The following is a 144,179-nucleotide window of genomic DNA, read 5'->3' on the forward strand; positions in this document are numbered from 1 at the left end:
AGCATCCTTCTTTGTATTCATCACCCACTTAATTTTTTTTTAATGGCAAAGTGATTTTTTTTTGCAAGGCAAATGGAGTTAAGTAGCTTGCCCAAGGTCACACAGCTAGGTCATTATTAAGTGTGTGAGGCCGCATTTGAACTCAGGTAACTCCTGACTCCAGGGCTGGTGCTCTATCCACTGCACCGCCTAGCCGCCCCCAAAGTGATTTTCTATTACATTCATGTTGCCACTTATTTGTTAGCTATTCCCTATTCAATCTAATTTGTTACTAATTCTTAGCTATAATTCTTAATTATAATTCTTATAACTATATAAAAAGTAAATCTATAAATACTTTGGTGTATATGAGGACTTAATTCTTATTGATGATATCCTTGGGATATAAACCCAAGTAATGCATTCTCATGTTCAAAAGGTCATTTATTTGCATAATTCCAAATTGTTTTCCAAAATGATTGTATCATTTCACAGCTCTACCAGCAATGTATTAATGTGTCTATCTTTCACAATATTTCACAAGATTTCCAACATGACTTTTGTCATTTCTGCCAATTTTTTGTACATATGAGGTGAAATCTAAGAGCTGTTAATATTTGTTCTTATCTTATAATTGGGGCATTCTTTCATGTGGTTGTAAATACTTTGCAGTTCTTTTGAGGAGTATTTATTCATATTCTTTTGCTATTTATCCATTGGGGAATGTCTATTAGTGTTTTATATATATATATATATATTGTAGATTATCTTGGATAACAAATCCTTAATAGCAAATCTCTTTAATTAATTAATTGTTTCAATTATATGTTAAAATAGTTTTCAACATTCATTTTTGTAAGATTTTTCTCTCTATCATCCTTCCTCCCACCTTAAGGTAGCAAGTGATCTGATAATAGATTATACATTCACAATCACATCACACAATTTCCATATTAGTTATACTGTGAAAGAAGAATCAGAAGAAAAGGGAAAACCACAAAAAAGAAAAAGCAAAAAACAAAGTTTAAAAAGTGAAAATAGGGGCAGCTAGGCGGCACAGTGGATAGAGCACCGCCTTGCAGTCAGGAGTACCTGAGTTCAAATCCAGCCTCAGACACTTAATAATGACCTAGCTATGTGGCCTTGGCCAAGCCACTTAACCCCATTTTCCTTGCAAAAACCTAAAAAAAAAAAAAAAGTGAAAATAGTAGCTCTGATCTATCTTCACTCAGACTCCATCATTCTTTCCCTGAATGTGGATGGCATTTCCCATCATAATTCTTTTAGAATTGTCTTTGATCACTGAAGTGTTGAAAAGAGCTAAGTCTATCATAGTTGAACATCACACAATATTGCATTTACCATGTACAACCTGGTTCTGTTTACTTCACTCAGCATCAATTATTCATTTGACAGAAAAATTTGATGCAAAAATATTTTCCCACCTAAATACTTTTGTTATCCTGGGCATATTAATTTTATCTGTACACAAGTTTTTCATTTTTACATAATCAAAATTATCTCTCATGTTATAATTACCCCTATTTCTTATTTACTTAAGAATATATCTCTTATATGTAGCTATGAGGTATATGATTTGTCTCCTAAATTTTTGTAATTATTTGATTTTTATTCCTTTTAGGATTTTATTAGTTCTGTTTTTTCCTCCTGCTTTTATCTACTTATGCATTTCTTTACCCTCCTTTTTTTCTCTCAGTAAAATAGATTTCTCATTTCCTTTATTCCTCTTTAGTCATATTGATTAGTTTTTAAATTTTTTAATGAATCCCTTTCAAAAAAGGAATTCTCTCATTTTTTCAGTATTTATCTTCTCTTTTTATTTACTCTAGATTTTCACTCTCTGATGCACGACTCCTAAAATTGTATTGTCTTTTCTTTGTATTCTTTATGCAATTAAAGTTTCCAAGATACCCATTTTAAGCTCTCTTTTTTAAGTGGATTCTGTCACTTCTTTGTAGAGCTTACCCTATGGATTCCCCTTTTCTATTCTGCCTCACTCCCAGAACAATGCCAATTATGGCAGGTGTCAGAAATGGCAATGTCTCATGGTAGGGCCCTTCCCACCCCCCCACCCCCCACTGATCTATACCTTCTCTTTTTCCTTTTTTCCCCTATAGTTGCTTAAAATATCTCTTTCCTAACAATGGAAAAGACTGGCAAATTACCTTCTGTGGGGGGAGAGAAGTAAGATTAGGGGAAAAATTGTAAAACTCAAAATAAATAAAATCTTTAAAATGAAAAAAAAATGACAGCTGGAAAAAAATATATCTCTTCTCTGTGTCCATGCTATCCCACTCCTCCAGGTGCCAACTGCCTTAGTCCCAACTATCCCCCTCCCATAAGTAGACTTTTCAAGCATTAAATCCCCCAGACTTCATGCAGTGAAAGGTCCTCATCTCCCTTCACTGACCATCTCTCTTTTCCCCTAGGAGCATTCATGAGTGAAACTCCATTCTATTTTCAGAGTAAGGCCTTCTTCCTCCTTCCCTTTTCCAGGCTTTCCCTGCTTCTATTCACTCACTCCCTCTGAATCTTTTTTTTTTCTGAAATCACAGAGATTACCTTTGCCTCTTTGCTACCCTTTCATTTGGCTTTGGTGCATTGCACAGTTTTCTCTATCCCCTTAATCCCTTTCTCCCTTTATATGTAACTTTCCATATTGTAATGTAGTCCCAAAAAGAACTGATTCACTTGTAAGCAAGTTGTCACCAGGTTCTGTCCATGATGCTCTTGTCTACTCTTCACTATTTTCTCTACCAGATTTCCATCTTCACAACTTTGTACTCCCCTCTGTCTCTCAGTGTATATTTAGAAATATTGGTCTTCCACATCTCACCCTATACCAAAATAAGGTCAGAATGGGTACAGGATTTAGACATAAAGGTGATACCATGGATCAATGAAGAGATCAAAAAAGACTATCTGTTGGATCTATGGAAAGGGGAGAAATTTATGATCAAACAAGAAATAGAGTATATTATTAATTGCAAAATGAATGATTTTGACTAAATTAAAAAGGGTTTGCACTAATAAAACTAATGCTGCTAAGATTAGAAGGAATGCAGAAATTTTTCCAGCTAGGGGTTCTGATAAAGGTCTCATTTCTAAAATATATAGAGAATTGAATCAAATTTATTAGGTTACAAGTCATTCCCCAATTGATAAATGATCAAAGGATATGAGCAGCCAGTTTTTAAACAAAGCTATATATAATCATATAAAAATGCCCCAAATCATTACTGATTAGAGAAATGTAAATTGGGATATACTTCACACCTATCAGATTGGCTAAGATGACAAAAAGGGAAAACGATCAATGTTGGAGAGGTTATGGGAGGATTGGAACATTAATGCCCTGTTGGTGTACAATTGTTACCTAGTTCAACCATTCTGGAGAACAATATGGCACTATGCCCAAAGAGCAATAAAACTGATCATACCTTTTGACCCAGCAATTTCAATACTAGTCCTATGTCCAGATGATTTCATAAAAAATGGGAAAAGTCCCACATGTTCCAAAATATTTGTAGCAGTTCTTTTTGTAATGACAAAGCATTGGAAATGGAGGGGATGGCTATACAAGTTATTGTATATGAATGTTATGGAGTACTATTGTTCTATAAGAAACCATAAAAGGTAGGACACTAGAGAAGCATGGAAAGAATTACACAAATGAATGCTGAGCAAAGGGATCAGAACCAAGAGAATATTGTACCTGTTAACACCAACATTGTGAGTTGATCATTGATGGATGCAGCTACTCTCAGCAGTTCAGAGAGGTAGGACAACCCTGGGAGACCTATTATGGACAAAGCTATTCACATCCAGATGAAGAAAAACCACAGAATCTGAATTCACATTAGGTTTACTTTTAAAAAATTTCTCTTATGTTTTTTCTTCCTATGCCAAGGTTTTCTTTCTTTTCCATTGGTCCTAATTCCTCATTAGAAAATGACTAATATGTAAACATGTTTAACACAAATGGTACATGTACAACATTCACTTGACTTTTCACCATTTAGGGGAGGGGTTGAGAAGGAAGGGTAGAAGAAAATTGTGTAACTTGAAAAACTTTCATAACATGTAATTGAAAAATAAAATAGCAATTTTAAAAAAGGAAACATTGCTCTTTCTGATGTCACTGTTGTCATTGTTGTCAGTGCCTGCTACATTTAATTCACTCCTGCCATTCCTGTAGTTTGGAGTGTTTGAAAATTTCTTTAGTTCTGATTTTATTTAAAAAAAAAAACATGGGGGGGGTGGAGCCAAGATGGTGACAAGAAAGGATCGAGTCTTAGGCTCTCTCTGATAAACTCATAAGCTAAGGACTAAACTTTCAAGAGACAGAACCCACAAAGGGACCCAGTGAGGCAGTTCTACTCAAGGTAACCTGGAAAAGAGCAGAAAGTCTCTGCTCCCCAGAGTCAGAGGGGCAGCCAGCCAGAGCGAAAGAACTTCAGCCTCCTGGAGGCAGCCCCAGGGCGCTGGGAGCCCCAGCTCACAGCAGCGGGGGAGTCTTCTGAGCTACACCCCAGGGAGCACCGGGTACAAAGTGGGGGAACAGTGGGGGACCTCTGCCAGAGCGAGCACATGGAGCCCAGCCCCCAGGGCACACAGCAAGCAGTGTGGTCTTTTGGCAGCCCAGATCCAGGAACAGAAGCAGGCAGAGCCAGTAAGCAGGAGCCCCCAGGGCATGAGCCCATTTAGCTGAGGGAGGGGATTGAAGAGAGACTGCAGAGCTCTGTCCTCTGCCCCTGGAACAGGACTCTGGGGCTCTGACCACATTCAGATACTGATCACAGTCTAGGCCCCCCCATAGAACAACAGCCCCCCCCCACCTCAGCCCCGTGGCAGAGGGGGGTGCATATGGTCATTCACAGACCAGGAGGGAGGACAGAGCCTCACACACTGAGACCCTTGTGGAAGTGCCCCAAAAGCTCAGGAAGCACCCCCAAAACAGGCTTAGGCTGGGAAAATGAGCAAGCAGAGAAAAAAGAGGAAGACCATTGAGAAATATATTATCTGTGATCCCAAGAAGGATGGATATAACTCAGTCTGAAGATGAGGAAGCACAAGCTCCTGTATCCAAAGACTCCCAGAAAAACAGAAACTGGGATCAGGCTATGACAGAGCTCAAAAAAGACTTTGAAAATCAAATGAGGGAGTTAGAAGAAAAACTGGGAAAAGAAATGAGAGAGATGCAGGAAAAACATGAAAATGAAGTCAGCAGTTTAGTCAAGGAAATCTAAAAAAAAGGCTGAAGAAAATAGCATGCTAAAAACCAGCTTAGGTCAAATGGATAAAACAGTTCAAAAAGTTATTGAGGAGAAGAATGCTTTAAAAAGCAAAACTGGCCAGATGGAAAAAGAGATAAGAAAACTCTCTGAGGAGAACAAATCCTTCAGACAAAGAATAGAATTCAGGGAGATCGATGAATTTACCAGAAATCAGGAATCAATACTTCAAAACCAAAAAAATGAAAAATTAGAAGAAAATGTGAAATATCTCATTGAAAAAAACAACTGATATGGAAAACAGACTTAGGAAAGATAATTTAAAAATTATTGGAATACCTGAAAGTCATGATCAGCAAAAGAGCCTTGACATCATTTTCAAAGAATTACTACAGGAAAATTGCCCTGATATTCTAGAAGCAGAGGGCAAAATAGAAATGGAGAGAATCCACCGATCCCCCTGAGAAAGAGATCCTAAAAAAACCAACCCCTAGGAATATTATAGCCAAGTTCCAGAACTCCCAAGTCAAAGAGAAAATATTACAAGCAGCCAGAAGGACACAGTTCAAATATCGTGGAGCTGCAGTCAGGATCACACAGGACTTAGCAGCAACTATATTAAAAGCTCGTAGGGCTTTGAATGTAATATACCGGAAGGCAAAAGAGCTTGGAAATCAACTACCCAGCAAGGCTGAATGTCCTCTTCCAGGATAAAAGATCGACTTTCAATGAACCAGGGGAATTTCAAATGTTCCTTTTGGAATGGCCAGAGCTGAACAGAAGGTTTGATCTTCAGATACAGGACTCAGGTGAAGCATGGAGATTTGGAGGAGAGGGGGAAAATATGAGGGACTTAATGACGATGAACTGCATGTATTCATGCATAGAAAAATGACACTGATAATACTCATATGAACCTTCTCAGTTAATAAGAGCAGGTAGAGGGAGCTTTTAAAGTTGAAGCACAGGAGAAAGCTGAATTCGAAGATAAAATATGGTGTAAAAATGGAGTCAATAGGAAAAAAAGGGAAATGTAATGGGAGAAAGAAAAAGGAGAGGGGGGAATAGGACAAGATATTTCATATAATAAGATTTTTTTTATTACAATGCAATAATATGGAAGGGGAGAGACAAGGCGGGGAATGAGGGAACCTTTGCTCTCATCAGAGGTGGCTAGGAGAGGAAACAACATATATACTCAATGGGGTATAGACATCTGGAGTAAGAAGGCGGGGGGGAGCAGGGGGAAGGGGTGGGGATGTGAATAAAGGAGGAGAGGATGGACCATGGGGGGAGAGTGGTCAGATATAACACATTTTCTTCTTTACTTCTTGCAAGGGGCTGGGATTAGATGGCCTGCCCAGGACCATAGGGCCAGGTGGATTCTGGGCTAAGGGGTGGTATGGGGGCACAGGGCCTCTTGGCCCCAGGACCAGGGATCTGTCTGCTGTGCCACTCAGCGACCCTACAGCAGAGTCAGAGTGAAAGGAGAGAGAAAATATAGTACATGGTAGTGGAGAAATAAGAAAGGAGGGAGTTGCGATCAGCAATGGCAACCTTGGAAAAATATGGAAGTAACTTTTGTGATGGACTTACCATAAAGAATGAGATCCACCCATGACAGAGTTGTTGGTGTTGGAACAAAGACTGAAGCACATTTTTTTATTATTATTATTTGGGGGGAGGGTGCAGGGCAAATGGGGCTTGGGGGGGGCCTGCCTGGGGCCACATAGCAGGGTGGTCTTTGGGTGTCTGAGGCCGGATTTGGACCCAGCTGCTCCTGGCTCAAGGGCCAATGCTCTGTCTGCCACCCAGCCACCCCTACTATTATTACTATTTTATTTTATTTTGGGTCTTTTTTTCCCCCTTCTTTTTGTTATTTGCAGGGCAGTGGGGATCAGGTGGCTTGCATGTCACACAGCTGGGTGATTGTTGGGTCTACGGGGCTAGATGTGGGCTCGGGTGCTCGTGGCTCCAGGGCTGGTGCTTCGTCCATTGTGCCACCTGGCCATACCTACAATTATTACTATTATTTTTATTTTTATTTTTTTCTCTCCCCTTTACTTTATCGCTCAAGCAAGTCTGTATTCATGGGGGGAAGGGGGTATTTTGTTTACTCTTAAACAAGAATATTTTATTAATGTAAAAAAAATTGTACAAAATGAGAACCAAAAAAAATAAAATTAAAAAAAGAACAGAAAAAACATTTTAAATTCTTCTTTCTTATTGAAGTTCATCTCTTTTCTTATGATTAAGCTCAGAATTTCAGACTAGAATACCCTCAGTTGCCTCCTTGTTTCCATTGCTCTTTGAAACATATTCTATTATTCCATTATCTCTCTCTTTCTTTTTTTTTATTTGCAAGGCGGTGAAGTGAAGTGACGTGACATGACTCACCCAAAGTCATACAGCTTGATAATTATTAAAGATATGAGGCTAGACTTGAACTCAGGTACTTCTGTCTCCAGGACTGGTACTCTATCCACTGTGCTACCTAGCTGCTCCACCTCTTTCTTTTTCTAGTGGGTGTACTGCTGAGATAAGCAATGTTGCTCTTATTGTTTACAGTGTTCTTTTGGGTTCTGCTCATTTCACTCAGCATTAGTTCATACATCAAGCTCCATGTTTCTCTAAAATCTGACCACACATGATTTCTTACAGAACAATAGTACTCCATCACATTCATATACCAGAATTTGTTCAGCCTTTCCCCAATTGATGGGCATCCCATCAATTTCCAGTTCTTTGCCACTACAAAAAGATCTGTTGTCAGTATTTTTGTAAATGTGGAATTTTTTTACCCTTTTTTTGTGATCACTTTGGGATGCAGACCCAGTAGTGGTATTGCTGGATCAAAGGGTATTCACAGTTTTATTACCCTTTGAGTATTACCCTTTGAGTATAAGAGTTTGGTGAAACTTTTACTTTTAACACCTAGAATCTACTTTATATAGCTTCTCTTTATACAGTGAAAGACACAAAGAATAAGTCACATTTCAAAACTTGCAAATATCTAAACAGATCAGCTATGGCTTCTTATTAGCCTAATAAAGTTCAATTTAGTTTTCAACCACATTGACTTTATACTTGTTTGATGAGTCTTAATTCTCCTTTTGTTTCCTGAACAAATCTACTCCAATATTATGTAGAAAATTCCTTAATTCTTTGACCCATTTGAATGAGAGAAGCACTAAATAAGAGGACCTATCATTGTAGGCTGGGCCTTATTCAGACTTGCCTGGTGCTATAATTTCAAAATTAGAATGAAATGAGATACTTGAGATCATCTAACACTTCATATAAGGAGGTTTATTCAACTTGGTGTTAATGGACATATCAGGAGGCTTTCTCTTTTATGACTGATGCATGGATTTCCTTCAGAACATAATTTTTGAAGTCCACTTCATGAATTCATATTTGAATGCCAATACTACATTCCCTAGTCACCACCTAATTGATACCAGACAAGTCCTTTTTCTTTTCATTTTTATTTAGTGGGAGCAGTCCTATCCAGGAGCACATTGGAAAGAAAGGCTGCCAATAATCTTTGAAAGATTATTGGCAGGCTCAACAATCACATTTACCAGTTTCCCAGTATCCTTGGAAATAATTCTCAGGACATGAGTGCTTGAACTCTTCCCAAATAGCTCTAGGTTCTCTCATTATTTCCTTTTTTATCTTGGGTTTCATCATCCTATTAGCCATGTTTTTGCTCTGTCCTTTCCAGTTCATAGTTTATTTTTCTTGGCAGAGAAAGTAGAAGAAAAATTAGAGTTCAGTAGTTCTTTCTCTAGCCTACATAATCATTCTATCCACTCTAAGCAATGGTTTTCTCTTTTATTTGAATCTTTCCCCCAATATAGTTAAAAGAAACCCTATCCTATTTGTGGTTCTGATTATTCCTTGTTGGCCTTACTGTATTCTGAAGTTCAATATTTCTGACATACAGTAAGACCATTCACATTTTTTTATTCATCTTGTTACTTACCCTTACTTCTGTCTTCTGTACATGTGATTTACAAATCTAAGTGGAATTTTAAATTTCCAAATCAGAGATCTCTCTCTCTCTCTCTCTCTCTCTCTCTCTCTCTCTCTCTCTCTCTCTCTCTCTCTCTCTTGATTTTTTGCAAGGCAAATGGGGTTAAGTGGCTTGCCCAAGGCCACATAGCCAGGTAATTTTTAAGTGTCTGAGATCGGATTTGAACCCAGGTACTTCTGACTCCAGGGTTAGTGCCCTATCCACAGCACCACCTAGATGCCCCAGAGAGTTTTCTCTTAATCCAAATTATTTTCTTCATACAACTTTTTCCTTTCTAACCTAAATTGTTTGTTATTGTATCTTTAAAATGTCATTTCTCCTGGGGATGATTTCTGTTATAGAATTTAGTCCATAGGATATTGGAAATTTGCTCTCTACCCTTTCCCTTATTCTTTTTCAGTCCAAAAAAGATGAGGATGTGATGGGACAATGTGTCTCTTCCCCACTTCCCTTTCTCCCAGTAGAAGCAGAAATGGCAACCTATAGCAGAAGAAATGCATGGTAGTAGGAAGGAGGAACAAAAAACCATTTATTAATTGTTTCTTAGATGCCAGGCACTATGCAAAGCTCTTTTAAAATACTTATTTGATTCTCAGTAACCCTGTGGTGTAAGAGCTATTTTTATCCCCATTTTATAGTTGAGGAAACTGAAGATACAGAGGGTCTATGGCTGGAGTTGAACTGGGTTTAATTTGGTTAGCAAGGGGAATAATTTCTGAACTCCCAACCAAGAAGAGTAGAGATATTGAATTTCCTAGGCAATAAGGTCCAGGGGGTATAGTTTTCTAGCAGAGAAAGGAGACTTCCTGGGAAGCACTATCTTTGAAAAATAGATGTGGGTAATCACAAGTCTGAGAATTTCTGAGTCAGGTTTGAGAACGATCTACATAGTTTCTGAGCAACATCCTACTTGGAGAATAAAGCCATATAAAATGGAATTTTGAAGAAGAGAACAAGAGAACATATAATCTTTAAAATGAATAGGGTCCAAGGTCTTAAGACACCAGGGCTTTTCCATCACAGGTCTGGTCAAAATTGCTAACCAAAATCATCAGTATGAGGAACATTATTGGCTTTAGGAAGTGAAGCCTATTTTTAGATCTTTTCCTACCAGAATGTGATAGTATTGGGGAGAGTTCAGATACTCCTCTGGAAGGATAGTAAAGGCAAAATGGGATTCTTCCTGGGTGAAACAAAATGTTGTTAACTAGTCTCAGCCACAAGAATACACAAAAAGGCATTAGCAGGGTCAGAAACCCTGTACCATATACTTGAGACTTGAGATATCTAGTCTACCAAATTGACAGAATCCGGAACAGCCTCAGTGATCAGCATAACTCCTCTGTTTAACTCTGCAATTCACTATAATGTGGCCAACCCACTTATTACTGGGACATGTTCCCAGATCTCATCCTCACTTACACTGTGAATCTCACTCCCTTAAGGCCCTGATATGAATTGGGTTCAACAGACTTTCCAGTGAGATCTCTAGCTTTAGAGAACATACTTTTGCGCTGTCTTATTTTTTATTTTTAAATTTTATTTTTTCTCAATTACATGTAAAGATGGTTTTCAGTATTCATTTTTTGTAAGATTTTGAGTTCCACATTTTGTCACCATTCCTCCCCTCCTCCTCCCCATGACAGTGAGTAATATAAGTTGTACAAGTACAATCTTGTTTAACATATTTCCATATTAATCATGTTATGAAAGAAGAATCAAAACAAAGGAGAAAAAAAACATGAGAATAAAAAAAACATAAAACAGATTTTCAAAAGTGAAAATAGTATGTTTTTATCTGCATTCAGACTCCATAATTTTTCCTCTGGATTTGGATGACCTTTTCCATCACAAGTTTTTAGGATTTGACTTTGCTCATTGAATTGTTCAGAGGATCTAGGTCTATCATGGACAATCATTATACAATGTTGCTTTTAATGTTTACAATGTTCTCCTGTTCACTTCACTCAGCATCAGTTGATGTAAATCTTTCCAGGTTTTCCTGCAATCCACCTGTTCATAATTTTTTTAATCTAAATATTTTATTTATTTTTCCAACTACATGCAACAGTAGTTTTCAACAATCTTTTTTTTTGCAGGATTTTGAATTTTACAATTTTTTTCCTTTCCTACCTTCCCTCCTCCCTTCTCCTGACAGAAAGCAATCTAATATAGGCTATACATGTATAACTATCTTAAACATAAATCTATATTAATAATGTTGTGAAAGAAGAATCAAATTCAAACAGAAGGGAAAAAATGAGAGAAAAAATGATAAAATATATGACAACTTTTAAGAATTGAAGATAAGCTTTGGTCTGTATTTAAACTTCCCAGTTACTTCTCTGAATATGGATGGTATTTTCACAAGTTTTTTAGAATTATTTGATTATTGTACTGTTGAAATGAACAAGTTCATCCTAGTTGATCATCACCCAGTATTGCTACTGGCGTGTAACCGTTCTGGTTCTGTTCATTTCAGTCAGCATCAGTTCAAGCAAGTCTTTTCTGATTTCTCCTGATATCTTATAGAACAATACTGTTCCATCACATTCAATTACCACAATTTGTTCAGTCATGTCCCAGTTGATGAATTTCTAATTCTTTGTTATTATAAAGAGTGGCTATATTTTTGTACATGTGGGTCTTTTTCCTTTTTTTATGATTTCTTTGGGATACAGACTTTGTAATGGTATTGATCTGTGTCCTTCTTTCTGGAAGAAGACTATGACATCAGGGAGGTGATACCATGATAAGCATGTGAATTAGATTTGAGTGAGGGGGGTTGTGCTACATCACCAGCTTCACTTTCTACTTTAGAGCCACCTGGGTCCATTGGCCAGATATGGATCAGGTAGTTAGGGTTAAGTGACTCTCCCAAGGTCATACAGTTAGTAAGTATCAAATGTCTGAGGTTAGTTTTGAATGCAGGTCCTTCTGCTTCTGGGCTTGGTTCTCTATCTACTTTGCCACCTAGTACTGAATCAAAGTCTGCACAGTTTTATAGCCCTTTTGGCACAGTTCCTGTTTACTCCCCAGAATGGTTGGAACAGTTCACCACCAACACGGCATTGGTGTTCCAGTTTCGCCATATCCCCTTCAACATCCAACATTTTCCTTTTCTGTCATATTAGCCAGTCTGATAGGTGAGATGGTACCACAGAGTTGTTTTAATTTGCATTTCTCTAATCAGTGATTTAGGGCATTTTCCCCTATAAGTAGAGATTAAATTTCTTCATCTGAAAACTGCCTGTTCATATCCTTTGACTATTTACCAATTCTGGAATGATTTATATTCTTATTTTATTTTGGGTTTTTTTTTGGCAAGGCAATGGAGTCAAGTGACTTGCCCAAGGTTACACAGCTAAGTGTCAAGTGTCTAAGGCTGGATTTGAACTCAGGTCCTCCTGACTACAGGACCAGTAAGTGCTCCATCAAAAGACTGTGCCACCTAGTTTCCCCTGACTTATATTCTTATAAATCTGACTCAGTTGTCTATCAGTTCTACTGTCAGTAATGTCTTATTGGTACTAGTTCCTACAAGCATCATCTCTTCCTCTCTTGTAGTTACAAAATCCATAAGTAAGTCTACCTTCAAAGCTTCATCTTTCAAAACCAGCAGTTCTATGCCCAAAGGATCATCAAATTGCATGTCCTTTGATTCAGTAATGCCACTACTAGGGTCTGGATTCTAAAGAGATCATAAAAAAGGGAAAAGGAACAACATGTATAAAAATATTTATAACAACTCTTTTTGGGGTGGAAATAATTGGAAATCAGGATAAGTCCATCAATTGGTGAATGGCTGAATAAATTGTTGTATGTGAATGAAATGGAATATTATTGTGCTATAAGAAATGATGAGCAGGTGGATTTCAGAAAAACCTGTATATGAACTGATGTTGAGTGAAATGAACAGAACCAGAAGAACACTGTATACAATAATAGCAACATTGATTGATGTTCAATTATGATAGACTTTGCTTTTCTCAGCAAAATGGTGATCCAAGACAATTTCAAAAGACTCATAATTGAAAATGAGAATCTATAACTGAAGAAAAAGCTGGTTGAGCCTGAATGCAGATCAAAGCATGCTATTTTCACATTTCTGTTGTTGTTCCTTGTCTTTTCTCTTTATTTTTCCTTCCCAACATGATTAATGTAGAAATATATTTAACATGATTGTATATGTATCAGATTGCTTACTGTCTAGGGGAGAGGTGAGGGGAAGGAAGAAGTGAGAAAAATTTGGAACTAAAAATCTTATAAAGATGAATGTTGAACCCTATCTTTACATGTAATTAGAGGGAAAAGATACTATTTTTGGAAAACAAGTGTTCTTTCTCAAGTTAGAAAAAATTCACAGAGGGTTATCATGCATATTTTAGGCTAAGTAGGTGGGTAGGTAGCAAGAATTAACTCTAGGATGGACTAGAATAGTTTATAACAACATAGTGTTGTATGGACAGATGCAGTCAGGGAATCAAGTTGCATGTAACATGTTGGTTGGTGGCCAAAGGGAATAGTTAGGCAATAAACATTTATTAAGTGCCTATTATGTGGACACATTGTGCTAACTCTGGAAACACAGAGAAAGGTAAAAGCCCTTTCTTTCTAGGAACTCAAAGTCAGTCTAAAGGGGGAAGTAACATGTAAATAAATATGTACAAAAAAGGAGATAATCAGCAGAGGGATGGCACTAAAATGAAGGGGGATTGAGAAAGCCTTCCTATAGAAGATAGGATTTAAGCTGAGACTTGAGGGAAGTCAGGAGGAAGAAAGGAGGAGGAAGAGCATTCCAGATATGGAAAACAACCAGTGAAAATGCCTGGTTATTTCTGATTATATGAAATTTAAAAGTTTCTGTACAAATAAAACCAATGTAGACAGATTATAAGGAAAGCAGAAAATTGGAAGGGGGGATTTATACAGTCTCTTTGGTCTTCCCTCAAATATTTAGAGAAATTAGTCACATTTACAATATAAGTAGTTCTCTAATTGATAAATGGTTGCAGGATATGAATTGGCAATTTTTGAAAGACATCAAAGCTAAACATAGTTGTGAAAAAACATTCTAAATCATTATTGATTAGAGATATACAAATTAAAACAACTTTGAGGTATTATCTCATACATCAGATTGGCTAAAATGATAGAAGAGAAAATGACAAATGTTGGAGGGGATAGGGAAAAATTGGGACACTAATACACTGTTAAGGCAGCTAGATGGCACAATAGTCAGAATATCAAGCCTGGAGTCAGGAAGATTTCTCTTCTGGGGGAAGGTCAAATCTGGGCTCAGATATTTACTAGTTGTGTGACCCTGGGAAAGTTACTTAAACTTGTTTGCCTTGGTTTCCTCATTTATAAAATGAGCTGGAGAAGGAAATAGCAAACCACTCCAGTACCTTTACCAAGAAAACCTGAAATGGAATCATGAAGACCTGGATATGAATATATATATAACATAATTATTTATGTACATATATATTATATACTTGCATTATAGGTATCCTCACTCTATAAATGAAGAAACTAAAGTACAAAGAAGGTGTGAATTTATATATGGACATATACTTGTAAGGGTTGGAGGCAAGATTTGAACCTAGGTATCCTCCTTCTCTGCTCACTTCAAGTTCAAAACATTTCCACTTAACACTGGCTCCATCCAATTAATGGGAGGAATGGTTGAAAGAACTGGCCCAGAGAAGATTCAGTGAGAATGTGATAGCTCTAGTAATTAAAGGGTTGACACATACGTGGTAGAATGATTATTCTTGTGTCCTGTTTAATTCCAGTAGGAAGTTCCAGAGATAAGATTTTTTTTTTTGGCTCATTGTAAGGAAAAACTTCAATTAAAACTAACAAAAAGTGAAACTGGTAACCTCAGGAGGTAGTGAGTTCCCCCTCACAGTTCTTCAAGAAGTTGCCAGATAAGCATGTGTTATGGATGCTCTAAGGAGGATTCCTCTTTAGGTTTGATTTATACTAGAGACTCTTCCAACTCTTGATTTTCTGAGACTTGGTTCTGTGGATGCTAGAGAGCTATTCTGTTTCCCATACTGTTCCTATACATCAGCTACCTTCTCTGATTTTATATCTTGTATGCATTTAGTTATTTACATATTGTCTACTCCATTAGAATAGGAAGGCAGTTGCTTAAGGGTAGGAACTCTTTTTTTCCCCTTTTTTTTGCACAGAATTTAGCACAGAAACAGTGCTTGGCAAATAGTAACAGTTTAATAAATGCTTGTTGACTGTGAAAGTAGTCAGCATCACTTCTCAGGCCTGTCCATCACACCAACCTTGGCAGAGATTTTTCTCCCTTTCTCTTGTCAACAGATGCTTGAATTCTGAGTCCCCTCCTTAATCAGGTTGCTGGTTATGAGCAGCTGGTATCTTAGGACTCTTAAGTCAAGGGGGTCACAATGTCTGTTCTATAATTGAGTCACAGATAGACTTTTTAATACTAGTGATGCCTTTAAGTCAACCTTTCCTACTCTCAGAGAAATTGCATAAACTACCAAATTTTACTGTCTCTTCAACCTTCACTTCAGCTTTTGGTGGAATTCCCTCCTTCCTTTATAGGGTGTAGGTAGTTAGATCTAGTTGTGTGGAGCCTATAGCTTCTTCCTTCCTCACATTCTTGGGGCCTATAGTGTCCTGATTCTTGGCTAGAGTTGGAAATGAAGCTGTGGACAATATTAGGGCTGCCCAGAGCTTTGAAGTCTTCTTTTTCTAGATCTATGTATGACTTATCATGCAAAAGGAGAACAACTTCCTTAAAACTGGATGAGGAATTGGTGGAGAACTTAGGCCTATGGGTAACATTGATGTTTTTTTCTATGGCTGATATCCTTTGACTTTTAGAATTGCCACCATCCACAGTGTCCTTCTGAAGTCTGTGGTTGCCCCCAAGATCCCACAGATTCTCCCTGTGTGTCCACCAGTTGGGTGTTTCTCCTTGGTTTGATCAGTGCTTCAAGTTGACCTTGGATCCCCTACTGGGGCCAGACAGCAAGCTTTCCACTCTCTCTGCTAGGCCTTGTTACCTACTCTCTTCCCATTTTTGATCAACCCAACATTTTATGATAGTACCTAGGTAAAGGATATCATTCTATGGACTCAGATTCTTCTTCACATCAAGAGCTGAGTCTATAGAATGATATCCCTTACCCCATTAATTGTCATGATACTATATTCAGGCTGGACTTGGGGTCATGGCAGGGATGGTGCAAGGCAAAGATACTAAAGCAAATCTTTTTTTTTCTTTTTTCTTTTTTTTTTAAGTTTTTGCAAAGCAAACAGGGTTAAGTGGCTTTTGCCCAAGGCCACACAGCTAGGTAATTATTAAGTGTCTGAGACCAGATCTGAACCCAGGTACTCCTGACTCCAGGGCCGGTGCTTTATCCACTATGCCACCTAGCCGCCCCTAAAGCAAATCTTTATCCCTAAATTCTACCTCTCCCTTCTTTGGGATGAGAGATCCCTGACCAAGACTTTGAGAAGACTGTAGAGAAACACACCTCAGTATACCTGATATACCCAGAGAGTGCACAAGACCTTGTCCCGAGGGATCCATTTGCTGCCAGTGCCCTTCCAATCAGTATGTATGATGGGAACTGACAGGGCACTGATGGAAGACCCCCTCCCCTAACATCCAGAGGTACAGGACATGGAGAATTTCAGTGTCAACGGCTATTATTCTGGGTTGGGGAAGACTTGTTTCTATGGGATAGCCAGACCAGAGGCTACCTGGGAGTAGAGATGCTGGTCTTGGGAAACAACCACAGACCTCGAAGGACCTTGGGGACGGTGGCAATTCTGGAAGTCAGGGGATATCAGCCATAAGAAAAACAGCAATGTTACCTATAGGCCTAAGGTCATTCACCAATTCCTTATCCATTTTCAAATTAACTAAGACCCAACTCTTTATCCCACTCAGATCAAAGCAGATGCAGATGAGGTAAAAAGAGGGGGAGAGGAAGATACAGTAAGGACAGATCCCCTTTACTTTGGCTGTGATCAGGTACTCTCTCACCTTCTAGAGCCTTATGTCACCTGGCTCTTAGGTCAGTTCTTGCTGCCCTCCTATGGTCAGTTTCATGTTCCTCAAGTACATAAATGAGAACTGGAAGTTCCCTTCCACCGGGCACAATGCATATATGCCTTGTGTACAAATGAGTGGGTGAGAAGCTACAAGAAAGGGGGCTCTGGTTTTACTCCCCACCCCCATATATCTCTCCCTCTTTGGTCTAGGTCTCCTTGTTTGGGATTTTGAAATTTATCAATGAGTACTAGCACCATTACTAGAAAGACATTATGAGAGGTTCAGCTTTCAGAGAGAAAAGATGCACAACAAAGGGTTTCAGGCCAACCTTATTCACTAGCTGTAGTGAGGGGAAGGTCACCTGTAACAAAGCCCTGTAAACTGACCAGCACAACTTGAGAAGGCACCTGTGAAGAGCTGTACATTAAAAGACAGTATTGGAGGAAGGTCTGACAGAGCCTTGAAGCCTCTATAAGGGGCTGCATCATGAGATAAGATTGGAAAATGCCTGGAGAGAGCTCCATAGTAGAGGCAAGTGTTTGGAAATCTTTATGAATAAATGTCCCAGTAGACAAATGTATCTTTGGTTCTTGGGAACTGCAAGCATCTTTTTAAGCTATGGTGATTCTACTTACCAAACATCTTTTTCACTTCTCTCTCTTTTTTTTTTTGGAAGGCAGTGGGGTTAAGTGAGTTGCCCAAGGTCACACAGCTAGGTAGTTATTAAGTGTCTGAGGTGGGATTTGAACTCAAGTCCTCCTAACTCCAGGGCTGGTGCTCTATCCATTGAGTCACCTAGCTGCCCCCTGCTCTTCTCTCTCTACTCAGAGGGCTGCCACCTTACCTGAACTATGACAACAGGCAATTTCCAAGAATCAAATGGGTGAAATCAAAAAACAAAAGAAAGTTGCAGCTGTATAGGATGGCTCACTGGGTCTCTTAGAATAAAAGTTAGTAGTGTTAGTTTCAATATACATTCAAATGAACAAAAATATCATTTCATTGGACATTTGGTCATTTCCAAGACTGCCATCAAAATAATTCAAGTTTATGTGCCAACATCTATGTCAGAAAAGAAGGCAATAGATTGGATATGGGGTTGAAAGACAGTGATGAGTCCAGGATGACTAGGTTGTAAGCCTGAGGGACTAGGAGGATGGTATTGTCTTCTACAGTTGAAGGGAAGGTAAGAGGAGGGTAGGGCTTGGGGGAAAAGTAATGTTATGTTTTGGATACGATGAGTTTAAGATGTTAACAAGACATTCAGTTCAAGATGTCTGAAAGGCAGTTGAAGATGCAAGACTGGAAACAGAATTCTGAAAAGGATAGGTAGATTTGAGAATCATCAGCAAAGAGATGTAATTAAATCCATGGAGCCTGATGAGATCACCAAATGAAGCAGTATAAAGCAGAAAATGGTCCCAGACAGTAAGACAGCTAAGATTAGAGGGTATGATCTGGAAGAAAATGCAGTAAAGGAGTCAGAGCAGCAGTCAGATAGATAGGTAGAACTAGGAAAGCATGGTATCCCAAAAAACCTACAGAGAAGAGAAGAGTGATCAACAGTTACAGAGAAATCAAGGAGAATGAGAACAGAGAAAAGGCCATTGGATTTGGCAACTAAGAAACGACTGGCAGTTTTGGTGGAATGATGTCAGGTCCAAAACAGGATTATAAGAGGTTCAGAAGAGTCTTGGAGGGAAGAAAATTGAAGCACCTAGATGGTTTTGAATTCCACTACAAAGGGCAGAGGAGATAGAGAATGATAGTTAATGGGGAGGGAAGGATCACTTAAGTGTTTTATTCAGGATGTTGAAGACATGGCCCTATTTGTAGGTAGTAGAAAATGAACCAGTAAATAAGAGAATGAAAATAAGAGAAAGAATAGGATAATAGAGGGGACAATGAATTGGAGGAGATGGGCTGGAATTGGATCACATGGTCAGGAATAGGATCACTTCATTATGTGAAACAGGTGAAGGAGGAGACAGTGGGAGAAAGTATGTAATATGTGATGAAGGGAGAAGAGGGAACTAACTCATGGTAAATGCCAATGAGAGATATAGAGCAGCTAATGGCAATACCATTTTAGAATATAAATGATAGTAAAACTTTAAAGAGAAAAATGGTAGAAAATTCTTTTCATTACTGTTCTATTCTTAGTGTAGGGATCAAATTTGTATTCCAACATCTCAGTCTGCATGAGGAAATGCAAAGGGCTATGATTCTCAAGCTATTTGAAGGAGAAAGAAAGGATGGAAGGAAAAAAATCTAAAAGTAACAGAATATTTATAACTAACATTCCAGATGCCTCTTTCCCAGCTATAGACAACTTTTATGAAACATACTGATAACATCCTTGATTGAAGGTATGAGAAGGGTACAGGCAGGTCTCTGCAAATAGCATTCTACAGTAGACTATTCTTCAACAAACAATGGACTGAAAAGTATAAAAGAACACAGATTTTCACTGGACTTACTCTTTGGGGATCAAAACAACATCTGATGTAGAACAAAAATTGCCTTAAAGACTCAAAAATAGTTGCCACAGCCCTCTCTTCCTAACTTGTATTTATTCTGTAAATATGGCATAGGTCATGTTGTCTCTCCCACTTCCTGACAAAATATACCCTCCCTTGACAGTAGAGATTATTTCAATTTTTGCATCTGCATCCCTAGTGTCTGGAACACATCACAGGCATTTAATACACAACCACTGATTAACTGATTGGAAAAGGAAATTGGTTAAGTCACACAAGCAAGACAGACAGGTGTAGGGGCAGTTAGGTGGCACAGTGGATAGAGCACTGGCCCTGGAGTCAGGAGTACCTGAGTTCAAATCCAGCCTCAGACACTTAATAATTACCTAGCTGTGTGGCCTTGGGCAAGCCACTTAACTCCATTGCCTTGCAAAAACCTAAAACAACAAAAAAAAAGATAGGTGTTCTGCTGCATTAGTACCTTTAGGAAATCTAAAGCAGAGGCCTGGATGGACACCCTTCCCATTCAGATGAGCATATATGGAAGGAATGTACAAGAGATACACAGAAAAAAAAGATTTGGACTGAGAGTGCTCCAGACCCCTGGAGAGAGCCCAGACATCAACAACATCAGAAATCCATTGAAATGCTTCAATGTCTGCCCCTCAATTCCTTCTGTCTTTTTTGCACCTGGTAAAAACCTCTCAGTCTGATGAATGGATTAAGTGGCTTTCTGGTAGGTGGGTGGCACTACTTCATCTATGAAGAACTAATTCCGAGCTTTCCCATAATAGCAGGATGTAGAGTTTCCTTAAGAGAAAGCTTCAGGCAGTTGGGGACCTTGTACCTTGTACCTCCCTGCTACTGTTCTCCTCTGAATCCCTATACTATGGATGAGGATGATGCTATTGGCAGTCATTATTAATAAGTCAAGAAACACTTTTCTTAGAGTATTACAATTTAGTGGTAATTACGCTCTAATTATTCCATGTATATGAATCTTTTTTTTTTCCTAAATGGACTGGATTCTCTGTTAGACTTCTATATCTAGTTCAGTACTTAGCGGAGGGCTCAGCTCCAGATAGTTCAATAAACCTACACCAATTGACTGATGGATATATGGAAGTGGCTAGAGCTGTGCTGGCCTCAGGACTTCCATGAGCTCATCATGTACAAACAGAAAGGTCTGACAAACGAAGGATAGAAGAGCAAAGGAAAACAGAGAATACTTTATTATAAGGGGCTAGATAGAACAGATGGCTTCAATAAATACAGGTAAACACCAGAAGCCTGGGAATGCATCACAGTCAGGGCCCATACCCCTTTATGGGAAGGAAATACCAATGAGGGAGGGCATCAGGGAAGGGCTGCCCTGACCCTACATCTCTGTCCCTCTAGTTCAGAGCACCAACAGGGTGCCTTGTATGCTGGCACAGAAAAACTGGCTCTAATTTTTGCTCTAGCAAAATCCAGGTTAGGATTAAGAGTCTTCACTTTCAAGAAATGACTGCGGGGTCGGGGGGGGGGGGGGGGGCGGGCGGGGAGACCTGAGTTCTTCACAAGTGTGTTGATTGTGGCTTCTAACACTGACCCTTTAAGTCCTGCCTCCATTATACACCATCAACTAATGGTAGTTAGCCTGGGCTGGTCTGGGAGTGCAACATAGAGGAGTGGGCCTAGGAGATGTCAGGCTGTGAGTCAATGACTTATCAAGCTTTCGGGCCTCTGCCTCCAGAACATTTGCTTCAGGGGCCTGAGCTACGGCCCACAGTGAGTGGGAAAGGCTGTGATGCAGGTCTGTCAGCTCTCGGTTTGTCTGCACGCAGCGGGAGATGTAGTCCTGTTTCTGCTGCCGCTCCAGTGCCAGCTGTGCCTGCAGAACGGTCACCTGTGGGGAGTGAGAGGGCTGCCTGCCTGCTGGCCTCTTGTCCCTTGGCCAGGCAGAAATAAAATTCCTCCACATGCCTCACCCAGGAAGCCCTCTGCTCTCTGGAGATGAGAGAAGTAGTCTAGAATATGATTCTATCTTGGTGGTATGCCTGACTTCTAATTGTTTTTTGAGAGTCTTTCTCAATTAGACTATGAGATTTTGAGGGCAGAGACTATATCTTATTAACAAGGTTGACACAAAGTCAGAGCTTAATGAAGACATGTTAGTCAGCTTCCAGAAAGGGTTTAAAAAAAAAAAAGGCACTGAAGCCACAAGTATTCACCTGCCTCTGTAAGTCGGCTATGTTTTTCAGCTCTGAGGAAGTCTCCTGTCTTCCTTTTTCCTGCTGAGAAAAACATGATCACAATTCTGTAGAGCTGCCATTCACCCCATCCCTTGCCCCCAAGAATCAGAGTCTCTGCTTTCTTTGGTTTCCAGAGAGCAAGAGCAGGTATGCCACAGTTAAAAAAGGAATGGCATTCTCCTGACTTCACTGGGGGCTATCTAGTGCTGCAAAGAGGACCCTGGTGTTCAGAATTCTGGGTAGGCTGAAGCCTCAAGGAAGAAGAGACCCTTAGGGGATCAGCAACTCCCTCACCCCCCCCCACCTTGCTCACTCCTGTGTTGTGTGAGTATACCTGGTTCTGATGCTGGGGAGGAATAAATGGGGATGACATAGAGAGACTACATGTCTAGTTCTGACCACCAGATTAGTATGGGTGAGCCTTGCTAAGGAAAGGTGTCTCAGACAGCTGTCCTGGTTGGGACAGGAGGGATCTGTCATATGGCAACCATCATTAAAAGATTCCTGAATTACAACTATGTAATACAACAGGGAGGTTGTAGTTCCCATCTTCATGTGGTTAAGGGGTCAGTTGGGCCAGGCCATAGCCTCTTCCTCTGCTGTACAGTGCTTGGGAAGCTAACAGGAGAACAGGAACTAGGAGTCAGCTGGCTCATCTTGAGCCAGGTCTTGAGAAGCTCTTGGATGGGCTGAAGCAAGTGTCCCACTTTCCAAACTGGGTCTTATCCTTGCCCTCCCCAGAAATCTGGATCTTAAGTATCCTGACAAAGTCTAGGAGTTAGGGAAAACAATTACCTGTTGGGCTGGTGTGAAGGTTGTAGTCTTGCTTTGCAGGGGAGTCGCAGCATGGGTCATATGGCTGAGATTCCTCTTCAGCTTTTTCCGTTCCCGCTCTACCTGTTGCCAGGGAAAAAAACATGGTCAGTCCTCTTGGGCATAGAAGTCAGAATGAAGCCCCCTTCCCATAGGGGACATGGGGAGGGAAAAGATTGGAATTCAAAAGGAGTGGGCTCAGGTGGGTAATCTGCCTAGGTGTGAACAGGGGTCCAATTACTCACATGCTCTAGGGTGATCCTTAATTGGAAGTTGTGTTGCTGAAGCCGGTTCCTCTCATGCTCTAGACTTGCCATAGCATGCAGGAGGTACTTTAATCTTTGTTGGCATTTTTTTGTCTTCTCAAGTTCTGTACAAGATCCATCATCACCTGGTTCAGTGACCTGAAGGGGACACTTTCTGATGAGATATGCACTGTCAAGTCCCTCAACCAAGTTGGGGAGAGAGGGAAAGAACAGAGTTCAGGGTCCTGGCTCTGCCAAGATAGAAGTAGACCTCCAGAATCTGGCCATGAAAAAAAGGGCTCCTCCTTCATCTCCCTTCTCCTTTGGGACACCCTACTCCCCAATCCACTCTGACTTACCTCTCCTTGGGCTGCAGCCTGGGCTCCCCGGAGCTCTGGTTCTGCCCCCACAGCTAAGCCCTGGCTCTGGCCCTGCTCCTCCTCTAGAGTTTGTCTTGTGAGCTGCAACTGCTCCTGTGGAGCAGCCAAAAATGGTCAGTAAAGCCACAGCTGCCTCCCCCCCAGGCCTGGCTTTCAGGATGTGTCTTCTTGTTTCTCATATTCCTGGAGCTTAGCACAGTGCTACTAGGCTTCTTATCCAAACACACTGTCTCTCCTCATCAGCAGCCATGCTACAAGCTCCCAGGAAGCCAGGCCTGTGTCTGTCATTAAATTCTTCAAAGTAGTGTGATACTGGGCCAGGCAGACTCTAAAGGCTCAAGTAAAGTGGGGGGAAAGGATAGATCCACCACTGGATGAACAGTCAGTGGGAGCAGGAATAGAGTGCAGGCTGGTAAAACTAGACACAATCAATAATATAAAAATGTGTGTAGCACCATGTATAACCTAAATCAAATTATTTGCTATCCTAGGGTATGAAAAGAGAAGGGTGGAAGGAAGAAAAATTTCAAAAACGAATATTGAAAATTATCTTTACATATAATTGGAAGAATAAATAATTTAAAAAATTAAAATTAAAAAATATCTACCGAGCTGCCGATTTTCTTATTCTGAAGCACTGAGATTGGAAGAGCCTGAGTTTGTCTGATCATATGCCAACTGACAGGAGCATCAGGCAATAGTAGGAAATAACTTTGGCAAACAGAAACAAGAGGGGTGTTGTGGCAGCAATCACTCATGGCTTGGACCTTGTGCTATAGTTAATCCCCATGAGTAGCAAGAAGTATTCCCCCTGATGCTTTCTTTATTCCTGCCCTCCCAAGATTATTCGAAGATATAGATAAGGGAAGACAGGAACAGAGGGCCAGAAAGGAGTCCAAGTTCAATTTAGCAAACATGTGAAATGCTTATTATGGACAGGTGTGCTAGGTGTAAGGCGGTGGTGGGGTGGGGTGAGGAGATATACAGCTGTAGTAACTCAGATCAAGGTCTGCCTTCATGGATCTCACAATCCAGTGGGGAGGTGGGGATACAACACTTGCATAACTATATTAGATTGTGGTTAGTTGAATAAAGGAGGGGCATACAAAATGTGGGAAATCTGAAGGGGCAAAGATAACTCATGGGTTGGCTCAAGAGACTGAGGCGAGTGCCTTATTAGAAAACATAGTTTTAGGGATTGGGTCCCTCCTGACAAACTGAGGATTTTGGTATTTTTTTTTCTTTCTCCTAAATTTCTGGTAGGAATCTGGCTTTTTTCTGAAGTACAGTAAACAGCTGAGAGCATGGAATGAGTTAGCTCTCTAGGAGTAGGGGGTCAGCTTCACCTGGCTTCTCCCTCTTCAAAGCGTTGAAATGTCATTGCTTTCCTGGGCTCCTGATTCCAGACCTCACTAATCCCATAATGCCAGGTGATCCTGAGAAGCATAGTTTTGGGGGACCCTTCAGTTTATTTTAGCCAACCTTCTCCACCCAGGAACTGACCTGAAGCTGTAGCTGTTCAGAATTTTGCTCCCTTGCCTTGGCCTGTAAGAATAGGGCTGCCTCTTGTAGGTTCCAGATGCTGGTCTCACTCTCAGCCAGAGAACGTGCCAAGGCTTGGGCCTTCTCTCGCCACTCGATTTCCCGGGCCTCTGTTTGCCTCAGGGCTTTCTTCATTCGCTCAAGCTCCTCCTGAAGCTTGGTCTCCTCCAAAGACACAGGCAATATCTCACGCAGGGACATCTTCATCATCCCCATCTCACAGGTTTTCTCCTCTTCATCTTCCTCTAGGCTGTGGCTTTCATAAGACTCCTGTCCCTGTCTCTGCCCTTTTCTGGACAGGGACAAATGGAGATGCCTGAGATTCTCTCTCAGGACCTTGCCCTCTTCTTTTTCCTCCCCTTTGCCCAGCTGGATCAGAGCTGCCTCTTGCTGCTGCCCTTTTTCCTTGAGGTGCCTCAGCTCCTGGTCCCTCCGTGCCAGAGTCAGCTGCAGCTGCTGGACTGTCTCTTGGTGCTGCAGCTGCTGCTCTCTGATCTCATTCTCTCGCTCCCTCAGGGCCTCCTCCAGGTGTCGGGCCTGTATCTGACAAGAGTCCAAGGCTGCCTGCAGAGCAGCTGCACTGACTTCCAACCGCCGGCTCAATTCGGCCTGCTGGAGGAGCTCCTGATCTTTCTCCTGAAGGGAAACCTGTGCTGCTCTGAGGGTCTCCTGGAGAACCTGGATCTGGCCTGTTGCAGGTTCTTCCCACTGACTGGACTCTGCCTGCTGGTCCCTGGCCTGTGCCTCCTGCTTGTGTCCCTGTTCTGTCCACTGTTGTCGCAGGGCCTCCAGAACCTTTTCTTGTTCCTGAAACTCAGTTCTGAGATCTCTAAGCAGCTCTTCCAAAGCTTGAACCTGCAGCTCTGCAGCTGTCTGTTGTTGCTGCACCTTCCAGTTCTGTTCCTTCTGGGCCTCAATTGCCTGCTCACGTTCCTCCAGAGCTGCCCTGGCCTGTTCCAGGGATGATTGCAGAATGCTCACCTGCTGTTCCTGGCTTTCCTGCTGCTCCTGCACCTTTTTCTGGAGGGATTCCAGATCTTGCTCTTTGGCCAGCAGAATCTCTTGCACTCTGTCCAGCTGGTTCTGCAGAGCCCTTTCCCTAGATTCCCCTCTCTCCTGGGCTTTCTTAGCATGCTGTTGCTGGGTCTCCAACTCTTGATCTTTCTGAGTTAAGAGCCGTGTCAACTCCCCAATCTTTCTCCGAAGGCCCTGCAATTGCTCCTCCTGCTGTTCTCCATACTGTTGGAAGATTTGTATCTTCTCCCTCTGGTACTCGACCTCCTTCTCCTTGTCTCTCAGAATCAGCTTCATGTGCTCCAGACTGCCTCGCTGGGCCTTGGACTGCCCCCTTTCCTCCTCTTCCCGCTCAATCATGAGTTGTCTTTGGGACTCAATTTCCCTGTCTTTTTCCCTCAAGGCCAATTTCATCTGTTCAAGGTCTTCCTTTAATAATTTGTTCTGCAACATTCTTTGATCTTCCAGGGCCAGAATTTTCTCTTCTTGTAGTGCCAACTCCTGGTCTCTCTTCTCTAGGTCCCAAGTAAGTTGATTCTTCTGTTTCTTGAGCTCCTCCATTTGGTCTCTATGAGATTTCATCTCCTGACTTTTCTCCTCAAGATCTGCTGTTAGGAGAGCACTATGGTTTTCTAACTCTTGAATCCGTTTGTTCTGTGACTGTATCTCCTGACTTCTCTCCTCCAAGTCCAAAGTTAGATGGGTCAGAGTGGTCCTTTGCATTTCTCTTTGGTTCTCTAAGTCCTCAACCTTTTTTTTCTGGGATTCTATTTCTTGATGATTGTCTTTAACTTCTAAAGCCAAATGTTCTAAAGAGATCAACTGGTTTTCAAGATCTTGAATCTGTTCTCTCTGGAACTCTATCACTTGCATTTTCCTCTGCAAATCTAAAGCCTGATGTTCAAGGATGTTTCCCTGAATTTCTTGCTTTTTGTCAAGCTCTTCTATCTGCTCTCTCAGTGATCTTATCTGCCTCTCTTTCTCTTCCAAGGATCTAGGCAGATGTTCTAGCACAGCTTTCTGTTTCTCCAGATCTCGGATCTGTTCTTGTTGGGATTCCAGTGCTTGACTTCTCTGCTCTAGGTTCAGAGACAGTTGTTCTTGCACAACTTTTTGTGTTTCTCTCTGCTCTTCAAGTTTTTGAATTGTTCCCTGCAGGGCTTCTAGTTCCTTTTCTCTCTTAGAAAGGGAACAGGTCAGGAAATCAAGATTGTCCTGTAGGGCCTTCCCTTGGGCCACTTTCTGTTCATCCCTCTTCTTCAGGGTCTCTGCTCTCGCCCGCTCACTTTCTGCTTCTTCATTCTTCTGTCTCAGAGCTGACTGTGTTGCTCTCAGTTCTTCTTCCAGGGCTTCTAAGGCACTAGCTTGTGCCTCAGTAGCTGCAACTGATGTTTGAAGGTGTTCTACCTCTGATAACAAATTTTCCTTGACTGCCCACAACATTTCTCGTTCTTTCTGAAAAGAAAAATAGAAGTGTCTTAAAAAATGAACTACCTATTGCCATGATCTACCCTGAAGGGCAAGGCTTGAGCAAATCATTCCCAATTTATCAAGTAGTTCACTGAGATACAGAGACTTTTAAGTCTAAAGTCATACTGCTTTATATGTGAAGTCTGGACTAGAATCAAGTTGCAGAATCCTTGCACTCCAAGGGACTTCAAGAAGAAAAGTTTCACAAATTGTCTATATGAATGTGATAGAACACTGTTGTTCTATAAAAAATCAAGACAAGCGGGGGACTTCAGAATAGTCTGGAGTGACCTGCATGAACTGATGCTGGGTGAAGTGAGCAGAACCAGAAGAACATACAGGTGATGATCAACTATGTACAATAATCAAAGACAATTCTAAAAGACTGGTGTTGGAAAATATTATTCATACCCAGAAAAGGAACTATGGAGTTTAAATGCAGACCAAAGCTTTCTATTTTCAATTTTAAAAGTCTGTCTTATGTTTTTTAACTAATGTTCTTTTTTTTCTGTTTTGATTTGATTTCACAACATATGGATTTATGTTTAGCAAGGTTATATACATGTACAGCCTCTATCAGGGTGCTTTCTGTTAGGGGGAAGGGGAGGAAGGGAGGGAGAAAAATGGGAAACTAAAAATCTTTCAAAAAAAATTACCACTGCATGTGGATGGAAAAGTAAATAAAATATTAAAAAGAAAAAAGAAGAAAAACCTCCTGTCTCTGGGCATGTCAGCTTTCCAGATTCATGCCTTAATACTCTTTTCACCTAATTCTGCCATCTTGGAATTCTGGGACATGAGTAGTTTGAAAATAATTCTGCTCCCATCCCTAGAGCCCTGAAGAGAATGGCCAATGTAGGTCATTCTGTCCTTTGCCAAATAATATTCACTACTGTATTAAGTGTCACCTCTGGAATTTCATCTTTGTAATTCTTATTAGGTAATAATACAATAGCACAAGTCTTAGGAGAACAACTGGAAAAGTAGGGCCAAATTCTTAGCCCTCAAAAATTATTCATATAAAATTGTTAGATGATTCCTATATTTTGACTGAATAATGAAAACTGTAAAAGACAAGGCCCCAGATTCTCCTGTGTAACAGGACATGGTAGTTAATTGAGGCTCTTCTCATTCTCATTCAATTTCCATTTCCTAGGAAGTCAAAAAATTAGTATCCTTCTAGAATTAAGGGCAAATATACATTAAAATCAATTTCACCAAACAGATGAGAACATGGTCTGCCATACACTTGGCCACAGATGTGTTTGAAAGGATATCTCTGTTGGGGTAGTACCTGAATAGGTCAACAGTACAAAAGAAGAGACTGAAGGGGACCAATTCAAAAAAGGAATAGGGAATGAAAGTGAAAGTTTGAACTACAGCTAACATTGAGGAGTAGCCCTTGTCCCATAATTTCTATTTCACAGTGTCCCAAATTCTTGCTCAGAGGAGTTAGAGGGAAAGAATTGAAGAGAAATAAAATTCTTAATCCAGAGAAAACAACTGAATGAAGATCCTTCAAGATCCTGCCAGCAATTCTTAGGACAAAATACAGGTACTAAGACATAAGGAACAGGGCAATGGGAGGTCATAATTAAATTTGGAGCAGGCTATAGTCTTGGGCTCTAGGATCCTTGGGAACCACGTTTCTTGACAACTTGGGAACAATTTTTCTGTTTTAGAAGGGAACTTAGAGCAGTCCTGGCCCTGAGGCAAGAATGTCTCACCTGGGCTTCTGTCCTTTGCTGCTCAGCACTCTTCAGGCTGTGCTGTAGGGAGGTCACTCTCCCCTGAAGTGTAGCCAACTCTGTCTCCAAGGAGCTCTGCTCCCCCTCCCATTTCAATTTCTCTGTGGGAGGAGAGGAAGGGGATGTAGAGAGAGCAAATAGCAAGGGGAAGCATAGAGAAGAGGATGTGGAGGGGAGTTAGGAGAAAAGAAGAAGTTATATGACTTTTGCAAATCTGAAAGTTGGGCAACTCCTTGGGTTCTGGGTATATCTTTAATATCACATCTGTGCTCTCATTACCAGGTCCTAGGACTCCTCTAGCTACCATTTCAATACTATTTTCAACTTAATTGGTTGCTGCCCCAATACAGCCAATTATGCTTCCCTATTGTATCAAGAGTGCCCATCTTTCAACCACGCTGCCCAGAGTAACAATGTCCCTGATGAGTTATGATATATGAATGTTATGGAATACTACTGTTCTATAAGAAACCATGAATGGTCAGACTCTAGAGAAGCATGGAAGAATTATTTGAAGTGATGCTGAGTGAAGGGAGTAGAGTATTAACAACTCTGTGAGATGATCAACTTTGATGGATGCAGCTCCTTAGCAGTTCAGAGAGCTAGGACAACCCTATGAGACCAGCTATGGACAATGCTATCCCTATCCAGAGGAAAAAAAAAAAACCAAACAAACCCCAAAACCCCTACATAATCTGAATGAACACTACATTCGTTTTAAAAAAAATTCCTGTGTTATTTCTTTCATATTTCATTTCTTTCCCCTTAATCCTAATTCCTCATACCAAAAATGACTAATCTGTAAACATGTTAAACACAAATGTGTATGTACAATATTCACCTGTTTGCTGCTGAGGGAGGGGAATGGGAAGGGAGGAAGGAAGGAAATTATGTAACTTAAAAATATACACATGCATGTGGATGAATGTTGAAAAACTTTCATAACATATAATTGGAAAAATAAAATATCAATTAAAAAAGAAAAAGAAATAAATGCTAATAAGGGAATATAAAAAAATATCCTTGGTACATGGACATACTACAAAGGGAGCAGATAAGAAGCCTCCTTGACCTATATATCCCTACTTTTCTTGCTGCTAGCTATCATCACTCCCCCCAGTCTTATTCATTTCAGGGTGGGCCACCCACCTTACCTTTCTGATTCTGGGAGAGTAGTTTCTGAAGCTCCTGAACTTTAGTAGAAAATTGGTTGCGTTCAGTCTCAGCTTGAGACAGATGTTGCTCCAGCTTTTCAACTTGACATTTCATATCATCCTATGGGAGGAAGGAGGAACTCAGCAAATATTCTGACTGGGGTGAAGGCAGGGGAAAGGGGAATTCAAAGTTTGAAATAATGGCAACCTCCATGTTACCGTGGGACCAGTTGTGTAAGTTTCATCTATTCAATTAGATCCAATATCCTTGAGAAGACCCAGAGACTATGTCTTTTACTTATTATAAGGGCAGCACAATGCCTATCCTATATAGAGTTTTCTACATGTTAGTTCTCTCAGTAGTATTCTCTTCTGCAGAAAGGGGAAGTTATAGACAGGGCATCGATATCAAATAACAACTGGGGAAAGAGGATAAATTGGTTGGCATCAATCAGTGTGCTACTTTTCTGAAGTTAGTCTCATTCATTTCAAATCCCAGAGGATCAGGCTGAGACCAGGTCATTCAGTAGTTCTGGTCCAGTCCTGAGGTTCTTTCTAACCTCCTCTCCCTTGAGATTTTTTCCCTATCTCCTTCAAGGTCCAACTCAAGTCTCTTTTCCTCTAGGAAGTCTTCACTAATCACTCTAACTTACAGAGTTCTTTATCAGTGACACATACGAAATATCATGTACTACCCATAATACTTTTCATTTTTGTATATTTTGTCTCTTCAATTAGAGTCAAAGCCCTCCAGGGCCTTGATCGAGAACCATGCTTGTCTTAGTATTCTCCTTTAGTGTCTAATGTGGTGGGGTCAAATACAGAATCACAGCATTGTAGAATGTTAGGACTAATGAAAGGACTAATCTCATCTCATTTTGTGAAGGTGGAAGATGTTCGATAAGTATTTCTGATTGGCTAGAAAACTAATTGGAGGGATATAGCTTAGTCTGAAACCTTGGGAACATCTTAAAAGATGACAATCTCAACTTCTAGGAAGCTCCGGTATCAGTATAATCTTTCTGGAATCTTGAAACCAAAACTGATTCAGTCTTGGCTAGATTATCATGAAAGGGACTAAATCCCTGTGATTTATTGAACTGATCTCAAGAATTTGATGTTAGACAGTATATCTGCACCAGTCAAGACAAGAGAGCTAAAAGAGAAGAGGTAAGGTAATAGAGACTCCAAAATGAGACACGAGGCCATATACCCGAACATGATGAGCCCTCCAGATGTCTTGTTGGAGTTTGTGAAGAGCAGATGCAACATCCTCAGTAGTGAAGTTAGTTAGAGTTATCTGGCTTTTAAGGAAATTCTCTGTATTTTCTTGTTCTGAAAAAATGAGAAAAGAGGGACAGACATTATCTTCAGAACTAGCTATCTTAGATAATAAGAAGGAGCTAATGTTCAGTCAGAGATCCCTCTTTATGAATCTATCTACTCTCCCTTTGGCCTAGACTCAAAGGCTACCTTCTCTTCCTCCTTCACCAGTAAGTTCATTCTCCACCAGAGAAATTTAATTTCCTTTCTTTCTCAGGGTCCCCACCCTGTCTTTTCACTGGGCCCGACTCACCTGGCCCCAATGCCTTGGGGCTCCAGGAAAGGGGAGAGGAATCTCCAGCACCATTCAGCTCTGGCTTGCTTTCAACTGCAGTTCCAAAGGTATGCTGTAGGATGGAATGGAGACTGGCTAGCTGTGCTTGAGCCTGATGTCCATGTTCCTGTTCTAAAATCAGAGCCCCTACTTGGTTTTCCAAACTGCAAAGCTGTAGCTGCAGCTGGGCTGCCTTGGCTTCTTGTGTCCACAGTGAGGCCCTCAACTGCTCCTCCGCCTTTTGTGATGTTTCCAACTTCTCCAAAAGTATTTCTTGATCCAGAAGAGAAGCTTCCTTTTTCTGCACTTCTTCTTTCAGGAACTGTACCTGATGGGGAAGGAACACACGCAATGGGAGAGGGAAAAAGAAGAAAGGAGAACATTTCTAGAGGCAGCTAGATCGTTCAGAAGACAAAACATTGGGCCTGGAGTCTGGAAGGCCTGAGTTCAAATACAGTCTCAAACACCCTGGCCAAGTCACTTAATGTTTGCCTCAGTTTCCTGAGTACAATAGTCCTTATATGGATACTTATTTCCTTCCCCATCTTGGAGGAGAGACTTATGATGAAACAAGTAATACACATGATGACAGAAGCAGGATCCAAAAACAGGCTGGCACAATGGGTCAAATAAGATAACATTTAATAAAGATAAATGTAGCCTTATATTTTAGTTTAAATCATTAACTTCACAAATACCTGACAGGGAAAGCATGAGTACAAAGTATCCAAGTTTATCAAACAAGATATGCAAGTCTTCATGGAATACAAATTTAACATGGTGGGCAAAATTGCTAATGAGATGTTGCATTATGAGACTCAAAGCCTCTAGTCTCAGGACTAGAGAGGTGAGAGAGTGCCCTGGGTCAAACTCCTCCTATAGCATTGTGTTATTTTCTGTCTGCCCTATTTCAGGAAGGGCCTTTCTAAGCAGAAGGGTGACCATGTCAAAGGATATGCAAAGGCAATTTACAGATGAGGAAATCAAAGCGATCCATAGTCATATGAAAAATTGCTCTAAATCATTACTTATTAGAGAAATTCAAATTAAAGCATCTCTGAGGTACCACCTCACACCTCTCAGACTGGTCAATATGACCAGAAAGGACAATGAGCATTGTTGGAAGGATTATGGGAAATCTGGGACACTAATACATTGTTGGTGGAACTGTGAACTCATCCAACCTTTCTGGAGAACAATCTGGAATTATGCCCAAAGGGCAACAAAATTTGCATACCCTTTGATCCAGCAATACCACTACTGGGTCTATACCCTGAAGAGATGATGAAAAAGGGTAAAATCATCACTTGTACAAAAATATTCATAGCAGCCCTATTTGTGGTAGCAAAGAATTGGAAATAAAGTAAATGTTCTTCAATTGGAGAATGGCTTAGCAAACTGTGGTATATGTATGTCATGGAACACTATTGTTCTATTAGAAACCAGGAGGGATGGGAATTCAGGGAAGCCTGGAAGGATTTGCATGACCTGATGCTGAGTGAGATGAGCAGAACCAGAAAAACACTGTACACCCTAACAGCAACATGGGAGTGGATGATCAACCTTGAAGGACTCGCTCATTCCATCAGTGCAACAATCAGGGACAATTTGGGGTATCTGTGATGGAGAAAGCCATCTGTATCCAGAGAAAAAACTGTGGAGTTTGAACAAAGACCAAAGATTATTTATTACCTTCAATTTAGGGGAAAAAACCCTGATATCTTATTGTCTGATCTTGCTATCTCTTTTATTTTATGTTTCTTCCTTAAGGATATGATTTTCTCTCTCATCACATCCAATTTGGATCAGTGTATACCATGGAAACAATGTAAGGACTGGCAAACTGCCTTCTGTGGGGGGGAGGGAAGTAAGATTAGGGGAAAAATTGTAAAACTCAAAATAAATAAAGTCTTTAAAAAAAGAGGAGGGGCAGCTAGGTGGTGCAGTGGATAAAGCATTGGCCCTGGAGTCAGGAGTACCTGGGTTCAAATCTGGGCTCAGACACTTAATAATTACCTAGCTGTGTGGCCTTGGGCAAGCCACTTAAACCCATTTGCCTTGCAAAAAACTAAAAAAAATAAAAATAAAAAAAAGAAGGGTAACCATGATTGTAAAGGATCATTCCATAAAGATCCCAGTTGAATGAAGTAGGGACATGTTACTTGGAGAAGAAAATATGTGGAGTGTTTTTATTTAGAGGACCACTAGAGGTCCCAAATATAAAGAATTAAGAGAAATATGGAAAAATTTCTACAAACTGATAATAAAAACATCTAGGTGGTCCATTAGCTAGAGTCAGGAAAGCCCTGAGTTTGAATCCTGACTCATTTAATCTCTTAGGGTTCATTTCCTCATATGTAAAAATGGGGGAAAAATTAGCACCTATTACCTCCCAAGGTCCTTGTGAGAAACAAACTTTAAAGCATTATATAAATATTAGCTATTATTACAGAATAAGAGAAACTGAGTTAGGAAAATAAAACATACAATTAGAATACTGTAAAAGAGAGGAATACTATAAGAAGGCTGAGAGTGGTGTCTTGGCAATGGCTAATCTTGCTCTCAGAAATGAATCCCCCCCCTCTCTCTTTTCCTTATAAAGATAGGACACTGCCAAGGCAGCATGTTGCAAATGCCATCATACATGGTTACTGTGTCATACTGTTTTGTTTAAGTGCTTTTTCACTGTTGTAAGGGAAAACTTACTTGATCGTATGTGTTGGGAGGTAGGCATATTCAGAAACAAAAGACCTCAATAAGGAATTATGAAAGATCTTTCTCGAGGGCAGAGGCTGAGAAGGCCTTTACCATGGGAAGAAGGGAAAGGGCAAAGGAGACATGAAGGTACCTGCGCACTCAGTTGCTCCTGTTCTCCCTGGGCTTCCTTCACATTCTGGCGCAGGGAGCTCAGCTCTTGCTGTTGGACTAAATTGGCCTCTCCTAAGATGAAGAGTGTTTGTTCCTTCTCCTCTAGTGACTGAACTAGGCTGCAAAGAAAAGGAAGGAACTAAGACCACTTTTACCTGTTCCTCTGCCTAGCTGGTCATGTCTTCTAAATACTACAAATCTATAAAACAATAACTAACAAGATCTAGTAAAGAAGAGACACTGGATTTTACAACTAGTATTTCTGACAAAGGATTCATTTCCAAAATATACAGAGTGGAGTGGCTAGGTAGAGCACTGCCCTGGAGTCAGGAGTACCTGAGTTCAAATCTGGCCTCAGACGCTTAATAATTACCTAGCTGTGTGACCCTGGGCAAGCCACTTAACCCCATTTTCCCTGCAAAAACCTAAAAAAATTAAAAAATAAAACATACAGAGAACTGAGTCAAATTTTCAAAAAAAAAAGCCATTCCCCAATTGACAAAGGGTTAAAGGATATGCAAAGGCAATTTACAGATGGGGAAATCAAAGCGATCCGTAGTCATATGAAAAATTGCTCTAAATCATTATTAGAGAAATACAAATTAAACCATCTCTGAGGTACCACCTCACACTTCTCAGACTGGCCAATATGACCAGAAAGGACAATGATCAATGTTGGAAGGGATGTGGGAAATCTGGGACACTAATACATTGTTGGTGGAGTTGTGAACTCATTCAGCCTTTCTGGAGAGCAATTTGGAATTATGCCCAAAAGGCAACAAAAGTGTACACACCCCTTGATCCAGCAATACCACTACTGGGGCTACACCCTGAAGAGATGATGAAAAAGGGTAAAAACATCACTTGTACAAAAATATTCATAGCAGCCCTGTTTGTGGTGGCAAAGAATTAGAAATTAAGTAAATCTCCTTCAACTGGGGAATGGCTTAGCAAACTGTGGTATATGTATGTCATGGAACACTATTGCTTTATTAGAAACCAGGAGGGATGGGAATTCAGGGAAGCCTGGAAGGATTTGCATGAACTGATGCTGAGTGAGATGAGCAGAACCAGAAAAACACTGTACACCCTAACAGCAACATGGGGGTGATGATCAACCTTAATGGATTTCCTCATTCCTTCAGTGCAACCAGGGACAATTTTGGGCTATCTGCAATAGAGAATACCATCTGTATTCAGAAAAGAATTGTGGAGTTTGAACAAAACCCAAAGACTATTACCTTCAATTTAGAAAAACAACCCGTTATCTTATTATGTAATTTTGCAATCTCTTATACTTTATTTTTCTTCCTTAAGGATATGATTTCTCCCTCATCACATTCAACTGAGATCAATGGAAACAATGTAAAGACTGACAAATTACCTTATGTGGGTGGGGGGAAGAAGCAAGAATAAGGGGAAAATCATAAAACTCAAAATTAATAAAATCTTTCTAAAGAAAAAAAAAAGAAGAGACAGTGGAAATATAAGAATGGTCCAATCTCAAGGAAACTGTTTTAGTTCTGGGTTAGTTATCAAAGTGAGAGATGAGTTCTGTGGACCTAAGCCCAAACTAAAATGATTTCCCTGGGCTATTATTATCTCAGTTTTCTAAGTCAAAACTCCTTGACCCCCCCCCCCCCCAGTTTTGCTTTATCTTCTGTAGCCAATCAAGTCACCTATCAAAGCATTTCTTCTTTTCTAGTTCCATGACCCCCATAATTTGGACCTACCCCATATATATCTAATTACAAACAAATTATTTTAGTGATCTAGTCAGTTTTCATGATCCTTTCTCTATTCATTGGACCACTCTAGACAGCTAGTTCAGACAGACATGAGACTATTCCAGCCCTCTGTGATCTTTACTCTCTGACTGAACAACATATTTTGTCCCTTGACTATATTATTCTCTGGCATTATAATCTCTTCAGGTAGCATGGTGCAGTGGAAGAATGCTAGATGTGAAGTCAGAGGTTCAAATTCTAGTTCTGCTACCTATTACTTGGATGATCTTGACCAAGTCAATTAATTTCTTGGGGTCTCAGTTTCCTCATCTGTAACGTAAGGGGGTTGGACAAGATCAAGGTGTCAGGGTGGCCAGGTGGTGCAGTGGATAGAGCACCAGCCCTGGAGTCAGGAGTACCTGAGTTCAAATCTGGTCTCAGACACTTACTAATTACCTAGCCGTGTGGCCTTGGACAAGCCACTTAACCCCATTGCCTTACAAAAAAAACCTAAAAAAAAAAAAAAAGATCAAGGTGTCAAATTCACCAGCAGCAAGTTGCCAGACACAACCAGATTAAAATGTAATTGGAAGGGGCACCTAGGTGGCGCAGTGGATAGAGCACCGGCCTTGGAGTCAGGAGTACCTGAGTTCAAATTCAGCCTCAGACACTTGATAATTACCTAGCCGTGTGGCCTTGGGCAAGCCACTTAACCCCATTGCCTTACAAAAAAATAAAAAAATATAATTGGAAAATGTTTAATAAAATAAATAAAAATATAAAATAAATAAATTTTGAATTTGTAGTGTTCTAAGTTAATATGTGACTGCAAGGAAACATTTTTATTTAAGTTTGACACTGATGTACTAGATGACCACAAGGTTCCATTCAGTTCCAAAGCTATAGTCCTTTTATTTTCATGTAATTTTTTTTTAAGATTTTTTTTCAAGGCAATGGGGTTAAGTGGCTTGCCCAAGGCCACACGGCTAGGTAATTATCAAGTGTCTGAGGTCCCATTTGAACCCAGGTACTCCTGACTCCAAGGCCGGTGCTCGATTCACTGCACCACCTAGCCACCCCTATGTATGTAATTTTTGATGTAATCTGTATCTATTATGAGTCTTTACAACCACAATACTATCACATTTTTTCTGCATTGTTGTCACCCTCCTCCACACAAGAGTATACTTACTCATCTTCACTTTTCAGAATTTTTATCTTCTTTCAAGTTAAGATTCACTGATCCTTTCAGATGAAAAATGTTTACTCTCTCCTTACATTTTCTCTTTTCTAACCAGGATCTCTCCTTCACCTGTCATATTCTAGCTTTGTATCATAATTTCCAGGGTATATAGCACACTCTTCCTCAGACCCCAGTAAGCAAAATGTAAGCTCCTCATTAGTAGTTTTTATCTTTGTATTACTTAGGTCCTGGCATAATGTCAAGCTTATCACAAGGTCTAAATAAATGTCTTGAATAGTACTATTTTGGATATTCTCAATAGTGGTGATTTTTCCTACCTTGAAGGTAGATGGGATTTACAGAAGTGACGCAAAGTTATTTATTCACAAGTCTAGTATATAAGTAGGTTGCATGAGAAGGGAGCTAAGATGATAGAGTGAGAGCCAGCATTGTGGCCTAGCTCTTCCAACACATCTAATCTATAATAACCTAGAAAATGCATCAAACCAAATTCTCATCAGGAAAGCCAAGAAAAAATTACTATGAATCATTTTTCCAGCTCAAGGCAGCTCAGGAAGACAGAGATCTGTAAACACTGGCCAGGAGAAAAATAGGGAGGCAATAGCAGCAATAGGATTAAGAGCTGACAGGGATGGACAAGAAAAAAAAAAGCAACAGAATAGGAAGCACTAGAGCAAAGAGATCCTGGGGATCTCTGAACTAAGGCTGGGAGTATGCCATCTGGAAACTCTGTCATTCATTATTACCCATTTCCAGGTGAGAGATCCAAGATGAAGAGAAGTGGCTGTGACCTAGCTGAGTACTAGAAGTGTAATGAGCACAAAACAAATTCCAGAAACTCAGCTGTGTGGCTTAGCTGTGTGCCCAGGTGTAGAGTGGTGGATTTGTTCTCAATTAACCTCTCACTTAAACCTACAGAGGAAAAACCAGAGCAGAAGAACAAGACCAAAAAGGATCCAGCAATTCAGTCACTCTAAACCTGTAGAACCTCCCAGCATTGGCTGTGACTATTTCTATCAGCAGTCTAGTAAAACTCAACTACAGACAAGCCAACAGATTCAAACCCAGATCAGAACTCTCTGGATGATAATACCACTTTGGAAGCATCAAAAACTTGAAAGTCTCAGAATGAGCTCTAGAAGCAGCAGATATTCTACTTCTAAGTGAGTCAATCCTAATATAACATCCAATGTCAAGGAGTAGGCTGGAAGAATTAGCAAACAAAAAAAAGAAGTTGATTGTAAAGAACTAGTGACAGAGAAACTCAAACAAATAATGACTTGAAAACTTGAAAGCAAAGCCTCTAAAAACAACAGTAACAATAACAAAACCAGACTGGATACAAGACAATAAATATTCCTTGAAGAGATAAAGAAATGTAAAGCAAGAACCCCAATTTTTTTTAGGTTTTTTTTTTGCATGGCAGTGGGATTAAGTGGCTTGCCCAAGGCCACACAGCTAGGTAATTATTATGTGTCTGAGGCCAGATTTGAACTCAAGTACTCCTGACACCAGGGTAGGTGCTCTATCCCCTGCACCACCTAGCCACCCCCCCCCCAATTTTTTTAAACCAAAAGATCAGCAAAGGAAAAAAGTGGAAAAGAAATGAGAGCTGTCCAAGAAAATTACAAAAGACAAAAAGAGGTACAAAACCTTACTGAAGAAAGTAACTTCTAAATCAGAAATGATGAAAGCTAATGATTCCATGACATCTAGAACTAATAAAACAAAGTCAAAAGACAGAAAAAATGGAAGAAAATATGAAATATCTGACAGGAAAAATAGAGATCAAAGAGCAATAATTTAAGAATAACTTCTTTGAAAGCCATGAACAAAAAAAGAACCTAGGCATTGTTTCATGAAATTATTTGGGTAAAGTAGAAACTGAAAGATTCCACTAGTCATATGCTTAAAGAAATTCCAAAATGAAAATTCCTAGGAATGCTGTAGCTGGACCTCTAGCCAAGATGGCAATGTGAAGCTAACATGCTCCTGGAGCTATTCCCTACAGAAGATAAATGAGGCCTCTGTATTAACATTAAAGCTACAGATCCCACCAAGAAAAAGAAAAGATCCAAAGAAGTTTTCAACAGTAGAAATCATGAAGGATCTTCAGTGAAGGTCTGTCTCTTTGAGGGAAAGGGGGAAAGTAAAATCAAGTGAGGCTGGAGACGGGGAAAGCCAGCAGAAGGCTTTAAGCCACAGTGCAGTCCAGGTCCCAACAGCTAGAGAGCAAGTCAGCAAAGAGGGTCCCAACCCCAAACAGAAGTCTGAACCCTGGGAATACTGGGCAAAAGACAGGACTTGGTTGGGAACAAACCATTGTATAGGCAGAACCTGGACATAAAGGGGAAAATAAAACTTTGCAAAGGCAAGACCTAGACTGCATAGGCAACATCTTGACCAACAACAAACCAGAGATCAGAAACAGCATAAAAAGCTTGGATTTATACTCTCTATACCCCAGAAGAAGAGCCAACAAAGATCAGCAACAAAGCTAAAAGAGCGCTCACCATAGAAAAACTATTTTACAGATAAAGATGATAATGCCATGTCTGAAGAAGTCAGTGAAAAATTTCTTACAGAGGAAGTCTCAAAAGAGTCTATGAATTGGACTCAAATCCAAAAGTTCATAGAAGAACCTAAAATGAATTTAAAAACCAAGGAAGAGAGGAAGAAGAAAAATGGAAAAAAAAGAAATGAAAGTCATGCAGGAAAATTATGAAAAATTGACCAAAGTTATCAACTCTGTCAAAAGTAAAAATAACCAACTGGAAAAGGAAACAAGAGCTAATAGAAGAAAACTAAACCCTAAAAAAATATAATTAAACAAATAGAGGCCAATGAATCTACAAAACTACAAGATTCCATCAAACAAAATAAAAAGGCTGAAAAAAAATGAAGGAAAATGTAAAGAACTTTTAGGGAAAGAAAATTACCTAGAAACTAGATCCAGGAGAGATAATTTAAGAATCACTGGACTACTAGAAAGCCTAGATCAAAAAAAGAACCTGGATAACATCATGTAGGAAATTATCAGGGAAAACTGTCCAAATCTGCTAGAATAAGAATACAACCAATGAAAGAATACACAGAACTCCCCCCCCCAAAAAAGAATACACAGAACTCCACCCCAAGATAAAAATTCTAAGAGCCATTATAACCAAATTCCAAAACTTTCAAATAAAGGAGAAAATTTGGCAAACTGCAAAAAGGAAACAATTTAAAAACAAAAGAAACCAAATCAGACTCACACAAGATCTATTAGCCTCAACACCGAAGGACTGGAAAACCTTGAATACCATATATTGGTGGACAAAGGACCTGGGATTACAACCAAGAATTTACTGTCCTGCAAAATTCAATGTATACTTTCAGGAGAAAAGATGGATGTTAATGAAACAGAGGACTTCCAAAATTTCTTGACAAAAAGACCAGAGAATTCAATCACCAAATACATAACTCAAGAGATGCATAAAAAAGTAAATGAAAAGGAGGACAAAACAAATGTCAGTCAAGACTATCAAATTGTATACAACCCTAAAGGGGAAATGTAACACTTATAGCTCTTGAGAATTGTACTTATCTTAAAATAAATAAAGGGTCAAATATAATTGGAGAGATTGAATTTAGAAGATATGGGTATGGTTGATCTTGTCTCTCCATTGAAGAGATCCAAGATAACACCACTATGTTTGAGATAAAAAGCTCTGATGAAAAGCAGGGGTGTGTCTCAGTTTCCTTTGACCTAATCTAATTCTGGTGCTCACAAAGCTGAGCACTGTCTCTGATGAGAGCATCATAAGTTGGGTGGTCCTGAGTCAGTGTCTCCCATAACTTATAATCAATTGAAAAGTTCTTAAGTGAGACATTAAGAGTTCCAGTACTTAATAACTCTTTGAGAGTCTTATAGTTAATTAAAACAGGGTTAGAATTAATCCATACTTTATTTAACAACAAGTTAAGTACCAGGAGGTGGGTGGGTGGGGGAAAGAATGAGATTCTTATAGTTAATTAAATCAGGGTTGGGCTTTAAAAAAAAAAGGAATATTATAGTCAAAATCTAAAATTTCCAGGTTAGAGTGAAACTACTTCAAGCAGCCAGAAAGAAAGAATTCAAGTACTCCAGAGTCACAGTCAGGATCACACAAAATTTAGCAGCCATCCATAAAAAGCAGTGGAGGGACATGATATTCTGGAAGGCAAAGGAACTAGGTTTGCAACCAAGAATAACTTACTTGCAAAATAAGTATAATATTAAAAAGGAAAAAATGAACATTTAGTGAAATAGACTTTCAAGCATCCTGATGAAAAGACCATAGATGACTAGAAAATGTGACATCTGACACAAAAGAAGCATTAAAAACCAAATATGAATAAATCATAAAGCACTAAACAAGATTAAACTATTTATATTATTATTTGGGGAAAAGAACAACATCAGGGGTCTTAGAGAAAGTCCAATTAGACATAGAGGCATTGTGATTCTATTATGTTGAGATGATCTCCAAAGAAGAATGGGAGGGTGGGAAAGAGAATGCGCTGGGAAGGGGAGGAATATAATGATTGTTACAGTGCTGGACAGACAAATGGAACTCTTAATTCCTTGCTAAATGGACTTTTCTGTACCACTCTTCCTAGCAAGAAAAAATCAAGACAACTGGTGATGACTCTAGTGGATGACCTTGGTGTCTTTGATATCTAACCAATCTCTAAGTGTTCCACAGCACCTGCTTCAGCTGGCTTCATGGCCACTGGAATGAATGGTTCTCCTATGCCTATTCCCCAGTGGAAGACTTCACATGCTTGGGGTAGATAACCACCCCCCCCAACTGCTCACTGATGAGTTTGAGACTCCCTTGGTTATCCTCAAGCTGGTTTAGCCTGCTTGCCAAAACAGTTTATTGAGGTGTTGGCCAATGTGCATGCTACAGTTTTTTGGAGCCACAGGTGAGAGTTATGTGGTTCAAGTGGACAGCAAAGGTGGAAAGCAACCCTGAAGAGGGCTCAGCAGCCAATACACCAAGAAACTATTTTCCTTGAATACACCCTACACCCCATGCTGGATTATGATGACTTTGGTAAAGAGAGTGAGGCAGCTGATTTTGTAAAGCTCTACCTCACTTAAATCAAATCTACATGCAACAAAAGATATCACTCATAACCATTCCTCAAAGTTCTGTAGCTACAGGCAAATGATGAAGCAGCAGGTGTGGATACACTAGGAAATGTAGTCATAACCCTGCACACAGGTGGTTCAGACCATAGGGTTGTTTCTCCACTGAAAGCAGCAGTGGGATTCAGCAGCCACCTGGGTGACTGAACAACCCTTTAAAGGATCACGCTACTCACCTCCTGATGTGAGGAAGGGGCTAGAAAAGGTGCCCCAAAAATTGTCTGCTTATCCAATCTTGGCCTGATTAAATTGGCAGATGGGTAATCCCACAGTGCTGTTGAGACACACACACAAATCTACAAAAACTTCTTCTAAGAAGATTCCATTCACCATCAGTGCATGGAATGTGTGCACACTCATAGATGACACAAGATCCAATAGACTTGAAAGAGGAACAGCTCTTATTGAGAGAGAATTCAGTAGATATGGTATCCAAATAGAAGCACAAACAGCTGCTGAAGTCTAAGCTGGATTCACGTTTTTCTGGAGTGACCACAGTGAAAGGGAAAGCCGTGAAGTTGGGGTAGGTTTTGCAATCAAAACTAATCTAGTTAACATTCTTGAATGCCTATCAAAAGGAATGAATGACAAGCTAATGACAATGAGATTGCTACTTCCAGAAAATGCCTTGCCACTATCATCAGTGTCTATCCTTCAACCGTGATGAACATTGATGAAGTTAAAGAAAAATTTTATGAAAACCTGGAAATCCTTATCATCAGTGTACCAAAAGAGGGCAATCTTATAATTCTGGGTGACTTTAATGCTAGAGTAGGCTCAGATTACCAGACATGGCAGGAAGTCCTTGGGAGGAATGGAACTGGAAAAAGCAACAGAAATGGTCACTTTCTATTGAAGACTCGTGCATCGCATGACCTTCTCATCACAAACATTGTCTTCCATTTACCTAAACTCAATAAAATAACTTCCTGGATGCACCCTTGTGGCAAACGTTGATATCTATTAGACTATGTTATTGTAAGGAGAAGACACAGACAGGATGTGAGAGTGACAAAGGCAATGTGTGGTGCAGAGTGCTGGATTGATCACAGACTCATCCTCTCTAAGCTAAATATTCATATTCAACCAAAGCAGTGGCCCCAAGGCAAAAGGAATACTAGAAGAATTAATGTCAAGAGATTAGAGTATCCTGCTGAGCTGGAACAGTTTGTTGCTAATTTGGAGGGAATACTGAGCCATCACACAGCTGGCAACAGTGAAGCAGAAAAGGATTGAGCAGCTTTCAGAGATCTGGTGTACAGCACTGCATTTGCTCATCTGAGCCAGAACACTCTAAAACACCAAGACTGATTTGATGAAAATGATGGGGAAATACAGAAGCTGCTAAATGAAAAACAAGAACCCCAAAGGGTTTATCAGCAGGATAGTTCATCCATTTCTAAGAAGGCAGCATTTAATTTCATTTAAAGAAAAGTCCAAGCAAAGCTTAAAGAGACACAGGACTCATGGCTCAGTAAGAAGGCAGATGAAATTCAATTTTATGCAGACAGTAACAAACCAAAATGCTTTTATGGTGCCCTGTTTATAAGCTAAAGCCATTATGGTGCATCTCAATTACTCAGTGCTAATGGATCCACATTTATTAAGGACAGGGACATGATCCTAGAGAGATGGGCTGAACACTCCCATAGAGTTCTTAACAGACCATCATCAACCAATGCAGAAGCAGTTGACCATTTACCTTAAGTTGAAGTCAATCAGTGCCTAGCTGAAGTCCCAACTGAAAAAGAGGTTTTGAATGCCAATAGGCTTCTTTCAAGTGGCAAAGTACCTGGTGTAGATTCTATTCCAGCTGAGATATGGGGGGGGGGGGGTCCATTGGTCACTCAAAAACAGACTGAAATTTTCTTATATGGCATGAAGTTATCCCTCAAGAATTCAAAGATGCCTCCGTTGTTCATCTCTATAAAGGTAAAGAGAATAGATTGTTCTGTGACAATCACAGGGGCATTTCTCTTTTAGTCATTGCTGGTAAGAGTCTTACCAGAGTCGTCCTCAATAGGCTGATCGTTCACTTAGAAGTTGGTCACTTCCTTGAGAGCCAGTGAGGCTTCAGAAAAGGTCAAGGAACAATCAATATGGTGCTGCTGCTCAACAACTCCAGAAAAATGCCAGGAACAGAACAGAGGACTGTATACAACATTTGTAGATCTGACCAAGGTCTTTGATATCATCAGTCAAGAGGGTCTATGGAAAATTATGTCAAAACTGGGTTGCCTGGAGTTCATCAGTATTGTACGTCAATTTCATGATGGCATGAAAGTCCAGGTTCTGGATAGTGTACAATTTACCAGTCACCAAAGAAATAAAACAAGAATGTGTTCATGCTCTCATACTTCTTACCATGATGTTTTCAACCATGTTATCAAATGCCTTCACTGAGGATGAACATGACCTCAAGGTCAAGCTACCACATTGATGTCACATTCAACCTGAAAAGGTTATAAAGCCAAGGGGAGTGTTGGTGCATGATCTTCTGTTTGTAGATGACTGTGCACTCAATGCAGCCTCTGAAGCTGAGATGCAACGAAGTATGGATCAATTCTCTGCTGCTTGTGCTAATTTTGATCTAACAATTAACATCAAGAAAATTCAGGTGCTCCTTCAGCCATTTGTGGAAACATTGATTACAGAAAATGGAGAAGTTTTGAGTCCTATTGACAAGTTCACTTACCCTGGCAGTATCCTTTCCAAGGAGCTACACACTGACAATGAGGTTGACACAGGCATTGCCAGAGCTGGCTCAGTATTTGGGAGGCTCCAAAAGAAAGCATAGGAGACTACCAAATCAAAGGTCTACAGAGCCATGTGCTGATCTCACTTCAACCTTGACAGTCTACCAGCACCATATCAGTAAACTGAATTGCTTCCATTTAAATTGTCTTAGGAAGATTCTGAAGATCATTTGGCAGGAGAAGATACCAGATACTGTGGTCCTTTCTTGAGCTAAATCGCCTAACATTCCAACATTACTACAGAGAGTACAACTATGATAGGCTGGACACATTAGACTGCCAGATGTATGCTTTCCAAAAAACCTATTTTATGGAGAACTCACACAGGGTAAGCTGAAGGGGGGTCAGAAGAAATGATACTGAGACACCCTGAATGTCTCTTTGAAGAACTTTATAATTGATTATAGAACATGGCAGCCACTGGCACAAGACTGTCCAGCATCTCATGCTCTCATTAGCAAGGGTGCTGCATTCTATGAGGAAAGCTAAATTGAAGCAGCTCAAAGGAAGCATGACATCTATAAGTTTAGAATACCCACCCTAGGTCTTCACATGGACTATTTGGGCTCAATCTGTGGTAGAGCATTTTGAGCTCCTATTATTCTGATCAGCCACAGTTGCCCACACTGTAATTGATCTCAAACATAGAAGTGTCATTTTGGTCTTCTTCAATAACAAAGGACAAGAACCAACCAACCAAATCACCCTTCCTGCTTGTAAAATAGAATCTCAGAATTTCACTTTTCAGCTCATCAGAGATAGAGGACTCCTTTATTCTGATAGCCTAATTCCATTTAGCTCAGGGCTTTTTTTATACTTGAGATCCCTGGTTCAAGGATAGATTTCAGGGAGGACTACAAAACTTGGATGGAAAAAAAATTAGATCTTTATTTTCATTAGATTGGGTATAATTTAGCATTTACTTCAATTATGAATATAGGTAACTAATCCCTTTGTTACCAACAAAAATCAAAGATATTTTCATATTACATTATAATTGTTCAAATATCTTAAGAGTATCATTTATTCATCACTACTTCAAAAATCATAGTTACTAAGTTATACTAAATATATCTATAACTAGTAGCTATAATTACTAGACCTGTTGCTAGATTTCACTTGATTATAATCAGACTGTCTACAGACACTATTTTAAAGTAATTGGTTTCCTTTACATTCCTTTGTATTTTATTTTATGCATTTAAAACCATTTCTGTCAGAAGGAATTCTTAGGCTTCACCAGATGGCAAGGAATCTAGGACAAAAAGGTTCTTAACCTTGAACCATCCTTCCCTCCCCTCATATTACCAAGAACAGAGTGAAAGAGACCAGAATTGGTATTTATGGTATAAGCAGTATGGAAAAGATCAGAAGCAAGATGATTGCTGGTCTGAAGATGTCAAACACAGTTCTCACTTTTATAGACTAAAAGAAAAGAAACAAGGGTCTAGGACTGGGAAAACAAGAGCTAGTATCAGATGGACCCAATAAAGAAGACATATGGAAAAGATGAAGAAGAGACTGAGCAAATGACCTATAATTAAACCACGTGGACAATGAAACCAGGAGCTAAAAAGTAAATTTCCATAAAGGACTTTCTTCTCAATGTTCCTTTCCCTTTCCCCATTCCCACCTCCTCTTTTTTCACCTATCCAAATCAAATATTTGAGCTAAGAACTATGGTTACAAAGATATAAAGAGATTTATATCTTAATTGGGAAGTCAGAAACACATACATTAAAAAAATATCAGTACAATACAGAATAAATTAATTGCTGAATGAGTGGTACAGATCATTAGTACTATAAGAATTAATACTAGTAAGAGATGGCCGAGGCCAGATGTGAATAGGCAGAAATGAATAGCAAAGATTTCAGAGAGATTCATGGACTCAGGACTAGAAGGGACTACAGAGTTCATTTGGTCCGGCTCTTATTTAAAACAATTCACTTCTTCTACATCTCTCAGAAAATGCTTAACCAAAAAGTAAAAATAAATAAAAATGCTTAACTAATCTCTTTCTGAGCACTTCCAAAGACAGGGAACTTTTTTTTTTAGCAAGGCAATGGGGTTGATTTGCCCAAGGTCACACATCTAGGTAATTATTAAGTGTCTGAGGCTGGATCTAAACTCAGGTCCTCCTGATTCCAGGGCAAGTGCTCTATCCACTGTTCTACCTAGCCACCCCAATGAGGAACTTTTAATTTTGCTCACTCAGCCCATTCCATTTCCAGGCATCTCTAATTGTTGGAAAGTTCTTCCTTATACTGAGATAAAATCTTCTCCTGCCCCAATCTGGAAAACTTCCATTTATTGATTCTAATTTCGCCCTACAACATCAAATAAGTCAAATCTAATACCTCTTCCACAAGACAACATTTAAGTCTTTATTCTTCAGGCTAAATATTCCCAGTTCCTTTAGTTGATCATTGCATGACATGGTCACTAGGCTCACTCACCATCCTCATTGACCCTCCCCTGTAGGTACTTCTTCCAAAAATATAGCTACAGTAACCAAACATACAATAATCCAGATGTGGAACAATAGAAAAGAACTACTTTCTTTACTCTAATACTATTTTGGGGTGGTCATGAATGATATTTATCTATTCTTGTTTCCTTTTTTGCTGGATTTGGGGTCTGAGGATTTGGATTTGAATTCTGCCACCCTACTTAAAGAAAAAATATATACTACTCTTAGGCAAGTCAGATTCTTCTGTAAAATGTAGAGATTGGTCTTTATTCAGTTGTTTTCAGTTGTCCAATTCTTTGTGTCCCATTTGGAATTTTCTTAGCAAAGGTACTGTAGTGGTTTGCCATTTCCTTTACCAGCTCATTTTATAGATGAGGAAACAGAGGCAGTGTTAATGAACTTGCCAAAGATTATACAAGTGACTCTAGTAAGTGTCTGAGGCCAGATCTGAAATCAGGAAGATGAGTCTACCTGAATTCAGATCCAGCACCCTTATCCACTGCACCACTAGCTGCCTAAAGTTGTCCTAATCTATAGTCCACTTATTTCTAAATTATGTGTCTGATACATAGTAAAAGCTGACTATTGATTGGTTATTTACTAATTTTCAAAACTCTTGTTTCATCAGTTAGATAAGCTCTGTGGGCAGGAACTATGACTCTCAAATTTCCTTTAACTCTGACACAAGCACCTCACTGCACAGACTTGGGAAGGTGTTGATTGGTTAACTGATGATTTCATTAGCTATGTGGCATGCATGATAGCCAAGGTCTCCCCATAAAGTATGGCCAGACAGCTTCTAACTGCCTACCTGACTTTTTCTTGCTCCAGTACATGAGTATACTCTTGGGACTCTTGAAGCTGCTGCTGAGCTTTTTGATCTGCCAGCCTAAATGAATCTTCACTAGTGACTAGTTGGGCCTTCAAGTCTTGCATCTGGAAAAGCAAAAGTATGAGGCACTAGAGGGCTGGGAGGAGTGATCACTCAAGGTCCTGAGGGCTTGAGAGTTCTTCAGTTTGGTTGTTATTATTTGGTCTATTACAAGTAAACATGTAATTTCTAGGAAAATAGGTGACTTTCTCCCAGTTCCTCTCACCCTCATCCCTACATGGTTTTAATTTAGGCATCTGTGTCCTCTACTTCACACCTTGTGGGGAGGGAGGAGGTAAAATTTCTACAGCTCCAAAAGATGATTAGCAGGCAAATTGATGTTGGTGAATACAACTAAATCCACAGGGAAAGGTTATGAGAGAAGAGCAGGGGTTGGAGTTAAGGGTTTCCCACTGATGGAAGGAAACTATCCCCAATAAATATGGGTAGAACTTGTTCCGGTGGAACACCCCTCAATCTCCAAGAAGCTCTGACAGGAAGGAGAGCAGACAATGCTCACTTGGGCCTGTACTTCTCTTATTCTAAAAAGAAAACCCCAAACCACAGAAAACAACTCAGGAAAGCAGCTTTACACTTCTCTCATACTGCCTTAGGGGCCAGTACTCTAGATGACCTGTTTCTGTAGGTTTTCTCTTTGCTGCAACAGGATGTTTGTCTCTTCTTGAAGGGTGGCAAGGTCATCTTGGTGCTTTTTTCTTGTCTCCTTCAGAGTCTTCTGAGATTCCTGCAGCTGGATCCAAAGGCTCTCCACATTCTCCTATGAAGGAAAAAAAGACAAGATAAACAAGCAATAATTTAGATCATTTATTTCTAGGGGCTTAAGTTCCATTTATGTTCCAAATGTCTCCTGGTCCACTTGCTCCTTCAATTCAAATAGATGACTTTTGATTCCACCACTGTAACCACCTCTTCTTCACCTAAGAGAACCCTCTTACCCATTTTTCTTTCGTCTTTTCAGTGACCTTGACAAGTATCTCAGGTTTTCTACCTTATATCTTCTTTCTGCTTAGCTCTCTGAACTGATGGCAAGGATCCATACCTGTTCCTTTAACTTCTGGGCCTTCATGTCCTGCCTCAGGTGCTCCAGCTTCTGGCCAGCATCAGCTAGTTCATTCTGGGTCTTCAAGAGTGTCTCCAGGAGTGACATCCTTTCCTTTTCTATCTCTAGCTGCATCTACACATAAAGACAAGAGAGATATATGTTAGGGCAGAGGGGCTCAACAGGATTTCCACACTCATCACTAATGTAGCTGCTATAAGACCATTTGGTTTAATCAGCTGGCACTAAGATAGGGTTAAGTTTCCTGAAAGTCAGGAAATGTCTTAACTGACCATCAGAACCAGGAAGTCCTGAGAGCATTGTGTGTTTGTGGTAATAACACATGGAAGATATATGGATTCTTGCAAAGAATCAATTCACCACCATTCACCACCATCACAGTAATGATCAATTTACCACATATTAAAAATTTATCAGAAAGGAAAATACTGGGCAAATGCTGGAGGTAACACAGAATCAAAGAGCTCTCCTTATATTTATTCCTTACCTGACATCTGGTGCTCTCAGCCTGGGCACGATCCTCTATCCTCTGTGCTTGGGCAGCTTCAGACTCCTCCTGCAGCTTCCTTAGCTTCTTCTCACAGGTCTCCTCCAGATCCACTTTCTCCCTTTCCATTTGTTCTAATATGGCTTCCAATTCCTGCCTGTGCTTGGTGTGGTCCATCTCCTGGCCACATGGAGGAAACTGCATCAGCACAGATGGATGAAGCAAGGCAGCAAATTTTAGCTCCCTAACATCACTAACTAGCACTAGTGAGAGAAGAACTGCAGGAAAGGCAAAGATTAGCCTTTTTAGATTTCAGGCCCCATCTAATCAGAACATTATATTTGGACCCTAATTGCAGGAGCAGCACCAGATCTTTCTAGGATATTTACCAACCTAAAGTAGTCCCCAGGGTGACATGACTAATGAAGCCTTAAAAAACTTACAGTCATCTAATACCTCCACATAAATTCCTCTGCATGAGCACATTCCCCATCTACCTACGCCAGAGTGTTCTGGTTTCCTCAGGTAGATTCCTCAGTTACTCACAGTTCCCTGTTCTACACACTCCTATGCTTCTTCTAATTCTTGCTTGTGCTGGGAGCACTCTTGTCTCCTAAATTCGTGAAAGAAACTTTGTAGAAGTATAATAAATCTATTGTAATTACAAAATGCAAGAATAAATCATATTCATGGTAATAATAATAATAATAATAATAATAATAATAATAATAATAATAATAATAAATATTTATACAGCCTAAGAATTATAGAGGTAATTTCAGATGGGCTGACAAAAGGAGTCTTAAAGCCTAGAATAGTACAATGGATCATAAAGAACTTAGGATAAAGAAAGATGGCTACAGTAGAAGATCAGGAAGTACAAGAGAACAATTTCTTTCTGCTACCCACCAGGGTCCATACAAGTCCAGTTCATAAAGGTCAGTATGATTATGTAAATAAGGACAGAAGAGAAAAAAGGGGAGATATTAAGCTTCTCTGCATACTAATCGTGACCAGAGTTCCGCCTGACCAGGAGAACCAAAAGGAATAAGGTGAGTAGTTGTGGTTAATTCTGAGGCTAACAGAAACCTATGTACATTTATTTTTGAGGTAGCAGTGTTGGTGGTGATTTGGTGCTATGTGCAGTTCTCTGCTGGAGAACTTGGTTTTAGGAATATGTTGGCAAATGAGAGCATTTCCCACTATCTTTATCCTGGCTCCAGGGTCCAATATAAATGACTTCACATAAGGAGTCAACAGACACATTTCTGTTCCCATGAGGGCACAGGTTCTCTTCCTCTACCTATTAATGGCCTCATTCTTCATTAATCCAAATTATAGAGGTTTTTTCTCCTAATTTACCTTAATTATCGACAAGGCTGATCAAAGGACTTCATTTCTTTGGCTAGGACAGACTTCTCTCCCACATAAGTTGGAGAGCAGAGGGGATCTCATGAGGGCACTCTTGTCAGTCCAAACCAGGACTTGTATCTGTACCCCATCAGTCATCTTACCCTCTTCTCCTGCAGCAGGCGCATTTCTTCTTCATAGCTGGCCTGCTGCTGCTGCAGAGCTGCCTGACCCTCCTGTTCTATCTGGTCCTGATGTTTGGCCACCATGTCCCGCTCCAGTTCTGCCCGCCTTCGCTCACCTTCCAGTTCCATCTGAAGGCACCTTACCTCCCCTAAAAAAGAACTGAGCTTAGGCCCTAACCTCGTGGCAAGGTCCATTTCTTCACAAGAGTATGATGGACTCTTCTCCAGGTCTGAGACCTGCCCAAAAGCAGACCCCAGCTACCCTCAAGGGCCTTCATGCCTCCCAGCTTTTCTGAAGGGAAGGGGCCCCAGGTTGACCTGGCCCTTACCTTGGATCACCTCCTTTGCTTGTGTGACTGTCTGAATCTGCACTAACAGTTGTTCCTTGGTAACCTCCATCAGAGAGCTCTGTTGCTGAGCCTCAAACAGGTTGGTTTCTAACAGTTCTTTCGCTGAGCTGTGAGATCCAGAAGTCAGGAAAGACTCTCCCTGTGGTCCCTGCCCACCCTTTTCCAAACCCAGCAGAATAAAGAAGTTTCCAAAGCATTACTAGTTAGGGATGAAAGCTAAAGTTCCAGTATACAGACTTGCCAACCAATTCCCAGCAAACAAAAGAAGGGCAGGGAACATTCAACTCTGGGTTCTTGACTTATTCTTTTTTTTTTTTTTTTTTTTAGGTTTTTGCAAGGCAAAGGGGGTTAAGTGGCTTGCCCAAGGCCACACAGCTAGGTAATTATTAAGTGTCTGAGACCAGATTTGAACCCAGGTACTCCTGACTCCAGGGCTGGTACTTTATCCACTACACCACCTAGCCACCTTCCTGACTTATTCTTAACTTTCTTAGGTGTGGCTGAAATAGGAAAGATTAGGTAGCCTTCACAGCCAACCTGCACCCATGTCTATGCTAATCTGCATGGGCTAGAAATCAATCAGCAACATTTATTAAGCATCAACTAAAAGCACCAGATTGGGCGTTGGCAACGCCCAAAGACAAAAATGAAGGAGGTTAAATTCTACTGGGAGAGTCATCTATAGAAGTATGTGTAAAATACATACAAAATAAATATTCTGTCATATGGAAAATCAAAGTGGTTGGGGGGGAGGAGAGAGAGAATGAGGAAAAATCTGATGTAGAAGGCAGAGTTTATGCTGAGCTTTGAAGGACACCTTTGGATAGGAGGGAAGAGGGCAGAAGTGCAAAGACATAGGTGTGTCATATATGAAAAACAGGAAGAAGGGCAATTTGACCAGGCTTTGTAGAGTGGCTAAAAGGGAATAATGTCTAATAAGCCTAAGAAGGTAGGTTGGAGGTAGATTGTGAAGACTTTTTTTATCTAAGTAAAATTTGTATTTGATCCTAAAAGTAACAGGGAACAACTGGAAGCCAGGGTCAGATGTAGGGTTTTTTGAGACATTCTTTGGCAGCTATGTGAAGAATCAATTAGACAGGACAGACTCCTAATCACCAACGTAATGTAAATCCCAACCTGAGTTCCAGAAGCTGCTCAGAAAGACCTTGTCGGTCCTTCTCCAAGACCTTCAGCTGCACCTCCAGGGCAGCCTTGTCCCGGACTAGTGACTCCTTCTCCTGGCTCAACCTCTCATGCAGAAGTCCTTGCCGAGTTGTCTCCTGGTGTAGCTGCCCTACCTCTGTGGCGGTCACCTCCAACTGGCGTTGTACCTGAAAAGAGCAAAGAATATAAATGAGGATGAGAGGAGGAGGAGGGGAGGGGAATGAGAGACAGGAGATAATTCCTTGTGCCACTTCCCACATTGGGATTCCTACAGCTTGGTCAAATGATAGGCTACAGAACACTGGAAAACTGTACTCTACTATTAAGCAGGGTTTCTGGGGCTTGTGTGTATGTTTGGGATGAGAACAGGTAAAATCAAGACTGTTACTGTCACTTTTTTTCCAGGAACAATGCTACAAGTATCTTAAAGAACCCAACTTGTTCTTGATGGTATAATGGTAAAAAGCTATAAACTACTGATAGTAAAATTACTCTAATCCCTTACAAAAGGCTTTGGCCCTTTAGGAATTGATATGTGTAGTTGGGGGGGGAATGGAGAGAAGAAACATAATGTCACATTTGTAAAATTAGAGCCCTTTTTGAGGAGCTTAAAGGCAGGAAAAAGTTTGGAGTTATTGCTATTTGTCCTTCATTCTCCCTTAAAGAAGACCATGACATCAGGGAGGTGATGCTGTGACAAACATGTGAATTGAATTTGAGTGAAGGGGTGCTCTGCTAAATCTCCAGCCTCACTTTCCCCTCTGGAGTCAACTGGGTCCAGTGGCTAGATATGGATCAGGATGACTGGAGATGATGACCCTGAATGAGAGGCAATCAAGGTTAAGTGACTTGCCCAAAGTTACACAGCTTTCAAGTGTCAAGTATCTAAAATCAGATTTGAACTCAAGTTCTGACTGCAGGGTCATTGCTCTATCCACTGCACTATCTAGCTGCCACCTAATGGAAATTAAGGCGGCCAAGATTCACAGCTTCCATGCCAGTCATAGTCTCTTCACCTATAAAACACATATAACAATAATGTCACTACTTTTCTCCTGTAACTATAGTAAGGAAAAATGAGTTATCATGAAGCTCAGATTTCTAGAATTCTAAAGAACTATAAAATCAAGGGGCAGCTAGGTGGCGTAGTGGATAAAGCACCGGCCTTGGAGTCAGGAGTACCTGGGTTCAAATTTGGTCTCAGACACTTAATAATTACCTAGCTGTGTGGCCTTGGGCAAGCCATTTAACCCCGTTTGCCTTGCAAAAAAAAAATGAAAAAAAAAAAGAAACTATAAAATCAAATAAGGGAGCCAAATCTTTCTTCCTGTGGCAATTTTTATAATTGTTGTAGAGCTAACAGCCAGAGAATTTCACATAGCTGTTTTGATGATGGCAACAAAGTTTGTGGTTTTTGAAGGGTTTTGTGGGTTTTTTCAGGGCTAATATGGTCAATGGTAGTCAAGGGAGCCTTCAAGAAGGATTGAAGCATTGACCTATGGAGAAGTATTACACTAAGATCATAAGCTCGTAGACTGCTCTGGAAGAAACCTTGGTCTAACCCCTTCATTTTAGAGGTATGAGACTAAAACTAGAGAGCAACTTGTCTCTAAATTTGCTAAATGGCAGTGCTACAATGTGAATCCAGATCCTTGACTCCTGATAGAATACACACATCCCAATGAACTACCTGCCTGTGAGGATTGGTCTGTGCTGTATCCTCTCACCTCATCCAGTTTTTCCAGGGTTTCCAACTTCTCTGCTTTCATTTTGCTTAGCTCCCTCTGCAGCTCTGCCTCAGTATCCTTAGCTTTCTGTAGTTGCATCTCAAGGTGAGCCTTCTCTGCCCAAAGGGTCTTGTTTCTCCTTTCAGTTTCATTCAGTTCCATCTGCACAGCACTCTGGGACTTCTCTGCTGCCTCTACCTTACAACGGACAGACTGGTTTTCCTGTTCCAACTAATGTTAAAGGTGTTAAGAAAGAGGGTTTGAGAGGCTAGAAGCGCATGTCAGTGAAACCACATATGTGGTTTAAGGGGCAGAGGCTGAGCTTGAAATGAGAGGGATTCCACTAGCTCACCTGCAGGAGCTGTTGGTTTAGTCCTACTTTATCTAAGGCCAAGGCTTCATTCAGTGCACTCAGCTTGACTGCTGTATCCCGAAGATCAGCTATTTCTGCCTTGAGGGTGCTCTCTGTTCCTGTCAGCTCAGCAATTGTCTGTTCTGCCTATGAAGAAAAGAGATGAAAATTTTCTCCTTTTTTTGCCTTCCCAAACAACTCAAATCTCCCACCCCAGCTGCCTTCTTTTCATGTAGGTAAGATGACTGAAGGATCCTCCGCCTAATTAAATTCTAAACATAAGGGGCAGCTAGGTGGTGCAGTGGATAAAGCACCAGCCCTGGAGTCAGGAGTACTTGGGTTCAAATCTGGTCTCAGACACTTAATAATTGCCTAGCTGTGTGGCCTTGGGCAAGCCACTTAACCCCATTTGCCTTGCAAAAAAAAAAAAAATTCTAAACATGGTCCCTCTGAAGCTACCTTTCTATCCTCTCTGGGGTAAAGAGGAGGGTCACATGCCTTCTCTCCAGAGACAGATTTCTGCTCATTAGGACTGAGGGACAAGGTCAGTCTATACCTTGGCCAGGGCTCTTGCCACCTCTGTTTTCTCTTGATTCAGTAGCTCCTCTTCCAGATGACTCTTCTCCAGTGCCTCCTTCAGGGTAATCAGCTCACTTAAGGATGCAGACTGTCTGGCTTCCAGGCCCTTCAAAGTCTCCTGGCTGAAGGAAGAATGAATGAGAGAGGGGACTCTTCAATGAAAACAAGACTATACACATCTCAATGGGCTGTCTCCTTAAAGTAAATATGTATGACAGTTATATATGTGCATATTCTCCCACTTAGATTGAAAGTCTTTTTCTTATTTATGGCAATGGGGTTAAGTGACTTGCCCAAGGTCACACAGCTAGGCAATTATTAAGTGTCTGAGGCCGTATTTGAACCCAGGTCTTTCTGACTCCAGGGTCGGTGCTCTATCCACTAGATTTTAAGATTCTTAATGGCAGGACCTGTATCAAGGAAACAGTGCTGGATTTAGAGTCAGAGTCCAGGTTTGAATCCTGGCTCTGCCACTTACTATCTGTGATTTTGTCTTAGACAACTGATTTCATTCATCTGGGTCTGTTTCTCTGTCTTCAAAATGAGGAGGAGAGGGTTTTGATTAGAAGACTACTGAGGTTCTTTTCTAGTTTTTCAATCAATGATCCTGTGGTTCTATATGATCTTTTTGGGAAACAACCACTAACATTTTTAAAAATATGAGTTTCATCAAAGTTTATCAGTTGAACAAAATCCAAACTTGAGATCCAACTCTGACCTTACAGTCCAGATTCCCCTTTCTTGTCTCCTTTTGGGACTCTCTTTTTCCCCACAAAACAGTCCCTTGGACCCAATTTCAGACAGGTTTCTTATTGACCCATTCTCCAATGAAGTGAATGTTGGAAGAACAAAAAAGACAGAAGAGCAAATGTTTTGAGGGACATTTTAAGTCAAGTACCAAAGGGAAAGCAGATGTGCTAATACTCACAGGCAATCCCTCTCTCGAACAGCCTGCTGCAGCTCCTCCTCCTGCTCCATCTTCTCCCCCTGAACCAAGTCCCCCTGCAACTGAAGTTCTGTGTTAACCCTGCGGAGGCGCCAGGCCTCCTGTTCCAGGACCTCCAGTTGTTGCTGGAGCTCTTCTCTAGCCTTTTCCAGGTGCTCTCGATCCCTGGGAGGAAAAAGAGAGTAACCACAGATTCTGGGACCAAAGGTCCAGACATTAGCAAGTGCTTCCCTTGAATTTTCCACCTTTGTTATTTTGGTCAAAACCTCTTTCCTTGGACCAGAAAGGTTCAATGTAAGTACAACAGAAAGCAATGGAGGTCTTAAAAAGCATGAGGCTTCAAGAAAATATCATGCAGAACGGGACAGACAAATCCCAGAGTGGGGCTCTTTCCTTTTCCTCAAAACTAGAAGCTGACAGATAGAAAGGCTGAGGGACCAATCAGCAGGACCACTTACTTGTTGAGAGAATTCACTTCCCCCTGGAGGCCCTGGGTCTGTCCTGCCAGGATGTCCCGCTCCCCAGTGAGCTTCTGGAGTTGCTGCCTCAGGGTCTCACCCTCTTTCTCCCACTGGGTATGTTGATGTTGCCAGAAGCTCACAGTCTCCTGACAGGTTGAAAGCTGTTGTCTCAGGCCCTGGTGGGAGGTATAAGAAACAAAGCAGCAGAGAAATGGTGATCATGGGAGGGATGCAATAACAAGTGGGACTGGGTGTAATGAGCCAGGGTCAAATCATCAACAGAAATGGGATGTCATTAAAACTGGGAACCTAAGGTCTCTGAGCCGCTATCATTTCTAAGGCATGATCTTTTTTAAGTTTGGGAGTCAGGGAACTAGGGTGGAACATCTGGAACCTTTATTATGATATATGTAGGTCAAATAGTAGCAGGGAGACCTGAAACTGGAGGAGGGGGATGGAAAACAGGGGCACTGAAGCAAAGATCTTGGACTTGGGAGTGGCTGAAACCCCTGAAGCCCTCCCTCACTATAATCATATCCTGGTTGCAATTCTCATACAGTGCTATGTGAGGAGGACTTGTGACACTTTGCACAAGCTCACTAAACACACACATACACACACACACACACACACTCTCTCTCAAATCTCTCTCTCTCTCTCTCTCTCTCTCTCTCTCTCTAGTTAAATAAATGAGAAAGTGAATGGGTATTTTTTTCGGTACCAGGAAAACATGCTTAGGAACATCAACATGAGAGGGTCAGATGAGGCTATGGAGGAATGTGGAGTGTGTATGGCCTGTGAGCACTTCCTCTTACCTGCACTGTCTGGTGTTTTTTAGCCAGAACTGAGCGCACCAGTGTGAGAACCTTATCTGGATCTTCAGAATGGAGCTGGCAGGAAAAGACACTGCACTCCAGCTCTAGGGAGCTCTCTATGCCAGGGCCTTGGTTCTCACTGTCCTCATCATCTACTACCACCTGAAACACAGCACAGAAGTTTGATTACTCCCAGCCAATGTCCAAATGGGAACCAAGCCTAGGAAAAGTTCTCTTCCTACAGAGGACTTTGGAAATAAAGTTCCATCAACTCAATTCAATCACAGAAACTTTACTGTTGGAAGGAACCAAAAAGGATCACCTCATTCAAGCCTCTACCTAGAATCACTTCTAAAATATTCTCAGAATCACATAGAATCACACTTGAGAGCTGAAAGGGTCTAGAGGGGCCATCTTGGCCAATCTACCCACAAAAGAAACCATAACAGTCAACAATGGTCATCTAACCTCTGCTTGGTGGCCCATTCAAATTTTGGATTCATTGCTAGCAAATTTTTTCTGGACAAGAAACCTAAACTGCCACTTTGTAACCTGTACCCATGATTGCCAGGTCTGCCCTCTATGGTCAAATAGATCAAATTTAAACCTGCATCCACACAAGAACCTTTCAAATATTTGAAGTCAGTTCTTTTGCCCACCTTCAGTTTTCTCTTCTCCAAGTTAATATCCAATTCCTTCAACCAAGCTTCATATAACATGACTAAAAGTCCTTCACCATCCTGACAAATGATAGTCATCTTTGCTTGAACATCTGCCTTAACGGAGATTAGGTTTCACAGGGCAGCTCATTACTAACATCAGACAACATCAACAATTAGAAATTTTTCTTTTAGGGAACTAAAATCTGTTTCTTATTAACTTCTAATTATTAATCCTAATTCTCATCTCTAGAATTATTTAGAACAAGGAAAATTAGTTTTGGTTGCCCAAAGGAGGTATCTCTGGCTTCCCCATACCTGAGTTATGTCCTTAATCACTTGCTGCAGAGAAAACTTCTCTTCACAGGCATCTTTGGTGAGAGATGCTTCATGTTCCATTAATTCTGAACGACTTGACTCCTAAATGGGGTTGAAGATAGTTACAAGCTAAGAACCTGCAAACTGTAGCTAATATCCTTAGCTACAAATTGATTCTAAACCCTACTGCCCTTAAATAACTAATATTTACATAGCATTTTAAGATCTACAAAGTGCTCAACAAACTATTTCATTGATGCCCACAAAAACTCTGTGAGGTAGATACTTTGAGTGTTATTTTAAAAATTGATTTTATTGATCATCATTTTGTTTACCTCTTCTTATTTCTCCCCAGTATCCCTCTCCCCTCCATCTCACAGAGAGCTATTCTACATAATAAGTAGTATTTTTAAGGCAAAAAAGAAAAAGAGGAAAAAAAATCAGGATAACTGATCAATATATTGAAAAAGTCAGGAAATATGTAGTATAGTATTGGTTCTGCTAAAGGGAAAGGTGAGGAATCTTCTCATATCTCTTCTTTTGAGCCATGCAAGTATTATTACACTCATTTTACAGATAAGATAAAGTACATTGTTTCAGAATTTGAAATGAGGTTTCTTTTGACTGGGTCCAGTATTCATAATACTATATCATGTTACCTTTCTTTTTACCCTAAAGATTAAATTTACCCAAACCCACCTCTACCTCGGTCATCCAGAGAAACCAAAAGTGTCCTAAAAGGGCCCAGCCAAGTAAAGCAGCAAATTGGTGTTTGAGGCCAAGTTACTGAGCAAAAAAAATATTAGTAGCAAGGCTAGAGATAATACTTAAAAAACATTTCTCTTTTAATTTCCTCTATTTTTGTTAATGCTGATGAGAGCTTAGAAATCTAAAAGGATCAAAGTAGTCCAGGTTCTTGTAAGCCACAGCATGAATGGCCTGGAACTATAGGATCTTAAAGTTTAAAGGGAATTTATTGATCAAGTAATCTAATTTCTCATTTCTATAGAAATTCCCACTAAAACAGTCCTGAGAGAGGTCATCTAGTCCTTATAACACCCCAGTGATAGGAAGTTCACTACCTCACAAGGAGGACCATTATTGAAAAGTGCTGACAGAAAGTGCTAAGTCAGAGCAAAATTTCTTTCTAGGGTGTGGTCTGACCTCTGGAAAAAAAGAGTAAACCTATTCTTGGCAAATGATAGTCCTTCAGGTATTTAAAGTCAGTGATCATCAATATCCCGCCTCAAGTGTTTTTCATCCAGGCAATACATCCTCGTTTCTTCAATTGTTCTTCAAATTATCTGATTTCCAGACTACTCAATAACCCTTCAACCTTACTCTTCAATCAGTTTTTGTTTTAAAATGTGAATCAGCCTCAGTCTGCCAAAGAAACACACTAGAGTTTACCAGAGTTGTCATAGAGATCTTCAGGTTTTGACAAATTTGGTTCTTAGTCAAAACTGAGGGATTTCACCAAATCCTTCAACTGAGTATTTAAAGATATAAATTACCCTGGCTTGGTTACATATATAAGACCCAGGACCCTTCACTTCCAGACAAAAGACTACATACCAGGATATCCATGGTCTCCCTCATAGCCTTCATCACCTTCTCCTGCTCCTCATTTTGTTTTTTACTTTGAGCCAGAAGGGTAGAGAGTTCAGTCACCCTAAGGGGAAGGGCACAATATTACTACTGTAGGACAGTCAGTTCACTGCTGAGAAGAGAACACCCCTTAGCACTCTTTTCTCATAAATCCTACTATATCTCTCTAGTGCTCCCAGAACCCTCTCTGTACTCTATCAATATCACACAATAATAATGCCTAAAATTGGGTTGAAACCAAAAGCAAATCAGAACACATGCACAAATTTACCACAACTCAAGGCTGGAACACTTTGCTTGAAAGGTGAAGGAAAGCCCTGGCAGGAGCTCTCCAGACCCAGGTTAGTCTTGATGTCAAGTACCCTGGAGTCAATAAGAACATGAGAATTGCCACAACGGGAGTCTTAAGATCCCTCTAATCTAGAATTCTGTCTCTAGGGGCACCTGGTTTTATGTTATAGTTCATAGCTATTTTATCAACTTTAAAGACAACTTCAAATCTTTATCTTTCTGAACCATTCATTACATATCTGTCATCCATGAGTTTATCCTTTTTGAAGTCATTTGTATTTTCAGCTTCTGAATTTTTAAAGCTATAACTACCTTCTTTGCAAACTGAAACTTTCTTTTCATTTGTCCTAAATTACCTTTTAGTAATATTACCTTTCAGTAAAATTATCTTCCAGTCTTCAATATTTTTCCTTAGTTCTAGCATTCAGAGAGTGTGGACTTCTTGGGGTTTATCCTTTCTATTCCTATCACGTCTTTTGAAATGTTGATCATACCTACAGTTCTTAGTCTATCTTCATAGCTTTTTAGTCTATCCTTAACTAGCAACTTCCTCATCAACTAGTTCATTTTAACAGGCCTTTCCTGGACCCTGTTCAGCTTCCCTATGCCTCAGAAGTGTGATGAGAGATGAGTATATAGTATTTCCAATGTGGAAGCATCAAAAGCTTTTGTTGTTTCTAAATCCCCTTCTAGATGATATTTTGGTTAGGATTTTTTTTTAAGGCAATGGGGTTAAGTGCCTTGCTCAAGGTCACTCAGCTAGGCAATTAGTGACTGTCTGAGGTCAAATTTGAACCCAGGTCCTCCAGACTCCAAGGCTGGTGCTCTATCCACTGTGCCACCTAGCTGCCCCTCTGGTTAGGATTTTTGACATGGCAGCATGATGAGTCAATGTCTTCAGAAAATAGTGCAGGAAGAGTCACAGGCCCTTTTCTGGTTAAAAACAATAGCCCTGGGGCAGCTAGGTGGCACAATGGCTAGAGCACCAACTCTGGAGTCTGTAAGACCTGAGATCAGGTCTCAGACACTTAATATTACCCAGCTGTGTGACCTTGGGCAAGTCACTTGACCCCACTGATTTAACCCCAAAAAATAACCCAGAATACTAGATGGTTGCATTTATTTTCTCTCTTACTTTATCTATACTGAAAGACCACCTGCCACTTTTCTGACCAGGAAACCTTCAGCTGATATGTTTTTAATCCCTGATAGGGAGATGTTGTTACATATGGAAACAGAAAGAAAAGGACCAAGGTTTAATATAGAAAGGTTCATCATAGTCTTTGACTATCAATCTGTGACCCTAAAACATTCTAAGGAAAGGTTGGTCATATTTCATGAAATTCTGTCAAGGTCATTAACTTTTACTACACTGATGACTCTTTCATGGTTCAATAGGATTTTCAAATGCCTCATTACAGCCTCAATAGCTGGTCCAGTAGAGGCAAATTTCCAGGGGGAAATCTAAGATGGGAAAAAATACTCTAAAAGAAACAAAGATTAGCAATATGCCACAACTGCGGTTTTCAATTGTACTTTCCAACTGGTATCACAAAACCCCTTGATATCATCCTTTTTTATCTCTTCCTTTATTTAAGTTTCTAATGAAGATGTGGCCCTTACCTCCTACAGGAACCTTTAATCCTATCCCCCTCCCATCTTCTCCAGCAAATTGCCCCCACAATAATTCCCTTTTTCTCCCTACTCTTCAACACCCCCCCCCAATCTACTGGCTCCTTCCCTTTAATCTATAAACACACATAAGTCTCCCCTGTCCTTTTAAAAAAATCTATTTAGTTTCCATCATCCCATCTTTTCAAATCATTCTCACATTTCTCCTCCCTTCCCTTCGTAAACTTCTAGAGAAAAAGCTGACTATACTAAAATCCACTTTCTCTATTTGTTTGCAATCTTGACTTCATCATTCGACTGAAACTACTTTGTCTAAAGTTGCCAATGATTCTTAATTACTAAATAATATGACCTTTTCCCCAATCTCATGCTTTCTGACCTCTCTGTAGCATTTGACACTGCTGACTATCTCTTGTCTTAAGGTACTCATTCCCATCTTGATTTTTGTAACAATGCCCTCTCCTTGTTCTCCTCCTACCTGTCTGACCCCTCCTGTTTCCTTTGCTAGATCTTTATTCATGCCTCATCCACTAAAAGCAAGGCTATGTACTGGGCCCCCTTCTCTTTTTTCTTTATACTACCTTACTGATCTTATCAATTTCTATGGGTTCAAACATCATTTCTCTGCAGATGACTCCTAGATGTGTATGTTCAGCCACAGTTATTCCTGAACTCTGAATTCATATCACCAAATATCTATTAGACATTTCAGACTGAATCTCCTAGGCATCTCCAATTCAACAGGTCCAAAACTTCATTTCCTCTCCAAATTCACTCATTTCTCAAGCTTCACTATTTCTGTCAAAGGCATCACTAGTGGCAGTTATTTCCCTCGGGATCAAAAATATACCTCTTTGTTTGGCATTTCAAGTCTGATACAACCTGACCTCAAATGACTTTTCCAGGCTTATCATACATTCCTCCCTTCGTGCACACTATAGTTCAGACAAACTGGCCTTATCTTTAAACTTGACTGGTGTTTCTGCCTGAAATATATGCCTTCCTCACCTCTGCCTTTTCAAGTGACTATTTTAAGACCTAGCATAGGTATCACCTTCTACATGAAGCCTTTCCTCATCTCTCCAGTTGCTAGTGCCTTCACCCAGAAATTTTCCTATTGCTCATTTGTTTAACCTGTCAACATGTGTACCTGCCTCCTCTGGGAAACAGAAACCTCCTCAAGGACAGAGTATTTCACTATCATCTTTGCATCCTCCACAACTAGCAAAGTACTTCATACATAATAGGAGTTTAATAAAGCCTTACTGATTAATCTTTCCTCCTATGAAGACAGGAAGGCTCTGGAACATTACCCCCTATTTGGCACCAATATCCCAGTTCCTTAGAGGGTTGCTTTGCCTTTAATATCCCTTTTTCCAGAATCCCCCCCCCCCCATTTTTTAGGTTTTTGCAAGGCAATGGGGTTAAGTAGCTTTCCTAAGGCCACACAGCTAGGTAATTATTAAGTGTCTGAGGGCGGATTTGAACTCAGGTACTCCTGACTCCAGCACAGGTGCTCTATCCACTGCGCCACCTAGCCACCCCAAGAATCCCTATTATCTTACCTGTCCTGAAGTTCTGCCTTCTCCATGTTCCCTTTGGCCTTCAGATGGATAAGTTCCTGGCTTCTTTCATGTATTTCCCTCTCCAATTCCTGGGTTCTGGCTAGTAGCTGTAGATGAGTCTGCTCACTGCTAGCCAGTCTCCCTGTCCCCTGAGACTCTCGGGACTGCAATTCCAAGCTCAAGTGCAGGCAACTGGTCAGCAAGGAACCTGAAATCTTCATATGTTCAGCCTTTAGCTCAGCCAAATCCCTGAGGGAACACAGAAGACTCTGAGAGAAATTGGCAAAGTGTGTGACGACATGAAGCCCACCAAACCCTGATGATTCTCCTCTGGAGGAGTTCACCTGGATCTGTTTGTCACTATACCCCAACATATCCCTTCTGCTCTGGTCAAATAGTTGTCTTTTATATGTCTTGCTGCCACACATAACCCATATGCATTCTTATGTCATGCTATTCCTCCAACTCAAATACTCTCCTTTTTTATTTTCTCACTCACTTCTGTGCCTTCAAACTCCATCCTAATGGAGATTAGGAAGAAGGAGAATATGCTCCTATCTCTTATTCCCTCTTAAAATTACAGGTCCTCCCACACGCTTCTCCTCACTGACCTGTCAGTGGCTGTCTTCATTTCCAGGAAGTGGCGTCGGAAGGTCACCACCTCCCGCCAAAGGCTGAGAAGGCGGCCGTGTTCCCCTTTCAGGTAGCCCTTGAAGAACTGAATGTTTGGAAACTAAGGTCATCCCGAAGGTCAGAGGTCACCACTGCCAGTCCAGGAAGTGTGGAACCTGTTCCAACTCACTTAACTCTACCTTATCATCCGGACTAATGATGTCAGAAAATTTCCAGTCCCAGCTGGGTCCCCCCCATAAGTAGGCATAGGTCACCGCTGCAGGAATGGAATCACTTGGTGTTATGCCATTTATCAATGAGACTTCCTAGTCATGAACTAATCATCCCAGTAGAGAACTGTGTTGAGGTTCCAAGGAGTCAGTGATACTAACGAAGGTTCTGAGCACTGATAACCCAGTTTTCTGAAGCCCCAAAATTAACCCTTTCTAGTCCTACCTCTAGACCACAAATCCTCTGGACTGTGAAACTCCTTGTCCTTAAACAGTCAGCCTGCCTGGGCTCCCTGTACACCCTACCTCCCTCTCCATTTTCCAGTCAATCTGTCGCCTTGCTAGTTCATCCTGAGCTTTGCTCCAGTCCACTGTTAATTTTCCCATATCCTCCTGAAGGGCCTTGTTCACCACATCAGCTTTCTCCAAGTGCTGCTGAAGTTTTGTGTTCACTTTTACCAAATTCTCAGACCTGATTTGGGGATAAAAATAGAACATATAAGTGTGATTCAATTCTCTAAGCTCTAAGAATACAATGATAAATACTGGTCCTGGCCCTGTCCCTTGTCAGGAATCTAAGATGTGGCAGCTAAACCCAGGGATTCTGGCCTATTCAGAATGACCTTCTCCACCCTGAAGAACGTGGGGTCATCACCTCTGGTGTTCACTGTCCAACCGAATCAGCAGCTGCTCCAGTCTGGGCTCTTCAACACTTTCCCACCTATTTGGGATAGGTCCCTTAACCAGACAAAAACCAAAAAAACAAACAAACAAAAAGAAAACTTATTTACCTCTAACCAGACCATCACTACTCAGACTAAAATCTCCACAAACCTTCCCTTGATTCACTTCCCTAAATAAGCCAAACTATTTGTAAATTACAATCTTAACCATAGCATCCTTATTGTCTAGAAGGAATCGGGGACCCTGCTTCCCTTTAGTGAGGTTCATTATGAAAATGTTTTCTACAGAAAAGACTAGGACATACGAATATCCCTCACAGATCCCACGAAGGCCAACTATCACAGATGTGGCAGGTGCCCTAAGGCACTATTACCCAGCTCCCATCCTTAGCATGTGTGGTTTGAGAGAACTTGAGTGCACACACGCATGTCACACACACACACACACACACACACACACACACACACACACACCTCAGCCAACACTGGCACCTGGCAGGAGGACAAATTTATTCCTTCTCTCTTGTTTCATTGGTTTTAGTTTGGCAGGCAGAGAGACAAACAATCTCCAGGGACTACAGGTGCCAGAAGTTCTAAAGCTGGAAGTAGCTGATGGGGGGGGGGGGGGGGTTGGGAGGAGCTGTGCCTCACAAAGGGTCCTATGTGATTATGCTCCAAGAAGTAAGGGGAGGAGGGATTAATGCTGATTATATATTCCTCAAAGGCCAATACTCAAGCAGAAAATTGAGGGCAGCACAGCAATGTAGTTCAATAAGACTCTTAGCAGCAAAGGAGTGAGTACGTTCATTCCAGGTAGGCTCTTTCCATATTCCATATAACAACAATTCATTGAATCCCCAATGGGTACTCAGAGCTCATGTCCACTTACCCCCATGTTTTCTAGCCGCTTCTCCAGCTCTTGACACCAGTTCCGGTATTGTAGAACCTAGAAAAAGAGTCCCACTCCCTGGACACTGCTAGAACTAACTGTGGCTCCCCAGTAAACCTGTAGAGGACTGGTAAGCTACTGTTATCAGCAGTATTATTGCTGCAATATTATTACTATTAAGGCAATATTAGGTAAGAGCACCAACCTAGCTCCTCAAGAGAACTGTTTACATTTGTGAACAGAGTACTTTCATTTTGCCCATGAAAGAACATAATCTAACATTTCCAAAGACTTTTTCCATGTTATTAAGCAAATCTACTTGAAGTTGCTAGCCCACCACCCTCAATCCCTAAGAAGGGGCTTCTTCTCAGGCATCTCCCTTTTTTCACTTGTCCCCCAATCCTCCACAAAACAGTCACTACTTCACCTTGGCTTGCAGCTTTCTCACAAGTACTGCTTGCCTTTGCTGGGCCTCCTGGGAGATCTTCAGCTTGTGCCAGGAAGCAGCCTGGTTCTCAGCCATCTGCTGCTGCAGTGCCAGGATCTGCTTTTCCAGCACCATATGCTGGGGCTTCATGTTGTGCCCTTGGTCTCCTGCCTCCATTTGAGGACCAGACACCAGGCCAGTGAGTCTTGTCTTTCTGCAGCAGGAAGCACATGTCTATTCTGCTTACTCTTTGGCAGGTTTTATCACCATAGGTGCATTGCTCAGATTTCTTCTTGGGCTATGGGACAGGAGCACAGGAAGAAGGTAGTCAAACCTGCCCAGACTCTTGGCAGAGTTCAAAGAGAGTGGAAAACAAGTGGGGCAGTTCAATCTCCTTGGAAAGTAGTTGCGCCAAAGGAGAGACATGTAGGGCCAAATGTAGGCTATGGGCCTCAATCTCATCAGACCCAGACAGGGGCCCAACAGAGAAAGCAGTCAAGTTTAAAAGAGCTCTGGAATGGGAGCCAAGAGATCTGGAGCGTACTTCTGGCTTTGCCACACCTTGATGTGTGAACAAGTCAACTCTCTCTTAGTTTCCTCCTTAAAGTGAGACACTTGCCTTACATGAATTTTAAGGTCTCTTTCAGCAGCTCAGAAACTCACTAGTTCTGGGACCACATACCCTCTCTGAATTTCACCTTATGAAATATTAATACTAATACTATCCCTCCCTACCTAATAGCTCAATTGGGAAGAAATTATCTTGTTAACCTTTTCTATAGGACTACAAAAATGAGTTATGATGACAATAATTCTAGGAACAGGAAAGGCATTGTGAATTCTGCAACCTCATAAGTGATCTAAGCGGGGCAATGAATAGAAATTATAGGCATAGTGTGAGAATGGCAGTGAAAGTATTTTAAGGATGTGGAAGACTGCTCTAGTCACCAATGACTTAACTGCCAAATTTCACCACCTTTTGACCTCTATAATTTTTAACACTGTTTTCCTACTTACTCCTCCTGAAGGTTCTTTCCTTGGCTTCAGAGACATCTAGTTCTCCTTTTGTCTATCTGTTTCTTTTCTTTTCTTCTTTCTTATCTTCTAGCAACTTTAATGTATTTGTTCCCCAAGGGTCTATCTTTAACACTCTTGACTCTCTCACTCAGCAAACTCATTTATTCCTATTCAACTTCCACTTTAAGGTTATAGGACTCATTCATTTATATCTTCAGTCAGTCAGTATTTATTAAGTATCTACTTTGTACCAGGCACTGTACCAAAAAAGTAAAAAGATAGTCCATATCCTTAAGGAGCTCACACTCTAATGGGAGAAACAATATGCATACAACTATGTACAAATACCTATATAAAAGATAAAAAGGAAATAATCAACAGTGGGAAGGCACTCAAATTAAATGAAGAGGGAGAAGGAAAGGTTTCCTTTAGAATCTGACATTTTAGTGAAGGCAAAAAAAAAGTCAGGGAAGCTAAGAGGCTTCCAGGTATAAGAGCAGCCACAGAAAACACCCAAAATGTTCTTATTGGATGAAGGGTAAAGTGGCTAGTATCACTAGCCTAAAGAGCAGAAGTATGTGAATGGTGTGTGTGTGGGGGGGGATGAAGGGGGATTAGGTTATGAAGGATGCTAAGGGGATTTTGTATTTACTTTTAGAGATGATAAGAGTCACTGGAATTGACTGACAGTGAGGAGACAGGGTCAGATTTGGGCTTTAAAAAAATCACTTTGGCAGCTGAACAGAGGATGATTGGAGTGAGGGAGTAGAGGATGTGTGCAGGACAGATCAACTAGCAGATTGCTGCAGTAATCCAGGCATGACAAGATAAGGGCCTTCACCAGATGGATAGCAATGGCAGAGGAGAGAAGGGGGCAAATATGAGATGTTACAAAAGTGAAATCAATACACTTTGACAACAGATTGGTTGTTGGGTTATTGGGGATGATGTGGAGTCAAACATGACCCACATGGGGTGGCTAGGTCGCACAGTGGATAGAGCACCTGCCCTGGAGTCAGGAGTACCTGAGTTCAAATTTGGCCTTAGACACTTAATAATTACCTAGCTGTGCGGCCTTGGGCAAGCCATTTAACCCCATTTGTCTTGCAAAAACCTAAAAAAAAAACAAACAAAAAAACCATGACCTACAATGGGAGGATGGTGATGTCCTTGTCAGTAATAAGGAAGTTTGGAAGGGGGAAGGGTTTGGGGAAAAGATAACAGGTTCTGTTTTAGACAGGTTTGAATTTCAGAAGTCTACTGGGCATCTAGTTTGAGATAGCTGATAGCAAGTTGGAAATGCAAGACTGGAGGTCGGTAAAGGTGGGCAGAGAGTTTATGGCGAGGTAAACATACATGAGAATCTTCAACATAGAGATAACTGAATCCATGGAAATTGAATGAGAACATCAAGTAAAATAATATGGAGAGAAGAGGAGAGTTGTGATCAGAACTCAGAACTTTGGCTCTGCAAAAACTGTGACTGGGCTATATCAGAAAAAGAAAATAACAAGAAAGTCTAAAATAAGGAATTTCAACTAAATTCCAATTCTAAATGTTCTGATTCTGTACTACATTTTATATAAATATACAAGAGAGGGAGAAGGTCATTACAGATGGAGAGGAAATCCGGGGGAAATTTCATCAATAAGCTGGCATTTTGATCAGAATTTAAGGAATGGGTAGCAATTCATTAGGCAAACTCTAGAACTAATCAGGAATAACACAAACAACAAAGAGTGTTTTGGGTTACGTAATCTATTTGATTGCAACATAAAATATATTGAGAAGAATAATATTAATCTGGAAAGGCAGAGTGGTATAGAAGGCCTTGAATGTAAGGTAAAGGAGTCTGAACCTTATTTAGAACCGATGTTAGGAAAATATCCAGGTAGTCTACGTAGGCAGAAAGAATATTTGTTTTGTTTTTCTCACATCAGTCCTAGGATTTAAGTAATAAATATTATCCCCATTTTACAAAGGAAGAACGGGATACTTTAAGGGGTTAAGTGACTTGCCCCCGGTCACAAAGTTAGTGAGTAGAAGAGCCAGGACCAGAGGCAGGCCTCCTGAATCTAAGTCTTTCCCCTTAATACTGCTACTCTCAAATACTGGACTCTAAAGGGCACTGAGGAATACGGTGGACAGTAAGTCCTGGGCAGAACACCATTATGCGAACTACAGAAGATAGAGGAAGGAGCGGCATAATGGGCAGAACTGCGGATTTGGAGTCAGAAGTAATCACGGCTAGTATTTACAGAGCGCATTAAGGAAGGTTTTCACTGTTTCAGTTGTTACTTCATCCTCACAACATCCCGCTGAGTAAGCTCGCCCCATTCGGGCGAGGAGGGCCCTGAGGGGGCCAGGAGGGGTTACGCTGACTAGTGCGGGCCCGGGGCGGGTTTTGAACTCGGGTCTTCCTAACTGCAGGCCCGGCCTCGGCCAGGGGCACCCAGCCCGGCGGGGCATGCCTAGAGGACTCGGTCCCCGGCGGCCCTCCCTGCCGGCGGCGCGAAATGCATGGCCCTTGGCCTGGGCGGCCCCCGGCGGGGCCCGAAGTCGCCGCCGCCCGCCCGCGGCTCCCCCAAACGCGGGCCGAGCCGTTACACGCGGCCCCGCCCCGCCCTGCCCTGCCCTACCTCGCCGTGCCCGCTCCCAGCAGCCTCCGCGGCGGAATCCACGGGCCGGCGCCCTCCTGCAGGGAGGCCCGGCTCCCCTCGGGCCACGGCAATTCGGGGACGCGATTGGAGCAGGCCCCGCCCCTCCTGCCCATGCCTTTCCCGCCCTTTCGGCCCCTCGCAGAGTCTTCACCTCTGACCTCCCACCCCGGCCCGAGCATGACTGCGCAGGCTCCGGAGGAACGGCGGCCATGTTGGGAGCTTGCTAAGGCGCCGTCTCCCGGAGCGCAGAGAGCCGCCGCCGGAAGGCACCTTTGAAGTAGAGGTTCTGGCGCGTCCCTAGCATTTTTACAGATGAGGATCTTGAACTCATTAGAGTGGGAAACGGCCTCAGAAGGGAGCAACTGTGGCCAACAGGGCCCATCCCCGAAGCGCAGACCCCCGCCCTGATCCAGGTTGGCCCACTGCGCCTGCGCCCCGAGGCTGACCCCGCCCCTCTCCCCGCCCTTCCTTACTCCGGGGGTCTGAGGCCGCGGGGGGGGGGGGGGGAGCCTCGGATCGTCTCCCCCAGGAACGAGTTTCCACGCCGGAAAGTTCTCGTCCTGCTTTCGGGAGGCCTCAGAGGACTTGACCCCACCGGCCTTGTCTCTCTCACAATGGGTCTTTGCGGCCCCCCTCCCCCCGAGATTGGGGTGGGAAGACAAGCCCTTCCTCTCCCTGAAAGACCATGAACTTAAGCGTTTTCCTATGTTTTATTGCTTTTTTTTATTTTGCTAAATAATTCCTAGTTACACTTTAAAATTTTGAGCTCCAAGTTCTCTCCTTCTGCCTATTGAGAAGGCAAGTATCCTATCAGTTAGACAATGCAAAACATTTCCACATTAGCCTTGTTGGAAAAAAAAAGATAAAGCGAAAAAAAATGCTTCTATTCTTACGTAGAGTTGAATCAGTTCTCTTTCTGAATGTGGATACCATTTTTTTTTAATCAAGAATCCTTTGGAATTGTACCCCAGTATCTTATATAAAATGAGAACAAGAATCCCTACCCCACAGGATAGTTCCACAAACATTTAGTACCAGCTGATTCTCAGGTAGTGGTGGTATAGAGGTGACTCTTCATGACTGCAAGCTCTCGCTAGTCCTGCAAATTGGAAAGGTTTCAAATAACTGCCCCCCAGGGTCAGCTAGAAAATCTTACCAAAACTCTGTCTTGGAGATTTTAATTCTTTCATCTCCATAACATATGCATCTCCTCACCCCACCCCCACTCCAAACACATTGTTGTTCCTCTCCTAGCCCAATATTTCTGGAAGACCCAAAGATCTTGTCACTCCATTCCCTTTTCTCTAACCATCTAACTGACAATCTCCCCACCAATTTACCTATATATACTCTTTCCATAATGACACCACAACCTCTAGTCTAGGAACCATGACTAAATCAACTCTACCATTATTCCTGAAAGGGGTTTTCAGTCTATTCCTCAAATTCTTTACTCACATCCCAGCAGTTTTTGGCCTCTCCTTAGACACCACTCCCCTATGGGTGTTGCTTCCTATTAGAACATAAGCACTTTTTTTAAAATTGCTTTTTGAATTTTATAATTTTTCCCCCAATCTCGCTTCTCTCCCTCCTTCCCCCACAGAATGTGTTGAGAGAGAAATCATATCCTTAAGGAAAAAATAAAATATAAGAGAAAAATTACATAATAAGATAACCTTTTAAAAAATTAAAGGTAATAATATTTGGTCTTTGTTTAACCTCCACAAGTCTTTCTCTGAATACAGATGGTATTCTCCATCACAGATACCCTAAAATTATCCCTGATTGTTACACTGATGAAACAAGCAAGTCCATTAAGACTGATCATCAACCCCGTGTTGCTGTTAGGGTGTACAATAGAACATAAACACCCTGAGAGCAGGTAATGTCTACTTTTGTATTTGTGTCCTCTTTACTTGGAACAGTGCTTGGCTCATGGTAGGTGGCTAATTTATTTTATCATTCATTCAAATTCTAGCCTAGCAACTGTGCTTTAATTGTCTTCAGAAGGTTTGCTGTCTGCTCTGCCCATAGCAGCTCAAAAGGTTATATGGCATGGAAAGGTTATTCAGTATCTGCACTGTTAGAAGAAGTGTCTGTGTGTGTGTGTGTAGGAATAAATACATAAGGTCTGAAATTTTCACTGTGTTAAGGAAGAGAAATGGAAAGATGAAAAGTGAACCAAGCTACAAAGGAAGGAGTCCAAAAACATCTTGTCTGAAAGAATGATGGCACTATCAATGAAGTAAAGGGAACTGGGAGAAATGACAAGTGTAGGAAAAAAAGGTGATTTCAGTTTGCACCATATTGAATATGAAGTATAGTAGGACCCCAGGCAGGTGGGGATTTAGAACTCAGGTTCAGAAAAGAAATAAAGGCAAAGTACAGAGATTTGATATATCCACATAGCAGTGACAAATGAACCCATGGGAATTTTTTTTTGAATTTTCTTAGAGGAAAAAGAGCCTTAGACTTGGATACCTATATTTAATAATATTTTTGGGAGCAGCTAGGTGGCACAGTGGATAGAACACCAGCCCTTGAGTCAGGAGTACCTGAGTTCAAATCTGGCCTCATACACTTGATAATTACCTAGCTGTGTGGCTTTCAGCAAGCCACTTAACCCCATTGCCTTGCAAAAAAACCCCCAAAAACTAAAAAAATAACATTCTGCAATGGAGAATACTATCTGTATCCAGAGAAAGAATTATGGACTTTGGACAAAAACCAAAGACTATTGCTGTCAAATTAGAAAAAAAAGCATTATATTATTATTTAATTTTACTATGTCATAGTTTATTTTTCTTCCTTAAGGATATGATTTCTCTATTATCATATTCAACTGAGATCAATGTATAACATGGAACCAATGTAAACATTAACAGAATGCCTTCTGTGGGAGGTGGGAGGAGGGAAGCAAGAATGGGCAAAAATTGTAAAACTCAAAATCTTTCTTAAAAAGCAAAAGAAAATAATATTTTTGGATATGTATTTCCCATTGCTCTCAAAACTGAACCTTCCTTTCTATTTAACCTGGTTCCACTTTTTCCCAACACCAGGCCTTTGTAGATATTGTCATTGTGGATATCTAAAATACCATAGAACTCTAGAGAAGCATGGAAAGAATTAGACAAATGGATGCTGAACAAAGGGAGCAGAACCACAAGAACATTGAAACATTGACAACATTGTGAGGTGATCATTTTTGATGGATGCAGCTCCTCTCAGCAGTTCAGAGAGGACAACCCTGGGAGTTCTGTTATAGACAACATCATCTGCATCCAGGTGAAGGAAACAAAACAAAAACTACAGAATCTGAATGAACATATGTTCACTTTTTAAAAATTTCTCTTGTGTTTTTCCTTTCTATCCCATGGTTTTCTTTCTTTTCCCTTAATTCTAGTTCCTCATACAGAAAATGACTAATATGTAAATATGTTAAACACAATTGTACATGTACAAGATTCAGTAGATTGTTTGCTGCTTGGGGTGGGTGGGAAAGGGGAAGGTGGAAGAAAATTGAGTAACTTATTAATGTGAATGGATGTTGAAAAACTTCCTTAACATAATTGGAAAAACAAAATACCAATTGAAAAATTTAAAAAAGTTTTAAATATCAAAGAATTTCAGAAAGGACCTCAGAAGTCATCTGATGTAACCATGAACTGGAATCTCTTCTACAACAGTGAGGTGCCAAGCTGAACTAGACATGGGACCACTGTGCATAAGGATCCCTGTAAGGTGAATATTGACTCAGTTTTAAAATGCAATATTATTTTTAGTTATTTTGTTAAAAAATTTCCCAATTACATTTTAATTTGCTGTACAAGGACAGAATATTTGACACTCTGCTTTATATTTCTGAAAAGTGATTATTCATCAATTTTGTGCATTCCTTATGGGGTTCCCATTTTGACTATTCAGAATCTCTTAAACTTTGAAACTAGCCCCTGATAAGACATACCTCACCATTTTATACTTCTGAAGTTATTTGAATCAAACTATAAGACTTTAAATTTATCTCTATTAAGTTTCAATTTACTATACATAGACACATTTACTAAGTTCAGCACAGCAAAATCTTTTTGGGTACTGACTCTAGCCCTTCCAGCTTAATATCATCTGCAAATTTGGCAAGCTTACCATTTCTGCCTTTACCTGTATCGTTGTTAAAGGTGTTATAACAGCACAATGCCAAAAACAAACCCCTAGTTTACTCCACTGGAGACTTCTATCTTAAATAAAGTCAGCTCATTCATGACCACTTTTTCAACTGACTCTTATCTAAACTGACCTAACTACAAGTACTGGGGCCTAAATCTCTCCATAAGTATGGTATGAGACACTGTCAAATGCTTTGCTGAAGTCCTGTCTTATATCTTTGGCATTCTTCTGACACTCTTGGTTCAGTTATTTTTCAATTGTCTCTGACTTTGTGACTTTGGGTTTTTATTGGCAAAGATACTTGAGTGGTTTGTCATTTCCTTCTCCAGATCATTTTACAAATGAGGAAACTGAGACAAACAAGGTATAGTGAATTGCCCAGTGTCACACAGCTAGTAAATGTATGAGGCCAGCTTTGAACTCAGGAAGAGGAGTCTTCCTGATGCCAGGCCCATCACTTCATTCATTGTGCCACCTATGTGTCCTTGACAGTTTAACAGTCCTGTAAAAAAGGAAAATCAGATTCGTCTGGTATGACTTGTCCTTGATGAAGTCTATAATTAACATCTGGTGGTGTAGGAGTGGTTTCACGTGACCTTGATCAGGGTCATCCCTTGTAAGAATTTTGAGATGTACAAAGTTTTGTCTTTGCTATCTGTCCCCGTCTCCCCAGTGCTCTCAGATCATCATGAAATGTCAGAGCTGGCAGGAAGTTTAGAAATTATTGAGTTCTCCCCCTATTTTACAGGGGGAAAAAATACTGAAGTCCATGGAAGATAAGGAATTCTGTCACAGTGACAGAATCAGAACCAGAATCCAGGTCTTTTTGATTTCCCTTCAAGGGCTTTTTTCACTATATTACACCTTTAAAATAGGTGTGAGAATATTTTCATGGAGAGGTAGGATGATCTAGTAGAGAGAGGGCTAGATATGGAATCAGGACCCTTCAAGTCTCACCTCCAAAATACTTTGCAAAGTGGTGTGTAAATGTTATTGCTAAGCTGTTCCCCAAGCTTTCCAGTTTTCCCCAGGTAGTATCTTATCTTATAGGAAGCTTCAGATATGTGCTTACTGTCCTGGGTCCTGTGAAGTGAGACCTGTTCTATACTTGATAACTGCATACGAGTCTGATAAATTTGTATTCTGAGTTGATGGGTTCCTCTTCTCCTGTTCTATGGGTCCATCCATTTATCCATATCAACTCCCCCTTACCCACTCAAAAAAGACTTGCCTTCATACAGAGGATTTCTGAAGATGTGCTTTAATTGAAAGGAGCTGTTATAATAAGTAGAATTTCAGATGGGAAAGACATTTTTAAGAAGGTAGCATTTTAGGAGCAGCTAGGTGGTGCAGTGCAAAGAGCACTGGCCCTGGAGTCATGAGGACCTGAGTTCAAATCCAGCCTCAGACACTTAATAATTACCTAGCTGTGTGGCCTTGGGCAAGTCACTTAACCTCATTGCCTTGCAAAAAAAAAGTGGCATTTTAAGCACTTCTCATTTTGAGCAACTTAAAAAGACATCCCAAAGTCTATTATGTATAAAAGAAACCATTTGACCACCCTTTAAACCTAAATCTTTCTGGATTTCATTGAAAGACCAGTAATAGGCCCAACCCAAGCCTCTAAACCACATTGTTTAGTATTCTTAGCTTAGAATAAGTGTAAATAACAATTGTTTTCTATTCTGGCCAGAAACTCCGAATGCTTTCTCTGCCCAGACTATATTTTTGGACTATCTTTTGTCTCAGCTTTTGTCTATTCCTTAGTCACTAAATGGGCATAGCCTCGGACAAACTCAGATGTGGGAAAGACCTTGACTGAAAAAGACCTAGGTCACCTACTGTATCCTAGACTCATGACCGGTCTTCTTTAACTTTGTCTTGCCACCTGATTGCTCATGACTCTGGAGGAGTGAAACTGATGACATTGTGCTCTTTGCCTCCCTCAGATCTAATTTATGTGCAAGTCAGCACATCATACTCTTGATGTCATTGGTCCTCTTCAAGATCAACAACAGCTCGTCTATGTTTGATCATTTAAACTCATTGAAGGCAGTGAGATATTCTTTTACCACCTTCTCACTTATCTTGGATTTCAATTTCCTTGAAACTACTTTTGTTCTTTCATTTCCAGTCAACAGATCATTCATCTTGGAAGAGAAAGCAGAAGCAAAATAAGATAAATAAAGTTGTGTTTATGCACTTGCCTAGAAGAATTAAAATTATAGATTAATATTAAATTCTTAAATTAAGATTAAGAATTTATAGTACCTTACATCATCTCACACCTATTATATTTGCCAATATGATCAGAAAGATCTATGTTCAATGTTGGAAGGGATGTGGGAAATCTGGGACACTAATATATTGTTGGTGGACTCATCCCACCTTTCTGGAGAGCAGTTTGAATTATACCCAAAGGGCAATAAAAATGTGCATACCCTTTGGTCCATTAATACCACTACTGGATCTATGCTGTGAAGAGATCATGAAAAAAAGTAACACATCACTTGTATCAAAATATTCATAGCAGCCCTGTTTGTGGTGGCAAAGAATTAGAAATTGAGCAAATGTCCATCAGTTGTGGAATGGCTAAACAAATTATGGTATATGTATATTATGAAACACCATAGTTCTATTAGAAATCCAAGATGGATGAGATTTCAGAGAAGCCTGGAAAGACTTGCATGAACTGATGCTGAGTGAGATGAGCAGAACCAGAACATTGTACATAATAACAGCAACCTTAATGAATTTACTCATTCCTGCAGTGCCACAACCAGGGACAATTTTGGGCTATGTGCAATGGAGAATACCATCTGTTTCCAGAGAAAAAATTATGGAGTTTAAACAAAGATCAAATTACTTTCAATTTTTTTTAAAAATGTCTCATGTACTACATAATTTTGCTATCTCTAATATTTTATTTCCTCCTCAAAGGATATGATTTCTCTCTCAACACATTCAATTTTGATCAATGTATAGCATGGAAACATGTAAAGATTATCAGATTGCCTTCTGTGGGGGGGAGAAGAGGGAAGGGAGGGTAGGAGGAAAATTGTAAAATTCAAAAACCTTACAAAAAAATGATAGGTAGAAACTACCTATAGTGCCAGGCACTATAGCAACTGTCAAGGATATTAAGAAAATAGAAAACAGTCTATGCCCTCAATGAAATCACATTCTAATGGGGAAGAAAAATGTGAAAATAGGAGATATTGAAAAAGTTAATTTTTACAACCTGTGCTACTGACCAAAATCTCAATCTGTAATTAAGAATTATGAGTTTGCAGGCACCTAGGTAGTGCAGAGGATAGGGTACCAACCCTGGAGTCAAGAGGATCTGAGTTCAAATGAAACCTCAGACACTTACTACTTATCAACTGTGAGACCCTTGGGCAAGTCACTTGACCCCATTACCTCACAAAAGAACAAAACAAAAACTCCCCAAACAACAAAAAAAGGATTATGAGCTTTTATTATTATTTTAACAAGCAAAGGGAGACAGATGATTAGAATTTGGGAAACCTGGTTTGATATCTTTGTGAAAAACTCATAGGTTTCTGGTATTTGTTAAATATTAAATCAAGTACCAGATAAGTATCTTCTCCTTAACAAGATAGCAATGTAAAGATGACATATTTGTGAACAAATGTTTAACCAGATTTACTGGCCACCAGAAGTTTTAATGATTCCCTTGTTTCTTTAAATGTATAAATTCTCTCTCTCTCTCTCTCTCTTTCTCTCTCTCTCTCTCTCTCTCCCCCCCCCTCTCTCTCTCTCTCTCTCTCTCCCCCTCTCTCTCTCTCTCTCTCTCTCTCTCTCTCTCTCTCTCTCTCTCTCTCTCCCTCCCTCCCTCCCTCTCTCTCTCTCTCTCTCTCTCTCTCTCTCTCCCCCTGCTCCCCTCCTCTCCACTCTCCTCTCTTTTTCTTTTTCTCTTTGTTCAAGAGGGTCATCTTGGATAGATGGCTGGCAACCTCTAGGTTTCTTGGTAAATAATAGAGAATAAATCTTTGCCTTTCCTAACCTTTCTATTTACAGACTATTATTATTATAGTTAATAATACATACAGAATAGATGGAAGTTAATTTCAGAGATAGTACTGGTAGCCTCCTGAAGAAAGAGGGATTTAAACTGAGGCTTGAAGAAAGCCAGGGAACCTAAGAGGCAGAGATAAGGCAGAAGAACATTTCAGGAATAAGGGACAGAGGTGATATTTGAGGAACAGCAAGTAGGGCAATGTGGTTGTTTGGCAGAGTGCATGGAAGGGAATAAAATATAAAAAGATGAAAGGTAGGAAGGAATCAGGTTGTGAAGAGTTTTAAATTCTTAACAGTGACTTTATATTTGATCATGGATATAATAGGGAGCCCAATGGAGTTCATTGAGTAGGAAGGTGTTATGGTCAGACATACCTTTAGGAAAATAACTTAAGGAGGCAGAACAATGGTGGAGTAGCAGAAAGCAGAGTACTCTCACCTAGACCTCTTTTTTCCCACCCTGTCCACACACCACTTATTGTCTCTCCCTGAAAAAGTTTAATCTGTGAACTCTTCAGGCTTGTGAAATAAAAATCTTGAATTCTTTTAGCTTCAGGGCTAGTCATGAATTTCACTTTCAAGAGCCCTCATCTTTATGATCTTTATTTCCCACACATCATGTGTACACTGCAGACTTGGTTTGACCAGGGACACATTGAATAGAACATTCCAACAACTGAGCAAGGAGAACTGAATCGGTGCAGGAGGGCAAGAAGAGTTATCAGATTCATATGGAGGACTCCAACCTTGTATAGAATTTAGAAACACCGATTGGCAGCTTTGTCATTATTTAGTTACAGGTGACAGATTTAGGGTGGACTGATTAGGAAACTTGTGCCTAGAGGGAGTCTTCCAGAGTAAGGATCAGTTGCTGAGCTAGGAAGAGTTCAAGTTGCTCAGACACTAGGAAATCAGTAGGATCTTCGTTCCAAACTCCTACTGCTTGAGTCTATTGTAGAAAAACAAGTCAGGAATCCTAGACTAAAGCAGAGCCTGTAACTTCAACATTTTGAACCTACAGAGCTTTCTAGCTGGCTAATTGTGGTTGAATATAATAATATATTGAAATAATAATCAGGACAAACTCACAGGTCATTTGTTCAGACCCAAACTGAGGTCAAGAATTTGAAGATCATGAACAAAAAAGGAAGTGATCAGACTTTGTCCTGTATCAGAACACTTTAGAAACACTGAAAGCTTTCAAGTCACCAACCTGGATTGTCTTTGAGGACACAATACTGGAATAACACAATATTCTCCCCAGAAATATAAAGAACCAGCCCTGACATAGGTTAAATATAAACTTCAAAGTTAGGAAATAAGCTGGAAGAATGAGCAAACAAAAAAATCTTACCATAAAGTTTTATTATGACAGGGACTCATAATTCAACCTTCTACAAGCAAAGTCTCAAAAAATGCAGCTTGGTTACAATATCTAAACAGAATTTCTGGAATAGATGAAGTAATAGCTTAAAAAGAGCTGCAAAAATTTTTTTAAAGTCAAATGAGAATAGTAGAGGTAAAAATGGGAAAAGAAATGAGAATAATAGAAAAAAGACATGGAAAAAATAGTTTGGAACAAGGAATGCAAAACCTTATCCGAGGCAAAAAAATTCTCTGAAAATTAAAGTGGATCAAATTGAGACTAGTGAGTCAATGAGACATGAAATATTACAATGAAGTCAAAAGACAAAAAAAAAACATCTGTTATCTATAATTGAAACGTGCTGGAGTGAGAGAATTGAACACTTTATTCATGGATCTTGCAAGATACGATGCACCCCCTAGCGTGAGGCACATCGTGGTACAATACTATCTGTTACATAGTCTTAGAAACCCTTTCCCCTCTCACCTGGATTTTCATAGGCTCTCGGAATTCAAGTTACAATCTAAGAGGTCCATCCATCCCATGACATTTCCCTAATATGATCCCCCCCCATCATACAACGCATATTATATTGGGTGTTTTTATATTTTTTCAAGGCAAATGGGGTTAAGTGGCTTGCCAAAGGCCATACAGCTAGGTAATTATTAAATGTCTGAGGTCGGATTTGAACTCAGGTACTCCTGACTCCAGGGCCAGTGATCTATCCACCTAGCCACCCCAACACATATTATGTTGATGAACCTCAATCATCACAGGGGGTGTGTGGGATAATATTCAAGTACCCAACTGTGCAAACTCAGTTGCATTAGGTTGAAACTTCTAGGTCAGCCTTGACTGGTTGGGGACTGGTTTCTTCTAATCTTGGGTCTGTCATCTCTGGAATGGGTTTAGAAGAACTCTCCCAGTTTTGTGACTAGCTGGGGCCATTCCCCTTTTGTAATGGATTTCTTAGGCAACCTCCACCCTGTGGAGATCAATAACACCCCACAATCCTCACAATATCATATAGTAATGCCAGGGAAATTGGTGGTGCTGTCATAAAGATGAGAGTTCTTGAAAGTGAAAAATTCACAGACTAGCCCTGGAGTAGAAAAGCTCAGAATTTTTATTTCACAGGCCAGTGAATAGCTATGCTATTAAATACCTTCATTGAGGATGAACATGGCATCAAGGTCAGCTGCCACACTGATGGCAAACTCTTCAACTTGAAAAGGCTACAAGCCAAGACCAAAATAGAGGGAATATTAGTGCATGATCTTCTCTTTGCAGATGATTGTGCACTCAATGAAGCTGAGATTCAACAAAATATGGATCAGTTCTCTGCTGCTTGTGATAATTTTGGCCTAACAACAAGAAGAAAGCACAGGTTCTCCAACAGCCAATACCATAGCATCCATATGTGGAACCATTGTTTACAGCAAATGGAGAAATTATTGTGGATAAGATATTTATCTTGGAAGTATACTTTTCAAGGAGGTACATATTGACAATGAGGTTGACACATGCATTGTCAGAACTAACTCAGTATTTTAGAGTTTCCTTAAGAAAGAGTGGGAGATGGGGGTGGTTAGGTGGTGCAGTGGATAGAGCATTGGCCCTGGAGTCAGGAGTATCTGAGTTCAAATCCGGCCTCAGACACTTAATAATTACCTGTGTGGCCTTGGGCAAGCCACTTAACCCCACTGCCTAGCAAAAACTTAAAAAAAAAAAGAATGGGAGAAAAATCATTATTGACTAGAGAAATGCAAATTAAAACAATTGGAAGGTACCACCTCACATCTATTAGATTGGCTAAAATGACAAAAAAGAAAAATGATCCATGTTGGAGAGGATGTGGGTAACTTGGGACATTAATGTATTGTTGGTTGAGTTGTGAACTAATTCAGTCATTCTGGAGAGCAATCTAGAACTATGCCCAAAACACAATAAAATTGATTTTACCCTTTGACCCAGCAATACCAATACTAGGCCTATATCCCAAAGAAATCATAAAAAAAAACAAAAAAGTCTCACATTCAAAAATATTAAAAGCAGTTCTTTTTATAATTGTCAAAGAATTGGAAATTGAGGGGATGCCCTTCAACTGAAGAATGACTGAACAAGTTATGATATATGAATGTTATGGAGTACTAATGTTCTATAAGAAATCATGAGTGGTCAGACTTTAGAGAAGAATGGAAAGAATTACTTGAACTGATGCTGAGTGAAGGGAGTAGAACCAAGAGAACATAGGACACATTAACAATTTTGTAAGATGATCAACTATGAAGAATGCAGCTCCTCTCAGTAGTTTGGAGATCAAGGCCAACTCTGAGAGACCTGCTATGGACAATGTCATCCATATCCAGAGAAAAAAGTCACAGTCTGGATGCATACTATGCTCATTTTTTAAAATTCATTTTTATTTTCCCCCTTTCCCCCCTTTATCCATATTCCCCAGTATTTTGTTTCTGAGTACCACCCCCTTCAGTGTGTTTGCCCTCCTATATCACACCCTCCCCTTTCTTTCCCCTTTCCCTTTTTCCCTTTTCCCTTCCCTTCCTTTTATTTCCCCTTTCCCCCACCCCCCCTTCCCTTTCTCTGTCCCCCTCCCCTTTTCCCCTTTTTATGCTCACTTTTTAAAAACTCCTTTTATGTTTTTCCTTCCTTTCCCATAGTTTTTCTTTCCCCTTAGTTCTTTTTATTTATTTTGTTTGTTTTTGCAAGGCAATAGAGTTAAGTGACTTGCCTAAGGTCACATAACTAGGTACTTACCAAGTGTCTGAGGTCATATTTGAACTTAGGTCCTCCTGACTCCAGGACTGGTGCTCTATCCACTGTGCCACCTAACTGCTCCTCTCCTTAGTTCTGATTCTTTTTTCACAACACAAATAATATGAAAATATCTTAAATAACATTGTACATGTATAACTTTTAACAGACTGTTTGCTGCCATGGAGATGTAGGGAAGAAAGGGAAGGTAGAAAAATGTGGAACTCATAAATTTGCAAATTGATGAATATTGAAAAATTACCTTTACATGTAATTGGAACAATAAAATAAATTTTCTATTAAAAAAAAGAAAGTTTGGAAGAGTTATTAGACTGACTAACAAACTGAAGATCTTCGGAGCTGTTGTGCTGACCTCATTGATATATGTCTATGAACCTGGATGTACTAGCACCATGCCATGAAACTAGATCACTTCCCTTTATATTATTTTAGAAAGATTCTGAAGATCACCTGGCAGGATAAAATACCAGACACAGAGGAACCTTTCTGAGCTAAACTATCAAGCATTGAAACATTACTGAAGAGAGCACAACTCCAATGGACTGGTCACATTGTTCAAAGGCCAAACATAAGCTTGTCAAAAAGTCTTATTTTGTGGGGGATACACATAGGGCCAAGTGTTCATGGGGGGGGGGTGGGGGGGTCAGAAGGAGTGAAACCAGGGCACTCTGAAGGTCTCTCTTAAGAACTTTGAAATTGATTGTACAGTATATAGAAATGCTGATGATGTATATGGGTTTATTTTATATTCTGTAACTTATCTAAAGTGATTTAACTCTTTAAAAGTAATAATTATATTAATTTTTTGTTACACAAAGCATTATACAAACAGAAAGGACTGCCCAGAATGGTGTGCCGTCAATAGAGAGAGAGTGTTGTGTTCTATGAGCAAGGTTGAATTGAAGCAGCTCAAAAGAAAGGTGAGATGTGTAAGTTAAATGTGCCCACCCCAGGTATTCATGGACCATTTATGCCTGTCCTGTGGTAGAGCATTCTGAACTTACATTGTTCTGATCAGCCATAATAGAACACCCTGTAATTTGTCTCTAGCATAGTGATGTTGTTTTGAACTTCTTTGATAACAAAGGACAAGAACCAATCATATATCCCTGGGTTTGTCTTGGCAAGTAGACTCCCAAGTATTTTATAATGTCTGTGATTATTTTTTTTAATTTAGTAGTATTTTTTTCCAATTACAAGTATAGTTTCAACATTCATTTTTTTAGGTTTTTTGCAAGGCAAATGGGGTTAAGTGGTTTGCCCAAGCCACACAGCTAGGTAATTTATTAATTATGTCTGAGGCCGGATTTGAACTCAGGTTCTCCTGACTCCAGGGCCAGTACTCTATCCACTGTGCCACCTAGCTTCCCCTCACCATTCATTTCTGTAAAATTTTCTCCCCTCTTCCTTCCCTCCCTCCTACCCAAATCAGTAAGAAATCTGAGATGTTATGCATGTACAATCATTTTAAACAATTTCCATATTAGTCATGTTGTGAAAGAAGAATAAGCCTAAAAGGGAAATACCATGAGAAAGAAAAAAAAAACAAATAAAAAATTTTTTAAAAGTGAAAAAAGTATGCTTTGATCTTCATTAGACTCCATATTTCTTTCTCTGGATATGGATGGCATTTTTCAATCAAGTCTTTTAAATCACCATATTGCTGAGAAGAGCTAAGTCTATCCTAGGTGATCATTATACAGTGATGCTGTTACATGTACAATGTTCTCTTGGTTCTTCTGACTTCATCCAGTATCAGTTCATGCAAGTTTTTCCAGGTCTTTCTGAAATTTGCCTGTTCATCCTTTTTTATAGAACAATAGAATTCCATTTTATTAATATGCCACAACTTGTTCAGCTGATTCCCAATTGATGGTTGTCTCCTCAATTTCCAATTGTTTGCCAGTTTCATTATTTTAAATGAAATTTCTTTTTCTATCTCTTGCTGCTGGGTTTTATTAGTAGTATAAAGAAATGCTGATGATGTATATGAATTTATTTTATATTCTGCAACTTATCTAAAGTGATTGTTAACTTTTTAAGAGTATTAACTTAGTTATATTAATTTTCTGATATACAAAATGGTATACAAACAGAAAATGTGGAATCTCTTAGGATAGTGTTGAATTGGAAGTCAGAAAGATGAATTCCAATCCTGCTGCTGATATTAACTATGTGGGCATGGACAAGACACTACCTCTTTGAACCTCAATTTTCTTCTTTAAATTGGGGAATAAAAGTATCCACCTAATAGGTTTTTGAGGCTCAAATAAGATAATATATGAAAGTATATTATAAACTTTAAAACACTACATAAAATCAATAATAGTTATTAATAAATGTTTATCGATTGATAGATTGTCTGAATCTCTTGAAGGTTGTATTTTTTGTTCTTTGAGTGTCTAGCCTGTGCCATCTAAGTCAACTGATGGAGTTATCAGGATATAAATCAAGGATTCTTTCCAGTTGACTACCTAGCTATGCTTTTAAGGAAATTTTCAGTGCTAGGTTCATTTTATATCCCAAAGACAGAAAGAGGACCAAGCTAGGGAGTAAAGTGAGGAACCTGCAGGATGAAGTTATAGCCTCTGTTTTCTCCTATGTAAAATGGGCATGAAATTTACTGCCCTTCCTAATTTATAGGGCTATAGAGATTAAGTAAAATAACAATTAAGGAATGATCTATAAAATGTCACAAACTTAAGAGTGTGCAAAAGAACAACTTATTCAGTGATGGTGGCTGTCTTATTGAAAGAGTCTTAAAGAACAATAAAGTTGAGGCTTAATATAGTGGGAATGGTGGCACTATCTTGTTAAAGCACCATCTTCTTTTTACAAACAAATAATAAAAATAAACACAAGTACAACTATTTGCGATCAGATTTTTTGTGTTGTTTTGATTAACTTTTTGCAAGATTTTTTATTTTGTTTTTGTTGTCTGCTTTATACAAAATTTATTAATAGAAAAATCAAATGTAAGAATTTACTATTATTTTCACGACTTGCATTTCAGACAGAGTGACTGCTTCCCAAGGCTTCCATGCTCTGCCTAGAGTTAGACATTAATATTGTTGACATATAAGAGAGCCGTAGGGGGAGACAGAGGGGGAACCAGAGCTCTGGGTCCCAGTAATTAAAGATGTCGGCACTGCCAGAGGCAGCATCTGGTTGCAATTACCAAAGGGGACAGAAGTGATTAGTCACCTTTTTAGTAAGAGCCAAATGTGTCCCTTGGGTATTTCCCCTGAGAGTGCCCCCCACCCTGTCCCCATGCCTTCTCCTCTCTCCCCCTCCCCATGCCTGAAAGCCCTCTCCCCTATGATAATGTCCTATGTTTTGAAGGTATTCAATGTCTCTAGATCCCTGTGTGTTGGAGGGGGTGAGAGAATTTTTTCCAAGGAGTCTAAGAGCATAATATGTGAACTCCATGAGTTCTCCTATAGCCTTCAGCCTTCTTAATGTAACTTTTCTACTATGGACTTCCTGCATCCTTTGTTCTGAAGTCTCCCTTATCCCTTGTTCCAAGACTTCACAGATCTTTTGTTCCCTACTGGTCCCATTTGTACCAAGGGCTAGGGCACTATCTCTTTTTTAATTAATAGTATTTTAGTGTTTATATATATATATATATGTATATATATATATATATATATATGTATGTATATATATATATATATATATAGTGCTCAGTATTCATTTTTGTCAGATTTTGAGTTCCAAATTTTTCTCCTTTCCTTCCTTTCCTTCCCCTCCCCAAAATGGTAAGCTATCTGATATACATTATATTTGCACAATCATGTTAAACACATTTCCATATTAGTCATGTTATGAAAGAAAAATCAGAACAAAAGGGAACAAAGTCAGAACAAAAGAGAAACAAAAAACAAAGCAAAGTAAAAAGGTGAAAATAGTATGCTTTGATCTGCATTCAGATTCCATAGTTCTTTCTTTGCACGGCTTTTTCCATCACAAGTCTTTTGGAAGTCTTGGATCACTGTACTTCTGAAAAGAGCCAAGTCTATCACAGTTGATCATCACACAATGTTGCTGTTACTGTGTATAATGTTCTCCTTAACTCAGCATCAGTTCATGGAAGTCTTTCCAGGTTTTTCTGAAATCTGCCTGCTCAACATTTCTTATAGCACAATAGTTATTCCACAACATTCATTAATCATAACTTGCTCAGTTATTCCCCAATTGACAGGCCTCCCCTCAATTTCAAATTCTTTGCTTCTACAAAAAAAGCTGCTATAAATATTTTTGACGGGGGTCCTTTTCCCTTCCACATGATTTCTTTGGAATGCTTTCTGATACTTTCTTTCTTAAAAATCGTTGCATATTTTTCCCAATTACATATAGAAATATATTTTTTTGTAAAATTTTCTTCATCCCTCCTTTTTCTCTCCCTTTCCCAAGATGGTAAGCAATCTGATATTGAATACCTTAGGATTTAATAAAAGTTTAGGTCCTGGATCTTACTGGCAGTAACAGTGGAAGACTCGTTTCTCCAAGAACAGCTAGAAATTGGAATAGTATGAATAGAACCATTCTTTTTTTTCTTTCCTCATCTTACTGTAGCTTCTCCTCTAGCCTTCACCTCCTCTGTCCAAAAGCCATGAAGCTCAATGGCTAAGATCAATGAATTTCTAAACTAATGATCTCTTGCTGAGTTTGGGGCACCTGGTAAAGTTTCGATTCTTTGATTTCCACCATCCCCTTATTCCTAGAAAAAATAAAGCCGATATGTTCTTTAGTTGTAGGCTCTCAGCTCTCAGCAACTTAAAAGATGTGGAAAAAAAAGTTATTTAAGGTGACGAACCATGAACACACACACCTGCAGCTAGGTGGTTTCAGTGGCTAGAGTGTTGTACCAGAAGTCAGGAAGACCAAGTTCAAATTCAGTATTAGATACTGACTCCTTGTATGACCCAGGATTGGGAAGATAAAATGAACCGCTTTGCAAACAAACTTTGGAGAGTCATAGAAATGCCCACCATTGTTATTACTATCATCATTATTTTCGTTGTCATTATTATTATTATTATCATCATTACACCTGGACTAGAACCGTATCTTATTCATCGAGCTTCCCATCTCTGTCAGACTGCGGTGTCCTGATCAGCATCCGCCTCAGCTTCCAGGCAAGTGCCTGGTTTTCGAGTTGTTTGGGTTTTTTTTTTTTTAAGAAACACCTGAATTTCGCCCTAGATCTGTCTGCAGAATGCCGAGGGGCCGCTCAGAGTCCTGGTGAACGCTGCCTTTGTCCTGCAGGGGTCACTGCCGCTCCGGCGCTGCCCAAGCCCGGCTCCTAAAGCAGGGCGGTCAAGTCCGCTACCCGCCAGGGAGTTGGGCGCAGCCTGGGCAGACCGTCTCCACCTCCGTCCTCTGCGGGAGCGGGGTCGGCAGGGATGCCCGCACAGGGTGGACATTTGGGGACCCTCTAAGTTCTTTCTCGTGGGACAGAAGGAGGCTTATCTGTCTTCAGGTCACCGCAAGTTTATTAAAATAAGAGGAGCTGTTGGTAAATACTGCTGGGTTAAGTGCCCCCTCCGTTAGGCCCCAGACTCAGAGGCTGGCTTGTAACTACTTTAAAAACACTCCAAGGACTTGACTTTGAAAACCCAGACCCCCCTCGCCCCCTCCCCCTTGGTGGCTTAAGACCCGTGAATTGCTCTCTCCCCCCGGAGGGGCCGGCTCTGCACCCCCGAGGTGGAGCCCCTTGAGCTCCTCTCAAGGATCCAGGACTGCCCTTGGGCAGGAGGGTCCCACTGAGCCGCCCCCCACCCCCTCCCCCAGCCCACTGTGAGTCACAGTCCGTGAAAGGGCAGAGACGACTTTTTTTTCCCCCCTTCACATAAATATATCGTACTTAAATTAGTTTAGACAGCATGACATCAGAGAGTAATTAAATTGGTTTTTGTTGGAATTCCGTTTCCAATTCCTGAGTTCAGGTTTGTAAAAGATTTTTTTTTTCACTGAGCACCTGCAGGCGTGTGTGTGTGTGTGTGTGTGTGTGTGTGTGTGTGTGTGTGTGAACTATTTTCACTGGAAAGGATTCAAAACTTAAAAAAAAAAAAAAAACTGGAGCCCAGAGGCAGCATTACGCCATTCTTCCTTCTTGGAAAAAACCCTCAGACTTAAAACAAGCCTCCTTCAAGTCCTCCGTCAGTCCTGCAGGAGGAAAGGGGCGGTCGGCTTTCTCCTTTCAAGAACGAGTTATTTTCAGCCGCTGACTGAAGACGGGCGCGCGTCTGGAGACGAGAGCGTTTCCACTATGGGACTGGATACCGAGGCGCAAGAGGCAGATTTAAAGAGTCTCAGCCCGAGGAGGAAGCCCTGCCCGCCGCTGCCGCCGCTGCCGCCGCCGCTGCCCCTCAGGTTCCCTCCCTTTCATGGTCGCTCCTGCCAAACCAGAGGTACCGCCGCCGCCGCTCTCCTTGGTGCCATTCAGCGGCAGGTTAGAGGATGAGACTCCCAGGACTCCTCGCTTTCTTGCTCTGGCACCTGACTTGGTTGGACCTAGATCTTATCAGCACTGTTCTGAGTGCCCCAGAACTGGCACAGAGAACCTCAGGGTCCAGACCGGGACTGGCCAAGGCAGAGGCCAAGGAGCGTGCCCCACCGGCCAGAGGCAGCTTCAGGCCGGGGGGACATGGCTTCCATGGGGCAGCCACTAATGCCAGGGCAAAGGGCAGCGCCAGCCAAGCTGGAGGCCTACTACCCAAGAAGGAGCAGCCCAAAAAGATGCCCTCGAGATCCGGAGGTCCTGAGCCCAAGCCAGAATTCCCCCAGGCGAGGCAGGCGGGAGCTCGGACTGTGACCCCCAAAGGGCAGCACCCTGGTGCCAAGGTTCCTCCAAAGGGTGGCCCCAGTTCCAGTACCTTCCTACTGAAAAAGGCCAAGGAGCCAGGGCCCCCAAGCGAACCCAAGGAACCATTCCGACAGCCCCCTGTCACACCCCATGAGTACATGCTCTCTCTGTACAGGACGCTATCGGATGCTGATAGGAAGGGAGTCAATGGCAGCGTGAAGCAGGAAGCTGGGCTGGCCAACACCATCACCAGCTTCATAGACAAAGGGCAAGGTGAGAGGCAATGCTGACCCCAGACCAAAGAGGGATGTCTAGGGGAGTCTGTTTACCTCCCCGCATACCAGTTACACAGGCCAGAGGGTACTACTGTCTTGTATTGTGGCGCAACTGGTTGTGTGAGCTACATGCATCTGATCATAGAATGTCAGAGGAGGGGACTTTAAGGTTCATCTAGTCCTAGGTCTCTCAATTGACAGAGGTAAAAAAAACTGAGGGCAAGAGACTTGCTGCAGCTCACAGTGAATTAGTTGCATGAGCTGGGTTGAGAACCCAGGTATCCTGTTTCTCAGTTCCTTTTTCTTCATTTGCATGAACAGTCCTCCCTTAGTTCTAGATGAAACTAGTTCAGAGGTATGTGTTGGGAAAATTGAGGGGAACAGGGGATTCAGTACAGAAGAGGCGGAATTTCAGCTCGGGGATGGGATAGGAAAAAGAGTATCATCAATGAATGAGTACTCTTGTTCTAAACAAAGCTTTGGTAGTTGGATACTTTCATCCATAACCCAGGAGAACATAGTCTCTCCTCACTCTTTGCAACTGAAGTGCTCAAAATCGTCTCTCAATCTGATCATTTAACTCTCTGTGACCTCATATAGGTGATATGCTTTTTTTTTTTTTTGAGGGTCTTGGCTTGTCCCCATATAAAAAAAAAATAAGGGGGTTGTACTAGATTGTTTCTGAGGTCCCTTCCACCTATGAGTTTCTAAAATTCTATGATTCTTAGAACTTCTACTCAAGTACATTCTGGGAGGGAGTTTGGGGAAGGGGAAGAACATACTCATTAAGGACTTGATGTTGGGGGGAGGAGGTGAGACTGAGCCAAGCTCAGTGGCAGCAAGCCTGGATGGGGTGGGGGAGGTAGCCTGGCTGTGTGCCCAGTTAGGGAAAGCTGTGATTCCTTCAGGAGTCATAAAGTAAGTCCCCATGTCCCTTAGCACTGAAGTTGCTCAGGGAGGGGAGATGAGGAGTTTAAAAGTCCAATTAGTCACCTTCTGGGCCAACATATGAATACTCCCTGGTGGCAAATTGGTGTTTAGGAAGGATAACACACTTATTCTGACACATACAGAAACTCTGTCATAGATGCCCATCCTTTAAATTGGTCATCTATATTTATTCAATGGGAACAACACATATGGTTCACACTCAGAGATGTTGTCTTCAGCACAGTTAGTTACGTATTTCTCTCTGTCTCCCATGAGACACACCTGCCTATAGAATGTGTTTACATAGAGGGCATCACACATTTGCTTGCATGGATATGCCCACAATAGACATGTTAAGGTATTTGAGGCTTAGTAAATTCTCTTCATCCGTACACTCTCAGAATGTGGGGTCCCTGCTCCTGTCCTTGTGGAGAACACATTTAGTGGTTTTCTTAGATTCAATAAAACTTTCCTGTAAACTACAGAGAATCTCTGCAGGAGCATCAAGAATGAATGATCCTGTTTCTTTCTCTCTAGATGACAGAGGTCCAGTGGTCAGGAAGCAAAGGTATGTGTTTGACATCAGCGCTCTGGAAAAAGATGGGCTGTTGGGAGCTGAGTTACGGATCCTTCGGAAAAAGCCCACAGATGGGTCAAAGACTGCTATCCCTGGGCGGCCAGCCCAGCTGAAGTTGTCTAGCTGCCCTAGTGGCCGGCAACCGGGCATCTTGCTCGATGTACGTTCTGTGCCAGGTCTGGATGGCCCCCGTTGGGAAGTGTTTGACATCTGGAAGCTCTTCCGAAATTTTAAGAACTCAGCTCAGCTTTGCTTGGAGCTGGAAGCCTGGGATCGAGGACGTGTCATGGACCTACGTGGTGTGGGCTTTGACCGAGCTGCCCGACAGGTCCATGAAAAGGCCTTGTTCCTGGTGTTTGGCCGCACTAAGAAACGAGATCTGTTCTTTAATGAAATTAAGGCTCGCTCTGGCCAAGATGATAAGACTGTGTATGAGTATCTATTCAGTCAGCGTCGGAAACGGCGGGCCCCACTCACAACACGTCAGGGCAAGAGACCCAGCAAGAATCCCAAGGCCCGTTGCAGTAGAAAGGCACTGCATGTTAACTTCAAGGACATGGGCTGGGATGACTGGATCATTGCACCCTTGGAATATGAGGCCTTCCATTGTGAAGGACTCTGTGAGTTTCCCCTTAGATCTCACCTGGAGCCCACGAACCATGCTGTCATCCAGACTCTCATGAACTCCATGGATCCAGAATCTACTCCCCCTACCTGCTGTGTACCTACCAGATTGAGTCCCATCAGCATCCTTTTCATTGATTCTGCCAACAATGTGGTCTACAAACAGTATGAGGACATGGTTGTTGAGTCCTGTGGCTGCAGGTAGCAGCATCACTCCTCCAGCCACCCACCCTTTTCCATGGTCATGGCCACTGTCACATGGGCCTCTCTTTTCCATCAGAATCCTAATTCTCAGGACCAGTGATGGGCTGGGGAGCTAAGAGCAGTTTGGTAAACCTCATTTTGCCCTTGGAGGAAGGATAGTCCTTCCAGGGTCTCTTCCAATTTCCCTTTTCATGACTCTGACTAGAGAACCCCGCCCCCCCCCCCACCCAAAGAGTATCTCTCCCAGAAGGCATGTTCCCATCTGAAGGATCCCTCCCACCCAATCTAAGTATCTTCCAGGCATGAGAGGGTCCGTCTCAGGAGGCACCAGCATCAGTGCTGCTCAGACTCCAGAGACAGACTGTGCCTTAGAAGTACAGGCTCAAGGGTGATGGAGATATCAGGAGTTAATTTTCTTCAGGAAGTACCCTCCCACTTCCAGACTCAGTCTCAGACATTCCACCAATACTCTCTCCTCAGTCTCAGGAACCCCTAGGGAAATCTGACTGCTTCCTGGGGTCTGCCTGGAAAGATAGCATTGGGTCTGACTCCACAGACATATAGAGTGTACATTGACCTTTTCTATTTTTGGCTTGGCAGAAAGAGGAGCTGCAATGGGCAAGGGTGGGGAAGCAGGGATGAAGGTTTGGGGGAAGCAAGAATGAGATAAAAGGTATTAAGTTGTTATATTATTAGATTAAACTGTACATTGGCCAAGATAAAGTGCAAAAACACGATTTACAGCTATGACTGATTCATTCCATTCTTTTAAAGGTGATGTTTCCTACATTCACAATCCGGGTTTGGAGGAGATGAGGGGAAGTTGCTTTTGTCTCCAGGTGAAGGGGGGGTGGCAAGGATGGTTGTTTCTCCATTTCCTCCCCCAATCTGAGCTGCAAACTGTCCAGAGAAAGGACTGGGCCTGGTCGCTCCTCTCTGACCCCATTTCTTCTGTTCCCAAAGTTGTTCTAGATGAAAGCCTGGGTGAAAAGAGTTATCTTTCTATTGCGTTTTCTCACTAATGTTCCTCTGCTTGATCATGTTCTTTAAAAAAAAAAAATTTTTAAATATGGTGGGGGGGAAGTGACAACTTCATATATTGACCAGGAAGTTTCATCCTCAGCATTAAATCCAACCCTTGTATATCATGTTGTTACTGCTTCCACATTTAAGATTAATAACCCTTTCTGCCTTTAACCTATAAAGGGTTTCTGGGATATAGGCCTCCCTCAAGTATGGGGCCTCCAAAATATATATGCCCTCTTTGGCATGAAGACTCAAAAGATATGGGATATCCTCAGTTTGGAGGATCTGGGACATTTAGACACCCTAAAATGTGGGAAAATCAGGAATGTGGTACATATCATATTCAAGTATGGAGTCTTGGGAATTAGGAATTGACAACCTAAGGTAAGGAGATTTAGAATGTGGAACCTTCCCAAACTTAGGAATGTGGGTTTCTTTTAGATGCAGGAACTTGGGATATAACCCTGTCAGGAGTACTGCAGGGTTTGAGGGCTCCCTCAGGTTTGAACAATTGGGATTGTCAACTTCCTGAAATGTGTGGAATTTAGAGATTTGGTATTCCCTTGGGGTGGAAAATTGGAATATGGAGATTGGAAGATGAAGGAAAATCTTAGGTTGAGGACTTAGAATGTGGGGCGTCTTCAGGAATGGGAACTTAATGATACGGTGAGCATCAGAAGTGGGACTGGGGTTTTAGCCACACAGTAATTCCTATCATGTGACCCAAACTCTTATCTCCAATCCATGGATATGCTCAAGATTCTCCAAAGCTGGGCATTTGATCCCTGGCAGTGGCGGGGTGGGGTGGGGTGGGGGGGGTTCTTATCTGAATCAAGTCTGCTGTGAAAATTTCCACATCCCTGTTCCACAGAATGCTGTCATGCCAGAGAAGGGGTCAGGAAATGATGTCATAAATCTCTAATCCTTGCTACTGGTGAGATCTGCCTCAGATTGGTGGATTACTTGAATTTAGGAGGTATAGCCTGCTAAACCAATTCAGTGTCTACAATAAGTCCAGAATTAATATGGTGAGTCCTTGAGAACTGGGGGGCTTCCAGGATACCAAAGGAGAGGCAAACCAGTCTAGGTATAAAATGGAGCAGGTCAAAACTCCAGTGCTGATTATTAATGGACCTGCGAGTGGCTACTGTACCTCTATGCTAGGCAAGCTAAGGAAGCTCCAAAAACAATAAAAGACCTACAGAGAAGCTGTTCTTCTGAGAAATTAACACTTGGCTAAGGAACATGAGTTTTCATCTTGGAGGGTTAGATTGATTTTTGTTGAGGTCAATTCTTAATCTGGAGTTATTGGAGGAAAAATATAGAGAGACTGTATTGCTGGTCCAGCTGGGGCAGAGTGGGGATTGAAAACACCAGGGACCCAGAGAAAAGTGAAAGGCCAGGGAAGAGCAAATGAATTATTTGAATATCTATAGGAAATCTAGAGATCAAGTAAAAGGGAAAGTATGAGAGCCTGGGATATTGGGCAATAAGGGAGTCCAAGGGGAAGGAGGGCAAAAAATCAAAGATGTGAATAACTTTCAGGGACATCCATGTCTTGGGCAATAATGTCTCCAAGATTCCATGGGAAGAACTAGAGGATGCTTTATATTGAAAAACTTTAGCTTGGAATCAGGAAACCAGAATTCTAAATTCTGACTTTGTAGCTGACTAGCTGTATTATCTTGAGCATATCATTTACTCTTTCTTATCCTCAGACTCCCCATCTGTAAACTGAAGCATCGGGACTAGATTGTGCCCAAGGGCTTTTTTTAAGCTCTGAATTTTTGTTTTTTAGGATTCTAAGAGAAATGATCTCAGAGGGGGTTGTACATGGGCACTGAGAAGTTGCCTACCCTCTGGAAGTACCAAAAGAAGACTCAGGGAGGGGAGAAGATAGTCACACAGCCCTCACTGAATAGTTGAACAAGATGGTCTAAAAATGAGAAGGTTGGTAGGATCTTAAAAATGAAGAATAAAAGCCTTTCCCCTTTCTACTTCTTCAGGATCCCTGGTATAAATCAACTTAGCCTATACTTGGATATCCTTAGATGCCATCAATACTTCATACAACCTCACTTTCCAAGAGGATACACCAGATGACATCATTCTCCACTAGTTTTTCTTTATTCCAGTCTTTTATTTCTTAGTTTTATCCCACACCTGAGGCCTTTCTCCCTTAGGGATACAATCTGGGTGTCTGAGGTCTAGCCTGGAAACTAGCTAAGGATGACTAGGACCAGAGTCCTTGGTTGGAACTTTGAGTTAACTTCCATTCTGGGGCCTCAGTTTCTATATCTCAAAGAGAGAGATAATATTTCTAAAGACTTACAGGGTTATTATGAGGTCTTGCTGAAACAAGGTCATTTGGAATATAACTGAAGTTTCCTCTCTGACCAGAACTTTATGTTGTAATTCTTTCACAACTTCATCATCTTGGCTATATAGTCATACAATTTTAAGTCCCTTGTTCCTTTGTATTTTCTATCAACCTACCTTCTCCAGTACTGATACAGAAATGCTACTGGAAGAATTCATGAAACCATTTGTCCATTATAAATTTGTGTTATTCAGCCCCCAACATGTCCTCTACTGCTACAAGGCAGTCTTTTTATTTATTCTTATTGACTCCCAAATATAACAGTCTACATTGGGAATGCATGGATGAAAGTCCACTGGAAAGCAGATGCAGGATGTCTATTTTCAAATTATGAAAAACAGTTGAACAGTCAATTCATTGTATGCATATATGTATAATCTTGTACACATGTTTATGTATGCACATAACACATGTATTATATATGTATACTGGGCCCATAATTGCACAGAAAAGATGCATGTGTGGACATCGCACAGGACTTTCAATAATCCTGAGCTGTTTGCTGCCATAAAACTCACCTTCTTTTTACAAAAGATTTTATTTATTTTGAATTTTACAATTTCCCCCCAATCTTGCTTCCCTCTTTACATTGGTTCCATGGTATACATTGATCTAAGTTGAATGTGATGAGAGAGAGAAGTCATATCCTTAAGGAAGAAAAATAAAGTATAAGAGATAGCAAAATTACATAAGATAATGGTTTTTTAAAAAATTAAAGGTTATAGTCTTTGATCTTTGTTCAAACTCCGCAAATTCTTTCTCTGGATACAGATGGTATTCTCCATCGAAGACAGCCCAAAATTGTCTCTGTTGCACTGATGGAATGAGCAAGTCCATCAAGGTTGATCATCACCCCCATGTTGCTGTTAGAGTGTACAGTAAAACTCACATTTTTAATACCAATCTACTCCCAAATATGGTTGTGAATCATAAAACATCAAGACATAAGAAAAATTAAATGACAAATTACTCAAAGAGTAATGGAAAGATATATGGTAGGCTACAACATATTACCATTAATAACCTACACTCAAGAAATGGAATAAAATATATAATCATGGACATATATATGAAAAGCAAAAGGGGTGCTTTGGCCATGCAGAAAGAGTGAGGTATGTGTGTGACTCTGGGCAAGTCACTTAACCCTGATTGCCTCACCAAAAAAAAAGTTAGGGGATGACAGATGAGTACTTAAAGAGCTACTCTGAGACATAAAAAATATTAATTTAAACAAAGTAGGAACTTTCATAAGTTGGATAGAACCTTTACAGAAAAACTTTCATAAGAATCATCTAGGATGAGAAGGAAAGAAAGAGTTGCAATCTGAATAAGTGGATGGAATGTACCTACTTGGATATATACAATCATGAACCTGTTAAAGTATTAAAGTACTGGCTTCCTATCAAACCCTTTCTATGATTATTCCCAACTTTTCCTTTCTGTTCAAACTTCCAACACGAATTCATCAACTTTTTTCTTAGTGGATGACTTCAATTCCTAATTTACTTCAATTGAGACCATTTAATTCAGACTCCTTTTAATTTCCCTTCAGACAAATTTCTCAAAGCTTCAGTCTTTGTCCTGTTTCTCTTCTTCCTTAGGTAGTACTGTTTGATGGAGATACCAAATTTGGAGTTCAGAGGAGCTGGGTTTCAATCACAGTTCTTTTAGTTACCACCTATGTGACACTGGGCATTTAAACAGTCACCTAGGTGGCACAGTGGGCATAGTACAGTACCTGAAGTTGGGAAAACCTGAGCTCAAATCTGTCCTCAGACATTTGAAAATAGGGTCTGTGTGACCCTGAGCAAATCATTTAGCTTCTGTTTCAGCTTCAGCTTTTTCATTTATAAAATGAGGTTAATAATAGTATCTATCTCCCAAGTTGTAAAAATAAAATGAGCTATCTATAAAGTACCTGTAAACCTTGAAATATTATATAAATGTTAGTTATCATCAGCATCCTCATTGGATCTCAGTTTTTTAACCTGAAAAATGAAAATTAGTCCTTGTCTTATAAGGTGCCTTCCAACTCTGAATCTATGTTGCTCTATATTTCTGATCTCAAGGGATGAAGTGAATTTCCTCTGCCATGTCTAATTCTTCTGTTTGTATGTTTTTTTAACCTTGTCCGCCATCTTCAGGAATTTGCTTAATCCTTCAATTCCTCTCCCTCAAGTTCCATCTCTCTCTCTCTCTCTCTCTCTCTCTCTCTCTCTCTCTCTCTCTCTCTCTCTCTCTCTCTTTTATTTTGCAAGGCAATGGGGTTAAGTGGCTTGCCCAAGGCTACATGGCTGGGTAATTATTAAGTGTCTGAGGTCGGATTTGAACCCAGGTACTCCTGACTCCAGGGCCGGTGCTCTATCCACTGTGCCACCTATCCGCCCCCTCCATCTCTTCTTTATCCCAAATCTGTTCCTGTTTCTCCCCACCCCCCCCAAAAAATTTTTTACTTTAACTGCATGGTCTTTTCACCTATTTTCTATCTTTCTTCTTTCACTTAAAAAAAAATTAAACATTTCCCTAATGCAGTCTTCACTCTCTACTGTTTCTTCAAGTCTCTATAGCCTTGCTTGAGGCTTTTTACACCACCACAGGAGCATATAGATAGTGGAATAGGTACCTCAGTATGGTTATACACCTTGGGGTAAGCATTCCTCAATGCAGACCTACCCACACTTACAACCCTATGGGAAATGCTCTCCCTAAGGTTATCACAAACCTCTTATTTGACAAATTCCATGGTTTCTTGCCAGTGCTCATCCTCAACTTCTCTCCAATACACAACACTGTTGACTACCCTTTCCTTCTTCATACTCTCTTGTTTGTTTTTTGCTATTATACTCTTTTTTGGATCTCTGCCATCATCTTTGACTGCTCCTTTATTGAATAGTTCTCATTAATTCTTCCTCTCTTGCCTTCTAGATATGGCTATCCCATAAGATTCTGTCCTTTATTTTTTTTCATCTCTATATATTCTTTCCCATGAGGATTGTATCCACTTCCATGGCTTTCACATTTAGCTCAATGTAGCTGACTCTCATATCAACATCCCTAGCACATATCTCTCCTCTGAGCTTGTCACACTAACAGGAATGTTGCTGACACAGTTGTCTTTGATATTTACTTCTTCCTCAAACTCCATCCTCCCCAGTCCAATCAGTTGCCAAGTTCATTGATTTTACTTTCACAAAAGATCTCATCTTTCCCTTCCTTTCCACTCCTGCTGCCATCTCCTTTGTTCAGACCTTAATCACCTCCTGTCTGCACTACTGTAAAGTCTTCTATCTAACCTCCCTGCCCCTAATCTTTTTTTTTAAGTCGGAGGATTTATTTCTAGGTTAATTCATTTTTTCAATAATATTTTATTTTTCCAAATACATGCAAAGATAGTTTTTCAACAATCAATTTTTTAAGGTTTTGAGTTTCACATTTTTCTCCCTCCCTCCCTTTCCTCTCTCTTCCCCCAACAGAAAGCAATCTAATATAGGTAATATATTTTATGTTAAATATATATCCATAATAATCATGTTGTGAAAAAAGAATCAAATCAAAAAGGGAAGAAAAAAAAAGCCATGAGACAGAAAAAAAACATGATATAGAAAATGAATTTTAAAAATTGAAAATAGTAAGCTTTGGTTACATTCAGACTCCATAGTTCCTTTTCTGGCTGTGGATGATATTTTCTATACAAATCCTTTACAATTGTCTTTGATCATTGTACTGCTGAGGACAAGTTCATCATAGTTGCTCAACATACAATGTTGCTCTTACTGTGTACAGTGTTCTTCTGATTCTGCTCAGTTCACTCAGCATCAGTTTATATAAGTCTTTTCAGCTTTTCTGAAGTCTGGTCACTCATGATTTCTTTTTTATTTCCTTTTTTCAAAAAAAATTTAAATATTTTATTTATTTGTTTTTTTTAACTATATGCAACAGCAGTTTTTACCAATCTTTTTTTGAAAGGTTATTAGTTTTACAATTTTTCTCCCTCCTTCCCTCCCCCTCCTCCTGACAGAAAGCAATCTGATATAGGTTCTATATTTATAACCATGCTAAACATATATTGATATTGAACATGTTGTGAGAGAAGAATCAGATCCAAACAGAAGAAAACATTAGAGAGGAAAAAAATGACATAATAAATAAGACAACTTTGAAAAATTGAAGATAATAAGCTTTGGTCTTCATTTAAACTTCACAGTTCCTTCTCTGATATGGATGGTATTTTCCATCATAACTCTTTTAAAATTGTCTTTTATTATATTACTGCTGAAATGAACAAGTCCATCATGAGCTCATGTTGTTATTAATGTATATAATGTTATCAGTTCTGATCATTTCACTCAGCATGAATGTGTGCAAGTTCTTTCAGTTTTCTTAAAATTTCATCCCTCATGATTTTTTATAGAACAATAGCATTCCATCACATACACATACCACAATTTATTTAACCATTCCCCAATTTATGGGTGTCCCCTCAATTTCCAATTCTTTGCTACTACAAAAAGAACTACTATGAATTTTTTGTACATGTGGGATTTTTTACCCTTTTTCATAATCTCTTCAGGATATAGACTAGTGGTATTGCAGGATCAAAGGGTGTGCACATTTTTATTGCCCTTTGGGCATAATTCCAAATTGCTCTCCAGAAAGGTTAGATCACAACTCCACCAACTATGCATTAGTCTCAGTTTTCCTACAGCCCTTCTAACAATGATCATTTTCCTTTCTAGTCATATTGGCCAATCTGAGAGGTATGAGGTGATACCTCAGAGATGTTTTAATTTGCATCTCCCTAATCAATAATGATTTAGAGCAATTTTTTCATAAATAGCTTTGCTTTCTTTGTCATGAAAATTGCCATCCCATATTTTTGACTATTTACCAATTAGGGGAATGATTTTTTTAAATATAAATTTAATTCAGTTCTCTATATATTTTAGAAATGAGTTCTTTGTCAGAAACACTGGTTGTAAAAATTGGTTCCCAACTTACATTTTCTTTTTAATCTTGGTTGCAGTGGTTTTGTTCTTACAAAACTTTTAATTTAATGTAATCAAAATTATCCAGTTTGTTTTTGATAATGTTCTCTATATCTTCTTCAGTCATAAACTGCCCCCCTTTTTGCTATTTTGGGGGGGCAACGCAAGTGGGGTTAAGTGACTTGCCTAAGGTCACACAGCTAGGTAATTTATTAAGTGTCTGAGTTCACATTTGAACTCAGGTCTTCCTGAATCCAGGGTTGGGGCTCTATCCATTATGTCACCTAGCTGTCCCTAAACTGCTCCCCTTTTCATAGTTCTGATAGGCAAACTATTTTTTGTTTTCTTAATTGGCTTATAATATTACCTTTTATGTCTAAATCCTGTACCTATTTTGACCTTATCTTGGTATAGGGTGTGAGATGTTGGTCTATGCCTAGTTTCTATCATACTATCTTCCAGTTTTCCCAGCAGTTTTTATCAAAGAGTGAGTTCTTATCTCAGAAGCTGACTCTTTGGGTTTATCAAACAGTAGATTACTGTAGTTATTTACTGCTGGGTTTTTTGCACCTAATGTATTCCATTGATCTGCTACTCTATTTCTTTTTTTTTTTTAAGGTTTTTTTCCAAGGCAAATGGGGTTAAGTGGCTTGCCCAAGGCCACACAGCTAGGTAATTATTGAATGTCTGAGACCGGATTTGAACCCAGGTACTCCTGACTCCAGGGCCGGTGCTTTATCCACTACGCCACCTAGCCGCCCCTGCCACTCTATATTTCTTAGCTAGTACCAAACAGTTTTGATGACCAATGCTTTTTAATATAATTTTAAATCTGGTATGACTAGACTTCCTTCCTTTGTATTTTTTCATTAATTCCCTAAATTTTCTTGACATTTTGTTCCTCCATATGAATTTAGTTATGATTTTTTCTAGGTCATTAATTTTTTTAGTAGGGTACTAAAAAAGTAATTTAATTTAAGTAGAATTGTCATTATATTAGCTCAGCTTGCCTGTGAGCAATTGACATTTGCCCAGTTATTTAGATCCAATTTTATTTGTGTAAAAAAGTATTTTATAGTTGTTTTCATACTCCCAAGTATTTTATGTTGTATAAAGTTATTTTAAATGGAATTTCTCTATCTCTTGCTGCTATAACTTGTTAGTAGTATATAGAAAGGCTGAGGATTTATATGGGTTTGTTTTATATCCTGAGACTTTGCTAAAGTCCATTCATGATTTCCTATAAAACAATAATACTCCATCATATTCATATACTACAATTTGTTCAGCCATTCCCCAATTCATGGGCACTCTCTTAATTTCCAATTCTTTGTCACTTCAAAAAGAGCTTCTATAAATATTTTTGTACATGTGGGCTTTTTATCTTTTTTGTGATCTCTTTGGGATACAGATCTAGTAGTGGTATTGCTGGATCAAAGGGTAGGCACAGTGTTATTGCCTTTTGCCCTATCCCAATCTTTTCCCTAATTCATCCTTAATCTACTTATCAAAATTTCTTAATGCTATGCTCTCATAATATTACTCCTCAACTCAAATATTTTCACTAGTACCCTACTGTCTATTGAATCAATCAATCAACAAACATTTGTTAAATACTGGTGCCTTTATTGTGCTCGGCCCTGGGGATACAAAGACAAAAATGAAAGGGTCTGTTCCCAAGGGTCTGTTCTATCTTAGGATACATAACATATACAGAATAAATCCAAGATAATTTTTGGGAGGAAGACACTTGGAGCCTTGGAAAATTAGTCTCATGTAAGGTGGTTGTGGTTGAGATGAGACATAAATGAAGAGGGAGTAGACATAGAATCAAGAAATGGAATGTTGGGGCGGCTAGGTGGCGTAGTGGATAAAGCACCGGAATTGGAGTCAGGAGTACCTGGGTTCAGATATGGTCTCAGACACTTAATAATTACCTAGCTGTGTGGCCTCGGGCAAGCCACTTAACCCCCTTTGCCTTGCAAAAACCTAAAAAAAAAAAAAAAAAGAAATGTAATGTTGTGGGGTAAGCAAAAACAAGAATATTAGCTTAACTAAACTAGTTAGTCTAATTAACTAGGGGCAGCTGGATGGTTCAGTGGGTAGAATGCCAGTCCTGAAGTCAGAAAGACCTGAGTTCAAATTTGACCTCAGATAATTACTAGCTGTGTGACCTTGGGGCAAGTCACTTAATCCTGACTGCAACGAAGAATGTCTTCAGGCATCCTGATTCAGATCTGGCCACTGAATCCAGATATGACAACACAAGACCCTTCCCCACCCCACCTTATTCAAATTCAATTCACATGCATGTCTTCGCATCACCTTTGATGGCCTGATTTTTGAGAATGAAGGACAGATACCATTACCATCATCATCATCACCAATCTAACTGGATTGTAGAGAGGATGAAGGGGAGCAATATATCACAAAAGTAGAAAGGTAAGTAAGGCACAAGTTTGAATGGATTCAAATGCCAAATAGAAGAGTTGGTATTTGATCCTAGAGGTAATAGGAGTCCTTGAATTTGAGAGGGGGGAGAAACTTGAGGCAGGAAAACCAATTTGGAGGTTATTGCAATAAGCCAAGTGAGAGGTTATAAGTATCTGGCCTAGGAGAAAAGCTGAGTGAGGGAAAACTAAAGAGATCACACATGGAAGATGTTGTGCAGATAGAACTGACAAGATGATGATTAATTGACCATTTCAATGTGGTTCAATATTGTATTTTTTTGGCTGCCTTATTATACTGTTGGCTTAAAGTCATCTAAAATCATCAGATTTGAAAAAAATAAAATAGAAACATTAAACCCCCATCAGGTCTGTTATCGGTAAACAACTGATAAAATCTCCCCAATTTTATACTTATAAAGTAGATTTTTAAACCTAAATGCTCATTTATATTGATTCTTCTTAATTTTCTTATTTTAGTCATTCAACCCAATGATCTAGCCTATCATGATCAAGTAGACAGCTTGGTGGCATAGTGGATGGAGCATGGGCCTGGAGGAGGACCTGATCAAATTATCTTTCTTTATTATTCTTTGATACCTCACAGTTTTGATTATTTTGAGATTGTGGTTGTTTTGAGTTGGGCCCGATTCATGTCAGTCCTCTGATATTTTAGGTTCAGTACTGGAATCATATGAGACACCAGTCATTCAACAGTTAATAGAGAGATTTACATAAGCCATAGCAGGTGAAAGAAAGATATTAAACAAGAATAGGCACTGCAGATAAGTTGATTCAGTTTAGTTGATTCCTTGCCTGCCTATACCATTGTGATCTACCAACCAAGCACGAGAATATACCCTTTGTACCCCTAGAGTTCCTCTTGTACTCAGATGATAAGGAAATGAGCCCTTAATTTTCTGAGCCAACCCAAAGAATGTCTCAATCCCTTTAAAGGAAAAACTGGACTAGCATGCATGGGGTGGGGGGTGGGGGGTTAGGATATTGCTTCTGCCACAATAGTGTTCCAAGATTCACACAGTATACTTGTATTAAAAACAAACTGAATATAGACAGTAATTTGGCCCAAGACTGAATAGAAGGAAGAGATAACTGGCATAAAAGTGATATAGACATAAAAAACACTATAGAAATATCACTTATTTTTATTGTTTCTATTAAAGATGAGGGGAATATGTTACTAGGGAGTAAGGAAAGACCCAATTAACAGTAAAATATTGAAGAAGAGATAAAGTGTGCAAGCTCCTGGAATAGAGGGGGAGGGAAGGAATTGGGAATAAGTAGTAAGAAAGACCACTTCTGAAACTGGAGAGACAAGGATAGCTTGTGTGACAGTTTGTATTTACTTAAAAGGGTGCCTTCATGCAGTATGCTCATACTTATCCTTCTGGATAAGGTCAACTGTGTGGGAGTTTGGGGGTCTATTTTCAGCCATGTAGTAAGTTAAAACTGAAAGGCCTTGACTTTGGATATAACCTGATTGAGTGTTTCCTTATTTTCCCCCATCTCCATACCCCCTTTGGATAAGGTGTTGCAGTTAAAAGAGATAATTTTTGTCTTGGAATCTTTGCTTCAATTCCATGTTTCATTTTCTGAGGAGAATTAAGCACTGTCCTTCAGGGGGACATGAGAAAAGAGAGCTCTTGCAAATGGCTTTAATTTTTTTAGTGACATATCAAGTGAGATCCCAAGCTGAAAGGACAAGAAATGATTTGTAGGGGGCAGCTAGGTGGTGGCTAGGTGGCGGCTAGGTGGTTTAGTGGATAAAGCACTGGCCCTGGAATCAGGAGGATCTGAGTTCACATCCAGCCTCAGACACTTAATAATTACTTAACTGTGTGGCCTTGGGCTTAACCCCATTGCCTTGCAAAAACCTTAAAAAAGAAAAAGAGATGATTTGTATAGGAGGCTTGAGAAGAGAAAGTATATAAGTGAGAAAGGGATCAATTAGGGAGAAGCAGCATTATTGTTTTGTTGCAGTGGTAGCCCAATGAGATTGGATAGCATAAATTTGAAGACCCAGTCAACACAATTTGTGATATCTTCCATCTGTTCAATAGTATATGTGAAGGATGAGGATAGTGTGAATTATAAAGAATTGGATGACTCTCAGCAAATTTCAATATCAGCTAAGCAAGGTCAAAGAATTTGAGAGTAACAGGTAGAGTTAAAGTGGCTAATGATGGGGTAGAGATTGGGAAGGGAGAAGAATATAATTCTATCAGAGGTGATGGTAAAGAACTACAATCATGGTGAGAGTAAAGAATAGGTTTAAGAAAAGTAAAGAGATGGGAAGATTAAAATATTATGATGAGATAAAGGAATTACAGAGTTCTTAAACATGAAAGAAGAATATTTTAGATAATAATAAGATTAAAAGTATCACCATCCCTTTATGTACAATAATAATAGAGTGGTAGAGTAGACTAGAAGTTGAGTAGATTGAGGAACTGTGAAGTTGGGGTATTTGAAGGAACATCATCATGTATGTTGAAATCCCCTAGTATGTGGGAGAAAGCTGTGGTGAAGGAGAAGACTAGGACAAATTAGCATGCAAACACTGAATTTATTGAGAAAGAAGAATGTCTTTGGGGTCAATAGATAATGTCTACCAGAATTTGTTAAAGTGATAAATTATAATTGCATGAACCTCAAAGGAAGAGAGGTTGTCAAGTGATGGCATAGAGAATCTGGAATTAGTACTGGAAAGTAAAGTGTATCTTAACTTCCTCATTCCCTGGCTCAAATTACGTCATTCAGGGGAGCCAGATCTCAATGAGTGCTAGAATATGGAGAGAACAAAAGAGAAAGTTTGTTAATCGTGGAACAGAAGTTTCAGAAGCCACAATGGAAGGGTCAAGTACATATGGAGTAGGACATCTTTGAGTGAGGGAGGCTAGAAGTGGATAGAAATGGACAATTGAGGGAAGTTTTTTTTCCCCATTGTCAAAGTTTAGTATTACAGGAATGTGGGGGGGGGTAATTGGCTGGGTGAAGTATTAATCACTATCAGAGAATCAGTGAAGTCCATTGCTGAAGATAATTAGGAGGTTGAAGGTCCATCCTTGAGGTTTCATCATAGTCTCAACTGCTACTAGGTCCAAGGAGACATCTGGAAGGATGAGGAGTAAGTAATACGTTCCAGTCAGGAACTGCTAAGGCCTGACTAGACCTGCAGGCATCCAGAAACCTAGCAAGGAGGCAGGAAGTGGTGTCTGCCAGATTTCTCTAACCAGCCCTGATGAGGTCCTGGTCAATATGATATATTGTTGGATGGTAGTTTATTGACTTCCATTAGCCTGGAAAATAACTCCTATGGAAATGCAGTGTTTATTGTTCCTGTAAGTACTAGAGTCACAGTTACTGAAGACCCTGAAAAAAATTTCTTCTACCTAAGTACTTGGCTCTGACAAAAGATTTAACATTTGAAACTATTGTTTTATCAGTGGAAGTGACCTTAAAGAATAAGCATTTGCATCTGCTTAGTTGCTGCAGCCTAAGAACCTTGAGACTTTTCCATCTGCTGTGAACCTGAAACCTTCCATTTGTATTGTTTCCTTCATTAGAATGTGAGCTCCTTGAAATCAGGGTCTGTCTTGCTTTTCTATTTGCACTTCCAGAACTTAGCATAGTGTTTGCCATATGGCAAACGCTTAAAAAGTGCTTCATGTATTCATTCATTGAGCTAGTATATCAACATGTATACATGTATACCTACCTATGTATGCAGACATATATATATATATATTATATATATATATATATATATATGTAGGTACATATATTTATACTAGAATACTATACTAGATACTATACTAGAATACTATACTAGATACTATAAGGAGAAAAAGAACTGGATTTAGATGTGAATAGGAAGAAAAGAATGAGTTGGATTGCTCTGGGGAAAAAGTGAAAAAAATGTTTTTATTCTCATTTTCAACTTCATCATTTCATCAAAACTCTTCCCTCCAAAGTTATTGATGATCTTTTAATTGCCAAATCTAGTGATCTTTTCTCAATCTACATTCTTCTTGACCTCTCTGCAGGCTTTAACACTGTTAATCATCTTTCTAGGCTTTCCAAATACTATACTTTCCTGGTTTTCCTTTTACCTATATGATCACTCCTTTTCTGTCTTCTTTGGTGGATCCTCCTCCAGATCACGGCTTCTAAGAGAAGGTGTCCCTGAAGGTTCTGCCCTAGACCCTCTTCTCTTCTTTTTTAATACTTTTTCACTTGGTGAACTCATCAACTCCATTAGATTCAATGATCATTTCTATGCTGATAATATTCAAATCTACTTATTCATTTTTTTTGTTTTGTTTTAGTTTTTGCAAGGTTAAGGGTTAAGTGACTTGCCTAAGGTCACACAGCTAGGCAATTATTAAGTATCTGAGGCCGAATTTGAGATCAGGTCCTCCTGACTGGAGGGCCAGTACTCTATCCACTGCATCACTTAGCTGCCCCTTACTTATCCATTTCTAGCCTCTCTTGTTGATCTCTATTCTTTCATTTTCAATTCCCTGTTAGATATTTCAAACTGAGTAGCCTATAAACATTTTAAACTCAACATGTCTAAAACTGAATTAATGCTCCCCCCCCCCAAATATTCCTCCCTTCCAAATTTCTTTCTAAATATCAAGGATGCCACCATCCTTCTAGTCCCTGAGGCTTGAAATCTAGGTATATGTTTCTTGATTCTTCATTCTCTTATCACCTATATTCAATCTATTAAGGTAACTTTTTTTTTAAATTAAAGGTCTTTGATTCTTGTTCAAACTCCACAATTCTTTCTCTGGATACAGATAGTATTCTCCATCACAGATCCCCCCAAATTGTGTCTGATTGTTGCACTGTTGGAATGAGTAAGTCCATTAAGGTTGACCGTAACCCTCATGTTGCTGTTAGGATGTTACCAAGAGCTATTGATTTTACCTTTGTCACATCTTTCATATATGACCTCTTCTTTTTTTCTGATCTTTCCACCATGGAGGTAGAGATAAGATGGTGGAGAAAAAGTAGGGACTCACCTGAACTCTCCCCTAAACTCCTTGAAATATCTCCAAATAATGCCTCACAAAAAATTCTAGAATGGCAGAACCCACAACAGAAGAGAATTAAACAATTTTCTAACCCAAGACAACTTACAAGTTTGGCAGGAAAGGTGTTTTGCACCAGAGGGAGAGTGAAGTACAGTTCAGAGAACACTGACCCTAGAAAACTAGGAGCAGGTCTTGGGGGTGACAGAATGAGTGATGAAAACGATGGTTTCTAAACTTCTCACAGATGATAAGGATGTCAGAAAACTGGTCAGAAGGAGACTATGGGGTCCCTTTGATGGCACCAAGGGGAAGACTGTTGTTTTGCCCATACTTGGATCTGGGTCACAGTCCTGGGTCTTAGTCCCTGGGCAAGGAAGAACACTATTACACAAGAGCTTGTGGCATTAGGCAAGCAGGGATCTTGGTCATAGTTCCAGGGTGGAAAAGAGTAATTGTTGTTGCTAACAGACAGTATAAGAAAACAGTAAATATACCTATCCTCATATCACCTTGGAAGAACTGAAAACTTACAAGTTCCCAGGATTACCTCTGAAAACAGTCACAAAAAACCTAAATATTGGCATAGCACCCCCCTTCACTCCAGAAACAGAGCCCCACTTTAACTTTTTTGGTACAGGATTATGTTGTGTTGAAAAAATACATGTTTTCTGCAAGTCTTATTTGTTATTTGATTATTTTAGGTTCATTTATAGGGTAGTTAGGAAGAAACTAACATAAATTGCAACTATAACTGATCCCTTGGCAAATTTGTGTTTTAACCCAAATTTGGCACAAAATATTCAGCACTGAGATGAAAGAAAAAAAAAATTCAGCATTAAAAGATTTAATATAGAGTTAAAAATCAAGAAATAGGCTGGAAAATGAGCAAACAGCTGAAAAAGGTTCTGACTATGATGATAGGGAAGATCAAAATATAAACTCAGAAAAAGGCAACAAAGCCATTCAAAGCTTCAAAGAAATATATGAAGTGGCCTGAGGCCATGCAAGAGTTTAAAAAGAATTTTAAGATCAAATAAGAAAGGTAGAGGAAAAATTGAGACGAGAAATGAGACTGATACAAGAAAATAATGAAAAAAGAGTCAACAGCTTAGTAAAGGGGGCACTAAAAAATATTGAAGAAAACAACACCTTAAAAAACAGAACAGGTCAAATGGTAAAAGAGGCACAAAAAACCAGTGAAGTGAAAAATTTCTTTAAAAAGAATTGATCTAAAGGATTGGTCAAATAGAAAAGGAGGTACAAAAACTCACTGAAGAAAAAATTCCTTAAAATTAGAATTGGATAAGTGGAAGCTAATGACTTTTTGTTACATCAAGAAATAATAAAACAGGGGCAGCTAGGTGGCGCAGTGGATAAAGCACTGGCCCTGGAGTCAGGAATACCTGGGTTCAAATCTGGTCTCAGACACTTAATAATTACCTAGCTATGTGGCCTTGGGCAAGCCACTTAACCCCATTTGCCTTGCAAAAAAAACCCTAAAAAAAAAAAGAAATAATAAAACAAAATAAAAAGAATTAATACAAGAATAAAATGTGAAATATCTCATTGGAAAAATCAACTGACCTGAAAAATAGATCTAGGAGAGATATTTTAAGAATTATTGGACTAGGGGTAGCTAGGTGGCACAGTGGATGGAGCACTGACCCTGGAGTTAGGAGGACCTGAGTTCAAATCCAGACTCAGACACTTAATAATTGTCTAGCTGTGTGACCTTGGGCAACCCCATTGCCTTAAATAAAATTTTAAAAAAATTTTAAAAAAGAATTATTGAAGTATTTAGTCTTCATCTTTCAAGAAATTATAAAGGAAAAACTGCACTAATATTCTAGAATCAGAGAGTTAAATTAGAAATTGAAAGAATTCACCCATCACCTTCTGAAAGAGATTCCCAAAATGAAAAATCCTAGGAATATTATAGTCAAATTCCAGAGTTCCCTGGTCAAAGGAAAAATATTGCAAGCAATCAAAGAGAAACAATTCAAAAGTTGTAGAGTCAAAGTTAGGATAACACAAGATTTAGCAGTTTCTACATGAAAGAAGGAGAGGACTTGAACTACGATATTCCAGAGGGCAAAAGAGCTAGGATTACAAGAATCATCTACCAGTAAAAGTGGGGGGGGGGGGGAAATGGATATTGAATGAAATAGAGGACTTTCAAGCACTTCTAATTAAAAGACCAGAGCTGAATAATGTGACCTCCAAATACAAAACTCAAGGGAAACCAAAAATAAATAAATAAAAACAAGGAAAAGAAAACATAAGAAATTCAATAATGTTAAACTGTTTATAGTTCTATTTGGCAAGATAATATTTGTAGCTTTTTAATGAGATATCTTTTTTATTTTTAATTTTTTTATTTTTGGGGGGGTTTTGCAAGGCAAATGGGGTTAAGTGGCTTGCCCAAGGCCACACAGCTAGGTTATTATTAAGTGTCTGAGACCAGTACTCCTGACTCCAGGGCCGGTGCTTTATCCACTACGTCACCTAGCCACCCTGAGATATCTTTTTATTTAATTTTTTTTAATTTTAATTTTTATTTTGAGATATCTTTTATTAAATGAGATATCTTTTTTGTAACTCACCTTCATTACTACAATAGCAATTACAGAAGGAATATATATATACATATTTTATATATATATATATATATGTATATATATATATATATATATATATATATATATATACATTTATATACAGTATAGATATAAGGTCATTTTGATGGAATGATGTCCCCCCCCCAAAAAAAATTAAGAGATGAAAAAGAAAACTGCACTGAAAGAAGGTGGGAAGGTGGGATATTGAATGGGGTAAATTATCCCATGTAAAAGAGTCATGAAAGAGTAACTAAAATGGGTGCAAGATGGGTTGGGGGTGGCAGGCAAAGTTTAAACTTTACTCTTGCTTTCTCTCTTTCATACTCTTGGCCTCTTCTGGTTGGTGGAGTGCCTGATAGCACTGGCTGCGGTGAGAGGATTTGGGGTGTAAAGATGGCCAAGTCTAAGAATCATACCACCCACAATCAATCACTAAAGTGGCACAGAAATGGCATCAAGGAACCTAGGTCACAGAGATATGAGTCCTGAAAGGGGTTGATCTCAAGTTTCTGAGAAACATGAACTTTGCCAAGAAACAACAAAAAAAAGCTGAAGAAGATGCAGGCCAACAACACCAAAGCCATCCAGGCCTGAGCAGAGTCTATCAAGGCCCTGAACACCAAGGCCTCCAAGGTCAAGCTCCTCAGGTCCAAGGTCCTCAAGGCCAGTGCCCAGTGTGCTGGTCACAAGATGGCCACCAAGCGTCCAGGCCCTAGGATCAGCATCAAACGTCCTGGTCCCAGGATCACTAAGCCTGACTCTAAGGTTGCCAGAACCACTGACCCCAAGGCTGCCAAGCTCACTAACCCCAAGGCTACCAAGCCCACTGACCCCCAAGGCTGCCAAGCCCACCAACAAAGCCAGTAAGTCTGATCCCAAGGCCTCCAAGTCTGTCACCGAGGTCACCAAGTCTGATGCTAAGGCTGCTAAGCCTGCTGAGTCCAAACTCAAAGATGCTAGAGGTAAAACAGCTAGTCCCAAAACTTCAAAATAGATGCTTCGGGACTTAAGGACTTGTTTAAATACTAAACCATTGTTTTTCCCCCAAGGGAGGGGCTGATTATTCACTATTTTGTACAAAAAAAGGAAATAGTGAGTCATAAGAAAAAAAAACCTTACTCTCATCAAAATTGGCTCAAAGAGGGAATGGCAAACATACCTAATTAGATATAGGAATTTGTCTTATCTATAAGGAAAAGAAGGAGAAGGGAAGAATGATACAAGAGAAGGCATATTCGGGATGGTAGTGATCAGAAGTAACACTCGTGAGAAGGGAAAGGGTGGGAATAAGAAACAGAGGATAGTAAACAAGCGAAAAGTAGCATGGAGAGAAATATACAGTTTTTATAACTATAAACATATATTGGATGAACCTACCCATAAAACAGAAGTGAATAGTAGAGAGGATTAAAAAATCAGATCTCTACAAATCAGCAGTACCTGGAGGAAGAGAATGATGCTTCAAAAGACAAAAAAGATCAGTGGAAACAACAACAACAATTCCAGCAACATTCCTGAAAATCAGGTAGACTCATTTTGAATCAGTGGATTTTCCCATTAGGAGCACCTCTTTGGAAACAGTGCAGCATAATCCTGGTCAAGTTTAAAAAAAATAAAAGAATATACCTGGCCTAAATCTCTTTCATTCCTTTGTTGGGAGTTGAGCAAATGGAGTAAATTCTTCAAAAAGATATAGATATATATATATATATATATATATATACATATATATGTACATATATATGTATATATATAAAATATAAAATTTTAGTAGTATTTTTTTATTATTCCAAAAACCCAGAGATGCCTGAAAAGTTGAAAAATTAAGACTGATTATCTTCATCAGAAATTAAAATTGATCAGCATAAAGAAAAGGGGATTCTAGAATCATCATTATGAATTAATGTAACATAAAGAATGGATTCAAATAATGAATACATAGAATTTAATAACCACCCACAAAGGAACAACTGTGTTTCAAATTAAGAGAAATGTTGTATAAATAGTGATAAATTGATGAAATGTTAAAGAGGACACTCACAAAAGAAATTATAAGAAGCTGTCAAAAAAGAAGTTATATTACACAGATTTTAGTGAATGGAATCTGTTATAGCTAGTTCACTCAACTATCTAATTGGGAGAACTGGAATGGAAGCCAGTATTCTAGATACCCAAATTAACACTCTCCCCACTTAAAACAAATACACTGATAATTTTGTATTTCCAGGGAAATTGAATTAAGAAACATGAAACTGGAAAGATTCTGGGAAAAGGAAGCCCTGAAACTAAGAAGTGAAATGAAAGAGATAAATAGTATGAGAGAGAGAGTTCAACACAAGGATTATCAATCCATTTGTTTTCCAAAATTCCTTTGTGATCTTTTTGTGTGCAGCCTCCAGAAAACAGGGGGTTAAAGAGAAAAGGAAAGACATTTTGAGGGTGTCCTGAAAAATGAAAACTATTGTTTTTGCACAAGGGTGACACTTCATATTTCTTTGAACTATCATTTAAAATTTCCTATTGCTCTAATACATGGCCAATGCTGTTTTAGATGTCACGTATGACAGAGGAAAAAAAAGTATTTCTCCTTTCTATCCTCATTCAGTTTTCTCCAGAGGTCTATCAAATCTAAGTATTTTTTCTTGTATTCTATTCTCTTATTATTTTATTTCTTGTTTATTTTATGGTTAGATTTATCTAATTCTAAAAGAGTGAGGTTGAGGTACCCCACTATTATAGTTTTCCTCTCTATGTAATTTCTTGTAATTCATTTAGCTTCTCTAAGAATTAGATCTTATACCACTTGACAGCTAGGTGACACACTGGATAGAGCAGTGGCCCTGAAATCAGGAGGACAAGAGTTCAAATCTGGCTTCAGATATTTGACTCTTACTAGCTGTATGACCATGGGCAAGTCACTTAACCTGACTGCCTCTCATTCAGGGTCATCTCCAGTTATCCTAATTCATACCTGGCCACTGGTCCCAGATGGCTCTGGAGGAGTAAGTGAAGCTGGTGACTTAGCCCAGCACCACCCCCCACTCAGATCCAATTCACATGCTTATCATGGCAGCATTTCCTTGATGTTGTGGTCTTCTTTGAGAGTAAAGGGCAAACATTATCATTATTATTATAATAAAATTTTAAATATATTTAAATTAATGGGATTAAGTGAGTTGCCCAAGGTCACACAACTAGGCAATTAATTATTGTCTGAGGAAGGATTTGAATTCAGGTCCTCTTGACTGTAGGGTTGGTGCTCTATCCACTATGCAAACTAGTGACCCCATCTGATGCCCCCTGATATTTTGTTTAGAAGAAGCACATTTGGAGTAGAGAGATACACATCATGTAAAGGTAAGAGCAAGAGCAGAAGTTATATGGCTTCAGCTGAATCAAAGAAAGCAGAGATAACAATCACGATCTCAGACAAAGTAAATGTAAAAATAGATCTAATTAAAAGAAATAAAGAAGGAAACCATCTTGCTGAATGATACCAGAGATAATGATGTGATATCAGTACTAAACATATATGCATCAAATATATAGCATCTACATTTTTGAAGGAGAAGTTGAATTACAGGAGGAAATAGATGATAAAGCTATAGTATATGTGTATGTGGGGGTGTTACTTCAATTTTTCCTTTCCAGAATTAGATAAATATAAAAAAAATCACAAACAAGAAAGAAGTTAAGGAGGTGAATCAAATTCTGGAAAAATTAGATATGTTAGATCTCTGGAGAAAACTGAATGTGAATAGAAAGGAATATACTTTTCTCTCAGAAGTACATGGCACCAACACAAAAACTGACCATATATTAGATCATAAAAACCTCATAATCCAATATAGAAAAGCAGAAATAGTGAATACATTCTTTTCAGATCATAATGCAATAAAAATTACATTCAACAATGGACAATGGAAAGAGAGATAAAAAACTAATTGAAAACTAAATAATATAATCCTAAAAAACAAGTGAATCAAAGAACAAATCATACAAACAATTGACAATTCATTAAAGAACATGACAGCAATGAGACAATGTACCAAAATTTATGGAATGCAACTGAAGCTGTACTTAGAGCAGCTGTACTAATTGCTTATATCAATAAAGTAGAGAAAAACAGATCAATGAATTGGGCATGCAACTTAAAAAAACTAGAAAAAGAACAAATTTCAAATCCCCCAAATCAATGGAAAGATGAATAAAATTGAAGGTTAAAAAAGTCATTGAACTAATAAATAAAACTAGAAGCTAGATATATGGAAAAAACTAAAAAAAATAGATAAATCTATATTTAATTTGATTTTAAAAAGCACAGAAGAAAATCAAATAACTAGTATTAAAAAGAATTCAGTATCAATGAAGAGGAAATTAAGACAATTGTTAGGATCTATTTGGTCCAATTATATGCCAATAAATTTCACAATCTAAGTGAAATAGATGAATATCTACAAAAATATAAATTACCTTGATAAACAGAAAAAGAAATAAAATACTTAACCAATCTTAGAAAAGAAATTGAACATGCCATCACTGAACTTAAGGAAAAAACCCTACCACCAGATGCAATCAAAAATTCTACCAATATCGAAAGATCAATTAATGGAAATACTATATAAATTATTTGGAAAAATAGGTAAAGAAGGAATACTACTAAATTTTTTTTAATGACACATATGTTTTGATATTCAAACTAGGAAGAGGCAAAACAGAGAAAGAAAATTACAGACCAATTTCCCTAATGAATATTGATGCAAAAATTCAAATAAAACACTAGCAAAGCAAGGATCATGCTAAGTAGGATTCATACCAGAAATGTTGGGATGGTTCAATGTTAGAAAAATAATCAACATAATTGACCATTTCAATAATAAAATCAACTGAAATCATATGATTTGAGGAAGATGTAGATCTACATCAATAGATGTAGGAAAAGACTGACAAAATATAGCACCATTCTATTAAAAATGCTAGAGATCACAGGAATAAATGGAGTTTACCTTAAAATTATAAGTAATATTTATCTAAAACCATCAACCAGCATTATCTGTAATGTTGATAAGCTAGAAGCCTTCCTACTGCAATTAGGGGAGTGGCAAGGATGCCCATTATTACCTTTATTATGTAATATTATATTAGAAGAGAAGAAAAAGAAATTGAAATTGAATAGGCAATATAGAAACAAAACAATCACTCTATGCAAATGATATGATGTTATGCTTGGAAAATCTTAACATGGACATCTAGTCCTTTAGCTCTTCTAGGCTGCATCTCGCAACAAAGGGTCACAAATAGAATTTGTCAAGGGTCACATATTGAATTTTTTTTTTTGCAAGGCAATGGGGTTAAGTGACTGGCAAGGTCACAGCTAATGAAATATTAAGTGTCTGAGTTCAGATTTGAACTCAGGTTATCCTGACTCTGGGCTGGTACTCTATCCACTGCACCACTTAGCTGCCCCCACATATAAAATTTAATATTTATTTATGAATATAACGTAATCCATATTATCAATGAGTATAATAATAAAATGTAATAATGCATGAAAGAACTTTAGGACTGTGGGTTGGACACACTTGCCTTAGAGAATCAATTAAAAAGGTCCTTGAAATTATTAATAACTTTAGCAAATTTTCAGGATACTAAATAAATCCATATAATCATCAACATTTCTACATATTACCAACAAAGTCCAGTAGCAAGAGACGTGAGAAATTTCATTTAAAATAATCATAGACTGCATGAACTGATGCTGAGTGAGATGAGCAGAACCAGAAGAACATTGTACACCCTAACAGCAACATGGGAGTGACAATCAACCTTAATGGACTTGCTCATACCAACAGAACAACAATCAGGCCCAATTTTGGGGTAACTGTGAAGGAGAATGCCATCTGGATCCTGAGAAAGAATTGTGGAGTCTGAACAAAGGCCAAGGACTATTACCTTTAATTAAAAAAAAATGTTGTCTTATTATGTAATTCTGTTCTATCTCATATGTTTCTTCCTTAAGGATATGATTTCTCTCTCATCACATTCAACTTAGATCAATGCATACTATGGGAATGATGTAAAGACTAGTAAACTGTCTTCTGTGGGGGGTAGGGGAGGGAAGTGAGATTGGGGGAAAAATTGTAAAACTCAAAATAAAATAAAATCTTTCTAAAATTTAAAAAATAAAATAAAATAATCTTAAGACACTGTAAAATACTTGGGAGTCTACCTACCAAGCCAAACCCAAGAAGTATATGAACACAGCTAAAAAACATTTTTCACACAAAGTCAGAGCTAAACAATCAGAAAAATATTAATTGCTCAAGGATAGGCTGAGCCAATACAATATAAATGACAAACCTAAATTTATCTATTCAGTACCAAACCAATCAAATCATCAAAAATTCTTTTATAGATCTAGAAAAAAATAATAACCAATCTTATAAAGGAAATTGAACATGCCATCATTGAACTTAAGAAAAAACCCTAGAAAGAACAAAGTTCAAGGATATCAAGAGAATACTGAAAATAAATTATAAAAGAAGGTAGCTTAGCCATACTAGAACTCAAACTGTATTATAAAGTGGTAATTATCAATACAATCTGGTACTGCCTAAGAAATAGTATTTGATAAACCCAAAGATTCAAGTCTTTGTAACAAAAACTCATTATGTGAGAAATACTGCTGGGAAAACTGGAAAATGATAAAGCAGAAACTATGTATAAACCAATATCTCTCACCATATACCAAGATAAAGTCAAAATGGTTATATGATTTACATATAAAGGGTGATACAAAAAGCAAATTAAGAGAGTATGGAATAGTTTATCTGTAAGATTTATGATAAGGGAAGAATATAGGACCAAAAAAATATAGAGATTATTATAAAATGCAAAATAGATAATTTTATTACATGAAATTATAAAGTTTTTGAACAAAAAAATCAAAATTATAACGAAAGCAGAAAACTGGAAAAAAATTTTGCCAAAAATATTTTTGATAAAGGCTTCATTTCTCAAATATATAGAGAAGTGAGTCAAATTTATAAAAATACAAATCATTCCCCAATTGATAATCAAAGTATATGAACATACAGTTTTCAGACAAAGATATCAAAGCTGTCTATAGTCATAAGAAAAAAAATGCTCTAAATCACTACTGATCAGAGAAAAGGAAATTCAAAGAACTCTGAGGTACAACCTCCTACTTATCAGATTCGCTAATATGGCACAAAAGGAAAATGATCAATATTGAAGGAGATGTGGGAAAACTGGGACACTAAATGCACTGTTGGTGAGTTGTGAACTGATCTGACCATTCTGGAGAGAAGTCTGGAACTATGCCCAAAGAGTTATAAAATGGTACATACTCTTTGATACAGTAGCAGACATTCAAAAAAGGGAACCTTTTTGGGGTGACTAAGAGTTGGAAATCCAAAATGCCCTTCAAATTGAGGAATGGCTGAGGTGGCTAGGAGCACCAGCCCTGAAGTCAGGAGTACCTGAGTTCAAATTCGACCTCAGTCACTTAATAATTACCTAGCTGTGTGGCCTTGGTCAAGCCACTTAACCCTATTGCTTTGCAAAAACTAAAAAATATAAGAAAAATTAAGGAATGGCTAAACAAACTATGTTATATTACATATATTATATTATAATTGAATATTATTGTTCTATAAGAAATGACAAGCAGGATGATTTTAAAAAAACCTGGAAAGACTTAAATGAAGTGATGCCTAGTGAAGTGAACAGAACCAGGAGAATGCAACAGCAATTTTTTTTTAAAGGATTTTGCAAGGCAATGGGGTTAAGTGGCTAGTCCAAGGCCACACAGCTAGGTAATTATTAAGTGTCTGAGGGTGGATTTGAACCGAGGTACTCCTGACTCCAGGGCCGATGCTCTATTCACTGAACCATCTAGCCACCCCTGCAGTAGCAATTTTGTTTGATGAAGAACTTAGAATGACTGAGCTATACCCAGCAATACAATGATCCTAAAGGACTAATGATGAAGCATATTATCTGTTTCCAGAGAAAGAATTGGTATTGATTGAATATTGACAGGCTAATTTTCTTTCATTTTTAAAATTTTAGTCTTCTTGTACAAAATGACTAATATGGAAATGTTTTTCATAATTGCACATGTATAACCTATATCTGATTGCTTTTGGTGTCAAGGAAAGGGGAAAGGGAGGAAAGGATAGAATTTAGAAATCACAACTTTGAATAAAAATGTTAAAAATTTCAGAAAAAAGAAAAAAAGTGTTTTTGGAAGAAAGATTATGAAATGTTTTGGGGAAAATTAGTTGAGATGCATATGAAACAGATATGGATGAAATGACTCAGCAATAATTGAAACCATTCCCATTATCTTTGCCAAGAAAACCCCAAGTGGGGTCAAGTTGAGCAGCAGCATGGCATAGTGGACAGAGCTGGCCTCACACTCACAACCTGCAGGATGTTACCTTGGGCAAGTCACTAAACTGTCGATACCTAGGCAATTATACATTTCAGAACAGTTGCTGAGTGGGCTGGGTAGAGGAAGTTCCCTTCATTTGGGATTTCTTATGGCACTGAAAGCACTGTGAGGAGTGTGTGGAGAGGGTCTAAGAGGAGGGTCTGTGGGCTGGAAGAGGCGCAGGTTACGAGGGGGGCTGGGAGTGGTGTCTTCAAGGCCGGTGAGGTCAGAAGGGGCTGCAAGAAGGAAAGGGGCCCTGGAGGGCATGGTAAGGGCATGGCTGGGAAAGTTTGAAGGGAGAAATGGGCTGCGTGTGGAAGCAGGGCTCACCTAAGAAAACTCGCGAGGCGCGCCGTTGTGACGCAACGCCGGAAGTGGGCGGGAAGAGCGCTTTGGGGGCCGGCGCGCCTACGGTCGCCTCTGCGCCTGCGCCGCCGTTGCTCTTCTCCTGCCTGAGAACGGGCTCCCCCAGCCGCGGAGAACTCCGGAAATTAACCCTTCCACCCGGAAATGTTTGTAGAGGAACATGGCGCTGTTGTTGCGAGTCCTTGTGAGTGATGGAATCCCTTTTGGTTTCCCGGCGGCCGGCCCCGGGGGTTAGGGGGCGGAGTGTCCTTAGTGCCGGGGCAGAGGAGGGGAGCTGCGGCTGTCTGAGGGGGGACTCCGGGAGTGCGGGAGCGCGGCAGGTGACAGACTCTGGCTTGGGGAAACTGAGGCAGGTGCTCCAGAGCAGCATCCCGCGGCTGCGCTTTAGCGCCCGGATGTGGGCTTCTTAGGAGGAGAAGGAGCGGTTTCCCTGGAGGGATTTCAGCTACCTTGGACCTCCACCGTTGTCCCTAGCTGCAACCGTGGAGGCGCTAGGTGAGGTTTGGAACCCAGGTCATCCAACGGAGAGGGACCTTAGAAACCTGTCGAGCTCAATTCCTTTTTTTTTTTAAAGGAAGAAACCGAGGCACAACCCTACTACTTACTAACTCATTCCTTGTGTGACCTTGAAGCAAGTTGCTTCAGCTGCCTTGGGCCTCACTTCATTCATCTGTTGAGTAATAGAAGGGCAGACTGGATTCGATGGTCCCTCTCAAAGGTCCCTTTCGGATCCAAATCCTAAAGTCTTATGACTGGTGAGTGGTAGAGAGCCAGAACTAGAGTCATTTCCCCCTTCCACCGGATATCAGTACCTCTGTTTATTGCATGGTGGAAAAGATCTCATCTGAACTGGAACCTCTATTTTGACAGTGTAGGATAGTAGAATGGGAAACGGATTTGGAGGCAGAGAATTTGGGTTGGAATAATGGCTCTACTACTTGCTATTTATGTGACCACTTTCTCTGGGTTTCAGTTTTTAAATTAGTTCATCTCTAAGCTTCCTCCCAGATCGAAGTCTTATTATATTGTGTTTATATAATGTAATATTTACCTAGCATCTTCATATTCTTTTTTTACTTTTTTTACTCTTTTTTATATAAATATTTTGTTTTCCAATTATATATATATATATATATATAGTTTATTTCTATCATTTTTTGGTAAGATTTTAAATTTTACACACTTTTCCCCACCCTCTCTTCCCTCCCCCCTTCCCCCCCACAGAAGGCAGTCTGATAATCTTTAGTTTCCATGCTATACATTGATTAAAATTGAATGTATCACTTTTATATATTCTCAAAACCTAATACTATAAAGTCAAAATTGTGGGGAAAAAGACAGGGATGCGACTTGTTTCCTTGATGTGAGGAGGAAACTTTCTCTACCAATGTAGATCAACATCTCTATAATTCGTGGACTTAGAGAGCTGTTTAACAATAATATTAATGATAATATTGTTATTAACATTTTTATATTTATCTAAAGTCTGCAAATAATTTTACAAATATTTCATTTTATCCTTACAACTCTGGGAGTTTAAGTGTTATTATTATCGTCATTTTAGAAGGGAATAAACTGAGCTATGGAAGAGACTTGCCCAGGATCATACAGCTAGTATTTGAATCAGGATTTGAACTCCAATCTGACTCCAATGATAATATTGCATATTTGTCCCTGATTATATCAGATTGACCCTCATTTTTTAAAACTTAAAACTTAACACAATGTAGCAGTCATTTCTGATCTATGACAGCTACACCCTTCTAATTATTCCCACTTCTGTCTCCTGACTCCAATTTGGCCTCCACATGCTACTAGAATAGTTTTTTAAAAGTATTTTCATCATATTACTCTCTTGTCTAAAAACTTCCACTTAACTAAACTGGTGACTTAATGTTCCCCAAAGATGTCTTTCGTACCACTTTTTTTTACCTCTTCCTTCAAATTATAACCACTTTTCAAGATCCATTTAAAGTTCTGTTTCCTTCTTGAAGACTTTCATGGTTACTTTGGTTCTTAGTGATCTTTGAACTATAGGCTCCAGAAGTCATTTAATGCAATCCTTACTCAACATGAAAACTCTACAATAGACTAATAAAACGTGCTAAACTTATTATCCCTAGTTCTGTCCTCTGCACCCAACACTGTCTTTTTTTTTTTTTAACCCCTCTTCCATTCAGCTATTCACATTCTTAAACTTATAGACTATGGTATCTCTCTTCCTTTGTCTCTAAAGTACAACAAGAAACCCTTATGGTCCCTAGATATTCAAGAAGTGACAAATGTCAATGTAACTGTGAAGTGGAATGTACCAGAAAGTCACTATTTTTGTTCAATATATTTCAAAAAGTTCTTGCTTTGGAATCTAAAACCTCTTCAGTATGTAGTGATTACTGCAAGAATCTCATTAACTTAAGTGAGAGTGTTTTTTGGGTAAGATTCTTAGGGATTTTCTTTTGTCTCTTGGGAAACTTAAGTTATAACTTATATAAAAAGGTTTGTTGATTTCTTTCATTATGTCTACCATTTTGGGATCCTTCTTTGAAATAAAGGGAAAAAGGCAAAATGTTTGTAACAAATACACATAATAGTCAAGGAAAACACATTCCCTCATGAAAAAGCACTAAATGCTCTTCCAAGCTCTGTGGTGATACAGACAGGAATCCTTGCCCTTAAATAGTTTATTTTAGTCTGGGAAGACCACAGATGCAGGGAAGTGGTAGCCAGGGATAGGGACTAGGCTTCTGATTTCACTAGCATTTTGAAGCTTGTATTGTGGAACTTCCTTTATCAATGTGGTAGGTCCACAATTTTCACGGCAATTTACAGACTTAGAGTTTCTGTCTGGAGTACCAAGAGATTTTATGATTTTAATTTATTTTTTCAATGAACAAAAATGTATTTTCTTTTTTTCCTACTTTTCTTGCCAACTCTCCTCTAAGGCATTTAGTAACGAATTTGTTTAGTCAAGCAAAACAAACTCCAGTTGATCATTGCATTGAGAAGAATTCTTCAGTCTTTCAAAGTTCGTCTTTATAATATTATTGTATAAAGTGTTCTGTTTCCTCCATTCTGCTTCAGTTCAGGTTTTTCTGAGACTGCCTTCTTCATGATTTTTTTTTTTTTTTTTTTTTTAGCCACAAGAGGCATTGTGGTTTTCTGGATAAGCTGAGATATAGCATAAGGGGGATTAATTAAAAGAAAATAATGGGGAAAAGGAAGGGTAAGAGTAGAAGGAGAGGAGAAGAAGAAAATGACAAAGAAGAGAGAAAAGGAAAGGATGAATACAGTTTTGTTCTATTTGAATTTTTTCTTTTGATATTTTCTTTTTTTCTTCTTAAAATTTTTTAATTTTATTTTAATTATTTCAGGAAATATGGTTAAGTCACTTGCCCAAGATCACACAGTTAGGTAATTGTTAAGTATCTGAGTTCAGATTTGAACTGAGGTCCTCTTGACTCCAGGGCTGGGGGCTCCATCTACTGTGTCACCTAGCTGCCCCTTAAGAGGAGTCTTTTTTTTTTTACTTAAAGATTTTATTTATTTTGAATTTTACAATTTTTCCCCTAATCTTACTTCCCTCCCCCCACCCCCTACAGAATGTAATTTGTCAGTCTTTACATTGTTTCCATGGTATACATTGATTCGAATTGAATGTGATGAGAGAGAAATCATATCCCTAAGGAAGAAACATTAAGTTTAAGAGATAGCAAGATCAGACAATAAGTTGATATATTTTTTTTTTAGATTTTTCAAGGCAATGGGATTAAGTGGCTTGCCTAAGGCCACACGGCTAGCTAATTATTAAGTGTCTGAGGTCGGATTTGAACCCAGGTATTCCTGACTCCAAGGCCGGTGCTCTATCCACTGCGCCGCCTAGCCACCCCAATATTTTATTTTCAACATTCTTCCACTCACATATTTATAAATTACACATTTTCTTTCACCCTCTTTCCCCCTCCAGTGGTGAATAGTCTAGTGAACGTCTGACATGTACCTTTGTATTTAACATGTTTATATATTATTTATTTTGTGTGTGAGGAATTAGGACTAAGGGAAAAGAAAGAAAACCATGGGATATGAAGGAAATTTTAAAAAAGTGAACAGTGTTCATTTAGATTCTATATATTTTTTTGTTTTTGTTTTTGTTTTCCATCTGGATGTGGATCTATTTGAATTTGTAGGTTATTGTGAAAATTATTTTTTTGTGGGACTGTTTCTGGTACCTCTTGTTTGACCTCTTGTTGACTAAGGGCCTGGAAGTATCAGTGTTGTTATTTGATAGGTCTCCCTTAAGACCTGCTTGGGTTATTTCAAAGGAGATTATTTTCATATTTCTCTCTTTTTTTCCCTACTTCATCTCAGTTTACTTGTGACCACCATTTACCTAAGAAGAAAAATAGCTAGTTCTACCACTTATTGTCAGTGTTACCATGGGCAAGTGATTTAATCACCCTCCCTCAGGTTCCCCATCTGAAATGAGGTTTGTTGTGATGATCAAATATACATAAATGATTTGTAAACTTTGAAGCCATTATTTAAATATCATCTACTGTTTACATTGCTATTATTTGTTGAAGAGGAGAATTAAAAGATATTGGGGGGGGGGCTAGGTGGCACAGTGGATAAAGCACCAGCCCTGGAGTCAGGAGTACCTGGGTTCAAATCTGGTCTCAAACACTTAATAATTACCTAGTTGTGTGGCCTTGGGCAAGCCACTTAACCCCATTTGCCTTGCAAAAACCTAAAAAAAAAGATATTGGGGGTTTGGGCGGTGGGTGGGTGGCTAGGTGGCAGTGGATAGAGCATGGGCCCTGGAGTCAGGAGTACCTGAGTTCAAATTCGGCCTCAGACATTTAATAATGACCCAGCTGTGTGGCCTTGGGCAAGTCACTTAACCCCCTTTGCCTTGCAAAAACCTAAAAAAAAAGTATTAAGTCAAGCATCAGACACTGGATAGAGAGCTGGATTTGGAGACAGAAGATCTGGATTCAAATCCTGGCTACTTTCTTAGAACATGTGTGACTTTAGGCAATCTTTAACCTCAGTTTCCTTATCTTAAAAATAAAGAATTTTAGGGTGACCTCTGCGAGTCCCTTCTAGCTCTGCATTAAAGATCCTATGTTAGTAGAGAATTCCTGATTTAAACCCGTCAGTCATCAGTCAGGGAGCATTTATTAAACTCTTAGCTATATACTAAGTGGTGAGGGTGTCAAGATATACTAAAACACCAGAGATTTTACATTCAGATGGGGAAACATTTCAATCACTGAGTACCCACAAAATATATACAGAATAGATGGAAAATTATCAGTGGGGGAATGGCAACGACTTCTGGGGAGATCAGGAAAGCATACTGCTGAACCAGTTTTGAAGGAATCAGATTAAAAAGGTGTTTGGGGAGAGTAGTTCAGTCATGGGAGATAGACAGTGGAAAGGCACAAAGATGGGAGTTGGATTGTGTTTGAGCAGCAAAGAGGCCAGCATAGCTGTATCCTAGTGGTGTGGATGGGAGGAAAGTAAGAATTCTGAAAGATCTTTAGATGCCAAACAAGAATTTTATTTTATCATGGAAATAATAGGAAGTCACTGGATGTCATTGAGCCAGGGGTGTGACACAGTTGGGAAAAATCATCTGAACAAAGTAGAAGATGGATTAGAACAGAGAGTCATGAACTGGAAGACCATTTAAAAGACTATTGTAGACGGGAGGCTAGGTGGTGCAGTGGATAAAGCCATGGAGTCAGGAGTACCTGGGTTCAAATCCATCTCAGACACTTAATAATTACCTAGTTGTGTGGCCTTGGGCAAGCCACTTAACCCCATTTGCCTCGCAAAAAAAAAAAAACTAAAAAAGAAAAAGAAATAAAAGACTATTATTGTAGTAATTCAGGTAAAATGTGATGAGGAATCTGAATTAGGACTGCAGTTGTGTGAGAGGAGAAAAGATAATGTCATTAAGCACTTATTGCATACTTACGTGTGCCAGGAATTATGCAAAGCATCAAGGATATAAAAAGAGGCAAAAGACAGTCCCCACTCTCAAAGAACTCACAATCTAAAGCAGACAAACAACTTACACATTATTTGCAAAATAAAGTGAAAATACTTAATGTAGGGAAGGCAGTAGAATTAAGATGGATTGGGGAGGGCTTTCTTCAAAGGTGGGTTTTGAAGGGAAACCAGGGATATGAGGAGGGAGAGATGAAGAGGAAGAGTATTCTAAGTATGGAGGATAATCAAAACTCCTGGAGCTTTGAGGCAGAAAAAAGATTTGGCATCAGATTGGATATTTGGGAATAGTGAGAGTAAGAAGCAAGTAATGATATTTAGGCTTTGACTTGGGGAGAATAATGACATCTTTAATAAGTATGGATGTTGATAAGAGGGGAGTGTTTGGGACTGATCAGTTCTGTTTTGAACATATGCTTGGGATGCCTACTAGACATCCATTTTAAGATGTCTAAAAAGCAATGGGTTACTCAAGAGGCTAGGATTATGTATAATTGGAAATTACCTAGATCATGATGCTAATTGAACTCTTGGAAGCTGAAGAGATCAATGAGATTGGGGGGGGGGGAACCTGAGATAGTAGTGCTTTGAGAGAGAGGCACTTCTAGACAGTAAATGTGACTTGAATGAATGAAGAACCATTACAGCAAGAGACTGAGAAAAAAAATGTTAGGATTGATATGAGAGAACCAGGAAATAATGTCACCGAAACCTAGAGGAGAGAAAAGTTTTTATTTAGGAAGAGCACATGTTTGAATGTCAGATATTGTAGAGGAGTCAAGAAACTACGTGAAGATTGAGGAGGAAAAAAAGACTGGGATGGCTAGGTGGTACAGTGGATAGAGCTCTGGCCCTGGCATCAGGCATTTAATAATTACCTAGCTGTGTGGCCTTGGGCAAGCCACTTAACCCTGTTGCCTTGCAAAAAAAAACCTAAAAAAAAGCCAAAAAAGCTCATTTTATTTGGCAATTATAGGTAGCATCTAAGATTTCTTCTCATTCTAATGTTATGATTTTAGTTTCAGAGTATAAAATGCAAAAGGAGTTCAGTGAGAATTAGTTGATGATAATTTATCAGTAAATATTAGTGCCTTGCTGGATGCTACTGCTGCTGCTGTGCATCATTTTTATTGATTTTTCCTGAACATCTGCTGGGTACTTTAGGCACTGTAAGATTGTCCCTGCATGTTTTCTTAAAGCCCAGATGCTTGGCAAAAAAGTTGCATTCATTCCCACTATTAAGTTGAATAAATCCATTTTAACTTTTTTTCTGGGTAGTATTTTAGGGATATCCTATTTAGCTAGCTACCACCCTTCCTCTTCTTATTCTTCTTCTTGGTCTTAGTTCTTACATGGGCTTTCCTCCCCCTTAGGTTTGTGTGTTTAGGAAAAAGCAGTAGATATACTAAAAATTCCATTTAACTCTAGCCTTGCAGCTGTGCATGCTCATTGTGTTGTAGATGCTTTTGCCTAGTGAGAAATGCAACAAGTTGTAGAAAACCATTCAGTCCTCTTAGGAAACAATAACCATATTCAAATGATTTAAAGCAAGACTGATTATCTAGGAACTAACCTAGCCCTTAAACCTAAGAGCCAGACACATTTCATAAAGACAGAACACTAGAAGTGAATTTAAAGCCTAGAATGTCAGAGCTGGGATGACCCATAGAACAGAACAGGTCATACATGAGCCAGTGTTAGAACCCAGAGCTTATGCCTCCCAATCCAGACTTGTTTTCACTGCAACATTCTGCTTTATTTTATCCATTGCTGATTTTGGTGAAGTTGAGATGTCTTTGAGTAGGTGAAGAAGCAGTGCAGTGGAGTGTGAGAAGACCTGGATTCAAATAGCTGGCTCTTCTACTTTCTATATATGTCACTTCACTAGGTTTTAGTTTCCTCAGCTATAAAATTAGGTTATTTGACCAGATGATCTTCAAGGTTCCTTCCAGCACTAAATTCTATATCATTCCACTATAGCTGTAGTTTATGGGAGTTGGGGAGGAGGAGAAGCTATTTGGTCTCACTTTTGTAGTTGTAATCCCAGTTCCTACCACAATGTCTGGTACATAGAAGGCACTTAATAAAAACTTGTTTATTGATTGTTTGGATCATGAATGCTCAAGATAAAGATGTGCTTGTAATGGACCTTGCCTTATGAGGAATGAGCTCCTTGCCCTCCTACAGGAGCCTGGTGGTCTTAATAGTCAAGAAGGAATCAGGTAATGAAGAGTCAGACAAAGTAGTCCCACTTGGGTCAACTGATAGAGAACAGTTTAGTGACACAAACTTAATTTAGAGAGAGAGAGCAAAATAATAGAATGATGAATTTAACTTTGTTCGAGGGACAGAAAACATAAGTTATGCCATTCTGGAAAATAGGAAAGGTTTTAGTTTCAAAGTGTCTATGAGGACAGTTTCCTATCTCCCTTTATCTTTATACATGCTGCCCTTGGTGACTGCTGCTGGTTTACCAACCTCATGGTTGGTAGCAGAAATAAACTTCATATCTGAATGCAGATTACAGGGACAGATCCTAGAGATGCTGTGAACATCAGCTCACAGAGACAGACCGCAAAGCCATTACTCCTTCATCATCCCTAAACTGCCCACCTGGCATGTCTACCCAGGGGTATAGAAAATGTACTGAAAAAATAGTCAATTTCTGTTCTTGGCTGGAACACAGATGTATAATTTAGTCAAGAAAGTCTAAACACATGTGTAAACCTGAGTTATTGGGTGAGGGTGGAGGAGAAAAGAACAGTGAATGGAGTAACTGGAGCCAAGTGGGATGGGTTTGTAAAGCTTTTATGAAGGAAATGAATTTTTAGCAGACCTGTGAAGGAAAGTAGGGAATGTTGTTTAATAAGGAGGACAAGTGACTAAGGAGTGGAGAAAGAACTAGGAGATTGGCTTGTCTGGATTACCGAACACTGTAAAGTGTGTGTTTAGATAGGCAGGTCAGGCAGGAGGGATTTGGTAGAGATCTTAAAGAGAGGCAGTTTATTTAGTAGAAAGAATCCTGAGTTGATAGTCCTGGTTGTGTCACTATCATGTTCTAACCATAAGTAGTTTATTCCCCTCAGGACTTTAGTTTCTTCATTTTTAAACTGGGAGTTTGCCTAATATTTGATCTTTAGGACTTTTTCAAGTTTTGAATATATTATTTATAATCAAGCATTTTAATTTGATTAATGAAGCATTTAGGATTGAATAGGTTTTGAGAAAAGATACATATTGAGAAACAATACAAAGAGAGGCCCACATAATGTCGTTGAAAAAACAGTGTATCTGACTGAAATCTTTAAGTTTTTTTTTGGTTTTTTTTTTTAGTCTTTTGCAAGGCAATGGGGTTAAGTGGCTTGCCCAAGGCCACACAGCTAGGTAATTATTAAGTGTCTGAGGTTGGATTTGAACTCAGGTATTCCTGACCCCGGAGCCGGTGCTCTATCTACTGCGCCACCTAGCCGCCCCTTGGACTGAAATCTTAAGAGAAAGTTTTGGATCCGAGCTCTGCTATTGTCTAGTTTTGTGACATATTTCTTTTCTTTTCTTTTTTTTTTTTAGATTTTTTTTGCAAGGCAAATGGGGTTAAGTGGCTTGCCCAAGGCCACACAGCTAGGTAATTATTAAGTGTCTGAGGCCGGATTTGAACCCAGGTACTCCTGACTCCAGGGCTGGTGCTCTATCCACTACGCCACCTAGCCGCCCCTACATCTTTTAGCATTTTTTTATCTGTAAAATGGGAATTTTTTTATATTTTAATGGTCAATGGACTGATCTATGCAAAATAGTTTTAAGCTTTAATGTGTGCCATATAAATGAAAACTATTCTTTATCAAGAAACATGGCTCTTGCAACTGTATGTTACAGTTCAGAAGAAGAGAACTTTCTTGTTTTAATTTAGGCAAAATTAAATGTCAAGACTAGAGCTGTGATTAGAAGAGAGGATAGATAATTGGACCTGTAATCAGGAAGACCTGAGTTAAAATTTGACCTCAGACTTACTAGCTGTGTGACCTTGGGCAACTTTTGTCTGCCATGGTTTCCTCAATTATAAAATGAGGATAATGATAGCATCTCTTGTGAGAATAAACTGAAATATCTGTATATCTTTAGCACAGGGCCTGGTTCATGGTAGGCACTTAATCAATCCTTCCTTCTTTTCCTTCCTTCCCTGCTTGCTTCCTTTTCTTCCTTCATTCATATATAAGTGGAGAAGGAAGGCTAAGATTGAAGTGAATGTTTCCTATTAAGAATTGATTTAAGGGGCAGTGAGGTGGTACAGTGGATAGAGCACCAGCCCTGGAGTCAGGAGTACCTGAGTTCAAATCCGGCCTCAGACACTTAATAATTATCTAGCTGTGTGGCCTTGGGCAAGCCACTTAACCCCATTGCCTTGCAAAAATTAAACAAAAAAAGAATTGATTTAAAATATTGATATAAGACTAAGTAGATCCCAAATTATGTTGATATATTTCTGCTGATATTGAAAAAAATAAGTGATGAAATTCTTCAGAAAATTTTCCAAAAGTTCACATTGTAACTTCTTTCTATTTCCTCCCATTTCTTTTTTTGGGAATGAAACTTAACATGTTTTATCTTATATCCCATGTTTGAATTTTTAAGAAAGTAACATCTGTCACTTATAATTCTGGTAAATCTTTTTGAGTTAAAATAGAAAATCCAAGAAACCTCCAAATCAAAGTCCCTTAAAAAAACTTGCAAATCTCAACTGAAGAACATTCTTAAACTTGAATTTATGTTGTCTTAATGGAAAAAGGTTTCTGAAAGTTTGTTTGTTCTCTTTTCCACAAAAAGGATATATCATTTCAATAACAATAGTTATTATAACATTTTAAAGTCATTTTCAGAATCTTTTACATATACTATCTCATTTGTTATTCAAAACAACCCTGAAAAATTGATAATGCTATTTTTATAGATGAAGGAACTGGAAAAATTATTATTTTATAATAATTGAATTAGACCTGAAAAGAGTTCTTCAGGACTGTCCAGTCTTCTCATTTTGCACATGAGAAAACTGAGGAAGAGAGGTAAAATGACTTGCCTAGGTAGTTTCACAATCAGAGTTTGAGAAGGCAAACACTTTATGCACTATGCTACTTTACTATCTCTGGTTAATACATGTGCTGTGTCTTACTACCAGCAAGTAACAGAATTGGATTCACATACAGATCTTTCTACTCCAGACCCAATGCTCTTTCTGCTATATCATTTGTAATACTATTTTGATTGTTGTTTTTTTACCTGACCTCTGCTTTCATCAGTTTGGGGACTCTTCAGTGTGAACATTCACTTTCAAATGTAGACTAAAAAGTCTTTAACTTACTATATTTTTAAAATATTAAATTAGTTTATTCTTTCAACTGCATGGAAAGCTAGTTTTCAACAATCATTTTTGGATAAAATTTTGAGTTCCACATTTTTCTCTTTTCTTACCCTTTCCCTTACTCCCAGGGAGTAATCCAATATAGCTTATACATATTGTGAAAAAAGAAGAAAAAAGCAATGTGAGAGAAAAATATAAAACAAATTTTAAAAATTGAAAAAAATATGCTTTAGTCTGCATTCAGGCCATAGTTTCTTCTCTGGATGTGTATGGAAAATTCTTTAGAATTGTCTTTGACTATTGTACTGCTGAGACGAGCAATCCTTCATGATTGATCATCACAAAATGTTGCTGATAAGGTGTATGATGTTTTTCTGGTTCTACTCACTTCACTCAGCATCATTTCATGCAAGTCTCTTCAGACTTTTCTGAATCTAAATTACTATCTTCAAGAATTTCCTGGGGCATTGAGAGGTTGTTACTTGCCCATTGGAAATACAGCAAATGTGTGCCAGAGTTAATGCTTGATTCTCTCAGACTTCCTGACTCCAAGGCTGGTCCTTAATCATTATATTATGTTGTCTCTTGAAAGTTAAACAATATTAATGACTTAGATTTCACCTATTACACTGTATGGTATATATAACCTAGGAATTTACTGCTTGGTAACCTTCCTCAAGTCTTAATTTTCTACTGCATTTCCTAATGCAGAGATTTCAAACTCTTTTTCCCTTTCATCTGAATAACAATAAACTCAGTCTCTTACTACACCAAGAAGATAGAGAATATCTAATCATATCTCTCCTATATTTCTCAAAAATTCTTAACATAATTGTCTACTCTTCTAGTCACAGAATAAGAGATATGTCCATATTCTTCACTAAGACTAATCCCTCCATCTTTGTCTTTTTTCCCCTTTTTTTTGTACATGTGGGTCCTTTTCCCTTTTTAATGATCTCTTTGAAATATATAATCCTAGTAATAGTGTTTCTGGATCAATGGGTATTCCCAGCTTTATAATTGCTTTCCAGAATAGTCAGATCAGTTCACAACTTCCGTAGTGAATTAATGTCCCAGTTTTCCCACATCCCCTTCAACATTGATCATTTTCCTTTTCTGTCATAGTAGCCAATCTGATAAATAAGTTATTTTAATTTGCATTTCTCTAATCAGTAGTGATTTAGAGCATTTTTTCATATGACTATAATAGTTTTGATTTGTTTGTCTGAAAGCTGCCTGTTCATATCCTTTGACCATTCATTAATTGGGAAATATATATTCTTATAAATTTGACTCAGTTCTCTATATATTTGAGAAATGAGGCCTTTATCAGAAACACTGACAAACTTTTTTTCCAGTTTTCTGCTTTCCTTCTAATCTTGGTTGCTTTGGTTTTGTCTATGCAACATCTTTTAAATTTAATATAATCAAAATGATCCATTTTGCATTTTACAGTGTTCTTGATCTCTTGTTTGGTCATAAATTCTTCTCTTTTCCTAAGATATGAAAGAAAAACTATTCCTTGTTCTTCTAATTGGCTTATGATATCACCCTTTATGTGTAAATCATGTACCTATTTTGGCCTTATCTTGATAATAGGGTTTGAGATGTAGGTCCATGCCTAGTTTCTTCCCTTCTTTCCTTGCAGTTTTTTCAGATAGTGAGTTCTTATCCCAAACCCTGGCTCTTTTCAGTTTACTAAGTAGTAGTTAATTATATACTGTTTCTTTTGTAACTAATTTGCTCCACTGATTCACCACTCTATTTCTTGACTATTACCAAATAATTTTGATGATTGCTGCTTTATAATATTGTTTTAATTATGGTACAACCAGGTCACCTTCCTTTGCATTTTTTTCCATTAATTCTCTTGATATTCTTGACTCTTGTTTTTCCAGTTGAATTTTGTTATTGCTTTTTCTAACTTTATAAAATACTTTTTCATAGTTTGATTGGTATGGTACTGAACATTTAATGTAGAATTGTCATTTTTATTATATTACTTTGACCTATTCCTGAGCAGTTGACATTTTTAATTGTTTAGATCTGACTTTGTGTGAAAACTGTTTTGTAATTGTGTTCATATAGTTCCTAGGTTTGTCTTGGCTGGTAGGCTGCTCATAAGGATTTTATAGGAAAAAATATAGGCATATGAGATTTTCTAGTTAAGATTGTACATACTCCTCAAAAAATAGCAGAAACATCAAAATAGGAAGATATAAGGCTAAAAACAGACCAAAATCAAATATAAAATGAAGACCAATGCCAACACTATGAAAAATCAAGGAGCAGCTGAAACAGGTAAATTACCTGAAATAATACAGATAAAAAAAGACTCATCACAAAATTGATTCTGAGAGATATTCTCTTAGAGTTTAAAGAGTTAAACACAAATAGCTCTTGTAAGATATGAACAAATAAAAATTTGTAGAAAGTTAAATGATTGTAGGAAAAATTAAAGCTCAAATAAAAAATGATTTAAAAGATTGGAAGGAAATAAATTAAAACAAAATTACAAAACAGAGACTATAATAGACCATTTCAAATCATTGAAAGCAACCAACAACAGATTTTTAAGCAAAAACTTAATTAAAAATACATCAAATAGAAAAGGTGTTCAGAAAAGTGTTTTAATTATTGAATGAAAAATTCAGATTTAAATATCATAGCATCATATCTTAGAGGCCTGAAGGATTGTGAACATCTTTAAAAATTTAGAAGTGGGGGAGGTAATTAGAGTTGCCTAGGGTCAACTAGCTAGTAAGTGTCTAGAGCTTTATTTGAACTCAGATCCTTCTGATACCAGGTCTCTAGTACTTTATCCACTCACCATCTAGCTGCTTGTTCTGGGAAATCTTTCAAGAAAGTTTTCCACAATTAATTTAAAAAACTCATCAAACTATAAAGGACCTTTATAAATCCCCAAAATTCAACTTTCCTTTTATGTATTACAGTTAAACTTTAATACCGTGTTTAGGAGGGGAAAAATCTAACAGGCGAAAAGAAGAAAGAAATAGAATTGTCTGTTACTTCAGTTGTAATCACAGTGTATTTTTTGAGGATCAAGGGACAGTTTGGCAAATTAGAGTTTTATTTGTACAAAATTAAGCAAGGACCATGAATTTAGAATTATGCCTGTTATTTAGGGAAAGGACAACCATTGCTTAAGAGGCATTTGAGCAGACATAGTCATTTTTTCTTTTTTTTAAATTTAATTTGATTGTATTTTCTATTCTTATTTCGCTTTCCCCTTCTCTCCCCCTCCCCTTTTCTTTCTTTGAGAAGACAAGAAAAATTCTATCACAAATAAGTATAATTAAGCAAAACAAATTCCAACATCAGTCATATAAAAAAAATGTGCTTCAGTTTTGATTCTTGAGTCCATCAATTCTCTATAGTTTGTTTTATTACAACTTCTTTCTAGTTTTGGTTGGTCATTGTGTTGATCAGAGTTAGCAAGTCTTTCAGAGTTCTTTTTCTTTATATTCTTGTTATTGTATAAATCCCTTGCTTCTGCATAGTTCTCTTTGCATTAGTTAATACAAGTCTTCCCAGGTATTTCTGAAATGATCCTCTTCGTCATTTCCTATGGCACAGTGGAATTCCTTCACATTCACATACCACAACTTATTTAGCCATTCAGAAATTTATGGGTATACCCTTAGATTCTTTGTTATCAGAAAATGACCTGTTATCAGTGTTTTTTTTAAATTAGATCTTTTCCTTCTTTCTTTGATCTCCAGTAGTGCAATATTGTACCTATTTTTTCGTAGCCCCTCAAGCAGGTGTCATTTTCCTTCATTTTAGACAATCTGAGTGTGAGGTGGTATCTCAGAATTATTTAAATTTCATGTAATAATTAGCATAATTATTAGAGAATTAAAGTATTTTTTCATATGACTGATAACAACTTTGATTTCTTCCTCTGAAAACTTCTAGTTTTTTTTATCTTTGATCATTTATCATTTGGAGAATGGAAAATCATGCTTTTTTCAGATTGATATTTTATTTTTCCAATTACATTTTATGAAAATTTTTCAACTTTCATCCACTTGCATATTTATAAGTTACACATTTTTCTACCACCTTCCCTTCTCACCCTCCTCCCCTCAGCAGTGAACAGTCTGGTAAAAATTGCTCATTTACATTTGTATTTAACATGTTTACATATTAATGATTTGTGTATGAGGAATTAGTACCAAGGGAAAGGAAAGAGAACCATGGAATAGAAATGAAGAAAAAGTGAACATGGTGTCCATTTAGATTCTGTGGTGTTTTGGGTTTTTGTTTAATTTGTTTTTTTTTCCCCCTCAGGATGTGGATGGCATTGTCCATAGTAGGTCTCCCAGAGTTGTCCTAGTTCTCTGAACTGTGGAGAGGAGCTGCATCCTTCATAGCTGATCAATTCATAATGTTATGGTTAATGTGTACAATGTTCTTTTGGTTCTGCTCCCTTTGCTTAGCATCAATTCCTGTAATTCTTTCCATGCTTCTCCAGTGTCTGACCATTCATGGTTTCTTATAGAACAATAGTACTCCATGACATTGATACTCCATAATTTGTTTAGCCATTTCCCAATTGATGGGCATCCCCTCAATTTCCAATTCTTTGCCACTACCAAAAAAGCTACCATGAATACTTTGGAACATGGGAGACTTTCCCATTTTTTTATTATTTCTTCTGGATATAGATCTAGTACTGGTATTTTGCTTCAGTTTTATTGCTCTTTGTGCATAGTTCCATATTGCTCTCCAGAATAGTTGAATTAGTTTACGACTCCACTAACAGTGCATTAATCTCCCAATTTCATCAGCATTGATCATTTTCCCTTTTTGTCATCTAAGCCAATCTGATAAGTATAAGGTTGTATCTCATAATTGATTTAAGTTGCATTTCTCTAATCAACGATTTGGAGTATTTTTCCATTCCAAAGAAGAAATTAAAGAACATATATAATTATATGAAAATCATATTTTTCAAGAAGGTATTTCACCAAGAACCAAACTTCCAAGTCAAAAGTAATTAGTAATAAAATAATTCATGCACATCAAATCATGTAAAACTAGTTACTAATGAAATGTGACTAGCCTCAGAGTTTTGTATTGTTGACTGAACAATGAAATGTTTCTTTTGAACATTATAGGTAAGACATAAGCAAATTGGAAAGATACATGGAGAAGGAAGTATAAAAGCAGAGCAACCATGAAGTGAATTTTCTAACTTTTTAAGACTATTTAAAAATATATTATTAATTTTAAAGCATTCTTTTTAAATTTTGAGTTTCAAATTTTCTTCTTCCCCCCACCCCATCTACTGAGAAGACAAGTAAAATGATAGCCTTATACATGTGAAATTATATAAAAATATAATTTAATGTTAGCAATGTTTTCTAAAAGCAAGAAAAATAAAAGTGAAAAATTATACTTCAATCTCTCTCTTCGGAGGTGAATAGCATTTTTTCATCTTTCTTTTTTTGTTTTTTTGTTTTGCAAGGCAAGAGAATTAAGTGACTTGCTCAAGGCCACACAGTTAAGTAATTATCTAGTGTTGGAGGCTGGGTTTGAACTCAGGTCCTCCTGACTCCAAGGCTGGTGCTCTATCCATTGCACCACCTATCTGCCCTGTCATTAGTTCTTTGAGATTATCTTGAGTCATTGCTTTGGTCAGAATAGACAAGTCTATTGTAGTTGATCATCATTACAACATTGTTGTTACTATGCACAATTATCTCCTGATTCTCACTTCACTTTGCATTAGTTCATATAGGTCTTGCCATGCTCTTTCCCTCCCTTATCCCTCTTCGTCATTTCCCACATGCATTAGTGTTCTGACATCCACAAGTTCAGCCATTCCTCAAGAAATGTGTATCCCTACAAAATTATCAATTCTTGGCTATTAAGAGCTTCTTATAAATATTTTTATACATATAGGATCTTTTCCTTTTTCTTTGACGTCTTTGGGACAAAGACTTAGTATTAATAGTATTTCTGGGTTAAAAGAGTAGACAGTTTTTTAGCTCTTTGGGTCTGTTATCAAATTGTTTACCAGATTAGACTAGACTGGTTCACTACTCTCCCAAGAGTTCATTAGTGTGAGTATTTTTCTCTCATCTCCTCAAGCATTTGTAATTTCTACTAGGTGTCAGGTTTTTTTTTTTGTTTTTTTTCGGGTTTTGCAAGGCAAATGGGGTTAAGTGGCTTGCCCAAGGCCACACAGCTAGGTAATTATTAAGTGTCTGAGACTGGGTTTGAACCCAGGTACTCCTGACTTCAGGGCTGGTGCTCTATCCACTTCGCCACCTAGCTGCCCAGGTGTCAGTTGTTTTAATTTTCCTTTCTCTAATCAATAGTCATTTAGAGTATTTTTTAGTTTTTGGTTAGCTTTTAGTTAGTTTTTTTATATGACTATAGTTTTGATTTCTTCTCGTGAAAACTGCATTTTTATATCCCTATTAGATTTCTTCTTCTAAAAGCTCTATATTTATAACATTGACCACCTATTAATTGAGAAATGGCCCTCATTTTTATAAATTTGATTCAGTTCTATATTCAGTATATATATAATACATATATATATATATATATATATATATATGAGAAATGAGGCCTTTATCAGAGAAACTTGCTATAAATGTTTTTGATATTCATTGTCTCCAGTATATTTGACAAAATGTAATTTCCATGATTATCCTTTTTAAATAGGTGTAGCTTCATTTTTTTGGTGGGGGTGGGGATGGGAGTTTTTTGTTTTTATTTTTTTAATTTTTGTAAGGCATTGAGGGTTAAGTGACTTGCCCAAGGTCACACAGCTACATGTATCAAGGGTCTGAGGTTGGATTTGAACTCAGGTCCTTCTGACTTAAGGGTTATCACCTAGCTTTTCCTCTAGTTTCATTTTTTTCCTTTTATCTGATATGATTGCTTTTCCATGCTTTTTTTTTTCCATTTTAGCTGAAGCTTATTAGATTCTGTTCTAGCCCTTTATTTTAACTCTGTATGTCTTTCATTTTCAGATGTATCTCTTGTAATAATATAATGTTGGATTATGGTTTCTAATCTATTCTGCTGTCCACTTCTATTTTATAGGTGAACACAATTCCATTCACAGGCATAGTTATTATTAACTGTGCCTTTACCTCCATCCCATTTTCTTCTATTTCTCCTTCTCTTTCTTTTTATCCTGTTCCTCTTCAAAAATCTATTTTGTTTCTGACAACTGCTTTCCTAAGTCTATCTTCCCTTTTATCATTTTCCACACCCTTTATTTCATCCCCTTCCCTTCCTTTTTTCCCCTGTTGAGTAAATTATACTTCTATACACAACTGGATCTTGAGAACTTGATTTTTTTGACTGAGGTGCAAGACTTCACATTTATCACTCTTAAATTTCATCTTGATAACATTTTCAGTGCTCCAGCCTTCAAGATTCTTTTGGAGGCTGTTATCCACTGTTCTAGTTATTTCTTCCAGCTTTGTATGCCCCACAAATCTGATGAATATATCATCTGTGATGATCCAAATCATTAAAATCTATCTATCTATAAAATTCTTTTCTCTTTGAAGTAATTCATATGAGAGTGAGGTACAAGCATTTTCTAATTTTTTTTTTTATAAAACTCGGTTCCTTAATAGCTAATTATCTAAAATAGAGGTATTTTGATGCTTAGGTTAATAATGGTTACAATCAAAATAAGACAGTTTTTATTCTTTTATATTAAATATTTAAAAAAAGAATGATAGAAGAAATGACACCTAACAGTTACCATGAAAAATGTTATGGGTTTGGATTCTCTTATAAAAGGAAAGCACTGTTATTATTTACAGAAACATTTTTGATCTAGGAAAATTTAAATAGATTAAAATTTAAAGCATGAGGGGCAGCTAAGTGACGCAGTGAATAGAGCACAAGCCCTGGAGTCAGGAGGACCTGAGTTCAAATGTGACCTCAGACACTTAATAATAACCTAGCTGTGTGACCTTGGGCAAGCCATTTAACCTCATTGCCTTGCAAAAAAAGAAAAAAACAAGCCAAAAAAAGAATAAAGGACAAAAATTTAAAGTGGTCTATACTGCCAAATCATGGAAAAAACTGGAATAGAAAAAGAAATAAGCACATGCCAAGCACTTTACAAATATTATCTCATTTGATTCTCATAATAGCCCTTTGAAATATAGATCCTGTTATTAGCCTGTACATTATTTAGATTTTACAGTTGAGGAATCTGAGGCAGATAGTTTAAGTGACTTACTCAGGATCATGTAGCCAGTAAGTATCTGAGTGGGACTTGAATTCAGGTCTTTCTGACTTCAGGTCTAGGTTTTTATTTACTGAGCCACCTAGTTGTCTCTTAGGGTTACCTTGTGCCGATAATAGTGGGCAAAATCAATTTCAAGCCTGAAAGCATTATAAAAAAGACTAATAAACAACACATTACACTAAATCTTTTTTTTTTTTTGGTTGACTGTACTTGAATTTTTTTCCTTGATATTTTATTTTTCTAATTACATGCTATGGTAATTTTTCAACATTCATTACCTGCAAATATATGTTACACATTTTTTTTACCACCTTCCCTTGCCTCCCCATTTTCCCTTGGTGGTAAACAGGTGACAAATGTACACATGTATGTTTATGTTGAATATTTTTACATATTAGTCATTTTTATACTAAATCTTTTTATTCAGAATGGAAGTTATCAGTTTAAAATACATTGTTCAGTTGTTTCAGTCATCTGACTGTTGTCACCATTTGTTATTTTCTTGGCAAAGATACTAGAATGGTTTGCCTTTGCCTTTTCCTTCTCCAGGTCCTTAGATGAGGAACTAAGGCCAACAGGGTTAAATGACTTGCCTAGGGATGCACAACAAATTTCTGAGACTGAATTTGAACTCAGGTCTTCCGTCTCTAGGCCAGGCGATTATCCCCAATTTAAAAATTGTATGATCTTAATAATTTGTGTAGCAAAATCTTTTGTTAGGGAAAAATAACTACAAAAATTAATAGTTGGAAATTTTGCTCTACTTCATTAGGCTATGGTAAATAAAAGAAAAATAAATAAGAACAGATCAGTAAGGCATTAAACAATGTAAATCTGATAGATAAATGGAGAGAACTTATTGGGAAAAGCAAAATATTCCCTTTTTTGAGCACAGCTAAAGGTTTTACATAACACTTTTATTCAAAAATTGGTTATTTTGAATCACAGAAAATTTAGAGGTAAATTTATAGGAAGAGCAACAACAGACAATTGTTGGGTATAATATTATGTACCTGTCATTTTGTTAAGTGCGTATTACAATACACATAAAGATATATGTGTATATAATATGTATATGATGCACATTACAATAAAATTAATGTAAGTTATGTCACGATGAATAAAAAGGTAGAGGTCAATGTGGAAAAGTGATTTATTAACTCAAAAAAGAATTTTAAAAAAGTACAGATCATTTCAAATGTAATTATAGACCCTTTATATTAAAATTATAGGGTTATAGAATGAGGATCTCAATGAGAGAAGACAAAGAAACATTATCTCAATGAAAAAAATGTACATGACTTAACAATGGTAACTGTTATAGGATTGAACTAGAAATAAAAACACTGTTCCTGTGCATAAATTAAGAGACTAGGATCTATTTTTTTTCTGTAGTTAATCAAGTTAAATTCAAAATATTAATATTTTTATTAGCATGGAAATTGGGAAAAAAAACCCTAGCAATTGTGATATTTCTTTCTTTTTTTTTTTCAAGGCAGTGAGATTAAGTGACTTGCCCAAGGGCACACAGCTAGGTAATTATTAAGTATTTGTATTAAGTATTTGAGGTCAGATTTGAACTCAGGTACTCCTGATTCCAGGGCCAGTGCTCTATCCACTGTGCCACCTAGCCACCCCAATTGTGATATTTCCTATGATAACTTGTTGTAATTATGTTGAAGTAGCTCAACACTTGCATTAAATTTTTGTTTCTTAATTGATTGATTTTTTTAAAGATTGCTTTTTTCCATAAAATAAATTTTAAAAAACCTCTTTGATTTTTGCCCTTTTTTTTGAGAAGGGGAAAGAATCTTTAAAACTCCAGAACATAAATATTGCTGTAATATATCTTGTTTTCCAGTTTCTTCTTTCTAGACCACAAAGATTACTGTATTGTTCAACCCAAGTTTGGTGATTTTTTTTTTTTTTGTATATGTGGGTTAGGATTTTGTTTATGTGGCCTGTTCATGAGTGCAGTGGAACACATCCTATTTTGTCATAGGCATGGAAATCTTTTTTTTTTTTTTTTTTTTTTGCAAGGCAAACGGAGTTAAGTGGCTTGCCCAAGGCCACACAGCTAGGTAATTATTAAGTGTCTGAGACGGTATTTGAACCCAGGTACTCCTGACTCCAAGGGCCGGTGCTTTATCCACTATGCCACCTAGCCACCCCAGGCATGGAAATCTTGGTAACTTTTAATCAGTATCATACAAAACTTGTAGTCTAGGGACTTAAAGTGAATATGTATCAACTGAAATGATTTCTGACTTACATTTTATAACTTATAAAGAACTTTCTTCACAACAATCCTATTGAGGTTTTTAATAAGGTTTTTTTTTTTTTCAAGGCAAATGGGGTTAAGTGGCTTGCCCAAGGCCACACAGCTAGGTAATTATTAAGTGTCTGAGACCGGATTTGAACCCAGGTACTCCTGACTCCAAGGCCGGTGCTTTATCCACTACGCCACCTAGCCACCCCTTTTAATAAGTTTTAATCTTTGAATTTTTTAAATGAGAAAACCAAGATTTGATTCAGAGGGTTCAGCATCTTGCTCATGGTCACACAGGAGATAAGTGACACTGATGAGACTTGTAGGTTCATGAATGCTCTGATTCTGCTACACAACCCAGTCTTTCATATATGGAAGTTACTAAAAATGTTGAAAGTAAGTTATTTTTTTATTGTGGACGATAACTTTGCCCTAAAATGCAAACCATATTTTCAATGAGTTGATTTTCTGTGTGACTTAGATTCTTTCTATTCTATTCTGTTCTGTTCTGTTCTATTCTATTTTTATATTATTGCAGAAATCTCTGAATTTTTTATCATTCCGAAATCTGAATATGTGAACTGTAAACAGTAGCCTATTGCCTCATTTCTTTATCTGTTATCATAGTTCAATTATAAATCATGAATTTATCATAAATTGGAATAGTGAAAAAATGGTTTGGTAATTGATATCATCCCACTTGCCTTTTGGTAATAGTATTGTTTGTGACTTTTCACATTTCTTTCCCTCTTGCCCGTATTTTCCTATATGAATCCGGACTGTGGGTTCTGTTACTGGCTTTGCCATCCTCTCCTAGTATATGCTTGGGAAAGTCATACCACTTGTTGGGTATCTTCATCTGTAAGATAAGAGAGATTTGTTGATCTTTAACCTATATTCACTTTCTGTTCTGGTGTAAATTTTTCCTTATTCTTTATAAGACTTTTTAGTGGACTCAGTAAATAAAGATTATAGCTCTGTTCCATTTGTAGCAATTTACACTAAGATAAATAAGTTACCTTTGAAAGTATTGCTGATATTTAACTTTGAGGTGAACAGATATATAGAAAGTTTTGAAATGTCTTATTTTCCATGTTTTATGTATTAAAATATTTATGGTGGTTACATCTGTTGTGAGGATCATGTGATATAGGATCTGTCTCAGGTGCTTTGTAATTGAATATAATTTCCACATAAAATGTGAGTTATTGTTAATTGTTTGGGTCTTTTATTTCCCCTCCTATCCCTACCTTTATTGATGAACTTCCTTTGGTTTCTGCCAGTTGTTCCAAGGATAGGCACCTAGGATAGGCACCTTGTCATCAGTGAGTTTCTTGGTCCCAATTTGAAATGATCCCTTTGCTAGCAGATAGTTGTTTGTCTTAGTCAGATGGAATTTTCCAACTTAGTTTGTTTTTTTTTTGTTGCTACATTATGTAGAATCTTGGAAGACCCTCTTTCTTTTCTTCTAGAAGGGCCAACCTGGTGTAACTCAGTGGGTAACAGCATGCAGTCAGTTGACACCCTTACTTTTTTACCAAAGACGGTGGCTCCAGACATCCTCTGGCATTTTCCAGGTAAGATTTGTTGTTCTTCTCTTGGTATGAAAACCTTACTGTTTGTGTCCAAATGTCATGTATTTATAGATTAGTCAACCAAAGCCTGTGATGGGAATACCTCATGGGCCCCTTTTAGACTTCTCTGATGCTGCCCAGCCTGAGACTTTCCTATAGTGTGGTGTCTTGGGTGGTGCTGCTAATAAATACTCCAATTCTGGACTTCCATCACCCAGCTTGGGAGACCAGGCTACAGTCTGATGACTTTTATTATTAGGAATTCCTTCCAGATATTCAGTTGAGATTCTACTTTTCAGCTTCTTCTCATTTTTGCAGCTGCTTAGGGAGCTAAGATTTTAAAAGGGCAAGGAAATATAAAAGTGCTTCATTCTACATGAGAACCAGCTAAAACACAACAGTGTAGAGCAACATTGAGAG

The 144,179-nt window shown here is 39.0% G+C and overlaps 3 protein-coding genes and 1 pseudogene across 13 annotated transcripts in view; 3 read left to right on the top strand and 1 right to left on the bottom strand.

Moving 5' to 3' along the window:
- Positions 1–9,566: 9,566 nt before the first annotated feature.
- Positions 9,567–71,260, bottom strand: CEP250 (centrosomal protein 250). 4 transcript variants are annotated; one of them, XM_074212070.1, is made up of 34 exons: positions 71,143–71,259; positions 67,487–67,784; positions 67,060–67,116; positions 66,143–66,225; positions 65,794–65,959; positions 65,257–65,363; positions 64,646–64,894; positions 61,125–61,221; positions 59,550–59,651; positions 58,573–58,734; positions 57,755–57,933; positions 57,279–57,461; positions 56,328–56,472; positions 55,772–55,918; positions 55,420–55,650; positions 53,666–53,859; positions 52,508–52,635; positions 52,158–52,327; positions 50,644–50,823; positions 50,136–50,270; positions 49,710–49,853; positions 49,016–49,140; positions 34,845–34,987; positions 32,152–32,324; positions 31,980–32,073; positions 31,617–31,738; positions 30,404–30,524; positions 29,229–29,350; positions 24,979–27,486; positions 23,455–23,568; positions 23,096–23,254; positions 22,833–22,934; positions 22,017–22,079; positions 9,568–21,691 (listed from the first exon to the last, which is right to left on the bottom strand). In XM_074212070.1, the coding sequence occupies exons 2-34, from the start codon at positions 67,661–67,663 to the stop codon at positions 21,428–21,430; spliced, it is 7,146 nt and encodes a 2,381-aa protein (XP_074068171.1). In that variant the 5' UTR covers positions 67,664–67,784; positions 71,143–71,259; the 3' UTR covers positions 9,568–21,427. The 4 variants fall into 4 exon arrangements, with proteins under 4 accessions (XP_074068172.1, XP_074068171.1, XP_074068170.1 ...); XM_074212069.1 differs by having other exon boundaries at positions 22,017–22,076; positions 31,980–32,324; XM_074212068.1 differs by having other exon boundaries at positions 31,980–32,324.
- GDF5 (growth differentiation factor 5) lies at positions 71,108–93,743 on the top strand. Of its 5 annotated transcripts, none has more exons than XR_012473707.1 (3): positions 71,108–71,576; positions 74,223–74,904; positions 92,081–92,135. XR_012473707.1 is itself a non-coding variant. In XM_074212072.1 (2 exons), the coding sequence occupies exons 1-2, from the start codon at positions 89,993–89,995 to the stop codon at positions 92,947–92,949; spliced, it is 1,488 nt and encodes a 495-aa protein (XP_074068173.1). In that variant the 5' UTR covers positions 89,888–89,992; the 3' UTR covers positions 92,950–93,743. The 5 variants fall into 5 exon arrangements, 1 of the variants encoding a protein (XP_074068173.1); XR_012473705.1 differs by lacking the exon at positions 92,081–92,135 and adding an exon at positions 77,462–79,086; XR_012473706.1 differs by lacking the exon at positions 92,081–92,135 and having other exon boundaries at positions 74,223–74,448; positions 74,786–75,419.
- Positions 93,744–111,863: 18,120 nt separating this feature from the next.
- LOC141517807 (uncharacterized) lies at positions 111,864–112,675 on the top strand (annotated as a pseudogene).
- A 7,682-nt stretch (positions 112,676–120,357) lies between these two features.
- Positions 120,358–144,179, top strand: part of UQCC1 (ubiquinol-cytochrome c reductase complex assembly factor 1) — a 141,979-nt gene continuing 118,157 nt past the window's right edge. For 2 of the 4 annotated variants that reach the window (XR_012473713.1, XM_074212076.1), the window contains exons 1-2: positions 120,358–120,478; positions 143,658–143,762. Coding sequence is in view for 3 of the 4 variants with exons in the window: in XM_074212076.1 (XP_074068177.1) it covers positions 120,455–120,478; positions 143,658–143,762 (129 nt within the window). In the remaining variant the exon portion in view is untranslated. The remainder of the gene's footprint in view (positions 120,479–143,657; positions 143,763–144,179) is intronic. The other 2 variants (XM_074212077.1, XM_074212078.1) reach the window with 2 other exon arrangements.

This window comes from Macrotis lagotis, chromosome 1 (assembly GCF_037893015.1).
Source record: "Macrotis lagotis isolate mMagLag1 chromosome 1, bilby.v1.9.chrom.fasta, whole genome shotgun sequence".
Lineage (NCBI taxonomy): Eukaryota > Metazoa > Chordata > Mammalia > Peramelemorphia > Peramelidae > Macrotis > Macrotis lagotis.

Coding starts and splice junctions, on each gene's coding strand:
- GDF5 (XM_074212072.1), top strand. CDS start 89,993: ATGAGACTCCCAGGACTCCTCGCTTTCTTGCTCTGGCACCTGACTTGG. Junction 90,612..92,080: donor CTTCATAGACAAAGGGCAAG/GTGAGAGGCAAT, acceptor CTTTCTCTCTAG/ATGACAGAGGTCCAGTGGTC.
- CEP250 (XM_074212068.1), bottom strand. CDS start 67,663: ATGGAGGCAGGAGACCAAGGGCACAACATGAAGCCCCAGCATATGGTG. Junction 34,988..49,015: donor CTGGAGCAAGAAAAAGTCAG/GTAGGCAGTTAG, acceptor TTTTCTTTGCAG/CCTAGTTCAGTCACTAGAGG. Junction 21,692..22,016: donor TAGCCGACTTACAGAGGCAG/GTGAATACTTGT, acceptor CACTCCCCACAG/GTGACCGTTCTGCAGGCACA.